Source organism: Falco cherrug, chromosome 4 (assembly GCF_023634085.1).
Source record: "Falco cherrug isolate bFalChe1 chromosome 4, bFalChe1.pri, whole genome shotgun sequence".
In the NCBI taxonomy this organism is placed as follows: domain Eukaryota; kingdom Metazoa; phylum Chordata; class Aves; order Falconiformes; family Falconidae; genus Falco; species Falco cherrug.
Window position 1 is genome coordinate 5,483,820 of NC_073700.1, and position 144,179 is coordinate 5,627,998.

The window sequence follows — 144,179 nt, forward strand, 5'->3', positions numbered from 1 at the left end:
GGAACAATGGCATCAAAATAAGATTTATTATTTAGAACTGAGATTTGGAAGAGACAGACATGGCAGGTAACAACAAAACAATACGCCAGGCTCCAGCTGCGAGAAAGGATGGTACTGAAAGGTTTATGGGCAAATAGAAATTCTTATTTCTGCAGTATCAAAAAAAAAAAGAGTGAAAAGGTCAGAATGTCGTGGTCTGCAACTAAGGGGGAAGCAACCAAGGTCCTTGGGCACGTAGCACAGCAGCAGAGGGTTGGAAGAGTTTGGGGCCCAAACGTAACATAACAGCAAGAGCAGCACTCTTTCCCACTCCTTAGGAACAGTGCTAAACCCCATCTTTCTAAAAAAAAAAAAGTTGAGTAGTCCTTTATAATAAACGATTACTCATGAGATTATTGCTACAAACTACTCTGCACATCACCTCAACCCAGGAGACAGTTCAAACCCATCGTCAGTGAATCAAGAAAAAGAAATCTCCCACTACATAATTTTAGCTTGTTGAAGGCACTTTAAAGTGTTTTAAAAATTGCTCCAATTACCGACTCATCTGTAGAAGGATTTTAGTCTTACATTTAAAATCAGAAGTGACTCGAGAACTGTATTTAACTCTGGCAAGAAAATGCGGCCGGTCTATAAGAAAAAGAAAGAGGTAAAAAGGGAAGTGACAAGTACAACCTTACTCTCCAGTGAAGTCTCTGTAGGTTTCTTTACTCGATTTAAACGGATTTAAAATAGAGTATAATCTTTACAAAAAGAACTGTGAGAAATTTAAATGGAATTGTAACTTATCTTCTTTGTACTAGAATTTGAACACACGGGCCTAGATCATCTTTTTGAAAATTACTTGAATTACAATTAATTGTGTAAAACAAAAAGTATTTGAAGGAGTGCCTCCTCCTCCTCCTCCTCCTCCCTCTTCTCCAGCCGCTGCTCACGGGAACCTGGCTCACAACAGAAGGGAACAATTTGGAACAAAATCCTTTTCCCCCAAAATAATTCTCCTTTATTTTTTTTTGCATAACATTTTTGTATTTCCAACTATAAATAAAAAAATGATTAGAAAGAAGTTACAAAATTGCGTTGAATGGACCAGAACAGCACAGAATTTCTCACACATGATAAATCACTTCCCATCTTCCTCTTCCTCCTCCTTAGCCGTGGCAGGGCCTCGCGCTTGGCACCGTAGCTGAGGGGGCCACGCGTCAGTCGCTGACGATCTCATTTTCAGAATCTAAAAAAAAAAAATCCATATATGGATTTCACATACACGAAAACCCAAACAAAACCCAACGGGCCACAGATCGTGGGCCCACAGTGCACAGAAGATGCTTCTGCCAGAGTGTGCCAGCCACTGTGTGTATTTTGGGTACCGCAGGGAAACAGAAACCAAAATCCTCTGTTAAACATGTCACCTGTGGCGTGTTTATGTTGGTGGCAAAACCTTAAGCACCTTGTGGAGTCACTCAGACTGGAGCCCCAGTTCCCGCAGGGGAAAAGCTGGTCTCCTGGGAGGCAGCAAAGACGCCCAGCGCTTGTCTCAGTTTATGGGACTCTTTATAGGAAGCAGGGACGCCATGCCCATACCAGCAGAACACCAGGCAGGGATGGGAGTCATCAGGCTCCAGCACCCTTCGCAGACCGCGAGACAAGACTGCTGGCCAGACGTGAAAGGGTACAGGGATGCCAAGGGCTTGAAATGACAGGAACAGAATAAAATGCAACGAGGGAGCTGAGAGCACAGCACAGCACAAGGATGAAGCAGTAGCAACACAGGGAGCCACCATGTGCCCCGCCAGTATGCATCGGCTCCACTGGTGACATGCTCACGGTGACGTGCACTTTTCACTCTACGCACAGAAACATGCATACTGTTACTGGATCTGCAAGCATATAGGAGTTTTACATCGCGGACAGTGTGCTAAATACTTCCATAAAAAAATGCAGCGAGGCTTTTAGAACAGCAGGGAAGGCGAGGGACAGCAGGGCAAAGCACACTGTGCAAGCAGATACTGTGTCTGGCATAGCTCCAGGCGGGTCCCTGTGGTTTAGGCTTTTCTTTTATCAAATGCGGTCCCAATTTTCTCCCTCTCACGTTTCTTGCTCTGCCTGCTTTTAAAGGAAGTAAAATCCTGTCTTGATTGTAATTCCTGCCCAAGCTTCCAATCAACATCAGTTCTGCAGATCCACCACCATTCCCAACATCAGCTTGCTATTGATAACCAGCATTTGGCACAGAAGCTCATCCAGGATACCAAGACAAAATTCACTATCTCCAGGTAACAGGGAAAAACCCTTAAGCCTGCAGTGGGCCTGACCCAGGGTTACGCTGCAGGTCAGCCATAAAGCCAACACCAGAGCAAGCTCTCCAGGTGCCTGGCTCTTCAATACAAACCCCCTCAGATGCTCAGGCCACGTCCCAAGGACAACGACCTCCTGAAGTCAGTTGGAAGTTTCAAAAACAGCCAACAGCACTGACGAGATCAGTGAACTCGAGTCACATTGAAAATTTTCTCAGTGCTGGGGAGAACTATGGGAAAAAAGGCAGCGATGGCAGGTCTTGTAGCTGCTCACCAATGGGGAGAAAGACACTCGGTATAGTCCGTCTAGCCTGATAAACAAAAATTGGATCCTGAGGAAGTTTTTACCTTTCTTGCAAAGTAATTAAAAAAACAACACATGAGTGAATGCTTATGTCAGACCTAAAGGACACCTATTTGTGAAGGACTGGCAGCTGGTTACCCCAATAATGAACAGCAAAGTATGGGGATCTTCCCCTTTCCTAGGGAAAAAAAAATAAATATCCTAACCTCTCCTTCTGCCTTGCTAAATGTGCACAGGCTAAACAAGCACCGTAAACCCATCCAGTGGCACTACATCAAAAGAAATTAACGCAAGCTTCCCCTGCTTGCCAGACTTTGAAAAACCAAGAAGTTGTCACAAGAATTTCACCATTGTAACAGCTACTTTATCAAAATTGTAGGTCACCTCCTATGCATAGCTTCTCCACTGTTACTAAGCAAAACCTAAAGCTTCCTGAGGCTGTGTGTGTGAGACTGAGGGCTGGAATTACACAGCCTCTAAACTTCATGTGAAAGTTATTTCAGGGGAGAAGTTTTATAGTCAAATATAATTCCAAGTGTTTATATCAACAACCTTCATGGTACACTACAACTACCACTCAAAAAAGAGCAGAAAGGACCATATAATTTACAAAAGTCGCTGCCTCCTGGTATAACCTTGACTTTCAAATGAATCAGTTATAAGAAATCTATTTACCAGCACAGCTAACATCAGCATCACAGCACATCCAAATCGCTCTGAGCAACAAATTCTTTCATAATGCAGAATCTGTAACCTGACAGCTCCTAAAATCCATTTTATTATGTTGCATTTCTGGAGCTTATCTGCATTAATAAAAGAACCGGCATGGTCAGGGCTGGAACATCACCTTCCCGCTGCATCTGCAGGAACAGCTCCACAAACAGATCTACCTGAAAGAGCAAGTATTGTCCCAGTCAAAAGTCACCGACATGTATAAACCAACACAATTCCCATCTGATCAACAGTTCATTTTAGTATTACATGAACAGAACAATAATTGTATTTACTGGGTTTCTTCAGGAGAACCACCACAAGGCTCAGCGTGCCAGGCAGCTTGCCCAAGCACTCCACTGAAGCTCAGCCCGCCAAAGTGCCAGCCAGCCACCGGCCACCACCACAGACCAACGAAATGCTCCTCAAGGATGCAATCGATATACAATCAAATAACCATAGCAAGACATTACATGTGATTATGGTTTTGCTGTTTTATACATTCACTCCCATAGCAAGATATTCATCCATCTGTGGCAGCAAAGAGCACGCGAACTCCCTGCTCATAAACTCTGCAAGGACACCTTGCTCATCTTCAGCAACCACACACCTCTCCAGCACAACCATCCTCCATGAAATCACCAGAAACTGGGGGCTGAGAAGGGGAAACAAGGAACCAGAGAGTGCAAGGAAATGTTACCAAGGTATTAAACAACAGTCATGAACTATTTAACGTGTGCTCTCTGCCTCCAAGCCAACACTTTCAACAGCATCTGTTGAAAACTCAGGTGGGGGCTCGTCGGCAGCAAGGCAGAAAACCAGGGAGGTTTTTGCCATACTGGCTAACACCCGAGATATCAGTCTTACTCAAAAAGACACAAACCCTTTGCTTAATTAGGGAGACGACAACAGGGAAAGCAGTGCTGAGGTCACATCATTTCAGAAGGAAAAATTCTGACTACGCCTCCCCAAAGAAAACTTCCAAAGAATGTAGGACAACGGATGTTTTTCCTACTCAACCAGGCGCTAACTGAACAATACTGACACAGACGCACCAAGCACTAAGTCCATGGGGCTTGCCTGGAAAAACCTGGAATGTTCTCAGAATTGAAAATAGAGTGCTGGAACCACACGCACACACACACAAAAAAAGCAGCTTGATGGGAAAGAACAACTATTCAACCATTGACAAAGTCAAGTTAAACTAATGACTAATTCAAAAGTATTAGTGATTTCCTTCCACAAATACCAAATGGTAAAACCTGCAACTTGATTACGAAGTTCATTTCAGAAATACTGCCACGTAGCACGAGAGCACCCCATTCCCAAACAGGAATACTTATGTAGGAGCAAACAGACTGCCACACTTGGCCCATTCAATCCCTCATCTTGTCCTTGATACTAGCCAACAGCAAATACTGAACGGTAAAGAAGTTCTACTGTAAAGAGCAAAAAAGAACTCTGGAGATAAGCGTAAAGTAATAGTAAAGTAGCATCTCCCCTTTAAAGTTGTGGAATGAACACCAGAGGCAAACACACACAGAAACTGCAAGGGCCAATTTTACATTGTTCCTTTGAATAAAATCTGCGTCAGGGAGGTTGAATCAGGGTTTACAGAAGAACCTTGAACTGCTCACGTGTCTGTCCCTGCCACCTCTGAGCCCCTCTGCAGCCTGGTATTGGCAGTGGCTGCGCCACCAGCAGCAGCTCTTCCCCGTCCCCAGCACGCCGGCGGGGGGACAGGGCGCCGTTATGCATTTACATACTCCATCATGATGTACGGCCATCGGAGAGCCACATCAACGGCATACGGGCAAAATTAATCTGGCATTTTCCAACTACTGCATGTGTGACTTGACAGTTTAAAACATCCTCTCAATATTTCTATTAAGTTTCTACAACTTCCATAAGATCAAAACCCATGGGACCTGCGAGCTCCCTTGTTGAAACCTCGTATTTCAAGCTAAGGATCTGAGCTGCCTTCACATGCATCCTTGCAGGGCTGCGCTGGGAACGTCGGGAGATGGCAGAGCTGCAGGACAGGGCTGCAGACCTGCTACCAGCAAGGCGAGGAATTCTGCCCAGCAGGCTTGACCCCCGTTTGCTGCACATCAAAGCAATACTCAGAGTCAGGAATAAAATCAGTTCAGTTCTGGGATCTGCAGGTGAATGTCTGTTTGAGTACAGACCCCCCACCTCGATGGTGTAGCATCGACTGCTCAGGTCCCTCTCGCTCCTTTGTTCAAGTTGTCCCGTTTATTTCATCTCATGTCATTTCCATAATTGTCACGGAGGGTCAAAGCACCCTTTGACATGATGGGGGGCAACAAAACAATAGCTTGCAGTTAAGTCAGAAGAATTGCAGCCAAGACAGCTATCAGAAAACCAAAAGCATGAATACTCGAAATGCAAACAGTAATCTCTGAGCCATTATTGGGCGCCAGTGCCAGATGCAATAGTTTGGAACAGACCCACTAGAAGCCTGGGAGCTGCATGGAAGCTGGGCTCAGCCGGGCTGCCCGTCGCCGGCTCTGCCGGGCACGCAGTGCAACACCGGTCTGGCAGCAGCTCCCCCCGAGCTGCAGCACAGGTCACAGGCTTTCAAACACACACAGCACAGACAGCAAAGCCGCACGGGTCAGATGCACAGAAGACAGAAGCAGGAGTATCAAATCCCTTCCTGCACGTCCGCTCCTAATTTCTCCTGCAGTCTACACCAGTGACTGTGACCGCCAAGAGGGTGCTTGCACTGGGGCTGAACTTCGTAACTTCGTTTCCTCGCATTTAAATGATGCCGGGATCGAGTTCAAAGGGGTTCCCTAGCAATTGCCAGCATAGGAGAGAGAGTCCACATGCCTCTTTCACCACCTACCAAACTCCAGCATCCTCATGTGTACCACCAGTGATACCGCAGACCCCATCTGCTTAAAGGAACCCATTTAATGTTCCAGCCTGGTCTGCTTTGCAGCAGCGGAACACCAGCAATATTGTAGCGGGCAGGGGATTTCAAGCAACGTAAACTGCGAGGTGGCACTACATGACTTCTAGAGCACTCCTGCACTTCTACAGCTGCCAGAAGGTGGGACGTGTCAGTTATGGGCAGAACACGACAAACAGTGGAGGCACCACATCTGCTCCTTCTACACAAGTCAAGGGATAAGAGTCTGGAAAACAAATGCAGAGTTACCCGGAACAGCTGGGAATTGACACAATTCTACGTTTTAGAAAAACACTGTGTTTTTCACACAATTTTCAAACACAAAATGTTTATTTTTCTTCTTTTTAATCTATACAATTTCTCAGGGTTTTTTAGTGCCACTGACTTTGTCAGTATACAAGGGATGGACTATACAACAGGCAACAGCAACATAAACTGTAAGATTCAGTGCAAGCCGAAGGAAAACTGGTGTGAGAACATATTTTCCATGTTTGCTCATGAAGCATACAGACATGAATCTAAAAAACCCAAACAAATTAAAGATACATGTTACAGAGAACAGAAATCTCTTACTACAGTATTTTGCCCAGGCAGAAGACTCTGCATAATTCTCTATAAAATTCAATTCTAACTGAATTGATGGAATAATATATTCAAAGGGTACAAACAAAATAATTTAGACAGATATAATGCTCTAAGTACAATAGAACTATACAATTCACAGGTTGGCAGCACAAGACATCTCTGCCCTTCAGAAGACGGTATAAAATGTCATCGCAGTAGAAATCCAGAGCAACGTGCCTTCAGACGTGACCGCGTGGCTCATGACCTGTGCCTGTAACACTCTCCCTTAGCGCTTTCGAGGGGAGACTTACCATCACCAAATCTGTTTTAGTGGTTATCTTGTGCCTTTAGACCAAGAGGTGCAGGTGGAGACTCTATGCACAGTAAAACGGGCAAAAAGCAACTTTCAAACAGGAGAGGTGTCCATGCCACCTAGAGCACAAACTTAATTAAAACTAAAAAAAAAATTAATAAAAAAAAAATTAAAAAAAATATTTTCAAACGACGGTGAGACTCCAAAACTGAAGTATCAGATAGGAAAAAGAACAGCTTCACATTTTTATTCCATTTTAGCACAAATACTGCTAGCATGTCAGTGGCAAAACACCATTCTTAACCTTGGTGGCCAAACCAAAGCCCGGGTACACGCAAGTGCTGTACTTACAATGTTCTCACAGTAACCTGGAGACGTGTTCTCCTACAATCAAGGTTTCAGTTAGATTTCTTCACTTACGAAACATGCATGAATTTGTAATGTAAGTAAATTACAAAAGCCCAGTAGGGGAACAAAAACGTACTTTGTTTCACCACGTATCCAGGCAAAAACAGTACTTGCCTGCCTGTTCAAAAAATAAGTTGCTGTCTACACGAACTTTACCAAAGACTGGGGAAGAGAATGAATTGCACTGCCCAAAGCTATTACCTGTCCTTATATACAACTTACTTGGGTTACTCTGTAAATGCTCCTATTTTAAAATGTGTATTTCACTGCTCGTTGTACAAACACAAACACATTTTTGATCAGCATGTCAAACAAACCTCACCTCACAATTACTTTTTTTTTTTTAAAAGCTTCAGAACGGAAAATTAAACCCCTGAATTAAAATAAAAGCATTTACAGCAGAACGAAACTGATGAAGAATGTTGACTGTAAACCTTCAATATCTTTGCAAATAAAAAGAACTTCAACTCACAAGCAGATTGTAAATAAAATACACCTTTCAAACAATTTTACATCTCTTTCCAGCTGGAACTGAAAAGCTGAAATTCAAGGCACTGTACTCCTGCAGGGGTTAGTACAATTTTCTAGTCATCAATTCAAGTACATTGACTTTAAGGATCGCAAGTGTAAAACATCAGAACACAGAATAAAGTGTCTTCAGCAATGAAATATAAGCAAATATTGCCGTAACAGACAAACTATCTTTTGTGAAACCATTTCACAGTGATTGCTGGATGCAGTGTATGGCTGTGTACGCTAGCGGGCCCGACCCAGACCCCCGCCTTGTCCAACACGTATGGCATCTACAGGTCAAACACTCCACGTGACAATGCCGAAACCGCCGTTACCTACGGCGAGGCCACTGCGCTACGTCATCCGCAGGTGCGGGCCGGGCGGCTCAGCTGCGGGTCGCTGCAGCCGCACTGGGTACATCTGCAAGCAGGTTCTGCCCAGGGGCGAGAACCGGGCAATGCTCGGACCTCCAACGATGCTGGGCGGTGCCACCGGCCCCGACCACTGCAGCCCGTAAACGGGTGCGGGGAAAACTCCTCCGTACTGGCAAAGAGGCATCACATAGGGTGTCACTGTGCCAGAGAGGGCAGGCCCTGGCATAGGCACTGGCAGGGACGGTGAAGCTCCGGGAGCTAATGCTGCGGGCATGGGGCAAGACACTGGAACAACGCACTTTTTCCCCAGTCCCGTTCTTACCGAATTAACCTACAAAAAGAAAGATACAAAAAGCATCGCTAGCGAGCTCCTCTCTCCCCACCTGCCACAGGCAGCACCATTACACCGAGGCACGCATGTCCGTGCCAGGATGGTGGCAGTGCCTGGCACTCAAAGAGAAGCATCCTGGCCCCTGCCACCGGCAGCATCCCTGCCCACGCCGGGGGGGCACCTGCAAGTGAGCTGCCAGGGTACAGCATCCTCAGAGCTTGGGCTGGGGGGGCTTGTTGTTTTGTTTTGGGTTTTTCCCCCCACTTTTTTGGAGGGGGAAGGGTGGGTGGGTTTGGTGTTGGGTTGTTTTTTTTTTTTTAAAGAGAAAAAAATCAGAAATGAATAGCAAAGATTGTCATGGGGAGGGAGAGGAAAGGTGTCTGAATACAACCTTACTATTTAAGGAGGCAGGAAACATCACTAAACAAGTGAGAACTGAACACCACAAAAAAACCCCACAAAAACCCCTTGAATGTCCAAAGAAACTCGAGCACCTTTTACGCTTGCCCTTGTGCATAGAAGTAAATAAATTAAAACAAATGCAGAATTAACCCAGAATTCAGATACTTAGAGCCATCATCAGAACAGGTTTAAAAAATTCTAGCACATATTTCTGTAAAAAGTTGTTTCATCCAGCCTCACTGCAGCAAGGGTAGCAAAGAACAGAAAGAGATTTGCCACAGCAGTTCAATACCCAGCACTGGTGGTGGCTGAGATCAGGCGAGCTAAACCAGCAAGGACACCGCAGGAGCTGCTCCTGCCTCAGGGGCTGCCAGAACCAATTCCAGATATTTTGCTAAAAATTCTATTAACATCCACTTCAGTTATTCTGGTTTTGTATGTAAGGGGCAGAGAAAGAGCTCTCCTTCCTAAACAGGCGGATGGAGGAGCTTCCCAAGTTATATGCTCCATCATGCACAGTGCCATGGAAACAACAGTTACCCGAACGCTGCCCGCTCTCTCTGCCGATGGCACCCACAGCGTTTCATTACATTTTTAAATTCACAGAATTTGTAACTCCCTGCCATGTTCCCACCATACCAGCATCTATTCACGGCACATAAAAAAAAGCGTAGTATTTAAGTCCAGGCATCTCCTGTTAATTTAGTATTTCACATTAAATTGATAAAATTGGTATGAAGGTGAAATTTCAGCAGAAAAAAAAGTATGTATAAGATGGTGTGAAACACTTCTGTTTCTGATTTTAGTGTCTCTTCTGCTCTAGAAATAAAAATGGCAATGTCGCTCTGAGGTTTACTGCTTTGGGGTATTACCCTGTACTCCAAAGCAAATTTTCACTGTCTCCAGTTCTAATCTGAAACCTGAATCTAATGGCGACCACCGAACTAAGAGAAATACCTGTTTTGGTAAAATTAATTTAACATTATTAATGTATAGAAATCCACCAAAATTAACAGCAAATCACGAAGAACAACAAACAGAGGAACTAAGGACAGTTAAAACCTGAAGACTTAAGGAATTATTAGACACATGTTTCAACGTCCTCAAAATGATGGTTTCCCCAAAACTAGACAACTGTGAGTGGATGACAATGGATGCCTGTAAACATGCCTAACCAGAACAGGTCATGCCTTATACAGGCAACAGACACAGTAGCACTGAAAACAGAAGGTGACATTTAGCAAGTGGTCCTATTCAGAAATTTTAACCTGAAAAGCTTGTTTTCAGTTCTTCTAAAATACCGAGAAATCTACCTTGACCTGATACGTGCTGCTTCACTTTTTCATCCTCAGCTAAACTACTCAGTAAGCAGCAGCTGTATTTGAGGCTACGTATGTGCAGCCAGGAACAAAACTGCATCATGCTCCAAAACCAGACATTACACATACTTGCTAAAACCTGTTAATATCGTGAAAATGCACGATAATGATTTAAGGTTGCTTCCTCTACCTTCGTCACATGCCTCGAGGGAGCAAAACACATCCTTAAAGAGGCAACAAGACATCTAGCTCTCACCTCTTCCCCTGGACAGAAGTCTCTTGGTCAAAGCCATTTTCTAACTGTCATCTTGTAAGCAGCTATGGTGACTCAACACCAGTGGAGGCCAAAACAATCTGTTTCTTCCTGCATGTAGATGCCGACTGAAACATCAAAATCAAAATGCAGCAGAATGGTCCTCAAAACAGCACAAGGAGCTATGGATTTCTCGCTGTAGGAAAGCCATGAGGCTCCAAGTTAACTTTGCTGATCAATTCAAAGAGAAGCAGATGGACATTCACGCAGGGATAAACAAGGTGTGTACCTACACTGGGGTCAAGGTCACAGCTGTACACTGAACTAGCTCAGCATTTCAATCAGGCTGGTATTTTAACAGAGGTAACCCAAGGAAGCCCCTGAGATGCCCGGCACAGCCGCGTGCCTTGTCAGTGGTAAGGGTCTTTCACCCCTGAGCACAAACCCTATGGATGCCGAGGGGCTGAAGCTCACAAATGAAGCTGTCAGCCCCTAAGTTCTCCTGTCACTCATGAGCTGGCCAGTTCTGTGCCAAAAGGACACATTTTTTATCCATAGCTCCCTGCTTGCCCAGGTGACCTCTCTCCTCAGCTACTGCCTTGTCATTTTTGCAAGTTTGTTCAAAAAGTGCCAGTTCTGACACAAGCCGCCGATTCCAAAATGTACATCAAGTACAGCACACTGTGTCCTAGTGGTGACAGGGCTTCAGCTTCCAGTGCATCTTCTGGGCTTCGGCATTCTACCCACAGCTTGAAGACATGGGTACACATCGTTTCTTTCATACTGAAGTTAGCTCGGGAATTGAAAACAAGTGGTACAATGCCAGACTCCTGCATCAAGCTCAAGCAACTAATGTTTAGAGACCACAGAAAAACCAAAGATCTTTATAGCCACAGCCTGCAGTCATACAGGACAAGCAGCTGGGTTTTAAAATACTCTAATCCTCCCGCAGCAGTGTAAAGCTGAAGTGGCCTCTTCCCCTCCCGACTCAGCTTTAGACGATGCAACAACAGTAATGAGGAATGAGATTGATTATGCGACTTAGCCACCTATGGATGGCATTACTTCACTTTTAATATTACAATACTAATTTACTTCTGTTTGTTCTGCTGCCTGTCTAGAGCCCAGTAACGTCAGCTGCCTGGGCCTTGAGCAGGCTGATGAGGTAGACACAGTCTCAAACAATTAATTTTACAAACATACTGCAAAATTTAGGTCTGTCATCACCGTGTGAACAAGTCTGTCTGCTAGAGATATTTAATAGGGAACTTTTTTCTTTTTGGAGGGGAGACCGAGTCAACATCCTAAAATGTATCCTAATATTATATAAGAAGGAAGTGAAATTCCCCCCTTCCTCTTTCCCTCTGCATCTCATTTAGCTTCCTCTATAGAAGCAATATACTTACTGCACAAACACCTATGGCAGCATCTCTGCCTGCAGCCTTCACACCTCTGCTCGTGCTGCTGCCTCTCCTACACTTGCCAAAGCCTCCCTGCAGTAATAAACCTCAGCTCCGAGGGCTGGTACAAATCCCTGCTGGGTAAAAGCCACCTCTTGCTCCTGCCTCCCCAAACACCTGCCTTCTGCTGCCAGCCCTTCCCTGGCCACCACTGACCCCCGCTCCCCCTGACACCCACACACACTCATTTAGAAAACAAGAGCAATGCATACGCAAAGACATGGGTAAAAATTAAACAAACCCCACTGGACAAAAGCTATGGCAGTTCAGAAAAACCCAAACTGTTCTTTAGACTTTTTTTTTTAAAATTCTCTACCTTGTTCTCACACTTTACTGAACAAGCTCTAAAGCGCCACTTCAGCTATATGTATATATACTGTGAGCTGTGAAAGTATATAGCTAAGAGTTTTGTTTGACTTACAAACACCATAAATATTTATGCTTTTACATTAGAACAGATGAAGCCGGGTAATTCTGCTGTGAAAGCTGACCATAACTATCACAACCCATTCTGAAAATGCAGAATTTAGATTTTTCTTCCAGCTACATTTTGATGGCTGTCTTACTAGCGCTACTTCTGTATAGTCCAACTACCACTGAAACAGAACTGAATCACAGGACAGGGTTAGAGCTGGCTGCCAACATGAGCAGGACAAGGAGGCTAAAACTTTTGGGATTTTTTTTTTTTCCATCTTCTTCCTTTTTGCTGAAAACTCACAGTTATTAGGTGCTACTGAAGATTTACGTTTGTGCTCTTCCACTTTTCTGGAAAGCTATTCTGCTATTCGGACCAAGAAGGCAGTGCTGAATAGCTTCGAACACAGATTCATCCTATTTTCTGTTATTCTTCCAACCCAATAGAGACAGAAGACACAGTGAAAGGTGTTAATAGTCCTTCCACTCCATTTTCCCATCTGCGGCTATCTCCAGAAAGCCTGCTTCCCAGGCAGCCAGCTCATTAAAATCAAGATGTATTAAATGCAAACAGATGTGCAGCTATTACTGATGGTGTCTCAGCCCCAGCACACGTCACCAACTGACACAGAGCTGCATGTTCACAGAAACAGCCTTATTATGGACTGAGAACATGTTTACAGCTCTTTTTTGAGTAGTAGTTTGTTGGAGTTTTTTTGTTTTTGTTTAGTTTGGTTTTTTTTTAAACCCATGGAGCTACGTAACTGTATCAAAAATAGAAAACATTTTTGGTAAGCCCTTTATTCCCAGGCATCTTCAAGTAGCACCTTTAACTACACAATATTCAGTACTCTCTACATACAAGGCAGCTCATGTTTCTAAGCGTATTCCTTGACTGGCAGTAACCACAATTACCTGTAAAAAAAAAGGATTATTTCATCATGTCTTCAACACAGATGAGCATGAGAGAAATAACTGTTACCAAGTAGTTTGACTTCAGTTCTTTCTAATATCTCCTATTACATTTTAAATCACTCATGATAAGAATCTACGTGTATTTTCATGTTTAAATAAAACATTTGAAAAGGAATATTTCAGTGCTCTGTGACATAACTGGATGCCTGAAGGTTCCCCCACAAACTTTAATACATATCAAGCAGGATGTGCAGCCAAACTGACAGACAACTTCCACCGAAACACAGCAGAATTTAAAGTCTTCCTTTGCATGCCAACTATTTCATTGCTTTCTACACTTCTGATGAGAAAGAGAATGAAAATCAAACCCACAACTCTTATTAAACACACCACCAATTTCCTCTTCTGAGCTGATTTCCAACCTTAAAGAGTAGCTTTCACTTAGTTACAACAACAAAGATACCAAAAATCTATTGTTTTCACACAGCGAAACTTGCCGATGGTGGTAGAAGCATCTCAGGAAAAAAGACAACTTGGGGGAGTTAGTCCTCTGTTCCCAGGGTGAAAGAGAAGACTTGAAGAGGGCCACACAACTAGCCTGCACGTTAACAACAGTGGGTGAACAGTAAGAGAAAATAATGAATTAAAAAATAAACTTTACCCTTAATCACTAAGGGGTTGTTGCAGTTTTCCTTCAGCCTAGAGACCAAACAAACCCCCAAACACAGGGTAGAAAGGGCCATTTGGTTTAGACGCCTTCTTTGTCATACCTTGTATATCAGACATTCTACATTTCCACCCCAGGAGGATGCTCCTCGCCTACGTGGCTTCTGTGTCACATACAAGAGCTCTGTGTGGTGCTAATCCCAGGGGACCTATAACCAACAGAGCACCAGGGGCCAACTCACTCCTAGCCCTGTTTAAAAAACCCTTCCACGAGACAACTTGCTGCCCAACAACCTCCAGAGACAACTTCGACTTAGAACTGAAGGTACAAATAGAGCCTCCTTCCTGCTCCTCGCCTCCCATCACCACACGGGACCAACAGCAGCTTCTCCCAAACCCCCAGTCTGAAGGTGGGAGACAACCTGCCCTAACAGTTTCCTGCTCATTTGTTCCTGTCAAAAAAAAAAAAAAAAAAAAAGCATAAGAATTCACCATGTTTCCAATTTATCTAGCTTTTATTTCCAACATAAAACATTATTATAACTTTCTCTGACAGGCTGGAAATCTGTTTAATGCTCCTTATTCTTTTTTCGCAAATGCATTTTTGTATTTGATCAAAAAGACGACAAAAAGATGGTGTTAACAGATGGACTGAAGAAGTACAGCCCAAGCTTTATATACTCCCTATTAGAAAGCTATTTTTCCCATCCTTTATGCGATTTCCTGAGTTCTTGTCTTTTCAATACCATTTTCAAAGCTGGACTCCACGGTGACTCAGCGGAGGTATAGTATTTCCCCACGTAACTCATCACTCCAAGCACTGCTGTATGGGTCGCTTGGCTGGTGTCCAGACTAAGGACCCCTTCACACAATATCCTTCTGGCTGTTTTTCTCCCAGCATCACAAAGCCTTCTCCTCCTTTAACTCCAGTTTCCCCTTTAGGGTGAATTTAAAAAAAATACAAACAGCGGAACGATGCTCGACTCCCAAAACAATCCTTGTAAAAGTGTTTTAAATCGTATCCCCTGCCTCGTTTTCTATCATCTGTGGCATGAGGTGCCGCCTTTGTGGCCAAAATACCCCAACAATAACCACACTAGGAATATTTACCATCTACCCTTGCATCTCTTCTGCAGCCCACACTGCCCTGCAAGGACTTTATGCACAAAACCACCGAGCGCAAGCAGACATGGGGCTCGCAAGGTCTCCAACAGCAGGCAACAAGGAAGGATGTGAAATGAAGAACAGGGAATCCCAACCTCTCTGTGCTCTTGGTAGACTACTTCTAAAAGACTTCAATCAGCCTTGTTAACTCCCTGGGACAACTGTCACGTTCTAGAAAGAAATAAACCCTCCAAGATCAGCATATTGAGACAGAAACGTGCCTGTTCCTCCCACAGTAACACTCCGCCTTCTCCACAGGCTTTGAAACAGAGACGCCAAGACTGCAGACGGTAAAATGAACCCCAAATTAATGTTGACGGGTGATTTAAATAAGCAACATAACCGCTCCCTTTCAGCGTTACAAGTGGGCAAAACAGCCCCATCGCACCAGTCTTGAGGGAAAGACATCAAGCTGCAAAACGCACATCAAAAGAGTAAGAAGTGACTTAACAGAACAAAATCTGTGCCTTCACCATCACTTTTTCAAAATCGTCACTTTGTGTTTACCAGCACCTCCTCTGACTTACAAGAACTATTAGGGTCTTAAGTAGATGTTGCTGTTACTCCAGAACAGGTTTACACTGGTTAAAGCATCACTACTCAGAAGGATTATTTACTCTGGTTTTCTGTTCATTTACGACAACTAAAAATTGTCATAAAATTGCTTAATAAATTTGCACAAATGTTTTTTCTTGTGAAGTCAGTGATCCTACTCACTTCAAACCAAAGCAGACACATTAGTGCGGTTCCTGCTTTGACACGTCTCACCTCACAAATAACTACAGAGATACTACTGCTGCATAAAAGTTTTCTCTCGTTCTACATGCCCAAAAGGGTCTACCATCCAGATCCAGCTGTCTTGTTTTTACGGTATTACAAAGCAGTCCCTCACTGGTTTTATTTTCACAATTTCTTTGCTTTTAAAATTAATTTATTTTCCTCTACTTTGGCTCAATTGCTGGTCATCCAAAAAACATTAATCCAGCAAAAACTATTAGTCAAAGAATCATCCAACTGTGAAAAACAGGTCTGGAAACCCAGACCAGGGCGGGACAGACTGGTAAACTGGGATTCTGAATACATCTTCATTCATTGTTGTGCCTGCCTCTGCATCATCGCTTGGCCATGAAAACAAGCACTGAGTGCAGGCACAAATGCACATCACAACATTTTTTTTCCTGCTACTGAAAATAGGAGGGGATGAATGGGGGCACTTCCAATTGCCATTTTGTTGTAGTTTACTCTCACAGCATTTCTAAAGACAGCATTTTCACGAGGCAGAGCGCCTCAGAGACGCCCAGTACAGCAAGCAAGGGCCAGAAACACACCCAGCCGTCCCCTGTCTCGGTGCAGGACGCCCTCCATCGCCACCAAAGCAAAGGCTCACTACCACCAAGCCGCCAGCCCAGCTACTGCCTTCTGCCTAAGGAAGATTACTATTAAATATCTAAAAGAAGAAAGTTTCAGTAATAGTTAAAACTTAAGTTGAGCAATGTATGGTTAACAGTATGAGTATTGCTGTATATTGCTGTTGATAAGCAGTTTGCACTTTAAAAATATGGTTTTTTTTATATATATTGCAGCCCATATATCCCTCAAGATTATTCCAAAAGACAATTAAAAAAATAATATCTGGTTTAGTACTTAATGAAGAGAGATGGACATTTATAGGAAGCATTTATCTGAAGTAATTTTAGTCTATGTCCTCCTCCACATCTGAGTCCTGCAAAGGCTTTCAGACACATAGCAAAAGGTACGTCCTTCAAGGAGTGCCACTTACTCCACATGTCTCATTCTGTGTTTGCATGGGATTAGCCTTTGGCTCCATGTCTTGCCTTTTTTGGTTCTGCTTCAGTTGGTTTAAAGAAGGTTTTGTCTGTGCAGCTCCGACAGTTTTGCTTGTCCACTGGTCAACCAGTTTGTGAAGATCATCTGTGAATGTCCCTTTCTTGTTGTTACTGTTGTTGGCCTGAACCTGCAGGGTTGATTGCGGGAGGGGCTCAGGGCACGTTACCAGACTGTTAGTTGAGGATCCTGGAAAATCACACACAAAGAAAGTTGATGATGGCATCTCTGCTTCGCCACTTTGACGCTCAAACAACTTTTCATCTACTGCAATTCAAACGGTGGCTTTTCGGACTTTTAACCCCACCCCCACCTTTCTACAGAACACCTTTGCTTAAAGAAATGGTCCAAGTTCAATGCATTCGTATTTTCTATCGCGTTATGTTACCTCAGCCACGAGCTGTTGTGCCCACAACTTCTCTCCAAAGGGAAATTAATGACTCTGAGAGAAGAAATGAGTGCAGTCCCAGTAACACGGGCATCCTAAGGCTTACAAAGTCTCTCCAGAGGAGACTACCACGAGAGAGAGTGGGAGGCAGGACGTATTATTCACTAAAACTACACAAATGAAAAAAAATTAATTTACGATTTATTTTACTTGCATAAGTTTACTGTCCTCCTGGAAAAACGTAATTGTCATAGAGGTTGCAAGTAGGGTTGGCTACTACACCTCAACGGCTCCGGGAGAACTCACAATCTCTCTCTCGAGGATGTTAGGACCATTTACTCTGCCATCTGTGTATTTTTTTTGGGGAAAAAATCCCATCAGGACCATGAACATACAGAAGAAAGAGGAGAGAGGAGGACATACTGGGTATGTGAGTTTGAGACAGAGAGAAGGATACGGAACTTCTGGTATAGATAAAAGCAGGCAGGAAGAACATTAACAGATTTAATTTTAAGTGTTCGCTTCTTTCTAGAAGAGCTAGGGGGAAAAAAATAATCTGTTCCCTTTTGTGTTGGTAACTACAAGTCTGACACAGCAAAATCTGCAAGGAACAACAACTGAAGGTGCCTGAATTTGACCTAAGCAGAAAATGTAAAGTAACTTTCCAGCTAACGTATTTGATATAGCTAAAGATTTGAAATCAAGACCATCTCTCCAAGCAAAAAGTTCATAGAACTGTAGTAAAATTATTATATAAGCAAACATGAACATTCAGTCTTCTTTTTTCTGTTAATCAGTTACCAGCCAATGAAACCGCGTAAACTAATTAGTCCTATGGTTATATAAAATACGTTAATAACCTTTAAATGATCATGCATTCAACCTGCAACATAACTTCAAAGTGAACACTGCTCATTTCCTTTTCCTTTGCTTGGGGGAAAGGGACCGGTGAAAAAAGTAAGTATTTTGACAGGAAAGCTCTTCAATTAGTGTTTAATATTTCATGCAGCTCAACAGGAATGAGATTGTTTTAAGCTATAAATTCCTCCAGCAGAGAACTGCAGTCATATAAAGGTATGTATTTCAGGAAGACAAACACTGAACCCAGTTTTCTGGCCGCATGCGTGCACAGTCTCACACACACAGAATACCACAACTGTCTTGCAGCATGCGTGGTTCCCAAGACATCACAGCACATGCATTATTATGCAGGTATCACAATTTATACAGTCTAATTTCATATCAGTACAAGTGCATCAGCTCTATTTATTAAACTAGCTTTTAGTAAAAAAAACTAATAAAAAAAAGAGCAAAAAAACAACCCATGCCATGAAGGAAATACTGAGAAACAAAAATGGGATAGTTACTACTACTGTGATCTTTGCCTAGACATAGTCGTTTCAAGGTGGACCCTACAAGGTAAAACAATACAAGACATACAGAATTAGGTAAGACTAAACACAACAAATCTGACGGACAAGCTTCTGTACTTTTAAGCAATCAAAAAGTAGTTATTATGCAAGAAGGACAGACAAAGTCAGCAGTTCAGGTGAGTAAAGGAAGTCTAAAAAACTGGACAGCTCAAACCCTTCTTTAATGTGCAGCCATTCAGAAGCTTTGAAAAAGTACCATAGCATGCCAAAAGCAAGGTCTCGTGACTTAAAGATGCATTTGTTTGGTAGCTGTTGGGTTTTTTTTGGTTTTGGTTTGGTTGGTGGTTTTTTTTGTTTGTTTGTTTTGGTGGTTTGGTTTGGGTTTTTTTTTTGAGTTTGGGGTTTTTTTGGAGGGGTGGGGTGGGGTGTTGTTTTTTTGTTTGGTTTGTTTGTTGCTTTCCCCCACCCCCATCCCCTCCCCAAATTGCCTTGGCTTCCTAATCAGAGGTTTTGATTCCTACTCTATTTATGCAGGAAATGATGTCAATTCAGTTTGTGACAGGAGGCCAAAAATGCTTTCAGGAACAAGTGAAGCTAGTCTGGCTGCAAAGACAAACTGTAAAACAATCCTAAAAGTCCTGTTTTACAAGTCCAAAAAGATACATTGTTCTGCAGGTCTGAGGCCAATTGTTTCCGAATACTTTATTAGTAGGATTTGTGTCTAAATGTGAGATTCTGAACTTTAATTGAAAGCAACCGTGAATGAGTTTCCCTTACGCCTTGTCCAAGTGCAGAAAAATAATCCAGCAGAGTAGCTGAGTTTTCATTTAACCGAACTACATTGTTTTTTCATTATTGTCTCATTACATCCTTCATCACGATTTTACGTATTCTGTTGGATAGATAGAGTGCCAGAAGCGTACCAAGAACCCTACTCAACTGTCAGATCTTGCCAGACATAAGCACTGTTTCTATTTGAGTGCCAAATTTCCTGAAAGGTATTTTGGACTTGGTAAGAAGAATATCATTATGGTATGGGAGGAGATGAGTATCTGACATGGGGCATGGCAAGTTTATCGTGAAGAAACACTTGAAAACATGAGCAAAATCAGAGTGGGGCAAAAAGCAAGATACAGGATGGATGTTCTTTTTCTCTACAGAAAACTAGTATAGCTATTTTATGTTACTGTGCCAGAAATGCAGCTTTAAACTCAAGAGATTGCAGGTCCAGGCTGACATAGGCTCTGAATGAATCTTCAAAGGAGAAAGCAGAGACATCAGTCAGAGACTGAGGAAGAGAGAGTATAGAAAAGAGGGAGGGGGGGGAAAAAGGGACAAGAAATGTTTGCGCTTTGATATGGGTGACATGAGGAGGAACAGAAGGATTGCTTTGAAAGATTTTTCTTATTATTTCATAGAGTTTAATGAGGCTTCTATTCCAGGAAAATCAGAAGGACATGACTACAGTAATATCTTATGCAAGCATGACCAAGTTTAGTTTCTCATCTCAAAGCCTAGGTAGCAAATAAAAGTCACGTTTACAACTCAACAATATGCATTGCATTTTTAAATTTTTGCCCCTCAGATATACCTTACCTTGCCTATCTCAAAGTCAGCTAGCAACTCCCATTATGAAAACATCAGCGGCAGTAATACTAGAACGCTATTTTCTTAACTATCCTGCAGCATTTCTGCATGTAGCAATAAGTAGTATTTAGCACAATATGTATGCAAATCACAAGCAACTGCCTGCGAAAAATAAAAGCAGGCAGCTGACTAAAGTACGTGCTCAAATATATGTAAAAAAGCTTAATCACCAACCCCTCTGCTTCCTGAAAACCGAGGCACAAGCTTCCATGCACCTCGAGTGCCAAATCCAACCCAGGGCCCCCGTACATGCGGAGAAGCGGCAGAGAACAGGGACACTGGACAGAGTCACCAAACACCTGCCTGAGGGGAGTCAGCTTTAAGGAAAACATTACAGAAGAGTCAGTCACCAAAAAGAGAGCTGCTTCTTCCAAACTGTATCACTCTGGCATGTTGCTTGGGAGATGAGAAACATTATCTAAGTGGTGATATTGCCTGGAGCAGGGACTGACAGTCATCACCCGTGATTGGTTTTAAATTCAAACTCAATTAAAAATGCACTTGGCAAACCTAATTCATCAGATTAATTGTATTACTTCTAAAATAAAGGTGTTTAATAGCTGTAAAGTTAAGGAGATGAATCATAATTAAGATGTAATCTAAGACTACAAGAGTTCAACAGAGTGGTTTACCTCCAATTCCAGATTTCTTATCTGAGAAATTAAATAGCCATTATATCATACAGGACAGAAAAAAAAATCCATCGTCCCATATTTGCACTCTAACACCTGCAAAAAAGCTTGAAAGCTAACATAAAATTGAAATGGCAATAAATTCTTAGACCATTTCCATAATTGCCTATGCACATACAATACACTAACTACTACAGACCTGACAAAAACCCCTTTATACAGGATTACAAGTCCAAGCCAAATGGAGCTTTTGAAAATTCTGCTCACACTCAGAACAAACTCTTCCCTAAACACCCTTCGCATTTAACCCAGGGAAGCAGCTCAGGCTACGCTTACACTGAAGCCCATCAAAAATAGTTTATCCCATGGAAAGTACAAAGGAAAAGTCAATATTTGACATGGGGAAAAGTTCAAGAAGAATTCTTTGAGAACACTGTGAAAGCGTTCCAAGTTTGATGAACTACTTGTAAAACTATGCTTAGCGCATCTGGATGTTTGTTTTTAAAAGCGTGCGGCTCATTTGCCTGCTAACACGGTACAGCCTCACGCTGGATCAGCCGAGCTCCCCAAAGGGCTGTTTTCCCTTAAACTTATCGATCCGGAGCTTTTCCAAACATCCAGCACAGCTTTTCCCCACTGCTCTCAAACAGACAGAAAACCCCAGGGAAACCTCAACTTCTGGAAGAGACCCGGGATGCAGAACCACCACACGGACAGGCCACCGAGCCGTGGCGTCAGGCAGCTCCCCCACCGCCTGTCACCAGCACGTGGAGATGCGACCATGCTCAGCACCTCGCCCGGGTACTTGGCACCCCCCGAGGGGAAGGGGTGCTGGCCAGCTGCCACCCGCCATCGCCGAGGACCACATCCTCGGGGCCCACAGTCACGGCTGCCCGAGCCGGCAGCGGCCCCAGCCCCCCCTCAGGGAGCTGGGGAGGGGGGCGTGTGCGGCCTCACCTTCCACCCCTCACACCCGCACGCTACCGACCTGCTGGGCTCACTGGGAAAACAAGCTGGAATAACCTCCTGTCCCCATCCAAACCTACCAGTAATTCAGCTGTGGACAACTGCGCAGCAACTCAAGTGACAGGCAGTATTTGAACCTAAGCTGCGCCCCCTGAGCGGCGGTGCCTCGGGAGAGATGTGCCAGGGTTACGCGCCTGAAACTCAGTCCATCTCCTCACATGACTCAGACATGGGGGAGTGCAAACCTCCTCTCCAAACGCTTCACCCCGGAGAAGCCGAGAAGAGAGCATATGGGCTGAGAACAGAAAGCAGTTAGTCATGCCGAGTTATTTAAGCATCGGGAAACTTCACGATTGGAAGGATTTACATATTCCCTTGGTTTCATTCACAAGATCCATGCACCCAAACATTTTTAATATGCTGGTTTTTAATTGCCATCTCCCAGTCTTTTTACATCCTACTGAATAGCAATTCTGTGAAAGATTAATGAAACAACTTCTGGGAATTACGTGTGCAGAGGAAGAAACTACTATGTCCGTTATAATACCAAATGGGAAAATCCGTGAACTAGGAATTCCCCTCGGGTTCTCAGGAAAAAATAAATAATCCCGAATGCAAAACTGTCTCATATAGTCATTATAAAACTTGCATAATGAAAAATTCAGTATGCTGAGCAGTAAACATCAGTTCTCAAGAACCTGAGTGCTTGGACTTTTAGGGACCTCAACCAAAAAGGGGAAAAAAAAAAAAAAATCAAGATTATTTTTTACAGCACTTTTTATTCATAAAATTAGGAGAAGTGTATTTGAGTGGTCTTGTGCCTTTGATCTGTACCACTTGGATAATGATGAGCAATGTAGAACTCCAATGGGAGATCTGATATTAATGCAAATGAACAGTTAGTTAACCAAACATTTTCTCAAGAACGTTATTAGCCTTCCTAATGTTATATGTAAAGTGGCCTATAGTACCTGTTCAGCACAACATATCTTTATTGTACAAGCAAAATCTGTTTGCCTAAAAAGCAGCATATGTGATTGGGTTAAAAGGTCTTAATTTTTTAATTGAATAACTTGGTATTGTTTGGTTGAATTGCCAATTACTTTAGAAGTCATACAAATAGGGTACAAATAGAAGGTGCACAATTATTTGAAACATAAAAATACTGGATCCCAGCAATCCATTTCAAAGTCTCATCTGAAAATCTGATATTGCTTTTTACTTATTTATGCATTGATGAACTGCTAATTGACTTCATCTCTGAGGTCACATAAGGTCATAAGAAAATAAACTGAGTAAAGTGCTTCAGCCAGATCAGCTTACACAAAAAAAGTTGATGGTACTCTCCCACGGAGTAACCAGATCTTCCTGCTGCTTACAAGTACATAAAAAAAATTGCTCTCTTAGAAGTAATTCAAGTGAATGCATGGGGAAAAGCCCACCTAAGAAACAGATTTTGAAAGAACTAGCTGGAGCACTATCGTCTCAGCATTTCCACATGCAAAGAGCGGGGGAAAAAAAATTAAAGAAAATAGAGTGGATATAAACAGTACTGTATATCGTGTTAATACAGCCCTTGTATGGAAGTTATACCCTTCAGTGACCTTCTAGTATTGTATCAGCTTGCTACATGCATGTCTTCATAGTCCAAACATGTGTGAAAGAGACCATTCGTCTACAGAAGGATGGATTTCTTTTTGTTGTCGCTGGAACCGGGACAGCAGACATGTATATTTGCCACATTGCAAATAAAATTACTTCAACATAAATCACATAAAGTACAAAAGCTTTGGTAAGTCCAGGGTAAAATTTACCATAAGGCTATATAATAAATGATGAGATCTTCCACACATGCTTTTGGTGCCCAGGCACGAGCCAAAAGCAGTGCAAAAAAAGCTTTCATATGAAAAATTAATATAAATAAGGTGTGTTCATGATGATTACTTAAAAAAGAAAGATAAAAAGAAAGAAAAGATGGTTCAGAAAAAGGGGCATCCTGCCAAACATATTAGAGATAAAACATGGAATTGGAAAAAGTGGGTAAAAGAAAGATGGACTGTGATAAAATACAAAAGAACAAATACAAACAGATGGACAAAGACACAGGTCCACTGAGGAATCTGGTACGAGGTTTGCTACTAGATTTATAGGTCACTCTCTCAGACGTTTGGTGGAAAACCGTCCAGCCTGCAAATGAATATAAAGGGAAGAAAACAAAGACACTTATAAAGTACAAGTAGCTGTGATCAGATGTCCTATACCATCAGTCAAATCAGCTTTGTTAGTTAAACATCCACATCTCCATTTTAAACTTTGCCAAAGAGGAGTAAGTTAATTGACCATACACAAAGGATGCAATAACAGCAGAAGAGAACAGATAGGTATTTTGCAGATTAGTTTGGCAGGATGTGCAATGAGAGGAAGGTATTTTAATCATCATTATAACTTCCAATATGCATGGCAACAAGATCAGTCAAAAGCCTACGAGGTGTGCAAGACACAGAAGTATCAGAGGTTGGGACTGAGGAACAAAGCCAATCTACAGTCCTTTCGCTGGGACTCCAAAATCATGCACAGAGTTAACCCGTCCGATAAAGGAAACATAACTTGGTTCTCTGGGTTTGGTTTTCATTTTTTCTCCCCACCCCCCACCGCCCTCACACCCAAGGATCGTTTGGTAGTTTATAATGAGGAACTCTGGGTCCATCGGTATCAAGGGGCTAAAAGAAGCCCAAAATGAACCAAAGGAAACAATCTCCTATCCTGCTAGATCTTTTTTGTTTTCCTTGTCTTTTTCTCAGAAATCTGTAAGGCAGACTCCAGAAAAGGTGTCAGTATAAAGCCACCGCTGGCAAAAATAAAAGGTAGTTTCTTCCTAAAACTTAGTGTGCCTTCTCGAGTGTTGACTCGACACTTGGTAAGATACTTTACTTTTGTTCTTCTGACAATACTGCAACGATCTTTTTAAAGACAAGCCCATAATTTGGATTGTCAGAGGTTCACGTTCCTACATCACTAGAAGTGAAATCCACTCCTAAAAAGTTCAAGCACAAGGGAAGCAAACTAATTTTAGCATGTGCTGGAAGACATGCTGAACAGCCGGTATGAAAAAAATCACCTTGGCCAGAGCTTGCGTTCACGTCACCTCCTTCGGGGCCCAAGCCGGAGCAGATGTCAGAAGACAAAGAGGCTTTGACAGAGCACGGCTGCTGTGTCTGAACAGCCTTCCCAAAGGTGGCTGGGGCAGGGGAGGTGGTGGCTGCTGCTGCTGCTTCGGGAGATCCAGGCTGAGCTTTAGCTGTTTCTTTGTGGGGTGAGTCTTTAGAGTCTGAAAGATTACCTGAAAGAGCAAACAAACAAAACACATGCAATGGCAAATGCTAGGAAACCACCCAATAAAAAACCGTACCTAAAAATAATCGTTCCCTGGCCCAGGAGGAACAGTGGTTTAAAATCCTGAGGTAGTGTATTAAGCACAGACCCTATGGATAGCCTGCACCAGCATATAATCTACACATGCTATCACCGATCCAGTTTCTCCAAGAAGCTTGAGGAGTAAGTTTCATTTTTACAGTCTGTTTTCTGCATTTTTCAGAAAGGTTGCAGTGAGGACCTCACCAGGAGCACTGCTGAAACTAAGCGAGAGCTGCAGAAGCATCGAAGTGGGAGGATGAATGCACAGAACGATGGAGCAGAACACGTAGGTTTGCTCTCAGACATGAGGGGGGAAAGCAAGCAAATGGAGAGAAATAAAAAGTTGCTGCAAAGACATGAGGGACTTTTTATTTATAGCTGTCTATATATGGATAGATCCATGTGTATATATAACTCTCTGTATTGATATGTCTGTCTACTCGAACATCTCACATAAGGAGGCTTTACCACCAGAATACTTTGTAATCACCCTTGTTGCATGGATTTATCGGTAAAACCTTCTAACAGTGGAAATGACAGTTAGATCAGGAACCCTATTAGAAACCGCCTCCCCTTGATCCCTGAGGAAGGGCCTAGGAAGGCCAAAAATGAGGAATATACACAGAGTCAAGGACGAGAACTTGGGCACGGATAGATTCTCAAAAGGTAACGTAAACTTTACACAGTGCCTCAAAAAAATTGGAGAACAACACAGAAGAAATGCGTGAAGGAAGGCATGCACCGAAGCAGCGGTCTGGCTGAGCAGATTTCTGTTCTCTAACTGAAGGTGATGAGGAGAACCACCCCCACCCCCAAAAGAAGAACTGGGATATCTGATGCTTAAAATAAGCTTAAATTCTTTGGACTAGCACAGTACACTAATATGAGCCAAGATCCATGAGTGGAGACAGATGTGGGTTTTGTGAATAGACAGAGGGGGGAAATGGCTAGAGAGAAGCCAAGAACAAACCGGAAAAATGAAAGGACCAAGGACAGCAGACAGAGTATCTCAGCACAAGGAAAGGAAGTAAAACCTCTATGCATGTCAGCCAGGCAGCGGCTAAAGAGGTATAAAGCACTGAACGTTGCTTCAGTTCCTGCAGGCAAGAATACCAGGATTCAAGCTGGACCACAGAACATCTTGCCTCTGAGTATCTTTGCTTTTCTTGCCTCCGCTGAAATCCTTAATTAAAAGTAAACCTCCAAAACACTCTGTCTATTAAGATTGATGCAATGAAATTCGAAGTGGACCTGTGATGCAGCGACCTTGCAAAGAAGAGCTACCAGGTTTGAAATACAGGGTTAATGCTGGAGGTGCTGCTGCTCCTCTAAATAAGAACATGAACTAAGTTGAAGAAAAATTATTCATGTTCTATTTTACATTTTGCTGAAGAAATAAGTACTGGAGTATATCAACATTTTCCAGTTAAATTATATCTTTATACTTTCCAAAGGGATGATGACTCAAGACTGTACTACTGGTTGAAAAATCTTCAACTACTTCAGATGGTCAAAGCACCCATCACAGTTTTATAATGGAATTTTACCTCCCAGCCTTTTGGGGAGCAAACACAATCCAATCTTATTTATATGGCATCTCGTAGGAAAAAAATAAACAAGATACAGCACATAACCAGCACAGGATAACAGCACCTAAGAAGTGAATACAGACATCAGTAAATTGCTTTTGGAGAAAGGATGAGAAAATGTAACCAGGCTGCGTTCCAAATTAAAGTGGAATGCTGTTTCTCTGCCAAACATTGGGACCGATGCAGAGAAGGTACGTATGGTTCAGCACTGGGCACAAAGGTAACCAGCCTGGCCCAGCGGCCCGCCCACCTCAACAACGGTTTGCGCTACACCAGCTGGAGTCATGGTACTAAAACCGGCAACAACTCAGCGCCTTTCCTGCAGCCCACGCAGTTACACAGCAGAACCACAACCGACAAACAGCAGGAGTACGGAAAGCAATGTAGTGTACCTACTTGTGCTTGATGTTCCGCTCCTGAGCTGCTGGACCAGGGGGTTTAACAGTTTTCCTCCTTTCAATTTATTTTTGCTGGTTCTTCGGCGACGGCCGCTTGGCGGGGCCGAGTGAAGGAACCCCAGGTTGGGCGGGAGGGGTTTCCCTAACCGAATATACAGTGCCTCTATCTCGTTCTTTTGCTGAGTCTGAAGTTCAGCAATTTCTTTCATATGCCTAAACGTAAAAAATAAAGAACTCTGCTAGTAATGCATTTGATAAAGCACCGCATCTTGACAGCATAGTTAGTTCTAAAGAAAGAAACAGAACGGTCTTTGGTATCAACTGCTCATCCAAAAGTATGTGAAGTTATAACAATCTACCTGTGGTGACTGACTTCTCAAATACTCGTTTGTAAGACAGAATCCCAAGCAGCTAAAAAGCTTTTCAGCATCCTCAGTGAAAAGAACCGATTTTGACATGAGATCTGACAGGAACTCCAAACACTTCCAGAATTTTTCTCTTTATACCAGTAGCTTAAAAGTAGTTAACTCTTAAGAAGTTAACTCTCAAGGTACGTACATCAGTTTTGAAGGAGTTCAACGTGAAGAAAACCAAAAGTGCTTCCCATTAAAATGCCATTAGCCTACGAATCATTACCTTATTTATAATGCAGATTTCATGGTGCCATAAAGTCAGTTCAAAGGTTTTGTGTTACTGCAGTTCTGTTTTAAAAAGATGCATCATCTGTATTCAGTAAAAACGTTATACCTTCAGGTAAAGATTATCATTTCAGTTAAACTAACATCTAATGCTAGTTTTTACCCATCACGTGCCAGGAAAGAAAGAAAATGTTCACATTTAAAGCTAGCTAGCTCTCAGGGCTGGCAGCACAACCAACTCCTGCCAGGTTCACGCAGCCTCCTGCCGGACCTGATGAGAGATCCAACGGGAGGCGAAGCGATGGTCTTACCTGCCTAACAGATGCTGTAAAAGCAGGTCTGGAAATAGTGAGGGGTCTGTAGACCTAGTAAGTCTACATCACCCTTGTAGGGAAGGACATGAAGAGAACACTACAGCAGCTGTCTATGCAGGCAACCAGATTATTTTTTACGCCGCCTTCAACAGCACCCACATAGGAACCTACTATCCCATACATTGCAAGTGCTACCGTTTGCTACCACGTCAACATAGCTCTTCAGCAAGGAGACCAGATACTGCAGCAGAAATGTTTCGGGGTTTAAAAAATTACTGGATTATTCTTCTAAACGGACACAACAAGGCGATACATAAAAGAACGCAGACATTTGGGAAGCATCCTAGTGCTGCCTAACTTCCCCAGATCCAGTTTACTCATTACAGCTATGAAAACCACACATTTACTCATCATATGCAGAGATGCTGCCTAGGTATCTGAACACAAGCTCCCTTAGCATTGCTTGCAACCCGACATACTTTTCTCTCAGGTTCTGCAGTTCTTTCTTCATATCTGCATCTTCAAATTCCGAGTCGTTGTCGCTGCTCATGTATGACGACTGAGAGTGGAAAGATGTTATGTTGATGGTAGGAATTTTTGATCCTTGCCCATTAGGTGAATCGAGGCTTGGTGAGCTAGCTTTGCCAGATCTTTGCAGAAAAGCAGCTGCTTTTTTAATTAAGTCAGTGGCTGCACTACTGCTTGGGGGGGACAGTTGAGCAGCAGCCACCGACTGGCAATGGAAAGGCTCATCAGCAGAATCACTCGAACCCTGGTCACAGAGGACATCGACAGAAGAGGCCGTCTGCACCCGTCGGACAGCTGTCTTCAGATCAGGGCTGGAAGGTAGCTCATCCAAATAGACATCTGGGGGTGCCGAGAACCGTAAGCAGTGTGGCGCTGTTAAAGTTAATTCATCTTGTGTGCTGATTACTGAAAACCTGCCAATAGTTTTGGCTGGTGTACCGCTATCATGAGTTTCAGCCTGTTTTCCATAGGAACCAGAGTCTAGAGAGTCATCCCTTTGAAGGTTATTTATCACCCCATCTGCTGTAGATATCTGTGTTACGTTATCTGTGTATGCAGACGAAGCCATAGTCTTTGCCTTCTCGCTCGTTTTAGAAGTTTCCATCTGTTTAGTTATGCTTGATGATGTAGGTGCAACCTGGAGAAAATAATAGGGATTAATTCTGAAAGCAACTGTAACAATCAAGCATAAAACTGCTCCTAGTTTCTGGTTACCTGAAGGAGGCTTTTTGCTGTAGCAGCAGGAGCTGAAGCGATGCTTGCAGATGAACCTGTTTTACAAGTTGGAAAAAAAAAATTATACACATATATTTTTTTTCATGTGTGGAATGCTTTAGTATAATAAAAACCAGTTTATTGTGATAAACTGAAGAATGATACAGTGTAGCACTGGAGAATAATCTAAATACCCGATTTTTGAAATACAGGATCTATAATGCAGGGGGACAATATAAAATACCTGCAGGTAGGCACTCTCTTCAATCTATTGATTTGGGGAATTCAAATAATAGAGTGTGGAATTTCATTAGTCGGTTGAGAATTTTTAAAGGAGAAAACCAGAAGAAGAATGAAACCTGCACAGTACATTGGACCTGCATCACTAAGGTGTTCTCGATGTCTCCAAAAAGTAATTGCACTCAGCTGTTCGTGCGTACAAAGCGCTGCAGCTGGCCACGGACGGGCTGGTATTTCACACCTTTCATTTAACAGAACAAAAGCACGTGAAATGAAGTTAATGCACATTGCTGAAAGTGGAAATTATAAGCTCAAATGGTGGCCACTCAGACCACAGAAGCAAGAAGCAAAGCGTTAGTGACAGGAATCAAGACAAGTATTTCACAACCTGGATGCTGGTTTTGAAGTTAAACCAACAAATGCAGGCGTCTCAGGGAGCCGCTTTCTTATGGCACACCGCACAGAGTGAACATAAGGCAAAAATCTGTCACTTCATAGCTCCAAAATGGTGAAATACATCACTGCTTGATGGTATCTAAGATACATTTATTTTATTACGCGGCGCTACGTTCCACTTGAACACTTTCTTCTTTGTCCATAGCAAGACAGGCAATGCAGGCTGCCCAAAGCTTTCCCCTCTCGCACTGACCTCAAAGCAGCACACAATCGACATCCACCAGGACAAGAATTACCTACGTTGTCACACAAACCTGGGAGCCAGCTTTGCCGTAACAATCTAAAACCCCATGTATTTTAAGCCCTCCCCAACCCCACCCATGACAGCAGGTGCGGGTTTTGGGTTCCTCAGCCCTTAAAACATCCCACAAGTTGCAGGACAGGTAAATGTAGGGTGATAAATCCCAGTTTCTTACTGTGGCTCCTACTATGTTTTACACAAAGTGCCATTGTATCTACAAGTACCTAAAGAAAGTCCCTCTTTACTAGTTTTCCACAGGATTTCCTTGAAAAATCTTACAGCCTTCTCCCAGAGTGGCTATCCTCAATCATGTTATTTTTGTCAACATGTTTTTAAGAAACCCAGGAAATCCAAGGGCCTTTCTGTTTGGACTTTTATTACTGGGAACATATTACCATTACTGGGAAATCTATTACTGGGAACATAGCCTTCTGCGTGAATACCTTATACCCGCACCACCAACACGTGTTTATGGTTTAAAATAAATCCACCTGTGAGGCAGTTTCTTTCTAGGAAGCTTGATAGAAGCGAGATGTTTAATATTAGTTCTGTTACAAAGAGGACCAGAAATGCCATGCGCAGGGCCGTGCTCTGCAGAAGGGTGAGCATCAAGGGGACACCAGAGAACAGACCATGCACTAGTACGGATGTACTGCTGCCATTCAGCACTGAAAGCAGCATTACCTTTTCTGCTTGCCGACCCACCTCTTGCTTCTGAGGAATGAGCGCTGATGCTGGCGACCTCTGACTTCTCAATCTTTTGGTAAAAAGAAGAAAGAAAAAGAATTTTAGTCTCACACACAAAGCAGAAAGGCAGTGCATTCTCCTGTCTCTCCCTCTCTGCCCTCACACTATTGTGAAATACTAAACTTTCATAATGTGGCCTTCTAGCTTTTCCTTCAACTACTCCATTTTTCCTCCCCCCCCTCCCATGGAAGAAAAAAAGCAGTGGCAACGTCACAGAGACAACTGCAGCCTAAGTTACTAAAATCTAGGCACTGAATTGCATGTATCAGTTTGGGGTTTTGTCCTGGTTTGCTTTTCCAGCCAGACCATACATTCTTCATCTGTATGTCTGTCTCCAGAAACCCTACATCTCTTCTTTTGTTATTGCCACAGATTTTAATAGGACAAATTAAAATTACTGGAGAGACATAACCTGTTGTAGAGACACTTTTATCCGCTATAGAAAGTCATTCATCATTATAAACAATATGCTCTATAGAGTTACTCAAGTGCAGCTGCCTTTCCTGTAACATACAGCATCTTTCAAGCAGTTGATACAGTTCATCTCGCTGACACTACGTGGAACAGCCTTATCCTTGCTAGTGGTGATGAAATTATCTCCAGAAATGCTACTTTTCAAGTAAGATATACACTGATCTTCCTAGCAGGAAGTGCTGCAAATCTGTTGCATTTCATGAACTCAAGATTTTATCTGAAAGAACGCAACACAGGTGCACAATTGAGACACGGAGTAAATAATGACCCAGACCACCTGGCTTCAGCTTTCCTGAGATGCTTTCCAGTGAAGTCTTGCTCTGCCAAGTTCAGGGGAAGACAAGAGAAATCATTACTGAAAGCAGAGCCAGCTTCTGCCTACAGAGTGTCGTCTTTAGCTGCAGCACTTGAACAAAGCAAAGGTTCCTGAAGTGTTTCTTTTATTCAGACTGGCTTGGAAGGCAGGCATTATAAGCACTACCATTAATTTCTATAAAAGAATTCCTATCGGAGCATAATCGCCTTCATCAGAACTTGCATGACTGTATCCCTCTTGTCTTTTACATTCTTAAGCTACAAAAAAAAAAAAAGATCACATTTCTGCCTGCTTTAGAAATGGGACACAAGAGGAGGAGAATGAACTAAGATACTACACCACTTCTAAACCCAAAGGAAAAGTCTGGCTTTCACTACCAAGCATTTATGTAAAATGAGTCAGAATGCATCCAACAGTAAAAATTTAAAGACAACTTTCAAGCTGGAAAGCAGCCAACAGACAAAAGGTAATCCACCCACAAAATCTTTGCAGAAGCAAGATATCTACACGTGTCCTACCACAGGCTCGTGGTTCTGAGCTCCGCTGTAGTGCTGTCCCTAGCAGCTGGGTTTGGGGGTACGAAGGGCAGAGCCGTGGCTGCACTAACCCGTGTTGGGTAAGGCGAGATCTCAGATGTTACGAGCGGCACCGACTGGGCCTCAGCAGCAGCTTTCACCTCCTGGCCGGTATCTGCAACATTACGGCCCGGTTCTCTCAAATCCAACGCTAGGATGGGAACTTGATCTTCATTAAAAGGTGGCAAGTTAAATTCACTGTCGCCCTGCTCTAATGGGACAGAGGTGTCTGGAGTCCCTGCTGAAGCAGAAGTAGGAACATATTCCTGGTAAAGTAAATTGCGCAATTTCTCATCAAGGCTCTTTATTGTGTTGTCAACGAAGTCCACCCTGGGTGGTCCCTCTCCGTCGGACTCGGCGGTGCTGGGCTGCTGCTGCTGCAGCAGGCCGATGCCCACAGCGGCGCTGGCCGCGGGCTGTGCCTGGTGCAGCATGGCGTGCTGCTGGGACGTGGCCACTGGCACCTGCGTCGGGCTCTGGAGCTGAGACCCCGACAGACCCAGAGCGTCGGAGGCCGCAGCTGCGGGGAACGCCTGGCTCACGAAGGAGTGCTGCACCATGCCGGGCTGGCCGGCCTCAGGCAGGTGAGGGACCTGCGCCGCAGGCTGCCGTTCCAGAACGACAGTGTCTGGGAGTGTGGGCAGCGGGCAGAGCTCTGCCGCCTTCGCCGGAGCGGCTGGGGCCGACTTGGGCGGCCCAACGCTGCAACATGCTATCTCCACATCAGGGACACACGTGCCCTCGTCGGCCTGCAGCTGCAGGTGCTGAGGAGCAGCGGGGGCATCAGGGGGCTCCTCCAGCAAGGCGGCACGGGGGGCAGGAGCGCCCGACGGGGCCGGCACTGCTGCCTTCAGCGGGGAATACTCCAGCTGAGCGCCATTAGCAGCCACCTGCTCCAGGATAGTTGGAACAGGCCCCGGCAGTGCCGGAGCTGGAAACTCCACCTGGCTCGGTAAGCCGGTGGAAGATGCTGCAGCAGGAGCTTGTGCCAAAGACGGAGAGGCTCCGATGGGGCTGTCACATACACCTGCTTGCAGGGGAAGCTGCTGACCAGCTAGGACACCAGGCGGATCTGTCACCACTTGCTGATCATCTGACTGCTCCAGGTCTAGAAAGAATACAAACATCAGCTCAACCTCTTAATGACCTGCACAGGATGGAAGTCACTGCAAAACCTGCCAGCTAACTGCAGCGACAGCCACACCTAGCCACAACCCATTAGTGATTCCCACCAGAAAATACAAGTCAAATCAGAACCTAAAATTGCAGATTATGCAAGAATATTTCACTGAAATATTTTCACCGCTTATTAAGACAGCAGTGACTGCAACTTCAGCTACCTTATAGCATAAGGCAGGGTTAAAATACTGAGACTTTCCTGAATCGCAAACAAACATTCCTAATTTGGTTCAACACCAGGAACACACTTAATATGCATGACTTCACAAAATTAATCGTTTTCTTCCTCCAACCAAATGAAGTGAAACAATCACAGCTAAGTCAGGTGTGAATAGAAGAGAGGTGATGCAGCAGCTTCAGAGAAGAAGACATTTTCCATGAAGTTTGTAAATACCTGGCCCTTCAGACTGCTGCGTACTCTGAGGTACCGGTGGAGGAAATTCTGGTGCATCAGTAGTAGGGTTTTCCACAACAGGACATATAATAAACCACCTTTTTCCAGTATGCAAAACTAGAGGCGAAAAGAAAACAAGAAGCGAACACAGTAGTTTTCATTCATTTGGATCATCTGTCAAAACCTAGTCTTAATTCTGTGTTCAGAAAGAAAAATCAGAACTTCTACAGTACTGGCCAAGGTTAAATCAACGGCTCCCAATTTGATTCTCCTCCCTTCTGGAAGGGAAACAGTGATGCCTCCCGATTCTGCCACACATTTTAAGTTATTAGAAAACTTATTTTCAAGTGTTCATACTTTTAGAGGGTAGTTACATCCATAAAAATTTTATTAACTGTACTACAGACAGTTTTCTCACAATGACAAATTTGTTAGCTTTGTAAAGTTTATCCAGCTTAACTCTTCCTTGTTGGCAGTTTTCTAGCTAGTATTTCCTTCCATCTCATCTCAAAGCTTAGCAATATGTAAATGATAAACCAAAACTATACACACCTCGTATAAATGTTATGTTAAATAAAGGCATGCTGAGAAAACTATATGACCTTTACAGGCAAAAACCCCAGATCTTTTGAGCAGAAAGTCTAGTTTAGAGTAGTCCCTGTTTCTGCACTAGCCAAAGTAGTTCTAAATTATCCTCCTTCCCCCATCAGCACGGAGCAAATGCACAGTGCCACGCGCAGTAACAGGAATTTTGGAAACGATGAAAACCTTCAGTAGAGGTTTCAGTGTTCCCACCAGCATGCACTTGCAGAGTGAATCAAGGGCCAATTCCCTTCCCATTCCCTTTGCCTGTAAAACCCGTCACATACGGCTGGGTTGGGAATCCCGAGTCCCCCTGCAATACCAATGAAGCTGAAAACCTACGGATTAGAAATGTCAATTAAATTACCAACGCAAACGTAATATTTTAGATTCCTATTGCAAATATATTTACTGTTGCGAAAAGAGTACGCTTGCCCACACCTTTGTGACTTTTCCATTGCTGATTATCAGCTTGTCTAATTCAGGGCCTCCCTAAACATCCCCAGATGTTAGAGTCATCCAGGTTAGTCCTGCAATCTTCCAGGCGGCTAACAGCAGGGACCACTGTCATACCCGTATACGTAAATTTCCAACCACCAGTAACCAGTGGATTTTTCCTGAATGTAGCAAACCTTTGCATAAACTCATGACTGCCTTAAAGCATGAGATTAAGTTTGTATTCAAAGGCACATTTACCATTTTGCTGATACACAGGTGTCTTCATTTGAGACTGCCGCTTCTCCTGTTAAAAAAAAATAAATCAAAATAATAGGAGAACTAACCGTCTCATCTCAATGCAAAAGGCGTATCATTCCAAGGAGCACTCGTAAGCCTTAATGGAGTAAAAGTGTTATTTTTCTAGCTAAGAAACATTTAATTTTTTTTGAACAGAGGATGTAAAACTAACAGTAACTGGCTGTTAAGAAAAAGGAATCAAACTAGAAATCTTTACTTAATATTTCTTACCTCATTCATTTCCAATCTATCAGTATCTTGTTGAGGACTCGTTCCCTGATCAGAACTTCGTTCTCCTTCTGTATCCTCACTGAGCATATCTTCTGCTTTATCAATAATATCTTTCATTTGTTCGATAAATGTCTCTTTTTCACTCTGCAGGATGAATTCATTCTCTACCTATAAGGCCGCATCAAAACAAAGAGGAAAACAGTAACATTTAGACTAATGCCCTGTTCCAAAGCTACCAGAAAGCTCAGTTAACAAGCACATATGAAAATCAGTCGGCCGAAGCAGCCTGGTGCATTAAGGGACTGCGGGCAGCCGCCCCACCGAGCCTTACCATGTAAGTAGCAATCTCCTCTGGCGCATCACCATCCAAATCAAACTTAAAAGTCACCATTTTGTGATTGTGTGTTTCAAGCTGGCACTCTACCATCTTATCCCCTGTGTTACAAACCTGGGGGCAAAGATTAACAACCATTATTTCTGGCAAAGCCAGAGGAATCCTGAAGTTACCCTCAGAGAGGCTGTACTTGCATTTAAAATGGTCAGTTTGGGTCTGCTGGACTTCTCCTGGCGCGAGCGAGTGCGTGTAGATTTCTTATGTTTCTTTGAAGACTTTCCTTCTTGTTTTCCACTTCCTATTGCTCCTTCAAAGCTGTCACTCATCTCTTTGCCTGAAGTAACATCTGGACTCATGTAGCTTTGTAAGAGAAAGGAAGAAAAACCCCAAAATAAAACCGCCGTCACACACAATGTAGTTATGCATAGGTAAGATACACAACAACACACTGCAAAAAAACCCACCTGCATGTCTGCACTGTTTTGACCCAAATTGAGCCAGATACTCAAAGATGCTCAGTAAGGGAACTACTCCAAGTCAGGCATGTCCTCTGGCTACCACACCTGCTCAGAAATGATCTAGTAACATTTCTGCCAATACCACAAGGGAAGTCCCATCATTCCTACTGCACCACTACAGACCCCTGACCCCTTCGCTTCAGGGTTCCTCACAGTCCCTCTCTGAACTGCACAAGTTTCTGTTTTTCTACGGTCCAGTTTTCTCAGCTCCTGCCCATCTGCACTCGCAGCAGAAGGTCTAAACAGGGTCAGTTCATGTTGGTCAGAGGTGAAGGGAAAGAGTGAGAAGTTGACACAGCATCCCGTGGGAGACCGCCTCTCCTCTCTCTGCAGTTCTCAAGGATCAGAAAGATTTCATGCCACAATATCCCAGATGACCAGCCAGCAACAGTATATTATTATTAGCAGCCAGAACAGTAGCTGCTAAGAACTTTATTGTAATATGACACGTACAGAAAATGCAGGAAACTTTCAGAGGTTCATAAAAAACATGTCAGGAAAGAATACTGTAAGGCCATCTGGTCGATTTATTACCCCCAAGGTATAATCAGTTCTGTCTAAACCAGTCCTCACAGAGCTCTGGGTAAACTGATCTTACAAACCTCCCGTGGGATTTCATAACCTGCCAGGACAATTTATTTCTGTGTTCATTTAGCCATACAGATGTAAAAGAATTTAAGTCTAACCTATGGAACCCTTTTTCTTAAACGTAAAGCTTTTACTTCTTGTTCTGCACTAGCTTCACAGAACAGCTGATCTCTGCTCCCTCTGCAGCTGCCTTGTATGGGTAACTCCTACACCAGGAAAGCGAACACGTTCTGCGCATGGGGGATACTCTAGATCACATCTTTGCTGCACCTGCCAGCCATTCCATTCACATGCCACTACCCTCCACCCTACAAAGCAGCACCCAGCTCCAGCACGGTGTCACCCATGCCCCTGGAGCAGAGACCTCCCTCTACGACTGCGAGTCGTGTGCCCACACAGGCTCTCCGCGCTGCGGCAGTCACAACAGTCAGCTTTCCAAACACAACTCAGGCAAATCAGAATTCAAAAGATGACTGAAAATGTGATGCGCCTTTCTACGACAGACTAGATAAGACAAAATTAATTCATTTTGTCTAACTTATTTATAGCCAGAACTAACCTATAGTCACAAAAAATTAGATTTCACTTTCCATTCAGTATTTAAAACCTGGAAATTCTTGGGGGGTGGGGGGGGGTGGGGAAGATACCACTTTAAGGTTGCAGTATTGCATTGACTTGTGTCAGGCTAACTTTTTTCGTGGGGTAGAATGAAAACAGGTAAAAGAGAGGTGTCTTCAAAGTTCATAAGCTTAACTCATCTTGTGTATACAGGAAAATAGAAAAGGGTCACTAAAATCCTAACCCCAGAGCTTTAAAATCAGTGAAGACAGGCTGGTGCTGGCTCCTGCAATAGGCAAGGCATTCAGCTGCTTACGAACACACACGGTTCCCATCTGCCTTGCCCAAACACTGAAAAATCTGGCTTCCTGCTGATGCCAAAGCGGGAGCTGTAGCCTGGGAGCAGAAGCCTGTGGAGGGGAGTCCTGCCCCCCCAGCAGCAGCTGCTGCCCCCATCCAGCCCCTCTGCAGTCCAGCAGCGAGCCTTCCTCTGCAGGGCTCTTCCTCACTGCTTCCTCCAAACCTTGCTACTTTCCCTTCTGCTTTTGAGTACAGAAACGGGCAGGTGAGGGACAGCAAACTGAAATTGGCTTTTGTTTCCTACAGTGCTGAACTGGCTCTGGGGGTTATTTACCATTACTTCTGCCACTAGCACTGCGAGGCTCGAGCACGACCCTGCGTACCGCAAGACCACAGAATGGGCTTTGGCCGCGTGTTATAACACTTGCAACGATACTTTTGAGTGGCTCAACACACAACTCTCACTGATACATCATCCCCTGCAATACACCTGGGGAAAGGTCATTACAGAAGGTGATACAGGCGTATACCCCATCTAGTTCCAAAGGGAGAATCAACTATGTACCCAGTTATGCTAGGATAGCGTGATTTTATAGAGATTCTATACAGATTCAACAGCACCAACACCAGGGACTGTACTGCAGTTATCTTAAAAGTTACATGCTGAAATGAAAGCCGTTGCACGTACAAAGCTAGGATGCAGCACCCAAACTAGAGAACTAGAAGAGCTGGAGGAGGTGGAACAGGCAGCACGCTGCACGCAGGATGCCTGCGGCTCTCTCCCTAGGCACGCACCCTTCCACCTTCTCCTGCTTGGCTCCTGCCGCTCTGCTCTCACCCACGGCAAAGGCCAGGCGTTTGGCTGAGCCTCGTAACCAAAGAAAGGAAAAACAGCCTCCAGAAAGAAAACATTACTTATGCCAAAGAGATTATAATGATACCTTTCACAGCTCTGTGACAGAGTTTGAAGTTTGTCCTGTATTGCCTGCTCCTAAAATGTAAGAAAAAGTCATTTAAGTAAACACATAGTATTGGCAGATGAAAAACACCTTTAAGAAAGGTTTTGCTGTTGGGACACCAATAATCCTAAACCATTCTGTTTAACCAGTTCTTGGAACTCAGAAAAACCAACGTCCCATTTCACCCTCCTGACATTACTTCTGTCCAAAGCATCAGTATCTGTGCACAACCACATTTCAGACAGAGTCACTAATCTGCTAGTTCACTGCTGGTGGTGAAAGACACAAAGCAGTTCTCACCACAATGGCAAAAACTTGACTGCAGGACAAATCCACACCAGCATCTACCCAATTTATTTTTGAACGGACATAAAGTATAAGCTAATTTGTTTTATTGCTTTGTATAGTTTCCTAAAACATGTTATGTATTTTCATTTGGCTTACTGTGAAAGTTTCTGGGGAACTTACAAATAAAAGAGGAAAATCCATCATTTAAACCCACCACCCTCACATCGTGCCCTCTGGCTCTCTACACATGAGAAGTTTTCCCTAAGTGCTTGGACAGACATCAATAGCATAAACTTTTGCATGGGGTAGACCCGTTTTCACAGAATTTGTGATGATGATGCTACTGACCTTACTGCAACAAACTTACCATACATGTAGACAGACACACACACACCTGTGCATGTATATAGCTGCACATGTATATACACACACCCCAAATATATTCATAAATATATATGATTTTATATATATTTATATATATTTCAAGAATATGTCTATAAAATCCTTCTATAGACACGTGGCTAGAGACAAGCCCCTTGACTGTCATCGTTACACCTTAACACCAAAGCAGCTGGTAGACTGGAGTTAAAGCTGAGTGGTTAACCAGTCAGCCACACTCAATGCTTATAACGCCACACAGATGCCATGCCAAGCTTGACTGCAGTTTCAATGAAACTGCAAAGTTAATGAACAGTGAAAACACAGACATAATGTATCTAAATTTTAGTAACGCACTTGATCAAGTACCTTACAAAATCTCATCTGCCTGATCAGTTCAGATTGGTTTGGGTCTGAGTGTTGCCACACGTTTAAACAAAAGATAAGAGATAAACACATTATGGCAGAGTAGCAACAAAATGCAGTGTTTTGAATATATGCAGGTACGAAACTCCTCTTACACCCAAGAAAACCTTAGCAATGTATGTCATAAAATCAGCATAAGGAGCACGTTGATCAGTTTTGACCATGCTATGATATCGGACTGATTTCTTAAATTGAAAGAGAGAAGGGAGTTAACATACATATGAAATACAATAATGAATTTAGCAAAGGGTGCTTAAATATACCTGGGGATATGATAAAGTAACAGGACAGGCATGCGCCTCAGTGGACATGGATTTCTCGGGTAATATAGGATGACTCGTACACCCCATATCATACTGCACAATAACAATGAGGTTTACTCGTATTTCCAGAATCCCTAGTGGGATGGCCCCTGCATTGAAGGCTGTAGCTTTTGCATCAGCGTTGAACCTGATGTGAGCTGTGCAGACAGAAGAGGAAGTTGGAGAAAGAAATACCTTGAGTAAGGGACATGCCTGACACAGCCAGGCTTTACTTGAGGATTCTGCAAGAAAAGCACTACAGATGGGTCCTACCATTTCTGCTATATCTAACCTATAGGATACAGAAATTCACCAGGGCACGTCCTACATCACAGCATGAGTATTTATTTGACAGGAATTAGACAGGCAAAATGAAGAGCTAGAATCCAGTTCTACTGTTAGCAGCATCCTTACTGAACATCTTCCGAAGAGGAACTAAGCTGTACCTCTAATGAAATTCGTAGGCTGCACTGTGTAGTCAAGGCATGCGACAAAGTGCATGAAAGCATGGGTAAGAAAAAAAGATTTAGTCTGAAGAGATGGAAACTGTTACTTTGGGAGGAAAGGTAGCTCAGAACAGAGCCTCAGGAGAGACATTTCCATTCAGAAGTGGAGAACAGATTAGACTTATTTACTGAAGTCAGGTTCAAACGCCAGAATCTTTGTTCTGTTTTGCTTATGGATATCTGTTACAGAGTTGAAGAGGAGAAACCATGCTGTGATGTTCTGTCAAGACAGAAGGTTAAACAATTATGGGAGTGGAAAGAAAAGTCAAAATAGCAGACAGGAGGAGCTGACAGTTTTACAAAGGAAACCAACAAAATCTATCTTGCTTATATGACCACTGAGAATTGGGAATGCCTACAAAAACCTGAAGAAACAAAAATCCCAGGGCTAGACTAGAATTCAGGCGATACAGGAGGATACAATGCTAAATGAAATGGGAACAAGGCTAGGAGCATGAAGAGCTTTGACATAGGGAAGAACCACATTATGAAGCAGTGTAAGGCTAGTGATGGCTGGTTGCACACGTGCTTGAGACATAAAACAAGACTGGACAAAACATGGATGAAACTCTCGAGAACAGCTTCTTGCTGACCCACAGCACTTAAAAGAAAGTGATTTCTATCTCTGTGTTGGTACGTAGCTACAGACAAAGAGGTGCTCAGTCCTGCTGCCTCGGTACTTCAAGGAGACGTTTCCCAAGGTACAACATGCAGCTTCCAGCTTCACTCAAAATAGCCAATTATTTGCTGACCCAGAGCTGCTAGCATCTAGGACAAGCAATTCCATACGGTGAGAGAGGGGATAATCTGCCTTGTGAAATAAGCCCATTATTTCACAAAGGAGTAAGTAAGAAGGTTAAGGGTGAGGCTGGTGAGTTACTTCAGAGGAAACAGCTCTACCTCTTGAGACGTCTCCGCGACTGCCTGGACAGCTGAGCAGGGAGCCGGGGGCTGCGGACCCAACGGCTGGGAAAGATCAGGCTGAAGCTGCAGCAGACCAGAGGGCTGAAGAGGCAGACAGTGATCTATGGGGACGGGCGGACTAGCTGTAGCAAGGCTGCTATGAATCTGCGAAACACCTTCTGGAGCGACGCGGGGAGGCAACAGTTCAGGCTGCAACTGCAAAGGCGGTGACATGACTATCGAAGGTTGCACAGGCAGCATGGGCACCTGGGCTCCAGCCTCCAGAGCATACTGAGTGTGTCCCGTAATCTGCTGTAACACAACAGACAGCTATTAACACAAATCTCTGCTTAGGAGGGCTTGTGACTCACATGACAAGGCACTGAAGCCACCAGAGTTCACAGAGAAAGGATTAGTAATTCTGCAGTGAGACTATTTGTGTGGTCTCCACTTGGAAAGGTGACTACTGAAGAGTTTAAACTTGCTTTGAAATGACCAAATAAAAATCTAAGGATTCTTCCTGTATAGTTGTGACAATGTGTGTATTGCTTGGGCGCTATTTGATTTGTAGAAACAAAGCCGTATTTTACTAAGGAATTAAAATCTGGGATGATTAATTCATTGTCCTGAATAGTTTGCTCTGCTTCCAACAAGCCTACCACAATGCCTGGGCAGAGAGAAGTATCCTCTACCCATAATCTGAATCAGGATTCTTTAAGAATCTACTATACGTGTAGAACCAGTAGCCGGTACAGACCACACAATTAACTCTTTTTTACTGAATATATACCAGTGTCTTACAGAACACATTGCTTTCCACTTAGTTTAAACATTTAAGACAAACTTAACTCTTGACATGCTAAGCCCCGAGGCCCCAGTCCTGCAAATGCTTCCTTGCGCCATACGCACAGAGGAAGTTTCATTTATCTCAGTGGATTTCTTCAGTGCGTTAAAATAACTCGTGTGCATAAGCGCTTTGTGGGAACTGGACCGATGCGATTAGATGCCAGCTACCTTAGAGACCATGTTGTTATTCTGCACAACCGCTCTTTTGAGTTGTACATTTAAGAACAGAACATTCTCCTTTTAGGTACAGCATGTATTTTTCCAAGGGGACTGAGCTTGTGGGACGAGGAAAAAGGAAAGAAAGGAAAATATGGAAGAAAAAAGGCTTTTTAGTACTAGGTAACACACTGCCTAATTTTTACTTATTTAAAGTATCATCACCCAGAGATTTAGACTATTTGGAGAACACGTTAAAAAATGTCAAGACTTGGATGAGAATTAGGCCACACAGTTTTGTAACTGCATGGTCTCTGCAGACTGTGGATACAAGCCAAAATTATTATTCCAGGTTTTAATGTGGATAAAAATAAAGATGCGATGTACTTCACAAGGCGTAACAGTTACAGGACTGCCTAAGCAGAGGCTGTTAGAACAGCAACTGTGGTGTACATTGCAGAATAGCAGTGTCTTTTTTTTTTTATAAAAAAAATCTTATATAACTAGAATAATTCACAGAATGTTTCAATGTATAATTTACCTGGGCAAAACTAAACTCAGAGGTGCTAACCATCAACTGCTAAAACAGCGCTGCACTGGAAAGCCTCTCTTTATAGAAATACCTCTCTGTCAGAAGTATTTTAAAGCACAGAACAATGTTGGGGTTTTTTTTAATTTTCCTCTGCACTTGTCCATTTTGTCTGCAATAGCCATTTTTTATCCTATAAATATTACTATGCAATTCTTCCACATATTTCTGATAGATAATGACTGTGTCAGGACAGTTTGGGGTATCAGTTCTCCAGTTCTGGTGTCTGCCGCACCTGCTGCGCCCAATGGTCCTCGTTCTGCTCCCTGTAAAGCTGCTGGAAACACCATGGCTCAGGCACCCCGCAGCAGCTGCCTCGGGCTCCAAGTCACCACTGTTTTTACAAACAGTATTTCCGTACCAAATACAGGGCTGAAGATAGAAATTTTAAAATGACGTACTACTTTCAAGATGCCATGATATGGCAGGTTGAAATGGGGTGTTACGGCTTTTAATCGCTATGTTGTTATGGCAAAGGGATGTATCTAGAACAGAGTTTTTCAAGAATGCTATTCCTAACAGATCTAGTGCTCTCTCCTGCTTGGGTCAGGCTGCATTTCACATTGTCATATTGCAGATGTGGCGATAGAAGTGTTTACAGACTTTGCCAACAAGCCTTGAACCAGTTCTCTTGCAAATAGCACCAATATCAGAAGCTCCATTTATGCTGCATTTTTTTAAAGGGGAAAGGGTCTGCAGCTAGAATTCATTCTTGTCCGATAGTCCTCTTCCATGCAGCTTTCTGGTCGTTGGCTATTTCCCTTCCCTGTTTTAAAGCTGTTCTATATCAAAATGACCCCACCGTTCCTGCCAGCTTGCCCGTATTCTGCCACGAGCGTGCAATGGCTCCACACCATGCACAGTGGAGCAAGGGATCGGTGCAGCTGCTGTCCCCACTCGGCTTGCTCTCCTCCTACGGGCCAACAGCAGCTCACGCTTCTTTCACGTTTGAGATGGGAAAACGACGAGGGGATTCAAGAAGTGCTCGTCTGCTCGCTTTCCAGAGCCCCCACAATCATTCCCTATACCCTCCATGTTCACCTGTCCCTGGCTTAAGACCTCACCGGCTCCACCACACTTCACAGCTCTAGCAACAATGTCCAGGACCAAGGTCAAGCAGTTAACAAAACATCTTAAGAACAAGAAAAAAACCTCCCCACCGCATGTTTCCAAGAGAGCGAGCCCCGTGAACGCCTGCGTGCAGTCACCACCCTAGGGTCCAGTACCGACACAGCCCCACGCCCCGTGGATTACCTGGTGGCCAGCCCCAGGTGCAGCCAGAGTCTGTTCTGCAGGATGAATTATGCTTGGCTGAAGTGACTGAGGAGGTGGAGGCTGCTGCGGCTGGGATACTGCTTGCGTGCTCTGAGTGTGATGGGGAGAGGGCACTTCGCTCTGAATGATCTGCTGGAAGGTGGTCTGGTACATCTGTTGCTGGGGGAGCTGGGGCACCCCGTGATGCGGCGGCAATGCTGGCACTCCCGGCGGAGCCACAGCAAGCAACGGTATCGTAGCAGCTGACATATTTGGCACTATTGTTTGGCAGGGCAAGACCAAAGAAGCCACGGTGGTATGAGGAAGATTGACCGCCTGCATGGGGAGGGCAGGGGAGTTTGGTGCCATAGGCAGAGTGGGGTTCATGGGGAGGCTGGGTAAAATCATGGCTGGAGCAAAATACTGAGAAGGAGCAGGTATGGGGGGCACGTTTGCAGCAGGTATATCAGAGAGGTTTGGAGGAAGGCTGTCAAGTCCTGCCAGAGGAGTAATTGCAGGAATGACAGGAAACTGAGGAATCTGAAAAAAATATAATACCACATAAATTGCAAGTGCTTTCACTGATGGTACAAAGTAGTTTCATTTGCCATATAAGTACGTAAAAATTGCCTGTGCCACAATGATAATTATGTCTGTTTGTTAATCACTTCCATTCATTTCCTGAGGTTTACAAACAGTAATAAAAACTGATCTATGCTTAAATCCTGAGGAAAAAAAATAAAATTTTGGGGGGATGTTTTCATACCCGAGAAGGTTAAACCTGTTTCTAACACTAGCTCGAAGCCTTCAAGCAACACACTAATTAAAAGTTGCTTCCATTTTAACAGAAATGAAGAGGACCAGACAAAATGCAAAAACCCTCATGCAAAATTCAGTTAAGGCAATTTAAAAACCCCATCTTTAAACAGGCTGGCTACAACCCAGGCATCGCAGAAGATCCCATAAAAGGGTTTTTTTACAAGCAAAACCTCCCAGTGATGGAGCTGACTGTAACTACCCTGTTGCCACAGAAGCAGCTTGCTTCTTCCCTTTGGTGCAAGCTGCTTCACATAGTGGTGGCTGTCGCTAGCAAGCACCTTAATAGCACCAACAAATGCTTCCAGGTCGAGGAAAGGGTCTGTCCCTGCTACTGAAAACGGAAACAAGGCTGAGAGCTAGGGAGGGTGGGGGGTAGGGGGAGAGTGGTAAAGTCAGGAACTGAGAAAAAGAAAAAGATGGGCAACTTCTCATGCTCTTAAGCCTGTGATGGGGAAGAGAGTATGCCATTGGGGAAGGTGGGGAAAAAGAAAATAAATGCAGTTATTGCAATTTTGTAACTGCCATTAAGTGGATTCTCTAGGCATGTCACAGGATTACTCACAAAGGAGATTTTTGCTTCACCAAACAAAAACAAATAGTAAAGAAATATACAGGAATTAGGAAAAAGCTATATTCTAATGGACTAATTAAATTGGCATGCATTCAAAATAGCCACACAAACTGCAAATCATGTTAATTATTAGCTGGAAAGCTTTACTCAAATGGATGTATTCACACACAGCTTTCAAAGCTATTACCTGGGAAGGGGCCACCGGCGGGAGCTGAGGCACGGTTGAAATCTGAAGGGGTTTTAGTGGTGTGCTGCTAGCTGCCACCTGAGAGGTCTGGGGCTGATACTGGGGTAACAGATGGGTTGCAGGCTGGATTGGGCAAACCGGCTGGCTGGCAAGCACCTGCTGCAGAGAAGCTTGCTGTGATATGGGTTGCTGCTAGGAAAGAAAAGCAGAATAAGAAAGGTTATAGCCCGTTCATTATGAAAGAACCCATTCACTGGACACAGCCACCCACTTCTCTCTCTCTCGAACCGCACAGAACAGAACTGTGGCTTGGAGTGGGGATGCTTTATAGAAGAGAAGGGCTCTCCTAATTTAAATACTGCACAAGAGCCTATGTTTAAAACACATTTAAATGCAAGATACATTACCTGAAAAGACAAGTTCTAACTATCTTGGAAGGGTTATTTGTAATGACTCAGATTCTCTAAATCCCAGAGACTGTTCTAGTTGGCCCCGTAAAATCCCCACCTACTAACTTCAAAGATTCCTACTACGCAGATTATATCCAGCTAATCTTGACATTCAAAAGCTGACTACATAATGTAGCAGGCATCGAAATATACAACACTTATTATCTGAGACACGAATAAGACACAATAATTATAGTAAAAGCTGGATCCCAGTTATTTCTGGGGTGTTGTAGTAACAATGTGGCAGCCGAAACCGCAGTTTTACCCTTCTAGGGAAAACAGTGCTCCACCGGCCTGCCAGATTTCATACAGCACAACAGAAATAAAAGTCTGCATTAAGGCTGAAAATAATTAGTAACAAACTTGCACATTTTTCCATGCTACCAGTACCTCCTCCTCCAGTTCCTCTAACACTGAAAGTACTTTTTTTTTAAAAAAAATTGTTCTGTTTCAGAAGCATGGCACAGAGGCACCCAGTTGGCTCTGGTTTGATCTGCTTGGGACCACAGGGCTGATTGCTCCACCCAGGCTCTGCAGCACATGCAGCCTAACTCCATGCCCAACGGCCAGGTGACTTTAAAATGAATAGCCAAGCATTATAACTTTTCCTCTTCACCACTTCCACCACAAATCACTACTGTAATATTTTGCTCTGCACTATTTTAGTGGCAGCATTCTTCAACTGGCTTTCAGGTATTAATACAATAAAACTGTAGAAGATCTATCGAGGCAGAAAGATACCATCCACCCTTAAAGAGCTAAACTTCAGCCACGACCAGTAAGTTTCCAGGGCAAGGACCAGTGAATGAGGGCGTCTGGTGACCGGTGGTGTGTGTCCGGGGCTGAGCACACCGCAAGCAGTGCAAGACATGCTGGAGCACCAGCTCAGCTCCTGCAGAGTTTATTAGTCCTGCCTGAGTATTCATCTTGCCACATTAAAGGAAAAAAAAAAAGCCACCAGTGACATGGCTCTGTATTGCAGTTTCTGCCATTCCAGGCTTTGGGAAAGCAGGGGCATTTATCCAATTGAAATCCCAAACTCCAGGGAGCGTCAGTGCTGATGCAAACAAGCGGCTCAGCAGGGCTGGCTCAGCAGTGGTGATGGGACAGAGCAAAGTGGCTGAGATGGAGCCCACCTCAGGCATCAGGGGACCCCACTTGTCCCATGGCACCAGCTCTGCACCATGGGAAACCCTCGCCAGACCCTCACGAGCTCAGGAGCAGAACAGAGGCATGCACACGATGCTGGGCTGGAGCTAATAAACCTTGCCAGCTCCCGAAGGCAGCTCAGGTATCTCGGCATCCCTGGCTGGGTTTATCTGCAGCTCAAGGCAGGCTGCCCACAGATAACTAAGGACTGAGCACGCTGACATAGGCTGCTCAGCCTGCCTTCGGCTCGAGAGGACACTGCGTTAAAAGCAGAAAAACTGTGCTCAGGGAACCAAGCAGCTTCCTAAAACATGCATGTTTTACAAAATGCTTGTAAATTGGATGAGGCATAGGGAGGGGAAAATATCCAAATTAATTATGTTAACTTTGCCTCATTATAACCTTAACATTATAAATGCACAGATACCAAAACCGGGGGGAAAAAAACAGAGGAGAAGCAACACTGATCCCCTGGGCCTGAGCCATTAGTGCATATTCACACAAGATCAATAACTTCATTCTTTTAGGGAGATGAATATTCTCACCCCGACTTCCCAGTCTTTTGTTGACCTGCCCTACTGTTTACTCACAAAAGGCTGCGGCTCTCCACTGCCCATGGCATCACGCCTGCAGACTCTGGGAACAGCAGACCTGCTCCCGTCCGAGGCACGCAGGAGCTCTGGGAAGCTCTGCACAGAAATGGTATCATTTTACCCATTTCTGCAATAATACCGTAAAAAGACAGTCTTTTATTTGGCTTCCTAGCAAGATTAGAAAACAAACCCAGACTAGTTGTTACATCCTTTTATTATCAGGGTTAGAATTATTTCAAAGGACAGCCACACTGCAAGGAAAGGGCATGTGAAAGAAATGGAGCAAGTCGGGCAAACATCCTATTCTAAATCAGCATTTACTCATGGGGGAAATAAACAACTGATTTTGAACTGTCAGCATAAAGCTCCAGGGGCCACTAGAGAGATCTGTGCAACTGGTGAAGTCCTAAATTTGCGAAAGTGAAATTTTTGGCTGAGACATCCATGAGGATATCCCTGCCCATTAGAAAAAAACCAAAACCCCTGATGTATGACAAAACTTCACATGAGCACATGCTTTTCAAGATGACCAAATTACATTGTTCCTATACTGATGTTTTCAGAAGACTAGGACTTGTTAAAAAAAAAAGCCAATCCTTTGGCAGAATCACAGAAACAAGCCATGAACTAGCCGGTCACGCCGGTGTGTGGCCGCATTGCTCCCAGGCCGGCCCCAGCTCTGCATGAGGCAGCTGAAGGCTGCTCTGTAAATACCTTTAAGGAACACAGGTTCAAGGGGGAATTTGATAATTTAATATGCACAAAGAATTACTATTTGGAGACAGTTCAGAAGGAGAGAGACTCTTCTCTTGGAAGATAAAGCTACTGGCTGGACGCCTATACCGAACTATTTAACATGCATGCACAACTCAAAAAGCAGCATCGCTGAGGATTCAAAGACAGCTGACACCAGGCAATACAGTCTTTCTAACCCTTTAGAAAGGAGGTGCCAAATAATAGCGGAAAATTAATAAAAAGCATTTGGTTTTCAGGGACCAAGACAGTATGCTGTAATCAATGCAAGGCTTCAAGCTGATGCTGTTAAGCCACAATGGCAGAGAAGTCTCACACTACATCAGGATGCTCCAAGGTACCACATGACTGCTGTCCTCAAGTCCGCTACTCTTCCATCCCTTAAACCCAACGCCCTTTGCCCCATCCCTAAGCCTCCCAAGCGGCAGTTTAATCACCTCAAACACCTCAAACCTGCTACAGGTACGGGCTGGAGCAGAACATGGGTAAGGAAGGGGACGAGAACAGCACATCCCAGCAGCAGCCAAGCTCTCGCTCTCACCTGCTGGCCGGCCAGCACCGGCTGCGGCTGCCCCAGCTGCAGAGAGGCGACGGTGGTGGGCTGGACGATGGGGAACGGCATCGCTGGCTCCTGGTAGTGCGGGGGCCGCGGGGGTACCACCGTGGGTGCAGCCTGCACTGTGGGCAGGCCAGGCTGCAGGGGGGAGAGCACTGCTTTAGAGAAGAGCAACCCTCATGTTCAGAGCCTCAGTGACTGTTCACGAAAGATAGAATTGCAGGTAAATAGCCTACTTGGTACTCCATTAAAAACACAGCGAGGAGGAGGGAATACGAAAAATTATCTGCAAGGAATGGAAAGTTACTTAATCTAAAACCACGGGAAAAAAAGACAGCAAATTCCAAATAAGACACCCAAACTGCATTACATTTCTTTCTGGAAGCCAGCATTCAGGCCAATAAAAAAAAAAAAAAAGGAAAAAAAAAAAGCACTGAAAGCACATACACAGTGACTGAGAATATACCAACAGCAACAACAAGCCATTAACTGGATACAAAGATAAATTTCTGTTCCACAGATATATTTTTTTTATGATTTCTTAAAGATCTTTATCTTCCAAAAGAGCAGGTTATTTACTTGAAATGGATGCCCAGAAAAGAAACAGAGAAGTGAGAAAAAAATTTAAACCTCAGTGGAAGTGCCATGGGAAGAAATTCCAATAAGGTTTGTAACAACAGCAATTTTCTAAAACTTCAGCTCAAACAAAGGATATAAAAATAAACAGTATGTCAGACTGAGGCTCATAAGCCTAAAAAAACCTAGTACAGCTCCAGTTGTGTTCTCATTATCTTTGTAAATAATCTTCCAGGTAAATAGAGCGATTTTGTTTTCTTGCAAAACGGAAGGTTTTGAGTCAGGCTTTTGTCTCCTCTGCTGAGATGTTCAAACCTTGGAATTATAACCCAAGTTATCGCAGGAAGAAAAAAATACGGAAACCCCATCAGAAAATAAAAAGCTATGAGAAGTATTTTGCTCACAAATAATAGTTATCTTTCCAAACCCTCAATCACAAAAAAGCAATGCATATAGGTTGAAATTACTGAATTTTATCAATGGGAAGAATGAGTCTGCTCTAAAAGAATACGCTGCACGGCAAAATTTAATAAAAAATCTGCTCAAGATGTGCCTTTTGAGTTATATTTAGAGTTAAGTTAGTGCTTCAGGTGAACAAAAACTGAGGAAGGCTGCATCCCTGGAGATGCATGCACATAGGAAAGGTGGTTTACCTAGTGGAGGGAGCTGGCTACAGATGCCAAGGGTGAATTCTTTTCCTTCAGGTCAAGAGTGTTGTGTTTCAATGCATTCACAAAATACAGTTTAAAATTTCTTGCAGGCATTTTGGAAAACGTAAGGTAAACCCAGGGAAAGTTACGTCCTTCCCGAGCACATAGGGTAAATCTGGATCAAGCAGGAAAAAAGCGCTGGTCCTGGATCTTACTTTTGCTTAAGTCAAATAAGATGAAACAAACAAACAAACCCCCCCCCCCAAAACCCTACCACATCATTACTGTCATTGTTACTGGGCAGGATGCCTCTCCTGCTGAGGGCCTCCAGCAGCAGGGCTGGGACCCTCCAGGCACATCAGCTTCGCCCGCCATCGGGGGCTTCACCCGGCAAAGTCTCCTGCCACTTTTGCAGAAGAGCTGGTCTTTTGGCCACATATGTAGCGTAAGGACTCGGGTAACAGGGGCAGGTCTAAACTTCTGCCACATGGCCGGCTTGTCTGGGGAAGGGATGGAGACACGGAGCTGGCGGGGAGTCGCTGCTGGCACCTAACAGGCATCAAGCCTTTCAGCTCCCTTTGAACTTGGCCAGGCCGAAGCGAACAGGCTAGGCATGTCTGATAAGGCTGCTGGAGAAACAGCTCCACAGGGTTTGCAGAGGTCCCCAGGGCCACCAGAGGCGATGTGCCTGCTGCCTAGTCCACACACACACACGTTCTCCTCTCCTGGTTCCTGGAGAAGGGACACAGCATTTCGAGCCAAAGCCACGGTGCGGTGGCTGTGGTGGCAAAAAGCAGCATGAGGGCTGCCTGTCACGTGTGATGGGCACAGGCTGGAGCCGGGCCACGGTGCTGCCACAGCCTCCGAAGGGCGTAACACGCTCAGTGTTGTGCCTCTCACTAGAAGCACCCGAGGATTTATGTTCACTTGCATATGTTTGGTCTTGCACCAGTAGTTCCACTAATTGCTGTTGGTCAAGCTCGTAACAGCACAAAAATGGGAGCAAGTGTGAACATCTCAGTTCCCAGTGCCTGATTCTGGAGCCTCAGTAATGGACATACATCACCAGCTCCGTGCAAGATTAAATTCAAACCCTGAGCCAGAAAGGTAGTGACTGGACGCGTGACCTTTGCTAGGACTGGAAGAAGGTTCTTGAACAAGTGAAGGGACAATAAAGTGCGGCTAAACTCACAGTGAGCAAAACCAAACATAGCAGTTCTCAGCTATGTGCGTAAGTTGAAAACCAATCATTGCAAAACTGCTCATGCAGCTCAGCGACAACCAATTGCTAAGAAGCTTTTTTACTGAAAATATGGCAGCTGCCAGCAAAGCATTTCTTCAGAACGGCAAATACAGCTAGCCACACGCCATCTGCCAAGCACACATTTCGGATCAGCTAGAAACGTACCACAAAGCAAGTCAGCATGGATAGAGGTGCCTGAGGAATATATAAAGCAAGGCCTGGAATCCACACCTAATGAAAACTAGAGTATAAACGAGCCATGAAGTACAATCTAGCATACCAAACGATTCTGAAGAGCTTTAGACTTACTCCTGAGGGCTGCTGGTAGTGCCCCAGCTGCTGAAGGCTGTGGGGCACAGCCTGGCTCTCGCTCAGAGGTGGGCTGTACACCCGCTGGATAGCAGGAGGTACCGGCTCCGGCAGGGACGAGTAGATGACGCTTTGCTGGCTGCTTTGGGAGTCTGAATAAACAGTGGACCCCTGGCCACTGTCAAACGTGCTGTCAGCTGAAAAAACAATATATTTTATTAAAAGCTCAACAACTCCAAACATTCCAGTAATGATTTAGAGCAAGGTTGACACTGGTTTATGTAATTAGCATTTTTACTACCCTAGCCCTTTCCACTGTATAAATGCATTATACAACACGAATGTTAACTTTCTACAAAAGGCACATGCTGCTTCTCTTAAGCCAAAACCTATCCCCATGGGATTCCTGTGCACAATGATATTTTAGGCACATTGGTATTTCCTTTAAAGGGCAGAAGATTGACATTAAGAACTGTAGACATTTATAGATTTTGTAGGATGAAAGGAAAGGGAACCCCAGTTTGTAATGTTCACAGCAGATCAGGGAGCCTGTTAGAGTTAGATCTCCCAGGGATGCACCAACGAACACCTTTTTTTATTAGTAGCACTGAAAATTACAAAAATCTTTACACTGTACGCTTTATTAGTTCAGCAAATCACACCCTACTTGGGTACACAGCAATAGCTCAAGATGAAGAACAGACAACAAAATTTGCAGGTTTGCAGTGATTCACCATTCAGAGCTCTGCTGGAGTTTCTTATGCGAAGCTAACCTGCAGAATTGCACAGCTGCCAGTACTGGGCAAGCATCACATCTTTTGTCTGATAGAAATAAAACTGCACACCACTGAGTATTACTGATTTAAAAATGTCTTTTCATGACTTTTAAAGCCTGTAAAGTACAGGTGCCCAGTTCCTGAGAATAAACTACCATATCCTTCATTTGAGAAATAAAATGAGGCAACCAAGACTGTAGCTGTAAGTAACCAAAAAGACAGATAGCTTGTAACAGAGATTTAAAATTCAAAACTGAAAGAGAACTGCAACTCAGTTGCAAGAAAATAGCTTAAATTACAGCTAAGTTTAAAAGCTATTTCTTTTTCCAACACTTTCCATCTTCTCTTTTTTTCCATATTCCAAATAAGGTTTTAGTTATTTGGCTTTTAAATAACAAACTCTTCTTTAATAGCACCAGAAATGACATTTCTCTTCAGTACTCACAAACTATTCTGCCAACTAGTGGGGTTTTTTTGTTGTTTTGGGTTTTTCTTTTGTTTGCTTTTTCAGAATTAAACTCCCCTCTATATTTATTCAGCTCATTTCTAAAAAGAGTCAACATGGCCCTACTCTAAGGCAGCAGGGATTTCTACCGCATACACACTTCCATTTTATTACAAACAATTTTTTAAGACCTGAAAGAGGGAAAAAAAAAAGTAAAAAAAAAAAATTACGACAGTAGAGTGCAAAAAGCTGTAAGTCTATCTCAGATGTTTGTAGAGCATGCATTACACATTGAGTTATTAATTTACATTTTTACATTTGACCTCAGATTATTATATGAATTGGTAAAATGCTAATTTATAGAGGTCTTATGCCCAACATCACTGAGAACATGTTCAAAGACATCTGACGGTGAATTGCCAAATAAAACCAAGAATTGGTTAAAAGCTGAGGAGGAGTAGGAAATAAACTGAGGTGCTTATATTTACTATAAAATTCTGCCAACTCATGTCCAACAGAACCATGGGAAGCACAAGCAGCATCATTGTACCACTGGAAACAAAGTGTCATAATTATGGTGTTTCTCAAAAGACTTAGATAGCATGAAAAAAGGGTATGATGTAAAAAAGTGAAGTGAGATCAATATAGCCACTTACACAATACCTGAGAATTAAAGCAGCAGCTGCCTCTTTGCTAAAGATAAAGCATCTTTAAATATGCTTACACAAAAGTCCGTAACAGTAAACCAGAAACACTATGATAATAGTTTCGTAGTAAAATATGTACAACAGATTTAATCAGAAAAACTGGCTAGAAAAAAAAATTAGAACTCTCATAAAATTTCAAATCTTCCAAGCTAAAAATAACTTTCTTCAACATTTCCTTCAAGATGTTTGAAAGTATAAACAGACTAATATTTCAATACCAGAGCTTTACTCTGTAGCAAAGGTTGATTTTAGGGGACAGAGCCACAGGGACAAGTTGCTTTAGGGAATGAAAAACACTACTTCTTCACGGCTTGCTGTTTGCTGGAGAGAAGTCAGATGCTCAGAAATAAAACAAGAAACAAGCTCTGCAAGCAAGGCCAGGTAGTCCCTGATTCAGAGACACCCCAAAATCAGTGCTTGGAATTAAAACAGGAGATTTAGATCCACCGGTCTTGAAATAGCCCAGTGTTCACAGTTGAGTCAGCCCCCAGCTGAACATGAATTGTTGGCAGATCATCAGCTTGTAGCTACCAGGGGCTGGACAAAGGAGAGCAACCACCTGCTCCAACCTGCCTTAAAGATTAAGCAACCCCCTCACTTTAAGGCCAGGAGCTCAGGACAAAACAGAGCCTGAGGAACAGAGAGAGCACCAGCAGGCACCAGTACCTAAGGACCCCAATAATAATTACAGCATCAGCCCACAAGTTCTGGTGCTCCCAACATGCGTGACCTAACCGCAGTTATTATTTCCCACAAAAGAGGGAAATCTTGAACTACATTACGTCACATTCAGAGACGTGTATTTGTTTTTCTGCTGGAGGCCTTTGCACAGCTTCACAAAAATTTTCACACAGCCCATCAAGAGTAACTTGCACTGATCTGGTTTCAGCAAGGTCTGCTTTTCCATAAACATCTCCACGTTGCCAACAGCATTTGAAAAAGCCACCAGTCACCCTGACCAGTTTGGTGCCAATTCAATTTCTGCAGGCTCCGGATCTGTGTTTTGCCCAAACTTAGTGCTGATCCCACCACCTGGCACAGAAAAAGTAATTTTTGTGTCTAGCAGCAGATCTCCTTTCCTGCTTTTCCATGTACAGATACATTATGTTTTCTGCACTAATTGCTACTGAAGGAGGAGCCGTGTCTATATAGCATAGCTTTCCTTGAAACTGGCTCTTTCAAAATCATTATACGTCTGCCAGAGACGCTCATGTTCTTTAGGCTGCTGTGCAAAAACCCTGCAGAGCAGCTCATCTCACTGCTGAGCTCAGATCATCGCTGATTTCTACCCTCGGGCATTGGTCACCGTGTGCTCACAGAACCACCATGAAACTTACACGCAACAGAGGTGACACTGGTGGGCAGGTTCTGCTGAAAGGGATGCTGGTCCGCCTCGGGCTCCTCCGACTCTGACAGGACATGGTGGCCAGTGTGGGAAAGGTAGGTGACCTGGACCTGCTGTGCGTGCGGCGTCTTCAGCTTCTCCAGGCATTCAGAGTCCCGACGTTCCTCTAACTGCATCCTAGGCCAAATTCTCTCTCTTCTCCATAGTATTAACGCTACTCTGTCACGTATTGACTTCGCGACTATCTTGAGATCATTTTCATGAAAAAATCCAGAGTCAATCTACAGAGGAGGCACAAACTCAGCAAGGTTATGTGTGCAGGGACATGCACATGTGCACACACGCTGCTTCAATCTCTTCCTAACAGTGAAAACATCAGTTTGAAATAACATGAATTCCATATTTATTCCTCACAAGAACAGGAACTTGAGCTTGATGGGGGTTTGTTTTGAGCAAAACTTCTATTCCTAGTGTGTTTTAAAACAATACATAATTCCTAAGGCCTGAATTTTGGGTCAATTTAATCACCAGTTAAGGTCCATTAAGAAGAGAGCAAGTGTAACTGCAGATTGGTTCCTTTTTTTTTTTTTTTTTGAAAGGCTAACAGGACAGTCAAAAGAGGAAAAAATATCTCTGAAAAATGCTCTTTGAACAATGCAACTAGAGTAAACCATACTACACCTAAAATAGAATTTATTGCCTTAACCTTTCCAGTATACACAGTTTCCCAAATTGCTCAAATTGCTGTGCTTGGTATCAGAGCAAGTCATGAAGGAAGCTATGGTGAGAATTTAGTCTCAAATTAACTTCTCTTTAAAGGCAAAGTCAGTCAGTATTGATTGACTCTGAGACAGGCTTTTTCTTTATAAAAGTCCAGTGCAGGCTGTTCACATCTGACTGAAAAGGGGACCAGACTTCCTCTGAATCCAACTGCATAACAGAGAAAATAGAAGTTTGTCTCTGTGCTAGTTGTATGCATGATTTCTTACAGTGTAGGGTATGAATTTCAGTCCCATAGTGACCTACCAGAGATTTGCCTGTTCTCCCTACATTCTTAACATCCATATTCTACAGATTTGGAAACCCTTATATACATGGATGAAATCTAGGGGGCTTCCTTCTATGCTCTTGCCCAAACACAAGACAGTTTTACAGCTTAGATTTTTGCTGTTTAAAATTAATAGGTGCAAAGCAGCTTAAAATACAGCTGCAGATGGATATGGGTATTTTCCACTGTCTGTGCCCTCAGACCTTGATGACATTCTGGACCGATGATCCAGCAAACACTTATGACAGAAGGGAGTTACTTGAGAGAACCACCACACAAATCGAGAGAACCTTGTATGGCATCAATTAACAAGCCCAGTAGATTCTGCAGGACAAAGCCTAATGGGAAGACACTGAAAACCTGGCACATCAACCATTTTTTAGCACAATTCGTATTCCTACACCTGTATGTGGCTAAAGCTTTTAATGAAGACATGCTATTTTACAGCATCCGCTGGTTGCGAAAGGTTACTTCAGGTTGCACACCTGCCAGAACATTTCAAGTTCTTTTTGCCTGCATCATTTGGACAGGCTGGAAAGCCTGACTACTGAAAAAACAGCAATACTGATCAATAACTCCCCATACTCAAAGGGTCTCCGCATCCTCCTCTTCCACAGGACACAAAGCAACCCAAATTGACGACAGCACCTGGCTTTGATGTTCCACAATTCATAAGGGCTAGAAAAAGACATTTAGGAACAATGTGCCTCTTTGCTCACATCCCCCCAACAGCTTCAACTTTGAAAGCATTTCATAGGCACTCAGGTAACTGTTAATGTAATAATAACACAGGTTTTAACATTATGTGGGAAAGGCTATAGTATTACAGTAGTTTGGGAGCGATCTTTGAATATACTTTTTATGAGAATTATTTCCTCTTCAAAACAAAATAGCACATCTGTGAGCCAAGTAACCTACAGAACTTCAAAATCCCAAATAAATCCATAATTATTTAAATGCAGAATATAACCACAAGTAACTATACCAGAGCAACTTTTAAATTAAATGAGTTCTGTAACAATACCTTGCCCCCAAAATATTGGGCCCACTGCAAACTAACAACATGACAGAGGAGCCTGAACTTCTCCCACTAAATTTGGAATACATGGTGATGAGTCCAAGAAGAGTAAGGCAACACTAGCAAAATGAGTGCCTCCTAAGCAGAACGAGAGTGGTGATGACAACATCATTAAATGGGATCCCTTGGGATTTAGATTATAATAGGAACATTTCTGCAAATGCAAGAAAATTCAGACCCTTGACTCAGTGCTTAATGATTCTATGTCTCCATGACATCAGAAAACCCAAACAACTGCAGTAAAGACATTAAAATATACGTTCAAGGACTGCATAGTGGAACTGGAACACAAAATAGTTTTTCTAACAAAATCCCACAAGTTTTTAAGTTGGTGAATTTCAGTATTTCAACTTATCTGTTAAAAAATCCAAAGCTTATTCCTAACTGTGCAGTGGTCTTGAATCTAGTTTCCTATTTATGTTTGGTGATAGAGTGGCTGATCACAGACTTTCCTCATCTACATTCCTCCTCAGTAACACCAACAGAAAAGATTGAAAGAAGGGTTTTGAAGAATTCAGTGCAGAATATTTTGTGATTGAGCTTTTGAACTCAAATTTATTTCAAGATCATGTCTGAAACTAAAGGCTCCAAACAAACTTGAAGACATTCAGCAGCTAACAAAAACTGGCAAAACAGTTTTCAAAATATAAAAGTAGAAGAGACCTCTATGGTCCCTAAGCTATCTGAAATGCCATTTCATACATCTGACTTTCATACTTGGTAAACTATGTTTTTCAGTTATTAATTCTTCCCTTCTTGCAGCATTCATTCTAAAATCAATGCAGACTGCTTAAACTAGACACCTGGAATGGCTTAAGTGGAAGTTACTTTACCAGAGTCATTCCTGCTATCCTTTGAGATTTATGCACTACTTTAAATATACATATATATATATATATATTTGCCAGGAGGAGTTTATTTTACCATTTCTTGTGCAACATCATCAGGAGTTTCCTTCTCCAGATCAAAAGTAAACTCAATGGCTCCATTATCTTTGGGTTTTCCTTTCAGTTTCTTAGGATCTTCTACCCAGAGTCTTAAGGCAATAGAGGATTTCCTACCATGGTCTTCTTCCGCAAGTTCCACTCTTACCCCAGTATCTTCAGCAAAAAAGGCATGGCTTAATAAATCTTTAATTTCATATCTGCAATGGATATAAAGAGTATTAAAATACTACAAGCCTTAAGCAATTTCAAAGTTTGTAAAGGGAAACTGCTGTTAAAGGCAAAAACATTTACAATATGTGCAGTGTTCATCCATAAGAAACTTGTGTTCTTAGCAAAAAGACAGTATTTACAGTGTTACTGAGGGCTGCTGAAAAAATGACATTTCCTATTTCACAAAGCTTCAGCAACACTCATAACACCTTAAGCCTGCGCAGAAAAGCAGATTATAGCTTTGCTCAACTTCTCTTCAGTATCTGAGCTTAAAGAGTACTAAAAAAACCCCAAACAAACCAAAACCCCAAAAATAACCACACAAAAAAAAAGAAACCCACCAGAAACATTCCCTCTGGGTAGTCAGTGGAGGTCCTTAGAAGTTCTGTTTGTGAAAGTTAGGAAATACTGAACAGTAGACACATTCATCTATGAGAGGCCAGTATAAGAAGATTAGGTCTTAAAACCAAAGCTGGGAACAGGGCACAATCTGTTTCCGTACCCAGAGGCTAATGAGTCAACAGAATCTGCTGTAACAGCTTGTGGTGAATCTACCATGTCGCATTCATGGTTGACCTCCACCACACTCGATGCTCCATGCAGAACCTCCTGAGTGAGATTTTGTGGACAGCTACGCCAGAATACGCTAGTTCATATGTCCACAATGATGCTTTCTGACCTTATTATTTGAAGCCGAGAGGTTAAGACACACAACAATGGCATTTACTTAATTATCCTGACATTATATAGTAGAAAAGCAGGTAATCATTTATATTTGTATTTCCATTCTGCATTTTCTCCTGCACAGGGGAGATCCAGAGGCCAGAACAAAAATCCACAGACAGCTTTAAAATCCCTGCATACACATTATTTAATACAAAACTTGATTACTTGAAACAAACCTTTCTTCTTTATTTTTGCAAATGCACTCCCCAATTATTTCTTTAATTTCAGGATCAGTAACTTTCTCAAAGCTTGCTGGCTTTATACCCTAAGATGATAGAGAAAAAGAAAATTAGTTTGAAAGAGGATTACATTGTATCTCTTCAGGACATTTTTCCTGAAGAGGTCAATTCAACCCTTGGAGCAACAAATACTTTAAAGCTGTTAGTCTTAATGCAAAACTGAATTGAAGATTTAGGGCTACCATATTTAAGTACCATCGCACTTCAAAATAAGCACACGTGTTTGTAGATGAACTCAGCCGTACACAGGGCTAACCTCCCTTTTTCTTTACTAACCCTTGCAAACCTTACCTTTATATCCTGTGGCTTCAGCAGTCAATACTCAGGAAACAGCCAATTTTAAATGTTCAGAATAACCCTTTTCTGAAATTATTCCTTTTATGTTTTGCCTTAACTCAAAACACTATATGAATAAAGGCAAACAATCATGTTTTTCTTCAGATAGCCAATTTAAAGAATGAGTCAAATATACCTTGGAAAATTCCTGCTTCCCACAAATCTTTTGGTTTTCTATGTCCTCACTCTCCAATACCCCCACCCTGCAAAAAAAAATCCCCAATAACCAATCCCAACACCAAGCAGGGGAGCAGGAGAATACACCCAACAGCTCTGTGTTGCTCTTGAATTTCCCCAGCACATTGTTTGAATCTCGTCAGGAATGAGCGGCAGAGCAGGTGTAACCTATAAATCAACCTATAAATCAAGTTAAATCTCTGTCAAATGTTGACATTTTTGCTGAGAATAGTGTTCAGCTCCAGATTTGTAACACCTAACCTATAAAAGCATGGCCTTCCAAGGAGAAAACCCAAGGGTCCATCACAGAAGGAAATGCGAAGAGAAGCAGAATCTGCTTCTCTGCATCGGGGGCTCTGGCTCAATGTCGGTGCAAGAGGAACAGTTTGCATTTCCTTCAGGTTGGGTGCGTTTTTTTCTAAGATGATGAAGAGGATTTAAAAGAAGCACAGACACTCTTCTAGGGCAGTCATAGGTTATCTCTCCCTATTTTTTAATATTTCAGGACCAAGACCTTACCTCAGCATGAACCTTCTCAAGGTATGTGTTATTTTAATTAAGAGGCTATACGTCTTACCAACATGAAGACAGAGTGTAGGAGAAGCAGTAAGCACGTTCTCAGGCTAAATAACAGTTAATATATTATCTCATCTTTCTGTACACATCAAAATATAGTCAAAAATAATTACTGGGAACACCTGAGCAGTTAACATACATGCAGCTGTGCATTTCCAAAACGCAGGCTGACTTTCTCCTGATGACAGGCTGCAGTCTGGGAGGAAGGGATGTCCCATTAGGAACAGGTGTCATTTTCAGCAAGACCACCCTACCCCTCTCCTCCTCAAACAGCGTAGGAGACACTAACAGATACCCAACACCCATAATGCTGGTAACTCGTTCAGTTCAACAGAAGATTTCCTATGAATACTTTTCACGTATATCTTCAGCTACAGACAAGAATGGCAACACAAGAAGTTATCCTTTGTATTTGCGCTGTTCAGCTTAAATCACAAAAAAAATGTATTCAGTTTTTAAAAAAGTAATACCTCTACCTACTAAGATAAGACGTGTATGGATGAAAGTTTGACGAAACTAATTTGGGAATAGATTCTACGGTTAGATCCTATTACTTAAGGACTCAAGTATTTCCAATGAAGTCAATAAGCAGAATAAAAAGGAAACATGATTTCCTTTATCTAAAAAGCCCAGACTCTGATTAAGCACATAAATGTCCAAAGCCCATTCAGTTAACTCCATTCAAATCCTTTTAAAGTTTCACCCTGAAAGAACAGTAAATAATGGACCATGCAGTGGCAGACAAGCAGGCCCGAAGTCCTGAAGATTGGACTTATTGGCTCACCTGATTTTGTCTTGAATAAAAGGGTATTCCAGAAAGTATCTGCAAGTACTTCAATGAATTTGGTCTGGAATAAATTTTATGGGCAAATTTCAGTAAGAGCTGGTGTCGCAGCACTCTCCAAACTAGCCGGCTGCAACAAGGTCTTTTACCATCTCATACCAACACACTCTTCAGGCCAGTCCCTCTGCTGCCTTCTCCTAGTCTCTCCTCATCCCGGACACACTCCCTCTTCTTTCTGCTTCCTCCTCTCTCTTCCTTGGCTGCCCAACCTCTTAACAGAACCAGCCACAGCTGCACCTCATCTACATCAGCCAACGCGCCGCCCCTGAAGCCAGCCCAGAGCTGTGTATTATCAATGATAATTAACCCAGCTTCATTCTTCTGCAGGTTGTCACCCCTAGAATTTCTGAATATTCCAGCATCAGATTACACTTTATTAACATTCTGTTGCCGCTCAAGCCTCAGATTTTACTTTAAACTTTGATTTATTAATTTATGTATTAACATTCATAAATTTTGAAAAAGAAAAAAAAAAACAAATATGACAGAACAGTCACACAAAGACTCAGCTTCCCGGCTTTGCCTAGGCAGAGAGCTGCTGAGATCCAAAACAACCATTCTTGTGAGAACAAACCAAAATAATCCATACACGTGGCTGGCTGGCTGTGACCCACTAAAAAGAATTATTTGCTTGACCAAACCTAAATCTTAGGAAATGAGGGTTCAGATTTTGTATGTTAGAAAAATGTGTCAAGAATAGAGAGTGCCTAGGCTCTCAAAGTCTAGGCTTGCTCAAAACAAGCAAATGCACACCGCAGGGTGTCAAGAGCATTTCTTAAGAGAGCTCTGACAGTACCAAAATACGTTTTTAGCATGGATCCTCTATACCCTAACACAGCCTAAAGCTAGAGAAGCCTATCATGTTCCCAGATGGGGAGGAGTTTGGAGAAACCTTCATTAATTCACAATAGAAAGCAACAGGACAAATGTCTGCATTTTCAAACATTCCAGTTTGCCATAGGAAGTCACCGATTTCCACCTTGTGAAGAATGGGTAATAAAGACTATCATCTGCTCTAGCTTAATGCTTACTGAAAAATATACCAAACGTGCATAGGTATCAATTTAACCAGGAAAAAAAACAACAAAACAAGCCCCCCCCAAAACAACCCCACAAAGCAGCAAAGGCAACTGCCACCATACTCCCTGGAGAGCTTTCAGCCACTTAGAGGAATACGATGCTTAATGTATCTACACACTCAAGGGAACCTGCCGATCAGGTTTTGGGTATCTTAACAGCAAATGAACATATGACACACACAAATACCCTAAGTCATATCACAGTATCTCTTGATTTTATTTTCTTTTCCAGAATTCACAGACCATCTTCAGTTACATTGTTCAGCTTGAACATGACTGGGATGGAGCAGGGCAAGACATGTTGGGCATCTAGGAATCAGGTTTGCCTGAAAATGGTCCTTGACAGATCCCTGATGACTGACCCTGATTTTTGACCTTACAAATTGCTCCCACAAAAAAAAAAAAAGGCAACTCCTGCAAACACCTTGCAGCAAAAACCTTGAATGTTTTACTTTCAAAATCTTTTGAAGGAACACTGACTCCTCTCCGAGCATCTATTGGTTTTATCTACTGAACAGCTAAGCTACAAATAGATGACCAAAACAAAACAAGGACAAAATACACACAGTGAACTACTGAACAGAACTGCTTTTGCCAAAGTGTTTTCTCAATGCCCATGTGCTATATTATGCTTTTGCTCCTTATTCTTCATTAAAACCTCCAAGGCCATCTCACTGTAACGCTGCAAACCCTCCCTGCAGTGTGGTGCCCTGATGCTTACAAGCCCCCTGACAGTGAAGGGGATTCATGCGAAACGCAGGTTTCCATTTGCAATCAAAGGACCTATCGCACTCATTTATACAAAAGCCATCTGCCTTTCCTGAGCATTCCCAAGGAAACATAGCACTGAAATTCAAAGTATATTAGCTAAGGAATTATCAATGAGAGTTTGAAAATTGCACAGCTGTCTTATAAAAAAAAGTAAATTCAACACCACTGCACCCGAGATGCAGGGCCAGCTAGCTGGCATAAGGTGCATAGGGATATTTTCACACATTCTTTATGTGCTAAAATACATATAATCCAAGAGCAAAATAAGAGAAGATCAAATAATCTCCCTTTCAAGAATTTCTGTCTCAAATAGAAAGATTTACTTTGAGTCCCTTATCACGACTTAAAGGTCTCCCCACCTTCTTTCTGAAGTGATTAGATTTGAAATACCTTGCACTCCACTATAAGATAGTTGAGCCTACAGTCAGGCACACACAGGACATTAAAGTTTTAACCTCTGTGTTGGGGGAAAAAGTGTGAAGCCCATTTTTCAGAGATGTAAAAATAGCTGCTTGTCATTCTTCCATCAGCAGAGCACACTTTTGAAAGTGTTAACATGTAATGCTTTAAAAGGTGCACAGGATATGCCACACAAGTCAATATAAAGCCTGACCCACGTCAGCAATCTTTCTAAAGGTTTTCCTTCCACAGAGGAAAATACCAGGAAAGCCTGCTGTGGACTAAGACTCCACCTTCTACCTGAAGGTGGTCTCTGGATTCATGCCGTTCCTAGAAATGGGAAAACAAACAAAGCAGCCCTTCGAAAAAAGATGAATCTGTTTCCAGCTGCAATTCCACTCTACCACACACTCTCTCTGAAGTCAATAAAGTGAAGGCAGAGTTCTCAGTTTTGTCAGGATTTTGTTCCATGACAGTCAGCAGCAAGATCACTGTGTGCAATTATAAACTCCTCTCCATTTCATTCCAAAATGGTACTCCATCCTAATGCTGATCTAAGATTATCTACAGATCTAAGATGGCTAAAACACACAAAAAGTCAGTGCAGTGACATTCAGAACATTACCTGTCCGTTGTTGCTGTGCTACAGCTACAGCATTTATTCTAGCTGTATGAGCAATTTAAAACCTAGACTGCGAATGCTGAGAAAACATTCAATACATTTACAAAAAAGAAACAATAGGAAAATTTAACATACAAAACAGAACCCTATAAACACGTGGGTTGTTTTAAAGCATGGGTTTGTCCTGCTAAACGCAATGAGGTCACCATGAACCCCCAGCAGATACAGCCAGTCTGCTGTGCATTCTGCAGTGCATCAGTAAGAAAACATTGGACTGGAGCTGCATGGGAAGGTCACAGACTCCGATGTTTCATCACTATTGTCTACATCAAAATCAGTTGGCAGAATGATTAAACACAAAAAAAAAAAAATCTGACTAAGAAAAACCATCAAGTTATGCATGAAAAATGAGATTATAGCACTAGAATGAAGGTCACTGCAAATATGCTGACCAGGAAATAACTTCAAAATTAACTGCAGCAAATGCGGCTTGGACCTGTTGCTTGAAAAATATGTATTTTCTGTTTATGTTACACATCCACTTTTTTAATGTTTACACTCCATAATTCAGGCTGAAAGGGCAGAGAACAGTGACAAGTCATAGCAAGCATGTCCCATCTGGCAAAGAAATGAGCCCCTCCATACATTTTGAAAGTGACTGCCACTTTATCCTAGACTGCTGTTTACATACAGTTACACAGATGTAAAAACAGGATGGAAAACTACAGCAGCAATTAAGCCAAGAGAATATGGTCAGGCAGAATAAAAGGTCACTGAAGTAAGTATAATAATCTTACAGTACTGATGCACATAATGCGTAGTATCTTAACACAAAATAGTAATGTCTCAGAAAAGTAATGTTGTTTTCTATACCAATAAGAACTACCAATTGTGACTTGACCAGCTGACTTCAGAGGTATCTTACATCCTATTACCAGGCGAGAGTTTGACAGAGCATTAGCAGACAGCAGAAACAATTGAAAAAGCTGTTATGATGGCAAAACCCAGGTAACACCCCGACTGTGCTGGGCAGCTGAGGGAGCGTGCAGCCCACATCACCCAAGGGAAGGTTAGGGGCAGTCAGAAGAAAAAGGTCACTACCGTACCTTCACTGGCAAGTGTTCATTTGCTTGATGCAAACCCTAGGAAGCAATTCCGACCCCTTTAGATGCTATTAGCACTTCCAGCGGTTGCCACCATGATGCTGAGCCCAAGGTATGAAAAGCAAGTTCTTTTATATTCTTAAAATAAAAAGCATCAGGAAACTAGACACAGCAATCACATTTTTACACCGCGTTGGCCCTCAATTTAAAGCACTACAAATCATGTCTACATTTCTGGTACAAAAAAAATTAAATATTTTTTTTAAAATTCAGTAAATTTCTCACTGACAAGCTGAAATACGTGACAACGATCAGGAGCACTGCACCACTGAGCCCCTCCATCCGAGAAGGTCAGGGCCACCTTCTGCTCCAGTGAGAACCCCGAGCCTCACCTAACACTGGGAAGAAAACAGTCTAATTTGGCCTCTTGCTTTTACCCTATGCTCCGTTTCTCTACTATATTTCAGTCTAGTAAAACCCAATGCTAGCAATAGCTGCCGCATGACTAACCTCAATCCTTCACAAAAAGTGACTGTAAAGTTTTCTCGTCAGTACATTGTCAGTGCCCCAGCTAACGGGGCAGACCGCAACGTTTGGTGATGGCTCAGGACCCTAAATTCTGACCCCTCCACAGCCACAGCTTCCCTCTGCCCCATGGCACCAGCTGGGCGACTCACATGGGTCGAAGCGGGTTCCTTTGCTGTCGCCAGGTCTTCTGCGGGTGCAGCTCCTCTATAGAAGCTGTTGAGCCCACGAGAGGGGTTCTTTCTGGGACAGAGGATCTCCCCCAGGGTGCTGATGCTCCTCTGGCAACCTCACCAAGAGGTCCACCCCCTGCTCCTCCTCCCTGTCTGACAGTTTAAGCAGCTCATGGCACTCCACAGGGCTTTTTCCCTCTCCACGGGGAGCTGGGTTAACCCTTTCCTTGGAATGATAGTAATGCTAATTTTTTCATCCAAAGAATCCCAGTGCCTTTGCTCCCACTGCTACTGCCCTGAGTTCAGCTGAAAAACACAGCAAAACACACCCTCCGTGCCTGTACCTGATGCTTTCTGCTCCAGCTCTCCCTACTAGACAGCTGTTTCAAAAATACCCCTTACCAGTAATAAAGTGACCTTTCAAGAGCTTCTCCGCCACTACTTGTTCTTCATGATATGCATTATTTTCCACTCTCTGAAGTTACTAGTGTAAGAGCAGTCTTATGAAGTTATCATAATTTACCATATAATCATCAGCTATGTAAAGGTTATTGCCACAGAAAATTAGTTGGCTCAGATTTTCACTAGTATTTAAAAAAAAACTACTTAAGCCTGCAAATTGAAATATAACATCTAATTAGGAATCCTCTGATTAATCATTATTCTTGGCCATCTTGGATATTGCTTTGATAAATGAGGCTTAGGAGCCTTACGAAGTCTTAATTACCAATATTCCAGATGGCTAAGAGTTGTACACAGAGTTTCTCTGGGTACATGGAGCAATGGAAGTCATCTATATCATTTGTGGCTCTACAGCGCATACACGTACCCAGGGCGCCCTATCACCAGCTAACAGTGATGGCAGCCCCACAAACAAGCAAGGCACGCTGCTCACGCAGCGCCTGCCCAGGGCAGCAGGTAACACATCCTGCACGGCTCAGGGAAGCCATTCGGTGTCTAGGGTTACTCAGTTTGTATCACATTCAGGAGACTAGTCTGAACCCGAAGTTAGAAGAGACTCCTGTTGTCACCATGTGAACCTTTAGAGCCCAAGGAGATGTCTCCTAAGCTACCCACAGAGATGGCATTTCGAGCCCACCCAAAGGGCTACACACCTAAGCAAAGCCAACAAGCTGTTCTCCCAAAGAAAAGAAACTTTTCCTTGTAGGGGAGGAGTGAATGGAATAGCAATGTGATAAAGCACCGTGCCATCAGGATGCGGAACGAGCAGCCATCCTCATAAGGATTCAGGCAACCCTATTTCACTTGTGTGAGAAGCTGAAGCTAAACAGCACTGCTGAGCAGCTTCCGACACCTTTTTTAAAAAAATTATTTCTGAATAGCTATAGAATGAAGGCAACACTCTAAGAAGAGTTAAACTACCAGAAATCAGGGTTGCAGTCCATTAGGGAAGACTCAGCTTTAACAAGTTACAAAAGGCAGCTTGCGACAATTTATACAAAAATGGAATTAAAGCTGCTTTCCCTCTTCAGATGTGTCCTCACACTTTCAGAAAGTCATCACAACTCTCTCACTTCCAGCAGGGACATCCTCCCTCCTGTGTCTTGTGATACTGACCTCAACTTTTTAAACACAGACTCCTGAATCCTTTGCATCCTCGCTCTCCCAGCAGGCCATCACCATCACAGCTAGTTAGCACAGCAACCTACATGAGCACCAGCTTCCTGACATCCTGGTCTTCAGTGGTGGGAAGAGACAGATATTGAACACAAACTATACCTATAAAATTTAAATGGCACAGAAACCCATCACCTGGCACATGCGAGTCTTTGGGTATCTGATGAAGTCGTCTCCAATAGCCAGTGTGAGAGGTCAGCATACAGCACGTGCCAAAACGCAGCCCTTGAGCAATGTGTGCTGACCGCAGGGTTTCACAGAACTGCATTGTACTAGCTTGACTAAACCCCTCTGAGAAGGCAGGTGGTCTCAAGCACCTATCAAAATCAACCAGTTATTACTAAGTTTCATTTAGGAACCTTTTTGCTCATAACAATCAGCTGGGTAAGAGGAATACAAAGTAATTTTGGGACGGCACTTTTGGAGACAGAGATGCATGGGCTCAGTGTAACTACTCTTCCTACCTTAGAGGTCAAAGAAATAAAAGCAACAATTATCTGTAGCTAATCGTTGTAACTTTTAGCACAGCTTTCTTAGGATTACTCTCTTCACATCTCCAGCGTGCATTTTTTGGTGATGCATGAGGGCCAAACCACACAGATCAACATCTTATGTAGCAACCAGATGGAAAGAAATATCTGGGAAAATCTTTGACAAACCAGTCTGTTTAACATAGCTTATCATGAAAAAAAAAATCTCCTGCAACTCTTGGTTTCACTTAACCAAGTAGAACAAAACATAACCAGAGCTGCCAAAGCCTTTGGCAAGTCTCGTTTCTCTGCAGTCAGGGATTTGCAACGCGATAGCATCTTACAGACTCAGGAATTTTTTTCAGGCATTCGCAGTACTGCTCATGGAGACAAATACATCTGGGGGTGAGAATGTTGGAGAGGGTATTTTATTCAGTGTAGAGATTATTCTAGAGTGACATCTCCTCCAGCCCAACATCACCTGAAAATGCAGCAAACCCATTTCCATGGTGCCTGTCTGGGGATTACCAGACCTCGCCAAGTTCCAAGATGCTGATATAAAGCTCCTCTGGCTGACTCCAAAACTAAACACTGCTATCTTTTCGCTCTTCTATGTGTAACAAATTGTCTGAAGATATAAACAGAGAGAATCTGTGCTGGAACTCTGAATCAAACATCCTCCATCATATAAATAAGGATTTAGGCTGTAACCTGAAAAGCTGCCCCTTTTAGCTTTGCAGGAAACTTGATCAAGTCTGAAAAGCCCCCATTTAGGAGGCAAGACTAGAGTGAAGATTTCTCCTTGCTCATTCTTCCCAAGTTTTATGCATTTTTGGCCAATAGACACAAAATCAGCAACAAAGATTACCGAAAATATTTTATGCAGCTGCAGTACAGACAAACACAACACAGCCGTGCGACTGCAAGCTTACAAATAAACCTGCAACAAGTTTGTGTAACCCAGAGCTCAGATACCTCAAGTTCCACAACACACTAAACATGACAGAACCGACACCTCACTGGAACACATTTTTTAACTTCCAAATGACAAAATCCCAGTGCAACTTAAGGATGTTTACTCACACAGGTTACTTTCCGGTAAATTTGAGCAGCATTCTGGCATTCTGAGTAAGGGTATTCTGAGGTAGCCATTTCCAACATGCACATTCCAAAAGCATAAACATCCACAGATTCATCGTAGTGTTCCTCATACATTTCCGGGGCCATAAATTCTGGTGTACCTACACAGACATACACAAAGAGAATGTAAATTTTTTATCAAGTCTAAATGGCTTTTCGCCTATAGGAAGCATGCCCATCATAGCTGCGTAAGGCTGCACGCAAGGTTTTGAAAGAGGGAAATAACCAGAGTAAGCTCAAGCATCCTCCAGGGAAGAAACCCAAAGTCAACACGCACACATTTACATATCCATGGCTCGCTGCTAACACAACGGGCAAGAGGAAGAAAAAAAAATATTCAAAAATGAACAATAGAAAGAGATATGGCACACTGCCTGACCATACTAGAAGGCATGAAATGGTTTCTTTTTCTGAGTGGAGTGGAGGATGCCTGCAGGCTTGTGGAGGTGAAAAGAAGAAATGAGAACCTTCATCATTGTTTTCATCAATGTAAATGTGAATATTTTTTTTCCCCTCAGAGATACATAGCAACCACCTGGCAGACAGACAGCACTTTGAAAGCAAGTAGTATCACAAATCACCTACAAAGTCACAGGCAAAATATTAAACCTAATTCTGCCACTGGTTTAGTGGGACAAATCAATGAGGCTACTCACAGAATAAGGTCCTACTCGACTGGGATTACGGTGTCAGGAATCTGATGCAACTGGATAAATATTAGGTGAAGCACTGTACTTGCTGCTTCATAATGGGAAGTTGCAGCTTTACGACAAGCAGCGCCTTACAACGCCTGCACAACAAGCTACTCCGAAAAGCGTGGTCTTATAAAGCAAAAGGGGAAAAAAATCAACACCATGGTAATCTATTTCAGGAGCTGAATCTCATCATGTAATTTATGCTTAGAAGCCAAGACTAATTTATTTCCTTTTTGAATTTAGAAAAGATGAAGGAAGGGAGATCAACGCAGCCATGTGCTGCGGGAAGGGGCCAGGGGGACACACACGCTGGGATGCCAGAAGAGGCGCATCAGGTCTTGGACCACTCGAAGGACCCAAATAGACTCTGCCCACCCAGCCCAGCCCCAGCACCCAAACTGCCCCCCAGCACCTTGGCAGGTCCCATAGTTTCCTGTTATGATATCTCTACCTCAGCAGCAAAAGCACAACTGTAGTGACATAGCAGGAAAAACCAGTTCTTTTGACATAAGCTTTTTTTTTTTAATGGCAACATAAATGACATCTCTCAAAATTAGGGTCTGTCAGTAAAAAACTCTGCTTTTGCATGCGTTCACAAGTAGACTTGGCCTAACTCACAAAACAAACCTCAGCACAAGCATTACTGTACAATTCGTTTTACAAAATTCAGGACGGATCTCTCCCCTTGTTTACGTCCCTTCCACCTCAGAGACATTCATCCCTTCAGCCTTTGCCATCAGCCGGACCCATGTCGTGAAAGCTTAACTTAGTGCCTGCTCCTCAGGCTCTTCTCCCAGCTGTCACGCAGGCGGTAGCTGCTGCTCTGAAACAGTTAACAACTGCCACAGAGAATGTTTTTTGGAGCTGCTACCTTGTTTTAGAAGGAACAAGACTCGGAGGCAGGAGTGAATCTCATGAATTACAGAGCATTTAAAGCAAATCTGAAAAAGTGATAGCGCTAGTCTAAGAAGCAAATGGAATTCCTGATACTGTTCCAAAATAGCATGAAAATGACATTTTCTCCCATCCCTCAGGGGTGGGAAGGAATACCTAACAAGTACCCTTAAATGAAACAGACCATCTAAATGGAAAGCAGCTCAGCATCTATTCAGCTCCTCTTGGCAGAAGGAGCTTTGCCCTGGCTCGGCTCCCCGCAAAGGTACGTTGCAAGGTCAGGCAAGCATCAGCAACGGCACGAATGCAGCAAGGGAAAAGCTGGACCTCAGCCATGCTGACTTCATTCTGTTCAAGCCAATATAAAATTGCAGCTACTAATATTCTTTTAAAGCTACTACATCTATGGAGGGGCCAGAATTACTCATATCATCAGTGTTTCCAAGTCCTCCTAGTTCTTTCCTTGGAGCAGCACTGCTCATGAAAAAGATAAGCTCAGATATATTGCCAAAATGAATGCAGACACCTTGCCAGCAACCTGCAGCCCTTTTCAGTATTGAATTTCTTTTAGACGTGAGCATGCTTTGATGGTGTTGTGGTAACAACTGATTTTACAAAAACTTGTATTAGTATTTCTGGTATTATTGCCAGTATTGATATTACTGATATTGTTCCATTATGCCCCATGGACAGTTGTTACACTGCAAAAAAAATTATATGAAGAAATGCTGAGCCTCAACAGAAAAAACACCACCAATTATTAAAGTCTAGAAACTAGAGGAACTTAACAGATATAAACCAATAAGGTATCCAAGCACATTTCCAAAATTTCTGTAATTTTGACTACAACCATACCAGGCTCCCTAAGCATTAAGGTCAATACTTTTGTACAAATCATTGTAAAGAATTATAATCTCTGAAAATCTGAGATGCTAAAATAATTATTGAAGCAACTACTCCTTGAAAGATAGGATGCTGTTTTCATATGTAGTAATGGAACAGTGGTTGTGACTATCAGTTTGCTAACTCTAATTACCTAGAATCTAATTTCCATTTATATTGTAATCTGAAATAGGACTACGTGCATGATAACTTCCCCCGCTTTCAGCATCATTTCTCAGGAGTTTGCAGCTTCCTAGAACAATCATGTACAGATCTGAACAAGGAGATTTGCTACCTACATTTGGGTAAAGAGCACAAAATGCTGGCAAATTCAGGAAAAAATATTTACACAGAAAACATTAAATGTAAGTTTTGTAAGGAAACAAATTCCTTCAACAGTCATTTAGAAACTGCTCCTCGCAGTTCAAGCAAACCCAAGTTCTAACAGTCCTCATGTGGGCACCACCCAAGGGCATCAGCTATTGCATATCCTAGTGGAAATTTCTTTTAATTTCGTACCTACTGGTTTTTAGTAAACTGGAGATGTTTCAGCAGAAGTCTGCCAGGATGGCACGGAGACAGGCACGAGCTCTGCAGCTGCCTGCAGAAGCAGCCAGTTTTGCTGATGCCCCAGGACGGGGATAAGGTGTTCCAGCCAGACCAGCTCCCTGTGACCTCTCCACAAAGGAGAGTGGCTCAGCTCCACAGGGCACTGCTGCCTCTCCCTTCAGCAAAAGTAACGGTCCCTACCCCAGCGTCACTGGAAGCAGAAGACTTCCCAGGCTTTTGCAGCACTCCCTTGTTAGGGAGAGAGCAGGGCATCCTTTCTTTTCCCCTCTCCTCTCTATTGTTCTCCTCCCCCAGCAGGCACCAACCTTGTTCTCAGGAAGACAATGCACACCAGCTGCTGAGAACCCTTGCCACTCCTTTTGAAGGAGAGAGGAGGAGGATTTGCGGACACCAAGTACTATTTCAATTGAAAACCAAAAGTGTTTTACATTGTGATAGAGAAGGAAGGAGAAAAAGTCACGATACCATTTCCTAATGATCGAGATTTTTATAGCGGTAAGAAAGGAACCACCACAAAACCACTTTAATCTCTACTAGCAACCTGCGAGTGAAAAAAACACTAATGCAAAACGTGAAAGACATTAAAAAGACAACCGCCATAACAGAAGGAAGCCAAGGAGAATAGGAGGATTACCTATTACACTTTTGGCAAACGAAGCCCTCTTGAGGGTTGCCAGACCCAAGTCTCCTATTTTCACAGATCCAGTTGGTCCAGTAATAAAAATATTGTCACATTTTAAGTCTCTGTGAATTATTGGTGGAGTTCTTGTGTGCAAGAAAAGAAGACCCTTCAGGATTTGCCGGCACCAGCTACGCAGGACTTTTGGTTTCATCACTTTAAATCTCTTCAGATACCTAGAGCACAAACACACACAGAAGTGGGTATAATGAAAATGAAGCATTATTAGAGATTCTAGGGGCTTTAGCAGCTGTAACTGTTCTGGATAAAAGCCCCTTATTAGATGCCATATTAGCAGCTCAGAAATACTACAAAATTGAAAGAAATAGATCTTTTCAAAGGAGGAATTAGAGCATTCATTTTTAGGGAGGAAGATAATAAGCATTTTTGTTGCAAATACAACCAAATATTTGCAAGTCTAATAGTACAGCAATTCACTTCATGCAGAGAACAGCTTTAGAATAGGTTTCATATGCTCAAATCAGAATAATACTGAAGTTTAATTTTAACCACAAGACTTTGACCTCTCCATTTACCTAAAACACTAATTGGGAGGGTACATCTTGGAAAAAAATGTAGAACCTGCTAATGCACTGGCAGAGCAGCACACTGGATATATGCAGTGATGAGTACTGCTCCCATTGGGGCTGAAAATCTGTTCCAGAATTCATGCCAACTGTTTTATATCAACCTTAACAAGATTGTCAGTACCAGAAGCTATTAATTAATATTGTTTAGTGGATAACCTAGAGCACCTTCTGCGTCAAAAAGAGATTCTACCATTCAAGTACTATTCTATCTGAATTTCTAACAACACATGCAAATACAAGCACAAAAGCAATCACAAAAACACACCCTGACAAATTAAAACGTCACAGGCAGAAGATGAAACACACCAGAGAACAGCTTCTCGTTGCATAACAAACAGGAGAGCAGGGAAAAAGAGATGGAGGCCAAAATTCTTCCTGTCAAATCAATGCAGTTCAAACGCTGGGACAAGTGACAGACACCAGAGAACAGCTCCATTTTTTTTTTTTCTTTTATCTGGAGATACCTTTTTTCAGAATATGAAAGTAGGATTTTTCTAAAAATTTCCATTGCTATTCTTAGGCTCCTCACCAAGAGCGCAATACTTACGTCTTTAGCGTTCCGGAGGTCATCAATTCTGTAACCAGCACGATGCACCTCTTGCCTTTTGCACAGGATTCCCAGAAGTCATAAAATCGCACAATGTTTGGATGCTGTAGACCTTTCAACATTTCTGCTTCCTCTTTAAATCTCTGCCTCTCTACTTTTGTGAGTTTTCTGTCCTACAATACAAAGTGAGGCATTATTAGCAACGAACAGACAAATATAAAGGCACTGCACTGCTAGGGTATTCAGAATGCTGGATTTGTTTTATGCTTGTATCAAGAGCAATTACAAAATCTTTTATGTAAGAGATGAGCAGTGTGTATGAACTAGGGCACTCGCCTTAAATCCAGTGTCAAGAAGACAAAGACTCGCCCCTGAACAAAGAGATGCCTGTGCTACGCTCTGCTACATGACAGCATTAATATTTCAGGCAGCACAAACACACCCGTGGCTTGATGGATCAACACACAGCTATTTACCTCTTGTTTTGGTTTGGTGAGGCTCATTACCTGGGAGATTAACACACACAGGATCTCATTCCTAGGTATGAACGCCCTCCCAGCTAAGCTGCCGCTGCCTTTTACAGCTCTGACTGCCCACCCGCTCCCACGACCACTCCTGGGAAGCTCTGGCAGGTCCATTGGGTGAGGTCCCACAGCAACCACACTGTACCACCCATCCCATTGCTCTAGGGACAAATTAAAACAATACTCCCCCCTCCAATAAAAAACAACAACCCAAGAACAACAGAAAAACACCCCCAAACCACACACACACACTTTTCTACTTGTTTGCTGTTCTGCCTGATTCTATGGCCTCAAAAATTGGCAAAGGAAGGATTTAAAGCTGTCCTTCAGCCTCTTCTGTAGGCTGCACATTGGCCACATGGAAATACTTATTCTTTTAGATTAGAAATGTGAGGAATGTCATGTCCTACAACTCTGGTTTTCCTAGAGAAATCTGGAAGCATTTACTATAAACTCCAGGCTGTGAAGCGACCCTGCAAGGAGCACAGAGCCCTTCTCGTCCCCACTGGAACTCATCTGCAACAGAGACCCCTACAACAGGCAGCTTGGATGCATGTCCCAGCCTCTTCAGACCACGTAAAGAGCAAAATGGGAGTTTCACCAAGGAGCACCACCATCTGGGTTGTCTCCCCTGGATGGCTGTCAGGCTGGGAACACTTTCCCCTCCACCACCCTGGAAATGAACCTTTTTTTGTTCTTTGAAAGGCACAATTGTGTAACTGTTCTTACTTACAGCAGCAAACACTCACAAATCAGCAAGATTAATTAGTTCATATTTTAACCTCAGACATATTCCTTTTCTCAGTTCACTTAGGCATGTTTGTAAGAGCACATACGTCGTGAATTAAACTGGCTCCCAGCTGATTTGTAACCAAGATGCAGAGGGATTGGGCCACTGCTGTTTTGATAGTTTGATACCCTGCCCTCATCTGTGATTGCAAAGAGCTCAATAAAGGAACAAGAATTTCTGCAGCTACAAACAAGTCAGCTTTGCACAGAGACTTCCTGATAGGAAAGCCCGGGTTGAAATTATGATGCTTTGGCTGTTCTTGGAAGACACAAAAACTGCTTCCCCAGCAGTATGTGTGCATTGAAGGGAGCATTTCTATTTCACACTGTGACTACCGAGGGGCTTCTCAGTTTTCTTTACGTTTTGTGGAGGAGCATCAGAGCTAATGTTGCCCTGAGCAACAGCAGCAATCTGGGCTGGCACCACTGGGTGCCCACAGGGATCCATGCCTGGGTCCCCATGGGCAGCCGGGAGCACCCCATGCCCAGCAGCATGCCAAACACCAGTGGCAGCGCAGGGCAGTATTTCTGCTGCTCTGTAGCAGCTGTGTTTTAATAAGTTAAAAAAAAAAAAAAAGAAAAAAAAAGAAAAAAGCAGCAGGCTGTCTAATGAGCCAGTACAGAAGAGCCTGAGAACTGCTTTCAAATCCATCACTTCTTCCCCTGCTGCTGAGTTTCCTCTTAATTTAAACCCCGTAGAATAAATCAGACACACTGCTATTAGAGAGGAAAAGGAGCAATTCCTTGCATGAGACAGGAAGAGCAGTGTGGGCTAGCAGAGAAAGGAAAAGGTGGCAACCCAGATCCAGCAGGTGTTCTTCAAAAACCTTCTAATTAATTAAAAAAGTAAAACCATCCCCCCTGACTCCCATTTCCAGATTTCTGAGCACTGTGAGAAATTTTCCACTGCGACTTTAAGGGTAACTTTTAAAAATATCCTTCAGACATTGCAGACAACCATATTCTGTATATTCTATGTATTAGGAGCAGCAGATCATTTGGGCTGCTTTCTGAATTCAAAGTACTGAGACAACAAGCTGGGCAACTGCAACAAAGTGATTCTGGAAAACAAATATGTATTTTGACTATAACTACAGGAAAGAATCTGGATTTTTGTGTTCTTTTTTTCATCAGAATAGCAGCCAGGCATCTCAGAAAAAAAGCCTGGGTCCAGCACCAACACTTGAGAAGTGAGGGCAGGGGCAGGGGAAATGCGCGGGCAGGGCCTGAGGCAGGGCAGCCGCCCTCACGGCCACAGGAGGGGCCCTGCCACTGCGAGGGCTCAAACAACCTTTTCTAAATTCCTCCAGGCTGAACCTGACACGAGTCGTTGGCCAATGCGTAAGCTGCTTCTGAAAGGGCTTAACAGTTGAACCGTTCTTCTACTCTGAAGCAGTAAAAACACCCGTTGAACTGTGTGACTCGCTCTGGTTTTAATCCAACCCCAGCAAACCTTCACTGAGTTCACAGACACTCACTCCCCATCATATAATCCACAGAAGATGAAGCGTCCTCATGCTGAAGGTAAGGTCGTTTCAGGTTTACACCCTTAGGACATCAAATTCTAAGACAGGGAATATGATTCTTTGGAAAGGTCACACTAGAGAAAGCTAATCCACTTAACCGGATTCAAGGCATCACTTTGCATAACCTAGATTTGTCAGAAGTTGGGGGGATGAAGCAAGTTTCCAGATACGCCCAAGGAGTCGCCACCCATCATGCTACCTGTGGTGGCAGACATGTACATCACCGTACAGCTGAACGGGGATGCAGAATCACACACCAGAGCCCTGCTCCTCCATAGCTTCACAAGTGCAACAGCAGCGTCCTGCTGAGCTGACAAACGAGCCATGCCTCGCGCTGCTCCATGGCAGTTATGGCCTCACTGCTATTCTCAGTGTCCTCAAGACATGGGACTTGAAGCTTGGAAAACGTTCTTAACATGATGCAGGAGACACCGACATTAGTTTGCAGATATCTACATGCTTCTTCTTGCACAGCATTCACACCTCTTGGCTCTTTACCTTCGTACTGGGACACAGTCTTGGCTCCGGAGGCGACACTGTAATTCCATTTCAAATAACCAAAAGCTTCTCAAGCCTAATACTTAGCAGCAAGGTTTCTAGAATAAACTTCAGCCTTCAAACATCTACAGCAATTCCACTGAGCTGGTTCAACTTTTCCAGACAAACTGAAGTTAAACAGAACCAGGCAAGAAGCGAGATGTCTGCTCGGTTTGTGTTACCGCTAAGAAAGAATCTGTAAATTTAACTTGTTTCTCTGTCTTAATAAACTGTGAAGAACAGTCAGCTCAAAGGGCTTCAGCACAGACTTTGTCGGCAGCACAGCTGGAACCGGAGCACTGGAGGGAGCGGACACAGTAACAAGGAGCTTTCTCACCCTCAGAGTTTTAGATGTATCAGCTTTGCAGATACATACACAACTCAAACTCATCAACTGCCTGTTATTGTACTGCAATGCCACGGCTAGAATCATGCCCAGCAGCAAGGAAGGCACTAAGTCATACAAAACACCAGAGCAGATAGGAGATAACATCTGCTGCCACGCAGCCCGCAAAGCAGGCTGGTTTGAAGAGGCATTCCCCAGTGCAGCCACACAGATCCACGGTTGGCTGCCTTAACCATGTGTTGAGAATTTGACATTTTATTATTACAGCTACTCAGGGCTCCTGCGGTTAAGCGCTCACAGAGTGCTTCTGCAGGCATAAACCACAAGAGCAAGCATTCACAGTGCATCTCAGGCACAGCATCAGCAGGAGCACAGACACCGCCCAGGCACACATACAGCCTGGCTGGCGTATGGCTCTGTGATTTCACCTTCCATATAAATAAGCATTAACTGGGTTGGGGTTACACAATGTATCCTTCATTTGAAAGGCAATCCAATTTTAAATCTGATATTAAACAAGTGGCGAGGAGAGCTCATAAATAGTAAGCTACCTTTTCATTAGTTTTCCTGGCTTTCCTGTTGCAAATCAGTTTGTAGCTGCAGTCAGTTTTAATCAAACCACTAAAAGCTATTCACTTTTTGGAAGGAAGAAATAATTCTCAATTACTACTTTATAGCCTCACTTTGGTAAATTGCACACCTGTTCTGAGAGACTAGAATAAAACAATGTTTGCAGCACAAGCCGACGAAGTGAATAACCTATCCCAAACCCAAGTTTCTGCTGTTCTCACACACCTATGCTCTCTCCTTCTCCCTACTTGTCACAGGCAGGACAAACAAATACCTCTCTTCGTTAACATAAAATGTATCCCTTCATTAAGTTCCTTAGCAGGGAACAGCAGCGAAGACTGGAATAAGTAAATGTGTTAAGAAAATGAAAGGAAAAGCTTACGAATTAAATTTCTGGAATGACACCCAAATTAACAGCAGGAACATGTTCTGTTAGTCATCCCTAAACACCATTTCCTCCAGGTTGTAACATATGGGCTCTGACTAAGACTCTGAAAGTTATACAATCAAGAAACTGACTTTCACCTGAGTCTTTAGAAGATTTCTAAAAAGATTAACAACTGAGGTCAAGTTTCTTGCCTACTTGTGAGGGTTAGCGGATCAAGGAATAAACTACATCCTTACCCCACGAGGAAAGGGGATCAAATGAAAGAAATAAAAGGCCACACTAAAAAAATATTTTTTTTACACAGCAAAGCCCAAAGCCAGGTACAAGCAGGGTTTGAAGCACAGCTGTCACCAAACCAGAAAGCTGGGCTGTTGGGCAGTTTCATCGTATTTCTTTATGTCCCTCCTTTTAGTCTTGAACCTTCAGTAACATTTAAAAAATTCAATTTCTTTAAGCACTTTATAAGTGGCAGTGAGTTAAGAATAAACTCACACTCACTAGTGAAGCAAGCCTGGGCCGTGGTACTGCTGGCTTCAGCCAGCTGCAGCCCTCCTGTCTCACCCTGAACAGACCCTGGAGAGGTCCCCCCCAACCCTGACAGGTCCAAGCTGCCCACCTGGCATGTTACAGCCCTGCCAAGCACACCTGAAAGCCCTCTCCCCTCCTGCCCACACATTTGCACAATCCCATCTCCCTCCCCGGCGCACAACTTTGCTCTCTTACCCAGACTTCTTGGTCTAAGGACTTCTGAGTCCTGCTAGCCTACAAATGTTGGGTGGTTTGAGATTTTTAAAATGCTTAAGCTCACACAGCAGTATTTACTGATGGTTATTTAGTTTTGCCTAACATAACGAAGTCCTCCTTTTAAGGTCTGGATGGTGAAGCGAGTAGGAGCGGTAGGTCGGCAAGCAAGGGAAGGCCTCACCCCTATCATGCAGAACGTCTTACCCATGTTAGTGAAGAAAAGGAAACTGAAGAGGCACTTCTGGCACAAGAACAGAAATGAAATATCTAAGTCAGAGTGAACATCTGTTCCTATTACATTTTCACATTTGTGTGCCAAACCTGTACATTTGCTCATGTACTGCAGCTACTCTTCTAATCAGAGATTGCCTTGAGATACGAAATCAGTAGTGGGATCCATCAACAGCTTTCTCCTATGTAGCTGTCTGTGGAGCTACTGTGGATTTACGGACAGAAGTGGAGCTCTGGTCCAGCCTACAGGCTCAAGCTCAATAGTGGGATGCCCAGTTTGGTGGGAGCAGACAGCAGCCTTCCCAGGCATCCCGCAGGGGCAGCCAAGAACCTGCTTTGCTCTGACAGTGAGTTTAGGATGTGTTAGCTGGTACCTGCATATGACTATTAATTCATTAAATTCTGTACTGTCAGCACCGCCTTTTCAGGGGAACATCACAGTTTTGCAGAAGTTTTCAAATTTTAAAAATTCAAAGGCCTTTATAAATAAAGATGAATAAGAAATTTTACAAGAAAAAATAAAACCAATTTTTGTATTAATGAAACTTTACCCATTCAGTGCAACCACCCTTTGCGTTTCACATTAAGACTTGTCTAATGCACTACCACTGGAATCTAGGATTTCTCCCAAAGACAACTGGGAGCAAAAGCAGGCTCAGACACACAGCAGTTGGGACTGTGAAGAGCTCAAGATATTACTGAAGTAGCCCCTCTCATGTACCAGCTCTATGCCTTAAGAGTTATTATGCCTATGCTATACATTTTTAGTAGTATTCAGGACCTTTTATTCACACCCCCTGTACATTCATTTATAAGCATGTATCATTTAAAGCGATCCTAAAGGAGAAGATACCTTTTCTGTGAACAAACAGCAGATGCCATTAGACAACTTGCAAATCAGGAAAAAAACATTACAGCTTCATTACGTATCAGCATTTTGCCAACATTCTTCACTAAGTCACCCTCAGTGAAGTTACAGACTATTCATTAGCTGTATTAGTGAAGCTCAGTGAGGTTTCCCAGTGGTAACTCATTTTGCAAATGCATAAATAGCAGCCCTTGTGCCCAAGGATGCTCATAATTCAATGAACAGGAGCTACAGAACAGGCTGCAAGCGATTTACTTGCCTGAGTCATTACTAGAAATCTACAGAAAGTTAGGAGCTGAATTTGGATCTTTATGGCTAAATCTGGCACTGTAGAAAAGGCTGAGCTTGCTTTTTTGCCAGGCACAAGTACAGCTTGCTACTTTTTAAATTGCTTAAGGGACATGTCAAAGCCTTACAGCAGAGGAATGGGAAGATCCATGTCTTCTACTGAAGGTCAGAACTTAAAAAACCTCGCCCTGCAAGGTGCAGGAGAATGGGGAATTAGCATCTTAAATGACAACTCGCAATGCAAAAGCCATGAAAACACCTAAGGAACCCAACACCATGGACAGAGAGAATTGTACAGATAAAAACCTCCCAACACAACCACACTATGATAACCTATGGTTAAACAAAAAAGTTTTGTCACCAGCAATTGAATTAATTGCAAGTAGCACCCCATTAACTCTCTTAATTACCAGTGCTTCACAGGTTCCACATAAGCTTGTAATTTTAAATGCAATACCAGAAACTGTTCAGACTTGCCTCACAAAATGACTTTTTCAAAGGAAATTGTGAAATCAATGTGTGAAAAAAGCTGGGCAAACCCAGTGACACCAGATCACCTCTGCTCACACAGAAAGAAAAAAGACAAACCACAAAAAAACAAAAAACAAAAACCATTTTAGACATGTAATGAGAATTTGGTATTTTCCTGGAATACACTTTTGAACCCAGCATTCCTTTAAGTTTACGCAACAGTTTGTGCTGGTTTTAAAAAGCATTTTGCTTCACCTACTTCAGGTCATCCATAAACACAGCGTTTGGGCATGTAAAATGCCCAACCTAATGCTGGGAGACAGAACATCTCAAACCGATGAAGCCAAACGCCAATGTGCCTGCAACCCTGGTCCCATGTCCCACCTGCAGCAGGCTCCTACCTCTGTCTTCACTTCTAAGGGACTTGGAAGAACATGAGTTGCCGGCTAGAAGACTCAAAGATGATGCAAATACCTCCAAGCACAATGGCTGATGCCTTTGCAATTTTAATCACTGGGGTTATGAGTTACCTTTGTCCCAATGCTGGACCCACCCGTGTGGCACAGCTGGACAGAGGTGGCAGCTCCAGCCACCCTCTGAAGGGTCAGTCCTTCTGGCCTCGACTACAGCAGGAGCAGAAAGAGACATTTCAGTGCTGCTGCTTAAAAGTCATCTGTAGAGTGTGGAAAATGTGCGGAGGGAGGAGATGCGATGCCACTGCGCCCAAGGGCTGGCATTTCCTGGTAAAACTTGGGTACAACAACAGACTCCGGATGAGGGCAGCAGGTCTCTGGACCAGGGCAGCAGCAGGGTGTGTGCATGCAGAGAGAAGCCATCCAATTATTATCTTTTTTTCTCCTTTCCACTACTCTAAGGCAATTTTTAAATTAACTTATTTTACAGGTATGAAATCCCCTTCAGTTTCTCTTTGCTGTGTGCTTGCAAAGCAGAAGTGTTGTCTTTTTTAAAAGACAAGGGGGTGCCATTCCTCAGCCAGCGGGGAGACACAGCCCGAGGAGCACCATGGCCTTTCTCATCAGCCTTCCAATGTGACCTTAAAACCTTGCTATTTATCCCATGTTACCATTCAGCATGTAAATGTTAATGCTCATTTGGCCAGTGAGCTTTGCCAGCCAAAATTAACCCAGCATGAAGAATTAGCAGAACGAGGCAAGTTTTATTTAGCTTTGCCCTGGCAAATGTAATACAAGCGTGTCTTGTGTAGTGTTCAAACTTACTGTCCTAACAGGCAAATTTCACTTCTATCCCATTATCGCTAGCACTTCCTATCCTGCTGTAACCTAAAAATTCCATACTGCGGTTCACAAAACACACTTGAAGTGAAATAGTCATACCAGTGAATTAATTATAATCCACCAGTATCCCTACTATGGGGAACAGGATGCTCACAGCCACAAACTTTCAGAAATAATAAAAGTTTCACTGAGAGCAGCCATGTAACATTACCTTCCAGCATTATAGGTGTTTTGAGTGGTAAAATCTGTCAAAATGGTAAATCTGCTAAGAGCCAACAGAAATGTTTGCATGGCTTTATGGTTGCAGTACAATTCTTTGTAAACGATTAAAACATTCTCTGCAGCAGTAGCAAAGCTGAGCCCTAGCTAAAGCAGATTCACTTTTATCTGCTGACGCCTTATAAGTGGAAGATCATAAACGTGAGATTTCTATGACTTCTAAATGTTTTCACTTGTTATTAGTTTTTATCACTTGTGAAACACTAATTCAGAAAAGACGCTTAAAACAAGCCATTCCCTTCAGAACATTTTTTTTTTTAAGCAGAAATGCAGTAACAAGAAATATATTCTCACATTTGCAACAGATCATTCAAATCAGAACATATATATTTTCTACCTACAAAATTAAGCCTTTGAACTGTGTTGGATTTGCTAGTCAGCCATGGGTTAGGCAGCCATACCAATGCTAGAAGATCCCCACTGCACAGGCCTTTAGACTTCGTCTCCAATTACAGACCAAACGCCTTTATTCTAGGAAAGTACCTCCAAAATTTTCAAAATACTAAAAAAAAAAAACCAACTCAGCATACCACAGGAGTCGCCACCGAACCGGACAGCTGGACCAACAGCTGTTCCACAGCCCTGCCTGCAGCACGCTGCACAGGGAGATGCTGTCAGGGTTCTTCAAATCCCAATTCTTATGCAGCAACGAATACACCTTTAATGAGGTCACCCTTCTCACAAAACCCACCTCGTGTCATGTAAGAGAGTTAAAAGCCATTTCTCACTTGTCCCTCTCCATCCAATGCAGCATAACACCTGAAGGCACTGAGACACCTCAGCAATGCAGAGCTGAGCCCAGGTGAGCACCGAGACCAGCAGGAGGCCCCTCGGGCCGCAGCAGTCGCCCCAAGCGCCTTCTGCCACCTTTATCGCCCCCAAGACTGCAGCCTGCACTCAGCTGGACGTGTCATTGGAGCCGCCTTGGAGCACAAACCAGCTGAGCAAGGAAAACTTGCTCACGCTGCCTTCAAATAAATTCAGCACTTCATAACTTTTCACGTCTTTGCGTTCACAAAAGAAGAGTGAACAAGTGCACGCATCCATGCTGCACTTCAATACACCAAAGGAAAGGAATATAAGCTAGATAAACAACAGAAGAGTATGACAGGTCATTGCATAGATCTTAATTTAATCTAGCTTAATGGATCCTGGGGAGAAACTTTTCCAGTTCTTCCCTGGCATTGTAGCCTGCTGAGCCACCTACACCTAGTCATTTAACGCTTCTGTGTCCACACTTCGCATCTCCAGGACACACACACACAAAAACCGATAAGGAGTTCCTCAGTACATCCTGGAGATCTACTCATAAGCAGCACCGCAACCAGCAGTATCGTGAACTCTTCCTCCTCCTCCCACCTTGCTCCTGTTTTTTCCTAGGGAAGTTCACTGGAAGGCAACACAGGGAAATAGTCCTTCAACATGACCTGCTCTTTCTGCTTTTTGCCCCTGCAAAGCCTGACATTCTATAGGCCTGCTCAAAAGAATAACACTAGCTTGTCAGCTAAAACACAGTAATGGCTAAAAATTTGACTTCCCATCCCTTGAACAGCAAAGCACCGAAGAGTAACGTCGACATGGGTTTGAGACACAGATCTTGGCCACTTTCCAATGAGATTATATGTTTGGGTTGATAAAGATAATAGCATTGACATAATAAAATCAGGTTTCTGCACTGCATTTGCTTCACATTGAGAAAGAATAAGAATGAAACAGAAAATATCCGTTTATAAAAATTGGGTAAGCGATCGTTCACTAAACATGTCGCACATCTAAAAATACCCATCCCTGATGACTTTCAAGAGGTTCTGCAGGCCTCAAGTTTTGTTCTAACAAAGCGATTTGTGTTTTTATAAAGAACTGTGAAAAACCACTCATCGTTCCTAACAAATTTTACACTTTGAAGGGACTCAGGAGAGTGCTGAAGCATAAAGACAGCAGGTCACAAACAGAGCCTGGGGCACCGGGCCGGGGCCCGTGAGCCAGCCATGCCCAGCAGCATGGTGAGGGCTGGGGGGCCAGCGTGGCCCCCCCGGCAGCTGCCCTGCCAGGCTGTAGGGGTGGTGTGAGCAAGAGGGGTCTGTTGTGCCCGTGCTGCTGCAAGGAGCATCTCCCAGTACAGAGCATGCTTTTCAATGCGCCCCTTAGCGTGGACCCCATTGTAAGGATGGGCCACAAGAATCACTGAGGAGTTGGGCCATACTGGCCACGGCCGAGGAGTTCAGCCTGCACCATTTACCTGGGAGATTATCAGGGATTCAGCCAAGAAACTCTTATGAATCAAGGTGTACAGGGGAATCAACCAGATGGTCACAGTGGTACTTTCTGACTTGAGGTCTGTGACATGGTTCTCTTTCAGTCATAGCGGTAAGACACAGGCCCTTGGCTAAGGTTCTGGAATACTAACCCGAATGCTAGTTATGAAATGCAAACAAGATAGTTCAAATCTTGGCTGGACAAGACCTATGAAAACATGGAAGTCTGTGGCACAGAACCTATACAAATGTGAGTGATGCTGAGCGACAGGAGTACCTGCAGCCCATCATGAAGAGTTTGAAAACTGGATACGCAAAAAATCCCAAACCAAAACAAAAAATATATCTTGCACTGGAAGATTCACAACTGGTAGGCATAGACATATTTCTTACGAATCTGTGCACTCAGACCCCTTGATCACAGCTGTTTAATAAGCTAAAATCTCTAGCTTGCAGAAGGATGGCTTTTAATATGATGTGAGGAACGTTCCATACACTGTATTTAATAAACAGCATCATACATTCAGAGACTCTACAGAAAGTAATATCAATCAGAAAACTATGAGGACAGAACACTGTATATAATTTTATGGACAGAATCATAGAACAGTTTGGGCCGTCTTGCACATGCTGTGATGATGTGAACCTACACAGCACAAATAATTCTTCAGTTTGGCTCGTGTTTGACTTCAGGCACACCAACAAGGTACTACAGAACTAAAGAACGCATCCACAGAGAAGTAACCCAACAGAAGTGTTTGCCGCCCTCTATTAATTTTAGTAAACAAAAAGACTAAAATCTCTTCGAATGAAATGAAGGAAGGAACAATAAAGCATATAAATACCACATTAATTTGAGTGACACCACCTGGTTTGATTGCTCAGAGTTGTTTGGTTTTTTTTAAAGATAAATTGCATTGCCTGCAAAATTTAGGATTGAAGACCCATTTGGTCCAATGCACATTAAACAAAATGGTTCTGTATTCAGTAGATGAACAATATTACTGCTAAACAGTTTCACTGAGGAGTTATAAAGAACAGGTGGGTGCTTTTTTCTGAAGACTGATCTCTGCTCAGTAAAAGTCAACCACCTATAAAGCACAAAATACTGCATAGTGAAAAACTGGACTAGAAGTTAAGAAAAATGATCTGGGGACTCTGCCTAGCTTTCATATGATTTTAAAATGCTTTATAATTATTCTTTAAACTTTCAAAAATTCAGGTATTTCATCTCTCCTTAGAGATTTTCCTATTAATAAAGACCAATCAATATGCCCTTTTAAGATTGCAAATGCCGGTCTCTCTGAAGTCCCTGTGGCTTGCATGGCATGAAAGCTTTTTCCTAGTATGAAGCAACAGCTTAATTACTAGTGAAGGAGAACCAGCAATTCGAGTAAGGCATTTTTTTAACCACCAGCAGTAACAGACATGCACTGTAAAGAATGTAAATCCCGAAGCTGCATTTCCCACAGTCCCCAGGATAAGTGACAGGTGAGTACACAGAAGGGCTTCATCGGTCAACAAGTTATTGTTCAGTCGTGGGGAAAACAATACTCATACAGAAAAATGAAAGCACAGATGTCTGCAGAGTAGACTGAAAAAAAAAAAAGAATGCAGTATTAACTACGTATCACAGGACACTACTAGTAATTGCTCCACCCTGGGACAAAAAGATGTAGGTTATAATCTTGCAGGAAAATAAACATTTAAGATCGCTGCCAAAATTAAAGCAAAACAGATACCCTCAAATGATTCTATTTACCTCTTTCTCAATAAAAGCATTGTTTCTAAGTAGCACCACTTCTGTAACACCCATCAGCTTTGCCTTTCCCCAGGACTCCGCCTTAGTGTGGCTTGTCTCAGAGCATGTTGCTATCATGCTCACGTGGAACAGCGGGTCATGAACAGTCACGGATGCAATAAAATGAGGCTTACTCTGGGGATGGCAAACCGTCACCAAGACTAATTTTTAGAGCTTCCTGAAGAAATCAAAGCAAGCGGTGAGGTATCTGTTTTGCATAGAATGCTTTTGCTCAGAATTTCTGAAGGGATACAGTTTCTCCTCTGGGAAACATTAGGAAGGTATTTCAGAGTCTCTGCATGTGCACCCATGCATCTCAATTTTAGTATTTTCATCCCTTTAAATGAAGTATTAAAAATCCCAATCTGAATCCTTTTATAGTTTATTTCTTGACACATTACCTATAGAGATTTCAGCATAAGGTACAGCAGAGAGGATGAATTTAAGTCTGTAAGTCTAATTCAACTCAGCAGTAGAGTGATCAGAAATGTCTTGTCACTGATTCTTGCCCAATAACTCACCCAATTCCTCCCAACATATCGTTTTTGTATAATTGCATAGTAAATTCAGGTAAAATATCATGATACATAGCACAAGCAAGGAATAAAAATACCTTAAAAGCTTACATAAGAGGGCAGGGCTGTCTTTAAAACTCATTGGCACGTTAAAATCCAAGGCCATGCCCTCATACACAACTAGCTGTACACAAGGGTCAAAGCACACACCACGGTTTCAGTCTGTGCAGGAGTTTGTGCTTTTATCTTCAGCTCAAACTTATGTGTATATGCTAGGGTGAGAGGTACAAAAAAGGGCCAGAAAACACATTAAAAAAATAAAAATCACTGTGCAACTTTGTGGCTGTCTACCCTCCACACAGCTCACTGTCAATGGGTTTCACTCTCATGCAAATTGTGAGGGATTCCTGAGCCTTCATACCAGGCTCCAAATGAAAGCTTTATTATAAATACCATGCAGCACATTAGTGTTCATTTCTCAGCTATGCCAGGACCACGAAGTGTTTTACAGATGCTAATTTTGCCAGGTCACAATTTTGCAGGATAAGACAGATGCAGGGAGAAACCAGAGCCAGTGAGAACCCCTCTGGGCTGTCCTTTTCTGCAAGATCTCCATGCAGGACTCTTCACAGCCCGGTGCAGCTGGCCAGAGCCCGCCTGCGTGCCTAGGCACCCAGAACGTGTTGGATTGTTGCATACATACAGCTTAACGCACACCCACTTGTGACTTTGACACAGTTTGGGCACTTGCCTCAGATCCCCAGACATCATGCAGTTGATCCCTCCATTTTCTAGGCAAAAATCTGTAGACTCAGAAAGGGCAGATACCCAAGGAAACTTGGGCACTCGATAGCTCTACTCATCTTGCAGGAAAGCATACAGGGGCTCTGTTTTCTTCCTTCTGGTGGTAACCATACCTTCAAGCCCTCAATCCTATACGTCATCACCCTGTTAGTACGCCAGGCAGCACCAGATTGGACACATGATGCTTATCTGACTTGTTTAACACCATCTGCCTTCGTGTGCGAAAGAACAGTTCAAATCACAGCGACACTGCATTACCCTCCAGAAGAGCACTAGTGCAAGTGATTCGTGCCATTATTAAATAATACTGTTCATACGTTGTTACCAGAAGCGCAAGGACCCATTTTTGGTTAAGAAAACATTATCAAGGTCCATTGGTTTTATTTTATCCTGAAACAGAAGCATATGGAAAATCATCCCATAGGGATCAGTGGTACTCTCCTAAACAGATGCTCTTGCCATAGGAAACATTTAGAAGGAAAACAGGTGTGATTGATGAGATGGCTCACAAACATAAACCTTTGCCACAACAGGAGCACCTTTTCCATCCGACTCTTGCACTATGTCAAATCTTCACAAAGAGAAGCAACCACAGAACTTGGCAGAAAGACAGGGAGACAAACGCACACTCATCTTGTGTCCTTATAGAAACAATAGTGTGTGTTAAAATACCACCTAGAAAAAACAGCAATAATTGTTCCAATAATGTGTTATTTCACAAAAAAAACCTTCAACATAAATTTAGATTTATTGAGATCAATTTAGAGTTGATTTACCACTATAACAAATCAGATTAGTTTCTCTTTTGTTATTACTACCATCTCTCTTAACCAAACTTAAGTTAATAACCAATGATTTCTTCTACTCTATTTACTTGGTTGCTTCACTAAACATGTGCCCAGCCAGTAACAGGAGACCTGCTCTCTTGAGAGGAGGCTTTGTGGAAAAGCAACCATTAACCTCAGTGTTTCAGCCTCAGCCAAAAATTACATATTAATGCTTCATTGCTTCTGAGGTTTAAGCACTGCGTTTTCCCCCAACTACAACCAAAACCCATCATGTATGTTCTGATGGTACAGACACCAGCTCTGACTTTTCAGATTACGCTGAGCAGAGCCTAGCAAGACACTTGACACACCATCCTCAGGATGTTCGTGCCCTTGCTAACAGCATCTTTGGCAAATGCTTGCAGATGCAGCATTTCTAGGAAGTAGCAAGAAAAGGCTCCTTCATTCTGCAGCCTCACTGTAACGATGTGCAGTTACCCTTTCAAATTAGGTTCTAGAAACATTCACTGAAAACCTTTTTCCAACTTTGTCATTTAAAACAAAAAGAAAAACGACCAAGAACTGACACAAGTAGGCTATTTAAGACAAAACCAGAAAGCCAGCAGGAAATGTCAACATCTACAGGGAACACCCTACCACCACTTCCACAGCCATAAAAATGAAGCTCAATAAAGCAAGGATGACAAAAGTAGTTCACGTGTGACATCACTACTTTGGGCTGGAAGGTAAGCCCTGGAGGAACGGTGAGACACGAAGAGCCAAGGCCATGCATCAATGCTGCTCACTCTCCTGGCTCCTCCGCTCTGAGGCTTCAGTGTCCCCACTCCTGAAGCAGCATGGCCATCTCTGCATGCTGAGAAAGTTGGACAGTTTACTTGCACAGAACAACATTTTGCTTAAAAATAGTTTATATGTTCTGTGCTGGACAAGCAACCATCAGTTTACATCAATTTATCTCTGCTCTGAAGGCTCTGCCCTGTTCAAGGCTCCATTCGCATCAGACACTTTGTTTTCTGACTCTCAGCCTCCAGCCATTGCCAATAACACCAACAACAATCAAATATGTAAACAAAAGCATAAATTAATAAAAGAATTACTAAAAAATAAAACCTGAGAGGCATCATGGCTCACAAACAGGAGGTGAGCCTTTCTTCCCGATTTTTTGTTTGTTTGTTTTTGGTTTTTGGGTTTGGGGTTTTTTTTTCATTTTTTTAAATAGGAAGCACTATCTACCTGGAAAACACAAAGCTTTCTTTTCACAGGCACATCCAAACCGCAGCGATTTGTGCAGCTGTAAAACTGACCTAACTTTGGGATACAACAGGCTTTTTACAAAAAAACACCCCCAAAAACCAAAGAACAATTCAGAAGCAACATGAGCACTTAAAGAGATTTCCAAATGAAAGTGCGTTTTCTTTTTTTAATGTTTCTCCCTGAAGTTTCCACTTTGCGCTAGTATGTTGCAAGGTGTTGGATGAAACCTGAAAATTTTGACAGGTTTGGGCTGTTAGTTATTTCAAGTTGCACCACAGCCCCTACACTATCTGAAACCAGTTCAACACACTCTTAAGGAAATAAATGCAAATATAATTTGCTAACAGCTCAATTTAAAGGTGACTTTACGACTGTTCAATTTGGGTTGGCACCTTACCAAACTAAGCCAAACTTACATAAACCATGTGCCGATTGAAATAACAGTGCTCACAGGAGTCGCCATATCAATACAAACGCCAACTTTGTATCCGTAGCACCGAACCGCAGCAAGCAGGTCTGGAAGTCACTGGGCAGTATCTCCAGGACAGGAGCAATGATTTCTAAATTATTCCTGACAGACCTGTACACCAGCTCCAGTAAGCCTCCCTAGGGAATATTCATCAATGCTTAACTGCTCTTAATTGGAAAGTTCTCCCTTTTGCCCAACCTACACCTCCTGAGTTTCATTTTAAGCCCATTGATTATTTGCCTGTACATAACAGCCATGGAGAATCACTTATTCAACTCTTCTTTACGTAGGCTTTTGGGATTTTTTTTCAGATACTACTCTTCAAATAACTTTATCTTCAGTATCTTTATCTCTGTCATCTCCTCCCCAGACTGGAAAACCACCCCTCACCATGGACCCGAGATCTCTGCTTGCACTTGTAACCACATGCTGGATTCTGACTATTCCACATCTTTCCTGAAGTGAAAAGCATGAAGTTGTTCACACTGGTGTTAATTATCAAGGGAATTGTCTGACATTTTATACATTGAGACTGGGGAACATCTGTTGAAAGCAGAGTTGATGGTTCACAACCCCCCTACAGATACGTATCCCCACTTTTGGGAAGAGCAGAGACTCTGTAGGTATCTCATAGATTCTTGATGTTAAATTTGAAAAATAAGACAGCATTTCAATGGTCAGCAGCCAGCTGAGGTTAATATGACTGTTCAAACTTTAAACTGTTGCTCGAGTTTACCTGTGGGATCTGGAACACAATACTGCTCTGATCCATTTGCTGCAAAACCTTCCAGGTACCTTGGTGCGTTTGCTCTGCCTCAGAGCCATAGGGCAGGGCACCCCAACTGAAGGGAAGATCCAGAACCTAGAGGCACCGCAGTACTTAGGATAGAAATCTTCTGACAGAAACAGCTTTTCAGAAAGGTTTGAAGAGGCTCATACATCCCCATTAGATGCCCCCTCAAGCCAACACCTCAGAGGGGATGGTGCTGCTCACGCTCATCAGGGCACCCTCCTTTCCCAGCCACACCATCTGGCAGGCTCACTTGCTCACGTTCCCCCCCAGCACCGCTGCTTTGCGCGGGAGACGCCTGCTGTCATTTCCCACCGCAGCAAGGCAGGTGATGAGTCAGACAGAAGAGATGCTGCTCAGAAAGACAGCCGGAGAGCAGCACGGGTTCTGCGCCACTCCAGCAAGGCGGAGAAGATGCTCAGAGCTCTTCCATGATTCACTGCAAACGTCATGCAGAGACAAGGAGAAAAGAGTAGTTCAGGCAAAATGTTACCCAGAGGGAACAGACCCTCCAAGCCCCATATTACGTTAAAGAATCAAGCCAGCTAGCTCCAGCTCAGGCGAAGGAGCAAGGACAGAATTCAGGTAAACCCAGGACAGAAGGGACAGGAGGGCATCCCCTGCCCTGACTGCACGCTGCCCCTGGGCTTCTCCCTCTCCACAACCACGCATCCCTTTTTATCCCAGCCCCTTGTTCCTCTCCTCCCTCCATGCCCTGCTGAGTCCTTGAACCACCCCTCTTGCAAGCATCCATTCATACAGTTTATCTTCCCTTGGAAAACACTTGGAGTGCCTTCTCAATTTTCTGCTGCACTGATATTACATTATTCCCTCCTTACCTCCCAGCAAAATACAAAACGACATCCCAGATGAGTGCAACGTGATTTCCAACAGTAGCGAAATTGAACCTGACACCAGCTGTGTGTGAATCGGGTTCAAGGCTGCTATAGAGCCCATGACAGTAACCCACCCATGGGCGAACCGGCAGGGCAGAAAGCCCTCAGTGTGCCTGATGCAGAGGCAGTGCCACTTGTAAGGCTCACTCATCTAAAGGCCTTAATTAACTCTTTCCTGAATTGCATTCTCCCTCTGCTGTGCCTAAAGAGTAGGGAATATTATGCAAACGTTTGGGGATCGAAGCCTGGAATAATCGCATTCCCCTTGCTCTGCGTGCTGGCGCTAAACATCCAGCCTGCCCTTCCTAACCCACCACGTTTCGCTTGTCCTACAATGTGCCAGCAGTCACCAGTACTTGTTGTCCTTTATATCCATGTTATATAACTGTACTTCTGCGCATGGACAAATCTCTCCAGTATCAGCTTTAACCACATCTTCCCGTGTCCGTTCACAGCAATTTTGAGAAGGAGGAACATGAGGAACTCGCTTGCGTGAATCACTGCCTTGCCTTAATGCCACGTGCCCATGCTTTCAAAACCTGCCCACCCAGCCAGCAGCCCCTGCAGCACCCCCAGGGCAGGGAACCAAGCCTCCGAGCAGCAGCCCAGCCTGAATCCGCAGCTTCAGAGCCTCCATTACACCTCCCTGTTCCCAAACAGCTCAAATTATTCCACTGCTTGCCCGTGCCAGCAGAACACACACTGAAGGACAGCGGAGCCCACCAGGCTACCAGAAGTCTTATGGCCACCAACAGCAGCCAAAAGCCTGGCCACCCGTCGCCAATCCTGTCACATCCCTGAAACACCTCTGCAGGTGATGCCAAACCAGCAGATGCCGGGGCAGGTGCCCCAGCGCAGCGCCGCTCCCTTGCAAGGCTCTGTGCTTCGCCAGCCTGTGCAGCCGGGCAGGGGTGACACAGCCGCCCCGTGCCAAAGACACACCAGCCACCCTCAGCCTCCGCCGCCAAAGCTCCACTTCCCACGATAAAAACAGACACCTGAGCAAATTCCTCCAAAGCCAATCTCTCTTCCTCTGCAACAGCTGAGAAATACTGGTTTACTATCCTAGAAGACCTAATTGATTTTTTTCCCCTTATTTTTAACTTCATACAGAAGGTTTTTCATTAACTGGAGAGTATTATACAGCACAGCCAAGTACTATGACGTGCTTGGCTTTCTTTATAAAACAGTCTGATTTGAGGCATAATAGGTTATTTGAATTATTATGTAAAGCGAGGAAAGGGTTTCCTCACCCAATTAAACTTGCAGGCTCTTGAGAAAGAAATTCAGTAACGTTTCAACCTAAAAAAGGTGACAACTGTGAAAAACAGATGCAGAGAATACATGTGATATCTCTCTCAAAAAAAAAAGTGTGCACTTAAATCCAAAACAAAAAACATCTCTTAATTAGAATTCAGTAACTCAGAGCTTAACTAGCATGAAATAGGACCTGTAAGAATTTACAGGAATAAGTCTTTTCAGAATTCAGGTAATACACTGTAAATATTTTCTGTGAGATTAGTAAACCAGGATCCCTCTACAATAGGGATGCCCACTGGGGAGAATAACTATCTGAAAATAAACTGACGAAGCACGACTAGTTGCCCTGGGTAAGCTAGCACAGCCTCTCAGACTAGAATTCTTTATTATAGACTCTCATTTACTAGAAACTTAAAGGAAAAAAAAGCCACATTTAATTTAAGGAAGCCATCACAGGCCCACACTTGTTCAGGGGACATCCAGTTACGACTGAGAAGAGGATGTAGCTAATAATTTCCTTATTACAGCTTTTATATGTTGGCTGCTGTTCGAAGAAGAGATGGATTAAATACCACATTTGTTTGTTTGGACTTCAAATTAAAAGCTCCGTGATGACCTTTCATTCCCAACAGGGTGTTTTAGTGTTTGGCTGCTTTTTTTTTTTATTAAAAAAAAAAGTCTATTAACTACATTAGGTCTTCCAGAACATTACCCTGAATAAAACCGGTTTCAAATGTAAGAGACAAAAATAGGATAGGAAATAAATATGTCAGCAGAGGTTTGGCCTACAAATTCAACTCACAAACCTCCTAGATTTCCACCCGACAGTTGACCAAGGGGATCCCTTGGTCCCGCTGTGCTGGACCCGAAGCCCTGCTCTGGTCCAGAGCCCATCGGGCACAGCTGTCAGCACAGGCAGATAACACAGTAAGCAGACAAAAAGAAACAAACGCTAAGTCCACACACCATAACACAAAGACATTGCACACGGAGAAAAGATTTTGCAACTTAAATACACAGAACCAAACTTTTCGTAAAACCTCGCAGGCTCAGCCTTTAACAGGATCTGGTATTCCCGGCGTTCAGCTGCGGAGGCTGCCACGGGCAGAGACCAGCCCCACTCTGCAGCTCCTGCAAGGCACCAGGAAAACAGGTGTAGGGAATGAACCCCCCTTACCCACTGCACTTCAAAAGGGAAAAACACCAACTCTAGGGCAGTTTCTTAACTGTTTAAATTCACATAGCCTTTTCTAGAGCTGGAGAAATTCAAGTGAAAGAGTCTGGGAGTTTTCTCCCTGAAAACCAAGACAAGGCTGGCTAAAGAATTTTCTCTCACCATACCCCCTTCTCCCAAGACAGCTCCACAGGGGGAAAACAACCCCGTTAATTCCCACTATAATAATATACATGTAAAATGTATGTTACTAAGAGAGCATTTCAGGTGCGAGCTCCCAGCACACACTACAGGCTGCCAGCCACTGAGACACAACATGTGTTTCCTACTCAGGCAGGCAGCACATCCCAACGCGTGCCAGATCAGCCCTTCCCACTCTTTCCCCCAACTATGACATTAAATCCAGAAAATTTCTCCTTACCCCTTTCCACTCTTCCAATTAACCTGATTATAGAAATAATCTGCAGCATTTCTTTGCTGCAGTGCAGGGAGTGTGCTGGGCAGCCTCCCTGGGAATTAATTACTATCAGCACGCTATGCTGAGCCTTTTATTTTGACAAAAACTTGGTTTTCATCAAGCTCTAGAGGAGAAAGTTTTCTAAGACCACTCATTTTATATTAGTACTCTTGAAACAAATGTAATCTGATTTACTGTAAATATAATTCTAAAAGACATATTTTTAGTCTGTAAGGCTAGAAATGTACAAGTTGGAGCTCCAATAGGTTCCAAGTAGCTGCAGGTAAATTCTAGATCCCTCAGTAAGGGTGCTCAGAAGTATTCAGCAAAGGACTTCCTGCAGAAGGAGGCTGGATTAGTCTTGCCAGCCCTCAGCCAACTTCCCAAGAACTCAATGGTTTGAATATCATAAAAGTAATATATTAAAACATCAAAATCCAGATACAGATTATCGTCCCATACAAAAACACCAGAGCACTTTTAAGATCAGAGACAAACTTACAAGTCAAAGTGATTTACTTGAACTATTTTAAAAGCTTTGTTTGCAGTAGTTTTCAAAGTGATAGAAATTCTAAGAACAACTTATTGACTGCAACGAAACAAAAGTTTTAGCACAGCCTTCCCTGAGCCTGCAATTTCATTTTAAAGATCAAATTCCTCAACTTTCTAGCATCTTAGAGTATGATAGTGCTTGATCAGCACCATCTTATACACCATATTCAAGAGAAACGACATATCAGTTGCAGCATAAAGAAATAGTTAAAATATTTGTAGAAGCAAGGCTTGGGTACAACCCTACCTAAGAAGTTCACAACCCACCTAAACCACTCCAGTTACTTTTTGAAGAAAGCACTTGAGAATTTACAAACTAAAGAAGATATATATTATTTTTTTTAATCATTCAGGCATGCTTTGCCTACCAGAAGCACATTATCTATTCTGCAGCACCACGATTAAGAGTGCCACATACTGCAATTAACTTTAAAAACCCAGATTAAAGGGTCTTCTAATGAAGAATAATACTCATTGCAATGATCTTAGTTAATAGTTGCTAAATTTAGGAGGACATTGACAATTTTAGATTCTTGTATTTATCACACCTGTACAAACATTTTATCCTTATTATGATTACTATTGCACATTTGGGCTTTTTTTTTTTTTATAGTAACTCTCACATCCACCTTTCAGCTAATGCAGTAAGCAAAGACTAAGTGAACAGTGAACCCTTGCCATGAATATGGAAGTAAACAGCAGCTCAACAGGTGAGACCAAAGTGATCTAAATCAAATCACAACACAGCCATTACTTAATGAATTCCCCACTCCACTTGAGTACTGTTACCAGATACATCCCATGTCAGCTCTTTAACAAGGCTTAACGCTACAAAATGAACCCAGATAGCAGGTATAACGTTCCTTAAAAGGGTTTCTTAGAGAAAGGTAGAATTACTGGGTTTTCCTCTGAAAAGCAAGGGTTGTATTTGAGCATGTATTTTCACCTCCACATCTAGGGTTAAGAAGTTAATGAACTGAACCACAGGCTCTCCAGCTGCATTACAAAATATATATAATTTAAAAATATGCTAATTTTGCATTGTATTTTCCTCTGTGGAGATTACAGCTCTGGTACAGGCTTACATACTGCCGACTGTACACCGTATGTAGTTAAACAGTTGCTTTTGTTACCTCTTCAACTAAAAACATTGTTTGTTTACTTTAATTTCGCAAGAGAAATAACACTCTTGGGACCTGCTATCATCACACCACTATCAGTGCACAGAATTATTTTAAACCCAGGTAAATTTGCATGGTAATTCTGAGCAGACCTAAGAATAAAAGCTGCTGCTCTGGGAATATTACTGCATTTCAAAATACATAGTATGCTTAAAACACTGACTGAATATAACGCTTATTGGAACAAATGCCTAAACCCTGGCTCAGGGATTTTAAACCTTTGGTACACAAGCACCTTAGATTTAGTATGCAGCTGTTTTGTAAAAAAAAAAAAAATAAAAATCTCATTAAAACAAGTGAACAGGCTTTCACGACCAGTTATTTACCTGCCTTAGACCTCAAAGAGTAATTAACATTTTAGCACGTTTAAGAACTTCTAGTTAAACCAGTCCTTCCGTTTTTCCATTCCCCCAATTAAACACCCTGCTTTGTCACAGATTACAGTCCATTCTGACCCTTACGTATGTATCCTGAGAAAATACATGCAGAACTGTGCGAAGTTGATGGAAGAACTGAACACGTGTTGTTCGGAGTTGCTGCCAGGGTGATACACAGAGTGGGTTTTACCTATAGCAGGTCCGAGGTGCTCCGCGGCATCCTCCATATACACTGCCTAGTCACCCACCCGTTATGACACAAACGAGCTCTTTGCAGCGCTGTAGAAGCCCTATAACTAAGTTTGGCCCTGCTGCCAGCAGGATGGAGGCATGCTGCCCCGCTCCAGCGTGCTCCTGGCCAGGCACCCCCCCCATCCCCCAGGGACACCACCCCCACCCCCATCCCCCAGGATGCTGAGCAGCATCTCTGCTGGCCACATGCCTGCAGCATTCCTTGCAGCCCTCGGCCTCGTTACTGGGGCTTTGGCATCTTTCACAGAACAGCGAGACAAGACTAAGAAAACTCATCCCTTCTAGATATTTCTAGTGGTTGTCAAAAAAACAAAGAAAACAACAAACCAAAGGTTGTTTTTCAGCCTTTGTTTCTTCAAGAAATAAGACTGCATTGATGCTACCTGCGTCCATATGTCTCCCCTGTTGTCTGCAATACATTTAGCCAGTAAATAGTGACTCACAGAAACAAAGCAACTTTCAATTTTCGGGAAAATTGATATAAAAGGGAAAGAGAAATTCCCTAGCTGCCCCCACTGGAGGAGAAACTGCAGAAAAAGCACAACCCTAGTAGCTGTAAAATCCACAGAAAAGCACAGTCAAAAATAACCAAACTGTGAGAAGCAGCTTCACAGGGAGTTCACATCTTATTAGGTACCAAGGACTCCAACTGCAAGATGATTTCATTAGCTATCCTGCTGACAGAAATCCATTTTGAACTATACGCTACATATCTTTTAAGGTACAAAGGTGACAGTTCATAAGAATTTACAGAGTTCTCTCTCTGCACACAAAAATTAGCTTAGCAGAAATGTTTTAATAGCTTTTTTCCTTTCTCTTAACAGAATTCATAAATTACAGTTTCAGCTCTAAAAATCAGAAGTAATGCAACTAGGATTGCAGATAAAGCATGTGTAAAATACACCTAAGACAAATGCTTTTTTTAAAAAAGCTTTGATAAAATCTACAGCATGTGTACTGTTAAATCATTAATTGCAACATCAGAGTTAGAGTAGCTAAGCATCAACAAGGCAGTAGGAAAGACTACAACTATCAATCATTGCCAAGAATCAGAAACTAAAAATTATTGCTAAGAGCTTATAAAATGCCTTTTCATCTTGTCTCGCTAGATGCTACCTTACTTCTCTGCAAATTCCGACTTCCATCTCAGGTTCATCAGGATTTTCAAAAAGATGAAAAGCTACCACAGCCGTCCCTGCCTGACGCTCTCATCACTGCACAAAACTGCCACCTAAGGAAACACCCTGCACAAATGGAAGACTGTCAGGTGAAACCACGCCTTGAGATCAAAGTGATTGTGAAGATGACCCTCTAAAGAAAAGGGATGTGAAAAAAGAACAGGTGTATTTGCACACACCCTGGGGCTGTGCAGAAGGTGTTGAAGAGCAGGACCCTGTCCTTGTAACTTTTGGGGTGGTGGTAGAGGACAGGGAAGAAGAGAAATGAGAAGGAAAGACACTAAACTGCTCTTTAAAAGCCTACTGGAAAGTTTTTATGAAGTAGCATCCATTTTTAATAAAGTACTCCTAAAAATGCACAAAGGAATGCAATAATGGGTTGATGAACCACCCTGTAATCCTTCCCCAATCAGTATCAAAACCAGATCAGCATCAGTCACACCCTCACACCAAGAGTCTGGGATTTAGCAGCGACACCGATCTCGTTCCCAGGCCCTAGGTCAGCCAGCCGTGTACGTGGTGGTACGCCCTGCTCAGGCAAAGCCAGCTCCCCCAGGCACAGGCCCTCCAGCTTCAGTTCTCCATCACCACCTCCATGCTGAGAGATCCCCTCCCAGCCTCAGCTGCACCCCCCCGCAAGACTCCTTACAAACTGAATTGTTGTTCAGCAGCACCACAAAAAAAAAAAAAAAAAAAAAGATAGCTAGTTAGCTAGTGGCGTGACAACAGCCAACATCCACAAACCCATTTATTCGCAACAGTTGCTTTTGAACAGAGTCCATCATCTCAAGGGTCTCCTGTCTCACGGAAGAGCCCAAACCCAAAGCTATTTAGAGGAAAAATTTTCTTTGAAGACCACGTGAGTGAGCACTATAGCCTGTTCTCTCCCCCTCCCCCAAACATCCCGAGACACGACTCTAAAAAAACTATACATGTACTTTAATAAACAAAGCTTTGCATTTAATGCCTCGGTGTTACTTAGAGGAAGAACTGCTGTTTCTAATAGTTTTGTAGCTTCAGTGGTTAAAAACTTGTATTGCTGGCTTCATCCAAGTACACAGATACACATCTCAGATCACACACATTTGAAGTATTAACTATTTCTCATGGCATGGGATGTCAGAATTATCTCTGGAAGCACAGCCACCTTTTCCCTCTCATACCACAAGCCCCCCATGGGAGAAGCCCAGGTGCCGATGCACAGCAGGGGGTGGAGAGGGAACAGGAATGCAAGTAGTCGAGCCACAAAAACCAAAAACTCACAGAACATCTAACATTTATCCCAGAGTGTTAAAAAGAGGTTTCACTTCATTTTTCCCTCTCCCAACCACAGATATTTGCTGTAAGTTTTTCTTCTATATTTTGAAAGGCAGCTTAATCCTCTTCCATACACAAGGATTTAAAGACTTGCCTATAGCCTAGAGGACACCACAGGGCGCCTTCATAGGAGTATCTTCTGTCACACGGGAATCTATCCCGTTGGCTTAATTTAACATGAGACTATTAAAGAAAGGCATACCACTGACCTGGGTCCAAATGCCCTCTTCCGAAAGCATTTGCAGCTCTGACACCCAGCCCTCCAGCTGCCAGCATACTGGGGCACTCTGCCTCTCCTTAAGCTGAGGTGCCTGCAAAAGCAAAGGTCTCTTGCCTCCACCCCAGATGGCCTCAGTCTCAACTTAGTTCAGCACCTGCCTTGTAGATGAATGCAGATGGGACCCAGAAACAAACTGTCCATCCATTCCTCAAACAGTTGAGGCCAAGAGCATTTGTGGCACGCACCTACAGCACTGGGCAAGAGCCAGGCAACAACATCCGCTTTCCTCTTACGTGATACCTAAAAGAGGTCCTGCCCACCTCCCCTCCCACAAGGGCAATGCTCTGACCGAAGGAGCTAGGTGAACAGGGGAGATCCATTCCAAATTCCCAGCTGCAACGCAACAGTCAGCAGAGCCTTTACAGAGCCTCTGCACTACTGCACTGACAGCCAAGGGAAGGGTGAGGAACACCTCCTGCAGCTTCACGGCTCCAGGACAGGAGGTTCTGCCCTTCTCAGGAGGAAGCTTTGGAGCCTGCTGGACAGGTCAGCAGAGTGGTTAGCCACAGGTCTCACCACCCTGGCAGCCAGTTCTATGTCTGAGGACGGAGCCCTCACCATGGGCACGCTGCTCCCAGCCACAGCCCGAGGAGCAGAGGCAGCTCCCCCCGTTGTGCTCCCCATCCTGGGTGCCCAAGTTCACCACCCGCTGCAGGTCTGAGACCAGCTTAAGCAGACAGTCCTTAAGGTCTGAAATGGAGACCGCAAAGCAAGCCTTCTATTTAAAGACCAAGTGATCTCTGCTACTTGACACCAACGAGGCTCAGAAGCTCTCAGCAGCCTAGAAGAATTTATAGCTCAAACCTGCTTTAGATAACTTCAGTCCAGTTCAAGAGTTTGCCACACATCCGAGGACAAGCAGATTATTGGCAGCAGCTCTCTCCTCTCACCCCTTTTAGGGTGAAGTTACAGAAAACAACCCATTTGTTTCCTGGAACAGCAGTACAAGAGCTTCAAATTAACCCTCACAATACAAGTAACTCCCAAATAACTGCATGATGTTCTCCCCCTTCCCGTCCCCAACTGCCTCTCCTGGAGATCGTGAGCTTTGGCTGGGACCAACTGCCACAGCGACTTCTGAAATTCATTAAGGTCAATGAAAGGTGTTACACAAGATACTACAACTTGTGCACAAAAAATTCAGAAGCCTAGAGGGGACTGATGCTACATCCCCAGAAGCACGTGCAAAAGACACCACACAAAGAACATACCCTGGAAAGGAAGGAGCCCAGCTGGGCTGACAGGGGCTGCGCTAGGTCATTCTTACCAACTCATTTCACCCTGCATCCTCTGGTTTAGTAGAAGCACTTGTGTATTTTCTCTGCTTCTACAGTTTTCTATATGCACTTCACCCTACATCCTCTGGCTTAATACAAGCAGTTGTGTATTTTCTCTGCTTCTACAATTTTCTATATGCACAAACACTCAGTACATGCAAACCCACCCATGTTAGTCACGATCACGCTGTTTGCCAAAGGGTAAGATATTCTCATCCTCCATTAGTAATTGAAGGCAATGTAAGTCTTATTGTAACTGAGAGAAAAGCAAGTCCATTTTATTAGCACAACACTTGCTTTATTACATTTATATCAGTGTTTGTTCTGACAATTGTAAGATACAAAACATTCAAATGCACATAATCATGGCAATTTGTCTTAATTAATCAGTAAAGCTAGAACAAAACAAACCTATTTTGCATTGGTTTTACAAGATCTAGATATTATCACATTTCAGCAGACCACTGCATGGGCCTGAAGCGATGAGATACATACATGGGGAATTTTGTGATTCCCCCACCCCCGTTCTATTTTAACAGACGGAATTGATTCTGCTCAGTCAGCCACCACAGCTGTATTGGCTCCAGCAAGTACAACGGGTCAACCAAAATGGTGCTCTAAACTGAAAAAATCCAGACAGCAAAAACAATGTTAGAAAGCTGCTTATTGTGCAAAGATCTGGAGTAAACACCCTAATTTTAATCCTTCAAGCATGTACTAGTGAGAAAGGAACATCCATTTCAGAAGCAATCCTAGGCAATGCCTGTTTTATACTGCTTCTGTAAAAGAAACACCTAGTTCTCTATGAGATGGCCAACTGTCATTTGTTCTTTTTAGTAAAACCTATTTTATAGAATATGGGGGTTTATTATTATTTAGCTAAAGAAAAGACTTTCCTTCATCTGATCAGTCTTAGTGGGCTTCAGGCAGTTGTAAGCACTTGACACACACCAACAATGGCATTTGGACAAGCCTTATTAATACAGGAATACACAGAACAACATTACTGTGCTTGGTACAGAACCACAGTTTATTAAAGGCACATACTTTGCCGAGAAGTTAATGGAAAAGAGTTTCCCAAAAGCATAAACATAACTAGAAAAAAAATATTCAGCCATCACCCATACATATTTATATTCAAATTATCTTGGATTAAGACGAAACCAAAAGCCCTGGAAGTAGTTTTCAGGAGACCTGGACTTCAGCAGGACTTTCAGAGTCTAAGTAAGATGAACCGATAGCTTTAGTAAGCAACTATGGTACAGTTCCTCTCCCTACCCCACCCCCCCCACCCCCCCCAAAAAAAAAAGTCATTGCAAAAGAAAATTAAAAAAAAGACTGGTGTGTAACACAAACATGCCCATTTCCTTTCAGGTTTTCATTTTCTTAGAAAAAGCTAGGAATCAAAGCAATTTTAACTAATTACCTAACCAAAAGTTACATTAAAATTCAAATTAACTTTGGTAAAGTGCTGCCAAGATTTGTAACGGGATCAAATAGTACTTAAAGCATGTTTAGTTTTCCTTTGAGATGTCAGAAATGAAGATCAGATTTAATTTGCAAAAAATGGCCGAATAAAAACCCCACAAATGTTATTTGAGCCTGTTTTCTCCTATCTGTTTTCCTCAGAGTTCATGAATAAGTGTTTTGTATCCCTCTGTGGCAAACAACTGAAGAACAGATGGTATTAGGTCTTAAGTTACTCCTTCCTTGATAGTTTAAACAAGACGAAATGCCATATTATGGGAGTCTACATTTTACCCATTACTCCCACTGTGTATTTAACCACCTTATTATACAGCCATTATGCTGTATTAGCACAATTATTTTCCAGTAAATCACTTTTGGAAATCTGATTGTGTACACTGTGACACCTGATACGAATTAAAATGCACATGCACTTATGTGGAAGATTCTTGAGAAGGAAGAAATCCATCAGCTCCAGAAACTCACTTATTCAGAAGAACACAGCAGTAGCCACAGTGGGCTTAGACAGGTTCTGGCGTGTTTAGTAGGGGCAATATTATTTAATAAGCATTGTTGAGATGACAGTGAATGGAAAACCCAGGTATGTAAGACCAACTGAAGCCTGAGATGGAGCATCTTCCAAAAATGAAGATGAATACTTTTGCAAGTTCACTTATTTCAGGGATTGAATAGAAGGGATATCACTACACAGCACTCGCTGCACATATTTGGAGTAAGCCAAGTCACTGCTAACAAACAGAACAGTCACTCTAGAAAAATTCTGGTACACGTTTACTGCCAGCTGATTTAGAGCTCAGTCCAAGTTCCTCAGTCCCTACAGACAACTCACTAGCAACTAAGATGCTCCATAAGGCTTAGAGGTGTTCAGTGACACTGAACCTTGTGTCCACAACACAGGTGACTGCAGGAAACACTGGAGAACAGGCAGGACCTGCGATCTCCTCCTTATGCCAGACTCTGTGCCTTTTATGTGGGCATGATCATCTGCAAGGTGAGAGTCAGGATGGCTCCGAAGCTATGTAGCACCCAAGTAAATTCAGAACAGACAAAATTCCCCAAGCAGCAAGCTGTTTTGGGCAAGCATCATGCCAAAAGGAGGTGTGGAGTTCATTTCTTTGGAGGAAAATGAGATTTTATTCAGAGATATGGGAAGCTGCTTATGGTTTGAAGATTAGTCCGTTCCAGAGCAAGGGACCAGGTCTAACAAAACTGTTTTGTTGTTTATGTGGAAACTGGATTTAGAAAGATCTACAAGTACTCTTAGGGCAGAGAAGAGAGGTACGGAGAGCGAGGCTGCACACCTCCCTTTTTACAGGCCATGCTTTCACCAACTGATAAAAGCCTTTTTCTTATTTCCTCTGCACAAGTGAAATGGAGGCAAAGAGGAGCTCAGGCTCTTCTCTCTCTCTGAATGTAAAGAAAAATCATCACACCAGGTCCAGCAGAGATGTGAAAGTATCTATCATCTTGCAGTTCTAACAACTGATCCAGACTCCACTGTGGAAGAGGCTGCAGCCATTTATTGTTGCACAGAATTTAATTCTAAAACCTCACTCCTGGCAGAAAGGCAGGCTTCTCATTTCAGAGCAGGTAGAAGGGCAACAGGAGAGCGGCAAGTTGGTTCCTCCATTTCAGAGCTACATAGGAACAGCAAGAGACTGGATGAAGGTTGTTCCTAGCAGACTTTGCAGCTCCACAGAAAACACCCAGCTTCCCCCTCCTTGCCAAGCCAGCTCCCGGGCACACTGAAGCCAGCATGGGATAGCACCCACGCTCACTAACTGGGCAGCGTCACTTCAGGGAAATTCTGCATTTCCAGATAACTTTCATTTCACATGGACGAGCTTAAACAAGAAAACTAGTTCTGCTTCTGCATGACCATTTCAGATATTCTTCAAACATTATATGCACAAACCCCTCCTACTGCAGAGCAATGAGGATGTCCCTTCCAACAGGAGTGCCAAGTGTCACACATCTCACATGACATGCCTTTGGCTGACCTTTTCCTATGCCTACAAGCTGTACGGGTATCACACATCAGCACTTACCTTGTATTTATGTTTTCTGGCCAGTCAGACCTACCACAGAGCCTACTGAACACACAGGTAAGGATCCTGCTGCCAGCAGGCAACAGCTATGTCATGGCAAGTCTAAAAATGGATTTCCCCTGATCAGACAGCAGCAGCAAGCTCTTCTCAGCACCCAAACCTACCACTCCACTGGGGCTCCTGAAGCATGGGAGATTTATCATCATCTACCTCCTCACCAATCCCTTTATACCCAGGCCTTACAGTGGGGTCTCTACCCTCCCAAGAATCACTTTTCCCAACTTCTGCAGCACATCTAATCACTCAGAGCATGCAAAAACACTGTTAACCCAACAGCCAAATTGCTATTACCACCCGTTCTTGCACACCACTACCAGTGCTACTGAGCTTTCTTCAGACTTCTGTTATACCCCAACCACCAAAAAAAAAAAAGGCATCAGACCATAAATACAAGCACGTTCTACACACAAGACAGACTGCATATCAAGTGCAAACACTACTAAGATGACAGCTTGCAACATCAACTTTTCCCTCCCCCCATCAGCAATGGATAAGAGATTAAAGGGACCAGAAATATCCTTCACACCAAGTTCTGATCTTCTTTTAAATAATTTCCTCTTGTGGCAACTGGACCCCACACATACAGTGTGAAGAGTTTAACCAGGATTAAAAGAGCATACAGCCACCCCTTAGGCAAAGCATACTCAAAAGCAAAAGAACAGTCACTTGATTCCAAAGCAGAACAAGAAGCCTGACCCAGCTCTTTCATTTACTGAATTTGAGAAGCAGTCTATTAATAGTTCACTACTATATCCCTACCCTGCTTCTCTATGTCAAGGCAACAGCTATACTAACAAAACCCAGTGACACAGGCACATGTTTTCATATTTATACTGTAAAACAGAGATTGTTCAAATTTGAACAGATGCCACTACCTCAAGAATTAACTTGAAACAGACAAAATTAGTCCCAGAATTAATTTAAAATGAGCACAAAACAATATCTGGTACAGGCTTTCAGGTACCATCTCCTTCCTTTCTTGTCCCAAACAGATTTTCTAGATTACTCTGTTCATTTACACTACAAAGTTTACCCAGCCAATAAATTAACAGCAGAGATAGTAATCAGTCACTATTTTCACATCAGACAAATGCTGTCAGCCAACAAGGATGCTAACAGAAGTCAAACTACCACACCAGTGAAAATCCTGAAGGCTTTACCTTTTTCAGAAAGAAATCCCCTGGATTCTTGATACAGGGGCATAGGACATCCTCCTCCCTCCACACAATTCAACTCTACATCATTGATTTTGCCAGAAGTGACTTGCCACAATGTTAGAGCAAAGTGAACTTGCTTTAACATTGCCCATTTTACAGGCTCCCACTTGTAACCAAGCAAGCATATCTGCTTACACAAAACCACCTCAGCTGTGGACCTTTGGTATTGCTTTAAGCAACTATCACATGTCTTCCAGGTGGATATCAGATTAAAAACACTGCTTAAAAACTTAAGAAGATAGGTGCATTGGCATCATAGCCTTCTCTCATACATAAGGTAACACACTTGGAAATAAACTGCATGCTTTTCCTCCTTTCCTCCACTGAAGCCAGAAATTTTGCTTCAAGGAAAGATTATCAGCCTTAGAAACAAAAATTAACAACTTCACTAAGTCTAGAATTAATGATTTCAAATGCCCTTTTTATTCACCTTTATTAAAACAAAGTCTAGTCTCATCTTGTACTTCTAGAATATTCATGCCATATTAAAAAAATAATCAATCTGCTATCAGCCAATCTGGATGAGCTTCTCATTTAAGGAATAAAAACAGATCGAGAAAATTATCTGTTCCCATATTAATATTGCATATCAATCAAATGAAAGAAGTGTTCAGAAATTAAATGCATCCACAGTTAGAACTTAATTCTCAGTTAAGATCTGTGCCCTCCAAAAATTTTAAACTCCTCAATATCTGAGTGACTTAAACTTTTGCATTTTTTCCCCCCTTTGGTTCAGGCAGTTTGAAAGGACTGGCAGTGACATAAAAAGGAAAGTGTCCTATAAAACCAAGGAATAACTCACCTACCTTGTAAAGACAATTAAGTTTTTCCCTACAGAACTATACTACCAGAAGCTTGGCAGAACAGCTGCCAGTGCAGTGACAAGAAATTGCCACCTCAGAGCAGCAGAACTATTTGTGGCTGTTTCACCATTACAGACTCACTGGTTTGGCGGTCATTTGGAAAGTGCTGTCAGAGCTATTCTAAATACCCTTGATTTCTAATTTCAGCTATACAGGCAAGGAAGGAGAGCTGACCTCTGCCCATCCTTCACTCTTACAGAGCTTCCCAGATACCTCTGACATCTGATACCTGAACCAAGCTCTGCCCCAGGGAGCATCAAGGACTCCCATGCATTCTCACACACAGCAGCTGGAGACCAGGCTTCCCGAAGAAACCAGCATCCACCTAAGCACCAGTATTGCAGGGTTGAGAACAAGCCTTGGGCAACCAGCTGAAAAAGCCTGGCTTCCCTGCGGTGCTCACCCCCAGGCATTTCTCACCTTCCCACCACAGGTACAGCAACAGCAGAGGATGAGACTGTCCATCCTTTCCACATTTCCAACAAAGAAAACTAAAAATTAAATACAATCAAACAGAAGCTCAGTATCTGCAGTCCAAGCAAGAATCATGAAGCCCAATGAGGTCCCTGCATTTGACAGAGTATCCAGTTTGACTCTTCTGCAGTTTCACTGCACGTTCCAAAAGGGAAATAGGATGGGGATTTTGAAACTATTCATTTAACTAAAAAGATGATTTGGCTTGCCAGCAGCCGATCGCCAAAAGCCTGTATTCCTTATTCATGACCTAACATTGTACTTAGGAGCGCAACACTGAAATACTGTTGTGCTGAAGCCTCACCGCACAGCAATTGTATGCCACCAATTAAAATTAATTATAGCTGTTGAAAACCTTAGAATGCAAACCCTCCAAATGCAAGGGCATGCTAATCCTGCTCCAATGCTTCAGTTTCAGGAAGGAACAATAAATTTATTTTCTAGCTAGAATCAGACTACAGCTTTTACATCTTCAGACAGGTCTAAACCCCAGATCTAGTTTGGTTAGTATTTGGATCCTGCCCTAATCCAAGCCATAATTCTGGTTCTGAACCCTAAAGCCATCTTTTCAATGAAACAAAACCACCGAACGAGAACGGCTCACAAGGTCTTTGTACAGACAGACAAAAAAAAAAAAAAACACAACAGACACACAGGCAACAGTACAACTGGGCTGAAAAAAATGCTGAGCGAGGACAGAGGATTAACGCCTGCATGGAACCTCAATACTGTTAGTTTTTGACTCTCCAGCTCTGAAAGTAACAAGGTACAAGTACGTCTCCAGAAGACAAAGTACAGGTTTTTGCAGTTTTTCCACAGAAAGGCTCTAGGTATGGGTTTTGATGGTGTGAGACTGCAGAGGAAGGAATTTTGTCTTCAGCAGCACAGTGACGATTGCTTCCACTCAGTCTTCTGCTATGTCTATCTGAACTTAAAATTTCTGCAGAGAAAGAGGCAAACAGGGGCACATCGAACCAGCACATTACATAAAAATTTTCAAGATGTCATGAATAAAACGATTACTTGACAGCACTCTGAACTTTTTCCCAGTAAGACTCTAGCTGAATTGAGAGTACACTACAAGTCAAAAAAGCCCAAGACAACACACAGCCATTCACACCTTCCCCTGACTGCTTCCTTCATGCAAATTCCTCCCAGAAGCACCGGCTTTAATGCCATGGTGATTAGAGACTTCTGTTATTCAGCTGGACCTTCCCAATCCAGACCAAAGTACTGGCTTTCAACATTCACTCACCATCTCACGTGACCCAGCTTCTGGCATCACCTCCAAACCTGCACACGCTCGGACAGCAGCGTTTGAGGAGAACCACCAGCCCTTACCTACTTCTATGGATTCACACCAATTTCTCTAAAGCAATTGGAGGCCAAAAATACATTCTGCATTAAACTGAAATTATCTAGTTGTAAAATCTGCATTCTATTTGCTTTGGCTTAAATCAAACTAGTGGGAATAAGGAAGTTATTACAGATTATTTCTAGGAATTCTTGAACTGGCTGCATGTGTAATCAAGAGTCACCAGGAAGAAGAAAACCAATCGCCAGGTAAGCTTCACACTGCAATTTCCCCTTTCCAATCTCTCCTTAGGTGCAAATGTCCCAAACACTGGAATTTCAATACGCCACATTCTCCAACGCAGTCTTTTGTAGTTAAAGCTATTCTTTTACAGAAAATATACTGGAAATACATCTATTTCCATTTCCCTGGTGGAATCCACTGGGAATGGAGCAGGATGAATTCCTGACCCTGGCAATCTCTCTGCAGTGGCAGAGCGGGTGCACTGCTGGGACAGCTGAGCATCACAGCTGAGCATCCTCTGCCCGCAGCCGAGCCCTCCCTCGGCAGCATCCCAGCTACCATCCTAAACCAGTTTCAGGCAGCCAAAGTAAAAGTCTTACATGTTCGGGATTCGGTTTCAAGCAGGAGCCAAACAAAGCCCAGGCCTGCCCGCAAGGCTCTCCCCTGGCAGCGCCCACCTCCCTCAACCCCCCTTTAAACCCCCTTGGCAGCCCCTCAGCCTCCCCTGCGAGCCCACCAGGGCCCCTGCCAGGCTGGGGGTGAAGAGGTCCACCCCCTTACCACCAGCTCAGAGCCATACCTGGGGCTCTGCCTTCTGCATCCCAGTCTCACCCAAGCCAGGACTATCCAGACTCAGAAGTGCCCCCCATACTTCTTAAGCAAGCAGCACTGCAGTGAATATCATGCAAGGAAATCATTAGGGAATAAAGATGTGGCTGTACATCTGTCCCCACATATCCCAGCAAGCCAGGAGCTATTTACAAATAGATTGGGCCAACATTAAGAAAAATAAACAAGCGATCAGGAGCTCAGGCTTAATATATCACACTTACATGTTACTCTCTCGTGCTCTTGTGGATCATAAAGCTCAGTCAGCCAGTGGGAGTATAAGGACCCCCAAATCATAACTAGGAGTTAAATGTTCTCATTCCCACCAGCATTAGGGTAACTCAGACTGATAGCTCAAGAAAAAAATTTAAGATCTGTCTTGGGTTTTTCTTAGCTCACTACTGTTAGCATCCATTTGAATGAGACCTAAAAGGCACTAAAAGCGTCACAAAGAAAAGAATTAAACATATACTGCTGTCGTTTTCACAGAAGTTAAAATACAAAAATCACTGAGAGGGCAACAGCTATGTCCCAAACCGGCTGAGGAGGGTACCTGACCCTTCGCTCTCGTTAGCTGCGGCTGGCTGGCTTCACCGCAAGGATCTAGACCTCAGCTCGGCTCTGCTATTGAACAGCCTCGAGAAAGGCGATGGATGCACGGGCCCCTGAGCCGGCCGACCCTGACCAGAGCAAGCAAGGGCCAGGTACCCGCGGGGGCTGGGGCAGGGCAGCGGCCGCTGTACGACCACAAGGCATTTACAGCCGGAGCAAAAGGCAGCTCGCTCCCGCAAACGCCCGCCGAGTCATTCGCGCCCAGCCCTGAGCCCGGGCCCGCAGCTGCCCTCCCCGGGGTGCTCGGTGCTCCCTCGGCAGGCGCAGGGACAGGGACGGGTCGGCCCCGGGCCCGAGAGGGTTAAGCCTGGGAGGAGCGTACGTAAGGTGGTGGGTTGCGAGCCAATGAGCCCGTTGCGCTATAGTTAGCCTGGATACCGAGCGATGGGGGCTATAAAGGCTGCTCAAAGCTGAGCTGCTGGAGATGACACCGGCACGGTGCCCTTAGCTCCCAGGCTTACAAAACAGAAAAAAAAAACAACCCCACAACAAAAACACCCAAACCACAGCACACAAGAGGATCAGCTCGGCTTACCTGAAGTTCACACCACGCAACTTCCACCCACGTCTCCGTGTCCAGACCCTTATAGACCGTTTTGAAGGATCCCCTCCCGAGTTCAATATCAAACTTTAGGAACCTGCCATCCAGCGAGGTGGCAACGGCTTTCATATCGGCCTCCTCCTCCGGCTCCTCTTTCTTCGGCTTGCTCTGATCTTTGGAAGCATCCGACGCCTCTTTCCTCTCCGCGTCTTTGCCAGGCTCCCGCTGCTCGTCGGCGGTCGCGGCAGGGCCGGGGGCGGGCTCGGCCCCCAGGCACACCTTCCCCGCGGCCCCGCGCCCGGCCTTCGCCCGCTCCGCGATTATCCGCCGGGTCTTCGGGAGCAGGATGATTTTCCGCTGATGCTCTGACTCGGGAAGGTCGAAAGCAGGCTCCTCCTGATCCGAGTCCACCACGCTCCTGCGCAGGAAGCGCTGATGGACCATTTTGGGGTCCCTGGAGCTGGGGGCGCGGCGCGGCGGGGCCGGGGCTCCCGGCATTGCAGCAGCGTCCGCGGCCGCCCCGCTCCCCCCGCCGCCGGCCGCTCCATCAATATTCATGCTCGTCTCCGCAGCCGGGGGAGCGCCGGGCTCGGCAGTCGCTGGAAACCCGCCACGGCCGCCGCCTCCTCTGCCTCCCCGCCGAGGTGCCGATCTGGCATCGCCCCCAGTTTCCATTAGGTCTGAGGTTTCAGCGCCCGCCGCCGCCCCCGGGCTGGGGAAGTCACCGTGCTCCATGCCCGCGCCGAGCCGCCCCGCCGCCACCTGCGAGGGGCAAGGCAGCGCCCTGAGGCACCGACGGCCGCGGCTCAGCCCCGGCCGCCGGGCACCGCTCCCCCGGCCGCGGGGCTCGCCCCAGCGCGGCGCTGCCCCGGGCACGGCCACGCCGCGGCCCCGGGCGGGAGGGCTGCGGCCAGCCGCACCCCCCCCCCCTCCCCCGGCCCGGCGAGGGTCCGGGCTCAGGTGCGCGGCGGGGCCGCCTCACCTGCGGCGGGGGCGGGCGGGGCCGCGCACAAAGGCGCGGCGGGGCCGCTTACTTACGTGCGGAGCGGGGGGCTGCCGCCCTCAGCGCCATGGACGGGGATGAGAAGGGCGGCGGGGAGAAGGGGCGGGCGCCGCCGTGCGTGCGCCCGCCCGGGTGTGCGCGCCGCGGAGAGGGAGCCGGGGAGCCGGCAGCGGGGCCCCGCGGCCCGCCCCTGCGCGCTGCAGCACGCCCCTGCCCGCAGTGCCGGCCTCCCCGCTCCGCCGCCGGCCCGGCCCTGCCGCAGCCCCCCCCGGCCCAGCCCCCGCCCCGCCGCCGCCGCCGCTTTTGTCAATGGACACGCTCCCCGGCGAGCGCCCATTTAAGGCACCGGCGCTCGGCGGCCGCCAATGAGGCGGCGGAGGGCGGCCCCCCCGGCCCGGCCCGCCCCCCCGCCCAGACAATGGGAGGGTCCGGGGCGCGCCGCCGCCTCGCCCCGCGGCGCGGGAGGGGGCTGGGGGGGCCGGACAGCGGCCGCCCCCCCCCGGGCAGGTGGCCCCGCACCGCCCACCCGGGGAGCACCTTCCTGGGGGCGGGACCGACCCCCAGCGGCTCCGTGCGCCGCCTGCGGCGCGGCCGGCGAGGGGGTGGGCGCAGCCAGCAGCCGCCCGCCCTCGCTGCGGCCGAGCGGGGGTCGCTTGGGAGCGGCCCCAGCCCCGTCCTGCCCGTCGTTCGCCAGAAGCCCCCACGCGTGGAACGCGAGCGGGGGCTACTCCCGCCCCGGACCGCAGCGACGCCGGGCTCCCCGCTGGCGGCAGGTCCGGCCGCGTCGCCGCACGCACCGGGGAGCTCTTTGTTTGGGGTCGGGGGCTTTTCCCCAGCCCCGGCAGCTCGCCAGGCACTCGGAGACCACCGGCCGTGGGGGCGGCGCCGGGCCAGGCTGGGGGGGGCCGGAGCGGGGGAGCCCAGCCCTGCTGCCCCGGTGCGGGGCGGGGGGGCGCCCGGCTGGCTGCGGCTGCGCCCCCCGGCAGCTTGGGCAGCGCTGCTGGGTGAATTCGCGAAAGGGCTCTGGTCCCCGGCACTGCCAGGCTTGCGCGCTGAAGTGTTGGCTTCATGCAACCACACCACAGGGTCTAGTAATTAAAATCCAGCTAAATGAAAAAAGGAAAAAAAAAAAAAAAAAGAGGTAAGAGGTTTACCAAGTAATTGTTCCCCGAGATTTCTGAAGGAAGTTGACTGCCAGGCAACCATAATGAGTTTTAATTTTGATTAATTCTTTTTTCGGTATGGAAGATGAAAAGAAAAAAAAACACAACCCTTTTAAAATGAGAAAACAGGTGGTTATTTTAAACAGAATCTCTGGTGGTTTAATCTTTAAAAGCATAGTTGATGACTAATAATTTAGCGGTATGGATACATTTGATCTTTCAGTGGTTTGTTTTTCCAAGTGTTCAAATACCTACACTACTTCTCGAGCTTGCAATTGTGGCAGAAAACAGAGGTTTGCACCATATAACGAAATACAGAATTAATTACCCACTGTCAGTCCTGAACCTGCGGCTCTTGCTACTCCACAGGCAGAGGCTGGGCAAGCGGAACGTGGCATGGAGCTGCCAGGAGAAAAGCAGGGAAGGTGAAGAGCTCCAACACCTTCTCCTCGTTATTACATAAATGTGACCTAGAACTCTCTTCCCAGCTAAAGAAATTCCCAACACCATGTAGAAAAAAAGGACAAGATTCAGGCTAATGAGATGACTAAAAGTAGCAGGCGACATCTCACTCAGCAGGTGGGCAGGAGAAAATGGGGAATATTCTAGAGCCAACCAAATACCAAAACCCAAAATCTGCAATCCAGAAAATATGGGGCAGGGGTGGGGGGTTGGGAAGAGTCTTGGGTCCTCGTTTGCCTTTTGCCGCCAGGCCTCCTTGCGGGAAGGCGGGAATCTGGGGGCTCACGTGGGAGGACAGCATGGTGAGCAGCCTTGGGAGGAGGCAGAGGCGTTGTGGAGCTGCGCCCATCACTCTTGACCCACCCCCAGCACTGGGCAGGCAGAGCAGCACCCTCACAGCACCCCCGGCCCCACAGCACCCTCACAGCACCCCCAGCCCCACAGCATCTTTCTCACGGCCGAGTTTCTTCTGGGTTTTTTTGGTGCTGTCCTGTGCTGAGATGGTGCCTGGCGCTCCACCTCGGTCCACTTGGCTCCTGAAAAACTGACACAATCTGCTTGTCACAAACTTCATTGTGATCCACTATCACGTGCTCTGAATCTCTTTACATGGATGATTTTTAATAGTACTTAAACAGAAAGAAAACACTTCTTCACACTCCTACTGTTTGACATTTGCCATGCTGCTAGCTATACATTTGCTCAGCATCCTCAAGCGAGTCACCTTGCTCAGCAGCCTGGCAACACGTGGCGATGCGCAGCACCACGAGGACCAGGGCCCGACACAGCACCCTGGCACACTGCGGGTGCTGTTCCAGGGTGCTGTGCTTTTCCAGAGCGTGAGCAGCTCTGGAACTGGCGCCTGGTCTCACCCAGTGCTCCACAGTGGCTACCAGTGGCCTCTCCCAGCAGGATGATGCTCCCCAGCAGCCCGACAAGCGTTCTCTCGCCTTTGGGAGCTGCCTGCACGGGCCTTCCTGGGTGTCAGCAAGCGCAGCGGACACGGCAGTGGGGGGGATGCTCAGCACTCGGTTCTCTAAAGCTCTGTCTGGGCAGTCCCACGGGATCCTGCGGTTCCAGGGAACACCCCTGCTCAGCGAGGACAGCTGGAATGCACAGGGTGGACTTTGAGGAAACCTAAAGGTAAAGACTGCCACACTCTTTGTTTCTACCATCTAGCCAAGGATCCCTCCAGCTGATGTGAATGGAGCCCAACAAGCATCCATAACCTATTTTACGGGGTTTCCTCTACGTGCCTCAACTTACCCAGAACAGAAACACATTATTGACTCTTCTGCTTGTCCTGATTTCGGCTCTGTGCGAGCCAGCAGTCAGACAGACAGACAGCAGGCTGTATGACCAAACACAGCATGCTGTATTAGTCTGCTCTACTACCAAAGGGCACCGAGAAAGATAAACGGTTGCAGTTTTACTGACTGTTAGAGCATCACCAGGGCAAACTGGGAGCAGATTCACAGCTGAGAGCACGCCAGTGTGCAGGTGGCATTGTAAATTACAGCATTTTGCGACAAAAAGGTAGCGAAGGTGCTACCGCGGACGCAGCAACCTTAATCAAGCCTTTGGCTTGGAGGAGCGTCCTTTGTACATATGAAAGCTGAACTGCTCATCCCCTGGGTGAAATTCTCTCTCCATGCAAGAAGCTGAATGAGCCACACATCGCCCCCGGAGCACAGATGGATATTTCCACTTGACAAGCAGATTAACGCCATTCTGTCTGCGACTCCCCTCACCGCTCCACTGACTGATGTCAGGAACAGTCGGCCGCTACCCAACACAGAGCAGGACAGCTTGTCCGAATTAATAGCAAGTTTATCTTTAAAAGGGAGGAAAATAACCATCCTCTGCTAATAACAGGCATTATTGTCTTTCCATATTTGCTAGTTTTGAGTGAGGATGTTAAGTCCAGTTAGTGTTAACAGCTTGACTTTCAGGTTCTTGGATACTGAGATAGTTTTTATATGTTTAAAGTAAATGCTTGCAGCGAGTGTGGAAACATTTATATTGGCCTCCAGTTTTCTATCAATTTGGTTTTTATAAATTGATATCTTGATTGAAAACAGGTCAAATACCTATTGAAAGCTACTTTCAGTTGTACCCACGGTGTGCTCTTACCACTGCCCATGTGCTACCGGCCCTAACGCAGTGTCTTAAGTAATAACTGTGTTGTTTTTTCTAAAGGAGCAATAATCATAATTTAAAAACGCAGTTTCACAATATATTCTCAGTTAGGTCATCTGTGTTCTGTTCTGTTTGTTTATAGATACAATAGTTCAAGTCATCTAGCTAATGCAAGCTTAGTACAAATGTGTAAGAAAGCATCTCCGTATGTCGAAATGATGGACGCCGTGTGCAAACTCACCTAGCAGGTACAGCTCCCTGGGCAGCAAGTGGTGGAGAAGGTACGCATCGCCCACCTCGGGAGGGGATAAACTTTATTTATCTTTGTTTGCCCTCAAGTATGACACTGGGACAATATATCGTTCTAACATGCATGACCACCTGAAACTCCAAAAATGCTGTGGTTTTGATTCCTGCAGACTTTAATAGGAGCTTATACACCCTGTAACAATATGCCATAACATTACCTCTCAGGTTCTTTAAAATAAACAAACTTAATGGTTCTGCAAAGAAGTTAATGGAGAGTATCTTTGTTGCTTTATGGATTTACCGAGGTGCGTTCACTGGTCCCCTGCCCAAGAAAGAGCTGGCCCCTGAAGGGCAGCTGACTCAGCAGAGTGACAATGCAGTTACTTTGCATTTCTATATGATTTACATGGAGCATCGCTCCATGCCAGTTCACAAAGGTGACGTTTATAGTTCGGACAGGAAGGCTACCACCTTTCCCATCCCAAATCTGACTGTTTTAGAATTACTGTGTAAATCAAAAGTTTGTATTTAATTATTTATCTGCTTTTATTTGCCAGGAAACAATGGCTTTGAGCCTGCAATAAACTCAAATGAGCTACCCAATTAATTTCCCAATGCTTCTGTTTGGCCGCAAGGATCACAACAGTCCAAACAGCACGCTGGTATTTTTTAAAACCTCTCTCCCTATTCTTGTGCCATTTTCTGCTACAATCCCTGCAGGACCTTTCATAATGAAAATACGGTAGATGGATAGAGCAAAGTAAGGATTAGAGCAAAATATGGAACAGAGCAAAATAGACCAAATCAATGAGTCAAATGTGACACTTCACAGCACAGTTAGGACTTTCCAAACAATGTTTATGTTGAGCAAGTGAATAGCCTTTACTCTTTTTTTTTTTTAGCATGAAGCTGTATTTTATCAAGGAGCCCATCTAACACATTGTGTTGCAAAATAGGCAGATTTTAGACATGACAATGCCATTATTCCTCCTCATATGAAAGATGGGCCATAAGTTCTTCTAAGATTAATAAGAACATCTGCTGATATCTACACAATGCTGCTTGTTGTACTCGGCTCTTTGATCCTGTTTTTTCTGATGAACTGCCGGAGGGATGAAAGCATATCACCTTAGCACAAAACCCTCCCTTTGTGCAATGAGCATTCAAGTGACCAGGTTCATGTTACAAACAAGAGTAAGAACCAGCGCTGCGATACGAAGATTGTGTCTATTCATCTGACTGGTTCCAGTGACTGAACACACTGCTACGATCAACAGTCCAAAGTCAGAAGTACATCTACTATGGCATTAACCGGAACAAAAAACAATATTTGCAAAGGTAAACTGCCTTAGTAACACAGAGACTGTGTCACATGCGGATGAAAGCAAAACACCTGAAGAGTCAACGCCTATGCTCCAAACAGCCTTCATCCTCCGCCCTCCTCGTGAGAAGTCTTTAGCATGCTGACACTTCATTTTTAAGTACTTTGAAGTCAGTAGCATATACCATCGGCTTCCTGAGACGTGTCATCACACGGGCACACAATGCTCCAAGCCCATTTAAGGAGCTGCAAGAAGGACAAGGAGCTTTCTGCATTCCTAAGGTGACTGAGGTACACGATGTCTGGCCTTCCAGTTCTGCTTGGGTTGCTGGAATTCTAGGGGATCATTAGAAAATAGGCAAGATGGTCTGGACAAGAGACATCCACCCATGGAAGCAATGCATGGACGCGGAGTGAGGACCATACAAGAGAGGTGGCTGTGTGCATGAGCGTCGTCACATAGTGTCATATACAGTTGCTTAGTATAATCATGCTCTTCTCTCTGCTAGCTCCCCAGCAAACATTTGAAAAAGTCCATTGAAGCTGCATTGTCCTTCTGGGCAGAATTACTTTCACTGCTTTTTTTCTTGTAATTACTACTGGACAGGCATGGAACAGTAGCCACTGGTACATGTGTGTTACAGACAGTTACAGACAACTCCAAATTGCTTTTAGAGCTCCTAACAGAATTTTGCTCTTACTCTCGTCCCTTGTAAAATGCCACAACAGAAGAACACTGATATACTACCACTTTTCAGTATTTGATAAATATGTATGGTACATTGTTATGTCAAAAAGTTCCTTCTCATCTGTCAGTCCAATGCAGCAAAAAAGAATTTAGGCAATACCACAGGGAAAAGAAGCTGCCGTTACTGCTCCCAGTTCCTAAAAGGAAGCCTGAAATGCTATTGATGCTCCTAAGCTGCCTGCAGAGGAAGACACCTAAGACTGCACACACCAGATTTGAGGACTGAGTCTTCTTCTTTTCCCTTCGCTTCCCTGACAACAGCAAAGACACTGCGTATGAAACCTTTACTCCTCATGACTCTGCTTAGACAGTAGGCATCCTGCATTAGAAAGGATGCAGCAGATCTCGCTTCGGGTACCAAACTCCAGGGTCTGAAGATGTCAAAACTCAGTACCCCCAGAACACCAAATAGCAATCATCTGACAATACTTATTTGTTTGATAATTTAGAATAAAGAAAGTACTAGGTAAACACTCAAAATTAGGACTTGGTAAGATTTGCAGAGCAACTAATTTATATTTAACAACAGATCATTTAGATGATAAAGAGTCAAACTGGTGTAATACCCTGAACTTCCAGATAGGCTCTGAGCTCAAGTGTTTTGACTGACTGAGCATATAGTTAGCCAAGGTCCCAGTTCTGGTTTTATTGACCTGACCAGATATTGATTTAAATGAAGGCTGGACCAGTATGGGATATAATCATTTCTCTGTTCAACTGTCAATCTGCTCACTGTTTGCATGCTTGTCGAGGAAAAGCATACATTCAGACAACTGTGAGGTCTTTCACCCAGATACACATTCACCAAAATTCTGCAAGGGAAGATAATATTTAAAATTTAAACTACTAATTTAAATATGAAAAATAAACCAAACATGACATGATTCTACCCATCTCTCATCCTGTATGTCATAAATACCAAGATCCTAAGCCCATATTTTAGCTTCTCCTTAAAAAATTTGAACACCATATATTTTATTGCTTTCAAGAGGAGGAGGGATGATTACCAAATTCATTAGCAGCTAGTAATCGACATCTTAGAATTTATGGTACACTTTTGGGTTTACTTCCTTAGTAGGGATTTGGTCCATTTTCAAGATATACTGACAACTGATTGTGTAATCAAAGAGCATGTTTGCAAAACAATGTATGTGATAGCCAAAATCACTAAGCTCCACCAAGTGGCATAAGAGAGAAGGTATTACCATAACGTCCATGCATTGGAATGGTTTCAAGAGCAATTGCAATCTCCCTTTAGCCTGCCATAATTAAGTACACAGCTACTTTTGTTCTCTAACTCATACACGGAAGACTGGGGGAAGGCGCCCTGTGATAGAATAATTATACATATAATATTCAGCTCGTGGTCCTGCAGTACAAGTGTACTCATCCATCCCACCGATTATGAGGTTGATTGTGCAAGTGCCACACTCCTGCATAACTATCTTCAGAATCACTGCCTCTTATGAACGTACACATCTGGCACACAAACATCTGGTGTTACTCAGTCCTGTTTTGGCAGCATATCAGGCAGGACATGCATGGTGTTACCAGCGCAGAAACCAAAGATGGCTCCTGCCCTGAAAGGTACCCAGCCATTAAACTAACCTGTATCTCGTTATGAAAACACTAGGAAAAGTAGATAGCATGCAAGAGAAGATGACAAAGACAATGGCATGCCACAAGTGCTAACTGACGGTCTTGATTCTCAAGAGAGGAACATCTTCAGAAGCCCCACTCCATGCCACAGGTTCAGATTGCCTTTTTCACTCTGGTTTTATTAGACAGGTCTCAAGTGATGATTAGGTTGAGTCCAAAAGCTTGTCCACTTTTTCCAGCTGTGTCAGCTGATATGATAAAGACTATCAGCATCCTTTAGAAAAAACAAACAAACAAACAACCCTTTATTGCACAGAACTCCAAGGATGTTACTTCTAGGTTCATTCAACAACATGTTTAATATCAATCCTGCCACAGTGTTTTCTCCTCCCAGTGATTTGTTCAGAATTGCAGCACTCCCCCAGAGCAGAATTACCTGTGTTCTGGAGGTGCTAGACAGAAAGGCAGATCTCTCTGTTCTCATTGCCACATCTGCAGAAACTGAGGCTGAACATGCTATGGGAAAAATCCCAATAGCCTGGGACATGTCACATAGTGATATTAATAACAAAAGCCCGTTAAAGCTACTCATAATACTCTTATCAGTAGTGTTTTGGGGTTTTGTTTGTTTGTTTGTTTAAGGGGCCATTAGATGTTCTATAACATGTTTTAAATTCTGAATTTAGCATGGCAAATAAGTCAAATAGACCTTCAGTGTGCCCAGGGCATTAGAGGCAGAGGGCACGCTGGGAGAATAAAAGCAGTAACTTGGTTTACTGTGCATCCCCAGGCAGCTGAATCGGGGTGATGGAGGGCATGGTAGCAATAAGAGGGAGATGCTGAAGCTGCCACTGCAACCATCAGGCATGTCAGGATGCTGGCTTATAATCACACCAGTCAAGGACTGATAGGTTAGCAGCTAGCCTCAAGCTGGGAAGGAAAGAAAGGAAAAACCTAGGAAAAAAAGCAACCACCACCTCCCCCACCCCCAGCCCCCCCCCGCCCCCACCCCAAGAGAAAAACAACCCCCTCAAAAAAACAACCAAACCCCCCCCCCCCCCCCCCCAAAGCAAAAAGAGTGAACAAAATGCAGGGTAAAGCACATAAGAAAAATAGGTGATACCATCTTAAAGTATCAGGGTTAGGACCTACTAGAACCAGATTTGGACGTCTCATTTGAGCAGAGAATCCCATAAATAGCTTCACTCTTTTTCTGAAGATTGCTCTGCTCAGGAAGCAGGTCTTTAGCATCAGCACAAATATTAGAAACCTGTTAGAAACTGGTATCGAGAGATTTAATGCTTGGGGATTTTCCAAGGAGTTTATTTGAGCTATTGAGACTTGTATACAGAACTTATAAAATGAGAAAACAGAGCCAGAAAGCCTGTGGATGACAATGTGATAACTTGAAGGAATTTGATTAACTGTCCTTTCTCTGCATGGCAGCCTGCTGAATCTTGCCATAAGCCAAAGTTATCCTCGGGTTTGGGCTAACTAAGCATTTTTCCAGGCATATTTGAATTCTTATTCCACATAACATCTTATAAAAAAACCCATGGTCATCTTTGTTTATCAGTCTCTTATTAGTCAGACCAGAATGACTAAAGCTCAGTTAAACCCTGCAAGCTATCTAAAAATAATATTAGATTTTAACCTTTGCCCAAGGCAATTCAAGGTATTTTTCTCCCTCTCGCATATTACTTGGCTAAGTAACGTCAGGACTGACATTAAAAGAACTTCCTTAGCACAGAGGAGAAGCTATTACTGTGTTCCCAAGGTTTAAAGATGAATGCCTTTTAATATAAAAGTTTCCTAGCAACATGTGTTCTTAGCCTGGAATGTATTCCAAGACCAGTGATGCTTTCAGTATTGTATCTATCCCTCTGTTTGAACTAGTCGCTGTGCTCTGTTGCCATCCTTGCCTCCACAGCCCCTAGTATCACAGAACAGTAGTCTCCTTTTCCTAGGTTCAGCTTCTCACCGTCTCCCACTTTGGTCTTACACATGAAAATATCTACCCACCCTTGTCTAGTAATGTGTATTTTCTGCCTTTCTCCATCGTTCTGTAGAAGTATCTCCCTTTTTCTCGCTGAATATCAGTCTCCTGAATACTTCTGGATCTCACATGACTTAGATGTTACTCACACTCTCCAAACTAGGGAACTGTTTTTTTCCGTGGATGTAAAGCTGCAGGCAGCTTAAGGATGCTCCTGGACCGGCACCATCACTCATCCACCTGCAGTGCATTTTCCAGCATTGTTTGTGGCCAGCAAAAGCACCTTCCGCAAAAGGAGCTACATCCTGCACAGAGAGAAATAAACACAGAAAAAGTCTTATCAAACCAGGTTTTTAATATGCTTGGGGAATCAGCAAAGGAAAGGAAGGTGGGACCAACAGAATTTCCTAGGATGCAATTTCCTCATGAAATGACAGAGAAATTGGTCATGGCCAAGGACGAGCCAAGGAGAAAAAAAGATACTAGCTACGCATCGGCTTTGCACTCTTTATCCCTCCTATGGCAGAGCACATATATGTAACACTGTCTTGTGTTGCTGTGTGACACCGTGTTTTCACACAGTATCCTGTAGCTCCTTGGAGAGGGAATCGTGACTGAAGGCATTGTGCCAGGGCAGTGGGTCTTGACGAAAACCTTTTGGTGCATGGGTGCGGGACCCAGGTCCGTGACAAACGGTTCTTCTTCCCAGGAGCAGCCCCAGTCCGGGCTGCCACCCTCTCCATCCCAGACCATTCCCCTGTCAAGAACAGGAGCTTTCAAAACGTGGAGAGGAATGACAGGGAGGGCACAGGTAGGGGGATGTGATTCTGGGGAATTAGTTACAGCTGAGAGGAAAAAAAATCCCACCCCTGACTGTTTCTTGGAGGAATTGGGCCCAGATGCCTGGACTGAAAAGTGCAGACAGATGACCGTCTCCTTGCCAACATGAAAAAATGCCAGAAAGAAAAGCAGCATGTGCTGATCCTCCACTGTGACCGGGGATGCCAGCAGGCAGACGTGTTGAGGAATTGTGTGAGAAATTACACAGCCTGAGACAGAGGGGACTGTGCCTCACTCACACCTCAGCAACTGGAGGGTGGACGCCTGGAGTTTGAGATGAAAGTCCACTGTCTTCCACAGCGCCCAGGAACACTTGAGGACGTGGGGCATTAAGAACCATACAATGTGCAAAGGCCAAATAATCCAGATCCCAAAGGGAAATTAGCTTGCTCTAAGCACTCTTAAGCACTTGCGCGTGGTCTCGGTGGAATAGGAGGGCGGTGGGATTTGGGACAGCTCCTTGCCAAGCCAGCCTTTTCCAGCAGTTGCTTCTATGGGAAGAAATACCAAAAAATTGTACAATTTACTCTTTCCTTGGGTTTAATCCCATTTAACAGCTATGAGAAACCTCTAACTACATGGCTAAACCAGGAGGCAGACTGCTAGCAAACACTCTATAGAGCAGCATACAGGAGTAATACCTGAGCTCTTTAAGGATCCCTTTTTCACTTTTTTTACTGTCAAAACATAGTAGTGAAGTGAAAACACAAAGTTACGCCAAAGCAGCTGATGGCAATATCCCTCATCAGAAGGCCACAAGGCTGAATTATAGATGCTTTAAAGAACATTACTCTCAATTTACTCAGTTACTTCCTGCACTGAGAAATTAATCTGTAATGTCACAGAACACATCTCAATTCTTCCTTTCAACAGAAGAACTGCAGCAGCAGCAGCAGTGAAGGTGCCCAGTGAACTTGCCAGCCCTGTTTGCTCCAGTCTGCCAGGGGCTGTGGGGAGCTGGAAGGCAATCCCAGAGCCCCTGCAGTGGGCTCACCAGGCTTTGCAGCTGCCGTAGGACAGGTCAAAAACCTTCGCTGGCTTTGTCTACTCACCAAGTGGTCTCAGTGTTACAGGAGCTATAAAACAGATGGCATATACTCTGTACATTAACCTGCTTTCGTTAACCCCCGCTGCAATCGTCCTCGTTGGTGTATTGCGGTACCTTGTTGCAGAGGAGTCAAGAAAAGCCGAGAAAAATTCCAGCACACAAGCTGTGAGAAGACACATGAACCCGCTCCAACTGTTTTGAGAATTCACACACCTACATCCAAGAGGGGTTTTCTTCCATGGCTTAATACAGATACGAGCTCTTTTTCTTTGATTGGGAGAAATGTGAAGCACAAATAACTTCAGAGAAAGGGTCCTCCTGGTGCACTGGGGGCTGCCGGAGGAGAGGAAGGCTGTTTTTCTCCCTTCGACCCTTCAAACTAGCCCACTGCCATGACTGTTTGGGAGCCAGTGGCTTTCTGAACGCAAATTCCTTGATGCTGAATGTTACCAATCCGGCAGCGTTCTTACAAGAGACAGATTTGGACTTGGCAAAGGGGAGGCATAACTAGGATTCCTCTGCTGAATGTCAGGGGTGTCTCACCCTCTCCCTTCCTCTCCTAGGGGACTGGGCTGCAAAAGGACTCTTGGAGATTCTGTATTTTCTATTATTCTGTTAATTCTTTGATAAAAGGCATAATTTTGGTTCTTGCTATGGGAGGAAAATATTCACATAATTTTTACAGTGATAATTGCAGTACACACAACCAAAGCTTAAGCCATATGTTTTCATTTGGCTTACAGATCACACTTTTTGCACTATCTTCTCTCTTTATCAGCTTCTACATCTTATGTACGTTATTTATAGATAACTGCCTTCTTCATACAGTAGCTTTGCCCCTAACCAGACTTCTGCACTTCTATCTTTCACTTACTGGTAATATGTTTCACCTACCTTTCATCACTCTCCTCTGTCCCGCAATGCTCAAAGACAACCCCAAAATGGCTGCTTCCAAATGTTTTTGGTTTTGCCTTGAAACAAAAGACTAACTAGAGAGGTATGCAGTCTAAACATTGCTCCCCGGGCAATGTGCTGCACCATCCTATTCAGCTGTGAAATGAAGGGATCTCAATGACTTTTCTTTTGTGTTCAGAATACTCTGAGACATGGTGTTAAATAGTTCGGGTAAATCAAAGCTAAAAGCTATTATTTCTAAATTAGAAATCCCTGCAACAAGGCACTTGCAGTCCAGTGCAAATTTTTAAGAAGCTTTTCCAGAAAGCCAAGAGATGTGGCAGAAATGGCTGGAAGCCGTTCTTGCCAACTCCATCCATAAACTCCAGACAAATACAAAAACGCTGCTGGAGAACAGTGTTTGCAGGTATATTCTGCTTCTTGTTTATGAGATGAAGATATAAAGAAATGGTTATAAAACATTTATTGGTGAGATACTGAATTCTTCATGGTTAGTTTGGTTACACCTCGCCATGGCCATGTTTTTGAAACCTAACTGACCCTGTCTGACTTTCTGCTGCCCAACGATTTGGGACACGTTGAATCATGTTGTTCACAGAATCCCACAGAAGGAAAAGTCTTTCTTTTCCTAAAATAAAACCCTGAGATTTTCATCCTGTACTCCAGCGCTCTGATATTAAGACGACAGGCATCTTATCTAGATCCTATTTCCACATGCAATTTTCACCCAGCAAGAAGCCTTCAGGCTTTAGATTAGATCAGACAACAATACCATTAGAAATACAGAAGGATATAAATCATGCCCTTTCTGATTACAAATTTCCCTGTACAAACTTAGAGGCCCTCTTTTGGCACTACTTTCTATACTCTTTATGCACAATATAACAAAGTCAATCAAAAGCATGTGCCTCCGCTCTTTCGCCTTCTTGCCGTGTCACACCCAGTAGCAATTTGCTTCGTGGCAGGCAACACATGAAAAGAAATAAGCACTAGGAGACCATACTTCTGATCCCAACCTGTGATTTTACACGGTTACTCCTATGGGCTACCACGCTGTCTTTACCAGGTTGCAAAGCCTGCAAACTGAGAAAAACTAACCTAGGGAAACACCAGCCTAACCAGGTGCAGCCTGCGAGCCTGTGTACGGGAAACCAGAAGCTAAATACAATGCAGATAGCTCATGGCACCAGGTTGTTTTCTCCCTTCAGCTGAAGCACACGTCTTCCTTGCTATTTGCTTGCTTTGCACATGTTCTTCAGAAGTTAACGGCGAGTGTTACAGCTTGATACTGTGCCACCTGTAAACTAGCAAACGACAAGCACCCCCCAGCCCAAGAGTGCTGCCCTACACATTATTACCAAAGCCACTGGAACACAACAGCTAGAGTAAAATTGGATCCTATTATACTCTAAGCTCATAATCCTTTTCTGTCTCTTTAAGCATGCAAGAAGCTGCACTATTTCATTCAGGTAAGTGTAAAAGAATTCCTTCATAAACTTCATAAATTTGTAATTTCCTGTTACCACACACACTATTAATTCTCTGCTCTAAAGCCATCACCCGGATTTCAGATGGGTGCACAGCACCACCAGTAAGGTATCTTCAAAATTCTGCTAACATTTTTTCTGAAATGAACTATTCCAAAAAGGACAGAAGTCCAAGCTCCCCGAGCAGCCCCCGGGCGTGGAGTGAGGTGTCTCCTGGCCCTTGGCAATCCTTCAGTAGCACCGAGTCCTTGTAGCTGTCCAGAGTGGATTCCTCGGGGGCAGAAACCACCCTCAGCAGCCTCGGGGCTGCTCCAGCTCCTCATGCTCACGGTCACCTTTGTGCTGTCATGGGCCAGGCACTGAGCGAGTGAGACCAAAAGGTCCCTGCCACTTTTCCTTCCCATTTGATATTGCTTTCATGTAATAAAAAAAATTGCACTGAACGTCCAAGGTATCTTTCTGATCTCAGTTTTGCTGACCAGGCACATAAACTTAATTTTAACTTCCCAATTCTGATTTTTTTTTTTGCAGAAATTTTTATTCTTTCTTAGGTTCACATCTTAAAACTTCATTTCTTATTGCTTGCACTCTGTTTTGCTCTAAAAATACACCTGTGGTGAACTTAAGGAGGGAAAACCCAGTTAACACCTGTATTCATAATTTCTCATTTTCTTTAAAATTTTATGCTAGAAATTTTGTTGGAACGGCTCTTTAGTGCTGTTTCTGTTCTCTGCAATTAATGAGACAATGGCAAAACACTCGGAAACTTCAGTGGAAATAGAGCTGAGGGCTACCATTGCAACAAGGCTGCTGTTATTCCGAAGTTTCGTGAACATCCTGCGCTGCAGCGGCTTGGGGAACCATTTTGCTCATTTTAGCCGTCTACATTTTCATTAATAGGCAGTGCGGTTATTCCTTCCCCATGGAGCCATAAAACTGTAAATAGCAAAAAGAATAAGAATAGGCAGTCAGTCAAATGACAGAATATTAAAAAGGTCATAAGTAGTACACAACACCAAAATAATTGAATGACTGTATTAAAGAGCGGAATTCCAATAATAGCTCTCTACTCCAAGATAATATCAACATGAAAAACTAGCACAGAATGTTTAATTCAAGTAACAGTGAATCTGGAAATTAGAACAGTTTATAAGACAGGTTTTTGCCAACACCCGGATTTCTTTTCCAGATGTTGGCTAAATTCTGTGAGCATTGTCATCCTTTTTCACTGGAGGTCTTAATGGTGTTCTGTTCCATGAGAATGAAGCAGAACTGAGAAAAGCCTCAGTTGTTCATCGTGACCCTCCACATCCGTTTCCAGTGAAACACACTTTCCTTGAAAGGCTAATGTCCAAGCTCTGCGAAGCTCAGTAAATCACGCGCATCCCCCTCAATTATAAAAAGACACACATTGGTACAGAATCAATGCGTACTGATCATGGGTGCAACCCCAGGGAAAGAGGGAGACATATGATTGCATATTGGATGGTAGATCAATGGCTTGTGAGCCCATCATCCTGGGAGAGGCAAACCAAGCTGCTGAGTCATTGATTATTTCAAATACTGCACACAGTATTTTCTGTCCCTGAATAAAAGAAAGCCTTTAGGCATTTAAGACAAACTCAATGGTTTCTTATATTAAACTCCTGAAAAGGATGCCAGATCTTCAAAGGCTTCAAAATCTGTGCTGTTTCCATAACTATAAGAATTGTTTTACTTCTAGGATTTTCGTCTAAAAACTATATATAACCTGTCAGGGCTTCTGTCAGAACACCATAGATAGGGAAAAATCTGTGTTGCTACTGGAGACCAAAGTGAGGAAGGGATAATATTTTCTGATGGTACCAGCTGACAACGCACCATAAACGTGGTCCTCAGCTGTAATAATGGACATCACCTGAAAATCACCCTTCTGGCTGGGTAAAGCATATTTGTATCAGACAGGGATATTAGAATTAGACAGGGAAAAGAAGTAGCGTGCAGCGCTCACAATTAAATTCCCCAGCAGCACGTTTTTAAGTTTCAGGATATTGTGAGCATGTCACTGGAAATTAATGTGAGGCTGGTGTATTTCACTGCATAACGCAAAGGTTAATCTACATTTTCATTACATTGATATGTAATAAACTATAAACGGGGTGATCATTTCTAGGGGGTGAATGTACCATCCTGTGACAAACTGGAAGCTGAAGGTGGCTCAGCACTTCACCCAGGCACAGAGCCACCTGAGACCAGCTTCCACCAGGCTGGTCCTAACCTTTCCTGCTGGGGAAATCACTTCTTGGCCAACCAGTTAAATCAGTTCACAACATTTAGGGAAATTTAGAATATACACCCTAAACTGGCAAACCCACTAATTTCTAAAAGAGTTATAAGTTAAAGCCTGGCATCTTGCTGAAGAGCAGAAAATACTGTGGGAAACAAGTGTGGATTTGGATGAGGATGCCTGGTTTCCACCTGGCTTCCACTCTTTCTGTAACTGGAGCTTTAGGAGGCCTTATAGCCTGCCATTCATGGTAAGCAGGATAACTAATTCTACTGCTGTTTCTATTTGTAAATGTTTTTTTCAATAACTTCCTTGCACTTTATAAAGGATCATCTTCCTTTTCAAATAGTGTTATTTAATATTATCAGTAGTTTTTAAATACTGCTGTAAACAAGGGTACAGTGATCTTCTTACAGGCTGGAAAAGTAGTTAAAACATGAGGCTTTCAGGTCATGCATCAGAGAGGCACTATAATTAGGTTTTGGCAGCTTTTGACAACAGGGCACAGAGCATTCTTCACTGCATTTCATTACAAGTTCAAACAAACTTTAAGAATAAAATATTTTGTACAAATTTGCTGTCGCATAGATGGATTTACAAAGTTTTTACAGAGGTTTGCAGAAGATATTTGCTAAAAAGTTACATTCAAAAGTTATTTTTTTTTTTAATTTTAAAGCAAAATCCTCATTCCTCCCTTTTGCATAATATCTAGTTACAGTTGGATCTTTTGCTATTTCATTTTGTGAGGCAGAATTGCTCTATATAAGGCAGTAAAATAATACCTCAGCTGGGAATTCTTCAAGCTCTTTCTTTTAAGCATTTATACTTTCTAAAATGTTATTCTAATTTTACCAAGAGAGTCCAGCTTCAATAAGTAACTGAAACTGTATCTGTGTTCAGTAGATTGGACATCCCTGATCTGAATCACAGGGGAACAAAAATATACCTTTGTCCTCTGCACTGAAACCCTGACGGTTGAAGCCAGCTCTTCCCATTGATCTCACAGTTTTTACAGCAGGATTAACTATTCAGTGCCAAGTTCTGCTGCTGGGTACAGACCCATTTGGTTTAATTACTCAATAATAGAAACGCTGGAAAAATAAAGGATCGGTTTCCGTTGTGACCTATTTAAATATTCCTGGTTGTCCTTAAATTGTTTATAGCAAGGATATGAAGGAATTAATGAAGTAGACAACAATAAGGACTGTATCACAGCAAGGAAATCATCGCCACTTGGAAACGCATTTTCCCGATGTACCAAATATACCTTTTTTTGCTAGAAGACAGTGAAAATGACTGAGTACTCTGCCTGCCTTCCTCCCCTCAGCTCCCTCCCAGGGGTACCAGTGGCCTGAAACAAGCAGGCTGAGCTGGTGGCTGCTCAGCCTGGGGAGGTGCGCTGCTGTGCGTTGCCTCCCAGAGCCCCCCCTCTTCCCAGGGTCCTCTGTGAAAGCCGCTACTGGTAAAAAGGAGGCAAAGCCAGCCTAGAAGTATCCCTGACAATTTTATTTCCTACAAGGAACACTCAGAGGAGCTGGGTTTTGCCAGGGGATGGGGTAGGAGCTTATTGGTGGAATGTCATGAGCAAACAACTGATGCTTTGCAGCATTTTGATTGTTAAGGTAAAACAAAAGCCCCAGCAGGGCTGTCCTGCTCAGAGCTACGGGGGCAGTTAGAGCACAGAAAGCACATCCTTCTCAAACACGGTGGCATTCAGCTGGGGGACTCCCAGAGCTGGAAGGGCAACAAAGAGAAATAAGAGGCTGGGGATGCCACGGAGAACAACGCCAGCATGGGCAAAACAGTCACGTAGGGTCTCTGACACAGGGTGGGAGAAGATCAAGGGACAGTCATCCTGTAGCGCAGCACAGATGTCGTAAAGGCACTCGGTCTGCTTTTATCAACATCCTCAGAAATGCTTTGCCAGCGTTTTCATAGATAGTTGTGCAATATAAGCCTTTGTGTTATCAAAGAGCCATATGACACAGGCTTTGCCGGGCTCCCTGCTCGGGGAGCCGCTTGGCTGCAGGGGCTGCTCTCACAGCGCAGCAGCAAAGGCCTTTTGCAAGTATATGGTTGTATTTAATGCCTCTTGCAACAACTTAAAATAGCTCTATTTGCTTTTCTTTTGTCATAACAATTTCTTCACTCCCAAGCTGGAGCAGAAGAGTATTTTCTCACTTGATTAATGCCCCTCTAGCAGAATGACTTATAAATAGACATAGGGCAAGTGTTGCTGAAGTGTAGAGGGCTTGAGCCTGTCTACCACGTTCAGTTTCATAATCAGGAACATACTGCTTCCCAAGATTTAGCCCTCCTCTTTTCCATTCTTCTGACTCAAAAATAGGCCTCTGTTAGATACTTTCATAACCACCATATGGTGCCTAGAAAACCTTTCATACATTTGCAGCTCCCCAGGGCCTGCTCTAGATTTAAGAAATAGATTTCTGAGCCTGACAATCATTTACAGCAGCTCAAACAAATTTTAGAGGTGGGGTTTGTTACCTCTTTTCTAGCACTCAATACATTTGTCCAGAAAACAGGCAGCATCTCAAGACAAGTGGCTCCTCAGTGAAACTGTGTATTGCCTTTTTGATACATCAGATTTTATGCTTGATTTAAAATGCTTGCTCTTGCCGTAAAAGTACATGGAAGTCAAGATTTCTCTTCAGTTCTCTAAGCACATCCATTACATCCCTTCTCGCCCATATTCTCCCTGCCTGCCATTTGTCTGGCTTATTTCTTACCTGCTTTTCTCAGTAGCTTGTGTTTCAAAAATCCTTTTGCAAACAGATGGGATTTCAAATATCACGTGATTACATTTGCAGTATTATTTATCTAGATCACTGTCCATCTTCTCACATTTTATGAGGGGGCCACTGCCACATTCTCTTAATTCCTTTAATTCAATCCTGGCAAGGTTTATAGGTGCTTCAAGTTGTTTTGGATTTTTTTTTTTCCGTTGTGGGTTATTTTTATCAAGCTTGAATTATATCTACATTGTGGCTAGGTTGGCTAGGTTTATTGGAAATCTTTAGGTTTTATCTTTTAAACTAAATTTCTTCTTGAAAATTGTGATACGAGGCATTCACATTTATTTCTTTGTCCTCTTTGTTTTAATGGCTTCTATAATTTCTTCTGTTCCATAGATGAGGATAATGAATTCCCATTAATTTTGAAAGAACACAAGGTAACCTCACCCTCCGCAGTGCCCAATCCTAAAAGATTTTACAGTTTCAGAGTATACTATTGTTGCTAGAATGACTATTCCCCTTCTTCTGAAGGCATTTTAAGACAGCTGAAAGTGAATTGATCTGAAAAATTAACAACTAACCTTTCCTACAGAAAAGACCAAAGATACACTCTGAAGTTCAGGAATTTAATTAATTCCTTCTCATTCCTTCTGGAAGTTCCTTGTCCTAGCTGGTTTTGACACACACACACCCCACCTCCAATGGAAGCAGAAATACTTGACAATAATCATGTAGCTCGCCTTCCTTACACCACTGAAATGTCAAGGACACGCTCCAGATTGTGCAAACGGTTTGTTTTGGGGAGACTTCTGGCCAATTTACCACCCTAGGCGTTCGATCAGAGTTTTTCCAAGTATCTAATATGTAGCTGTCATTAATTACAACGTAAATAAAAATAAATGAGGCTGCAGTTTCATTATGAAAATTGGTTAGAAAAAATACAGCAGCCTAAAATTAATCTACAGTAGATGTAATATGAAGCCCAAAAGTCAGTGGAGTGCTGTGATGAAAATTAATTGAGCACCCTAAAAAGCATGGACTTACTGGAATAAGTAATTGGGAATAGACACACCTTCAGTAAACACTAGACTCTGGAAGTCTTATTACACACATTTTGGACGTCAGCTAAGAGAATGGTTTAGCAGATCATCTCCTCTATCTTAGCTAACTACCATGACTTTAAAATACGTAGTTTTAGATGCAGGGATTGACCAATTCCTGCATAATGCAGCCATCTGGCAAGGTAACATATAGAAACAGGCTTCTGGTTGCAGAATCTCCCATGACCAGGTTTGTAAAGAATTGCCCAACATGAATGACCCTGATGGGTAAATCTGGTGCAAGACACCAGCCCTCCCCGTATCGCGCAGACGGGGCTACTTCTCAGGGCGGCAGCACGGACTGCTTGCTCCTATGGCAGACAGCGGACATCACCTTACCCTTGCCCAGGGACAGCCCCCCCTGCCAGATGCGGGATCTGCTCAGGTCTGACCATCCAGGCTACCAGCTGAAACCCTACAAAGGTGCCTTCTCATTTTTTTTAGTGATTTTTTTCTTTACATTTTTCCAGTTGGGTGGTTCAAGCATCTTCTCTGGTGGAAACATATTGCAGTGAGCAAGCTTTCAGCAGAATAGGAGAGGCATTTTCCTTGCTAAAGCACATAATATTTTGAGACATCCAAGACCTTAGCAGCTATAATAAAAAACAGCATGATAACAAACACTGTCATATCCATTGCACTTGTGAAATGATTTGCAAAGTTTCTTACCACAAACAACAGAAAAGAAACATTATACAGATTTTTTTCACTCAAGCAAGGGGTATATTCTCGACTAATCAAGACCTCCTACACCAGCGCACAGGAACTGGCCTGTTTAAAGCATGCACTGACCCTAGATCACTGGCTGGTGGGCTGCTCCTCACTAACATGGAAAATCAGCATGAACTAGCAGCTACAGAAAGATGTGGTAGGGTCTTGCAATCTTGCTGCCCAGTATTATCATTTTGTAGGGAAACAGGCTGATTCTAGCTGCCCAGTGAAGTTAACGAACATAACAGCAGGAACGAATAGCTTCAGATACAGAAAAATAAAGAAAACCAGCAGGGAAACACTCATGTGGAGGAATAAAACCTTTGGTCAAGCTTTTTACTGGGGCATTATTTCTGCTGTCAGAAAGGACATACCTTACCAAAGAGAGAGACAGTCCCAGTGCAACTGCGGAGAGCTGTTGTTTTCTGCTAGAGCTGGATAAGGATTCACACCATCCAAAACCACTTTATGTTGCCAATAACGTAAGTACATAGTGTACCACTTTCAACACCCTTCTGCTTTCAGCCGTTCTCTGGGTTGCTGTATATTTTCATTATGGTTTATATTGGTGTGCAGCTCTATTCATAACTCGTATGAACTTTCTTCATAGCTTCCTTCTGCAATAGAAAAGAGATTCTTCCTTCCTTGCACATGGCAACCCAACGGCAAGAGTTAATGGGACAGATTATCAGAGAACAATCCCTGTCATATATCACAGCTAAGCTGCTAGGCAAGTTTTGACTGAGGAATTTTCCGTTAGCTGTGCTTCCTCTACCTGCATACTCCCTTCAACATTTTTTGAATGTGAGGTGTAAAATAACTGGGTAACATACGTGCATGTTAGATGAGGTTCCTGTGTGTGTGAAATGGCATCAGTGGTTAATCTGGTTTCTGGGAGCTGTACTACTTACATAGAATCTGAGACAGACCTGAAAAACCTTATTAAAAAAAATTCTATAGAAAAAGAATATACCAATACAAACGTGTACCAAATAAAAGTTTAATGGCAGTGACTGCCCAATTCTATTACTCTTGGGCTGAAAACTGGCAGCTGTCTTTTGTCACAGTCATAGCCAATAATAGCAAGGCAAGTACTACAGCACTAACCAGTTAACTGCTGATAAAATTAATTTCAAAAACATTCTATTCTTTATTATTAAAAAAAGACTGTATTAGTATGCACAAGATAGTAGAGCAAAGCTGTCTTGATTAAAAACTAAGCAAGAATTTTTAATGTTACTTTTAGACTAGATGGAGAGAGAGTTTCTGCTTATTTTCATTACAGAATTTTACACTGAATACAATGGGATACCCCATTACAGATATGCAGATCTGTCAGCAATTCACTGAATGCTGTGACATTTCCACAGTGCTCCACATGATTCAAATAATCAAGGAATGTTAATCACTTTGGATAAAACCCCTATTGTACAGTTGCTAACAAAATTGCTTAAGAGATAAACCTTTTGGGGATTAAATTCCCTAGGAAGGGAAGAAGAGAGCGGTGATTTTGCTACATCCCCACCCTGACCAGCCAAGGGCCCAAAACAATCAGTCTGCTTGGAGAGACCTCACCCAGATGGGCAGAGCAGCAAGGGACCTTCCGTCCTGGCTGTCCTCCTCAGGTGTGTTATGGAGCCAGGATTTGCACTGCAAGATAGGAAGAAACAGACAAAAAGCTGTCTTAACTGTCTCTAAGTTATTGCACCATGAACATGGCAATGCCTGATTTTGCTCTAGACAACAGCTATGCTTGTTTGGACTGTAATTAACAGGATAAAAATGTAAAGGAAAAGAAAAAGGTTTTGCTTCATAAATCCTGACACATCATAACTTAATAGGGCTCATTTAAGTCCATCAGAATGTATCTAAATAAGCTGTTCTGGTAGCAGCACAACAACCGCTTCAGGTGTTGCATGTCCCAGGCAAAATAAGCCCCACCCAATTTTAGCTGGATATGTCATTTTAAGAATCTAAAAGATCTTAAACCGGATAAGAGCACATTTTAAAGCAAGTTTCCCTCTGTTTTTAAAGCCAAATAGATTCCATCTTTAGCACAAACGCAAAGGATTATGAAGCATCATTTGAAGAATTGCACCAGGTTTTCCCAGAAGTCTGACTTCAGGTTAATTTTCCTGTTCTGGATCAACTATTTTGAAGTCTTTAAATAACAGATTCAGAAGAAATGTAAAGAATTTCGCAGCATCCACCTAGAACCTAGCTTGATACCTCTGTCTTCTCTTTCTGTGTTCTGCAGGCTAAGGCCTCTTGATGGACCTCTTCAACTTGTCTCCAAGTCTAAGCTCCAAGCATGGGGTTTGGGGGGCCACAGGGGCATGGTTTCATGAGAACAGCGCATGCTTCTTCCCCCTCCATGCTCCCATAAGAGATACACGCTCCTCGTCAGCTCTGCAGCTTTGCCCTGGGGTCTGAGCCAGCCTCCGGTTCTGTTTTCTCAAAGACAAAAATGGAAAAAGTGACTTTTGGGGACAAAACTTTAGATCTAGTCGGAGTCGTTGCTTAGCTACACATGGGCATTTACATTTGTATTGCCTGTCAAGCAAGGAAAAAAGACAACTGTGTTGGAGTAGCAGGAATAAAGAAGTGCTTTAAAAGAGATCATCTAGTCCGACTTGATGCTGTGAGGCAGGCTCATCAAAGCGTATGATGCTCCTGTGGTTACATGTTGTTGCAGCCTGTTCTTAAAAGACCTCCAGCAGTGGCTAATCCACGTTCCACAATACAGGCCAGTGGCCAGGGCCCTGGCAGAGGCTGCTGCCCTCACACCAACAATGCTCCTTTCTCTTCCATTTTGGCAAATGCAGAAAGGAACATCTTCTGTCCTGTAGATGAGGCTAATTCCCTTGCTTGGTTAGTTTGTCAGCTGAGCTTTGAAGATACCCAATAATGTCAGTCCTAGGAGAGCTGTTCTCTGATGAACCCATCATCAAGGACAACACTGTAATGGGCTTTTAAATTGTTTCCCTTAGTCACAGGCTTAAAATAAAAATTAAAAAGAGGCGGAAGAAATAGTACAAGCATTAGACAAATGTAATAGGAATGCTTAGACACTGTAAAAACCAAAGGAGAACATAATTACAGGCCATGTTTCACTGAAAGTGTGAGTCACTAAAGACGACTAAAAAATGCTTTAAATATATATATTCAGCTGTTCAGCTGATAATAATAATTTAAAAAAAGAACCCCAAACACTTTGGGGCTCCTGTCCTTGAATACCTCTGATTCTCAAATCCAGAAATACAAAAAAAAAAGACCGCATCCTCAGGTAGCGGAGCAGAGAATGCCGATTTACACCAGCTGCAAACCTGCTGATACAGCTGCAGAGCATACAGGCTTCGGATAAAACATACCGGCAAACCCCAGGGATGGTGAGAAAGATGAGTATGTTGGACATATGGCTTATATTTAAGTGGTGCATGAAATCCATCAAGCCGGGCCGCCTGTGAACAGCCCTGTATCCCAGCAACATCGTGTGTGTTGTTAATCTTAGACAGCAGTCAGCAGAGGTGCTTTCAATAAAAGCAGATTTGAAAGGCCCATTTTTAACCACAGTATACTTGTCTGCACCTATATGAGGTCATTGTAAGCTCAGTATGTCATAGCACATCATATCTTAAACTACAGAAGTGGTTTTAGCCTGAGATATCAGCTATCTACTGCAAAGATTATAAGGAATAGTGTTATTTCAGACATGCAAGTGATAGTACCAGTATACAACAGCAGCATGGTTTGGGGTGGGGTTTTTTGCCCAGGTCCTGACAATAGAAAGAAGAGCAAAAAAGGATGTTATGTGTTGGGAAAGTGGAAGTCAAGGTCGCAAGTCTTGTGGCTGAAGTGAACAGATGTCTAAAAATTGCCTGTACCAACATTTCTGCACAACTATTTTACATCCTTTCAGCTACTGAGTGAAACCCTGATGCTGCAGTCCTGTCTTGCGCAGCATGTCACTGATTCCCAGCTCAGAGAGCCACAGGCAAAAGGAAACGCTACAAGCCTGGAGACACTTCACGTGACAAGGAGTGAGAAGTTGTTCTTGTGAAAGACTCTGCTCACAACGAAAAGTAAGGCAGCCTGCCTTACATCTACCTGGCGCAGCAGCAGCTTTGGGTATTGCACACAGCAAAGTGGTTAAAGCTTCAGGGCATTTACATGCACCTAGTGCATTCCAGTCTTAGGCAGAGCTGGTTCCCTGGAAGGCAGTACCACCAGCTTTGCATCGCAAAGCAGAAACTGGCCTTTCCTCATTTGCCCTTGCTTCTCTGGAAACCTGGCCTACAATTTCTTCTCTCCTTTTCCATACCAGTTGCAGAAGAGATGAACACATATTCTGTGTATTATTCCAGCCCTCAAGGTTGACCTACCCCATACATTCGCTTCATGTCAAGTCAGTTGCTGCCAGATTGCTTGCATCTCTGCTGATGGTTTCTGCTGGGGGTTATTTTGGTATGTAATGCTGTCTGATGCAATCTGTTGTAAACTTACATCATGGCCTGAAAGTTATCCTACAAACTGTGCAGCAAGGCTCCATCATACCAAAGAAGTTTCTTGGGATTATGTCTTTTTCTTATCAGCTATGCTGCAAAGTTCCTCTTTCATGGGTACCACATACCTGCTCAGAAAAGGGATGCTGTAATACTGTAACACCAAATTAGGACAATTCTCTATTTCCATATTGCAGGAACAGAAGGGGAAGTCAAGTAACGTGCTGTAGTGTCATGGGCTGTAGTGGAACACTGAGAATCTTCTCCAGCAGAGAACCTGCTGCATTGCCTGGTGGAACCAGTGACTTCTGTGGGTTGAAATACACATCAGGAGGCCTCCAATCCAACCTCCTGCTCAAAGCAAGGTCAGCACTGAGTTCAAACAAGGTTGCTGGGTGTTACCCAGACATCTCCAAGGACAGAGATTATACAACCCCACTGGGTCCTTATTCCAGTGTTAGTTATCCTCACAAGGAAAAATCCTCCATGGCCTCTCGTTTTCCCATCGTGCCCCTGAGTGAAATTGTCCTGGTAACCACAGCATAGGAAAGACTTCTGTCATGTTTTCTTCTCTCCTTCAGGCTGAACAAGCTCAGTTCCCTCAGTCTCTCTTCATAGTTCACGTGATACTGCTCCTTGACCATCTTAGGGGCCCACCACTAAACTCATTCAAGTTTATCAACATCAGAGGGGTCCAAAACTGATGCAAAATTCCATACATGGTCTAGTAAGTATGAAGTCTTTAGAAAAAAAAAAATCACTGTCCCTGATCTACTGATTATGATGCTGATGATAGAGGCTAGCACACTGCCTGTCTTCATTGGTATCAGGCTGTAATGTCAACTCACATTTAACGAACCGTTTGTCCAAACATCTGATTCTTCAGCAGGCTTCTACCCAGCCAGTCAGTCCGCAGCCTGCGCTGTTACAGAGGGTTAGTCCATCCCAGAGCCAAACACTTTGTGTTTGACCTTGCTGGATTCATGAAGTCTTTTCCTCTGGCCTGCCTAGGTCCCTCTCAGGGTGTCCCTGCCCCTCAGCACATCATCTGCCCTGCCTGGTTTGGTGTCAGCTGCAAAGTAGGTGAAGGTGCATACCACCTCCTCCTCCGGGTCAGTGGTAGATATACTAAACCGCACAGGTCTCAGCACAAACCTCTAGGAAACTCCACTTGTAACTTGTCTCCAGGTTGAGCTTGAACTGTTCTTTGAGCTCAACAATCTAGCCAGTCTTTCATTTACCTATTAGTCTAGGCTGTTACTAGGTACTAACTAGACTAACACATCCAGACTGTACCTCTTAAAGTCTCAACAATGATACAAGGACACTGTGAGAGGTCCTGTGAAAAGCCTTGCTAAAGTCTAGATGGACAACACCTATCGCTCTCCCATCATCCACAGATCTATTTGTTTCAACACAGAAGGCAATCAAGTTGGTGAAACATGAGTTACCTTCAGTAAACGTTATTCCAAATCACCTTCTCCTTCACATGCCCAGAAATAGCTTCCAGAAAGACTTGCTCCTTATTTTTCTAGGCAGAAGTGAGGGTAACTAGCCTGTAGTTCCTTGGATTGTCCTTTGTGCTCTTTTTGAGGATATATACAACATTCGCATTTCTCCAGCAGTCAGGGTTTCCCCCAGCCAACCTCTGCACCCTTTCACAAATGCTAGGCTGTGTCCTTGCAATGGCTTTTTATTCTAAAGCTAAAAGAGCTGTAGAATAAATGTGTTTCACTTGTAGAACAGTTATTTCATTAGGTGATGGTAATTGCTTCCTGCCTTTCCACCCATAAGACCTTAAGTTATTCCTTCTTCTGCTAATGCCAATATTTTTAATATGCCTTTGAGAGTCCAAGACTACGTCAAAAGAAAATTTTCCATCCTGCCTTTTGTCTAAATAGAATAATTGTTTGAAGCTCTACCTCAGAAGCCAATCACATAACAATATAAACCAACTACACTTTCTTAGCATCATCTTTCATGAATTAGAGCTGCTTAATGCATAAGATCGCTGCTTATATATTGGCAATCTCATTTAGCAGCAAAACCATGAAGATGCCAAGCAAACACACCGCATAAATATAGCTCCATCAAACATCAAATGTTTCCTTCAACAGTTCAGTAATTCAAAATTTACATAACATACACAAGAGTAAGGAGACGCAAAACCAACTTCATTCAGGTTAAACAGCAGTGGACAACGCTTGTATAAATACGTTAAAGGGAGCACATATATGTATTTGCATATAAATACACATACAGAGGAGCAGCCTGAGCTGGAAGTGGACACAGTTACCTAAGGCACCTTATTGCAAAGAGGCACAACATCCCCTTTAAGGGGCAGCCTGGCTGCTTTGCTCGTGGATGAAGGAAATAGATGTGGAGGGCAGTCAGTGGTAGCAGCAGAGCTGCAGAAAAAGCCTGCCCCCTACCACAGCCTGAAACACTGATCAAGCCTTAATCACCCTCTAGGAAGGCTGGTAAAGCAGGAAAAAGAATCAGCAACAACCCCAACATACCCAGTCCCCACACCAAAACTGCTTGCAAGACAAAGACTAACTCAGTCCTCTTGTCATAAGCTTCCCCGTGACCCTGTTTTGTCTACAGCTGAGATCAGTTTTGATCTAGCTCTACAGAAACACGAATGACTACTTTTTTATAAATAATCAATGATATTATCAACATTACTCCAAATAACTTCATTTTGTTGTAGAATAATCTATTCCCTCCTCAGCTGCAAGCAAAAGCGGCTGAGACACCATAAGCAGTATAAATGCTGAAGCCATCTTTATAGAATTGCCTAGAGATATCTGAATTAATATGACTCATGCTATTAAGCGCAGTTAACTTTTTCTTCAGTTACTAAATTCTTTTTTATGTAAAGAAGTTTGCACATTGATTTCATAATTATTGCTGTTAATTTTCTACCTAAATGAAATATCTTTCTTGCCATCCATTTACGTGGCATATTAAGGTATATTACAGCAAGTAACAAACCAGCTGTTATCAAGGAAACAAGACACTGCTTGGTGCCTGTAGAACAGCCAGCACATGCTAGCAAATCATCTACATTTCAGACCTATAAAGAGGAGAAAAAATTACCACAAAGGGTAAAGAGTTTTACCCTCTTCTCGCTACCCTGTTGTACAAGGATGGGCTTGGAACATACACACAGAACCTTCAAAATCTTAAAAAAAATGTTCTCTTATTTAAATTTCAATTATTTGGATTTTTTAGTACTTCCCTTGGCCTGAGGGTTAAAATCCCTGGTTTGAAATTCTAGCTCCAGCAAGTCGAGCAGGTAAGGCCAGCTTTTAGGTTTTACTATGTCTCTCTTTTGCCAAGAAAAGTGAAAGCAAAAAAATCTGTTTATGTTCTATCACTTAACAGGTCTGTATTCCAGTTGAGGGCACCCACATACACATGGATGATATCTGTATATGCATGTAAATACAGGGCACATACATAGGTATGTGTACGGATTAGCCCTCTCACCAGTTAAAATCTTCCAGCTATTAACAACACCAAGAAGGTAGTCACATTGCTTAAATTAAGTCACTAAAGTTTAAGCAAGAGCTACTTTCCAGGATTTTTTATTGTTACTATGCATTCACTTTAAAAGCATCGCAGAACTCTCATGACATGCCTAGAAAGATACCACCACGCTGGTAAAATAACCTCAAGATGCTTTTGTGAAAACCTGTACTTTACTGTGTCCCTCAAGTACCATTATTCCATGAAGATAATGTTTTCATAATGTAATTGCAACTCTATGATGTTACTGTTATTGCATTTTAATAACACATGTTTAACTGTGTAAGACAATGAACAAATGCACTGTGAAAAGCCATGGAACAGTAATCGTATTCAAGGCAATTTTCTCCATAAAATTTGGAAAAAACTGGAAACCTGGTTTTACATAAGTTAATTGCAGCAAGAAAAAAAATGTAATGGAAGGCATTAGAGTAGTGCCACAGTTAAAACACAATAGTCAGCATGGCAAATTATAGACTTCTTTTAAAATTAATATCAAACACCAGCTCTACAAACTAAATATGTAAATGTCTCTACTGAAATTCAGCAGCTTTCTTAAAATCAAATCTACAGACTCTTCGGAACACTATTACATGCTCCTTTGTGCTTTTGCCTAGCAACGAGCCTTCTGGTGCTGGATGCTTTCGGTAGTGACGTTCTTATTTCCAAGACATACCATCTCTTTATGTCTTCTGCTGGGCTTTTCTGGGGGGAGGCAGTCCTATTTCAGGTTTCCTCCGCACTTGTTCTGTCTGAAACGACGGGTGAGGTGGGTAGGCTGTGGAGCTCCGCACAGCTAACGTTAAACAAAAGGTGGTGAGATGCAAATGTGGTGAGGTGTGAGGTGGGGGCTGCACTGGGAGCCTCGTGGGGGACATGGTGCTCAGGGAGCTTGTGATGCTGAGCAAGACATCTCTGCTCTGCTGGGCCTGAGAAGCCCATGTGTTATTAATTTCATCTGTAATTTCTAATATCTTTGGGAAAGGTAAACTGTATGTGGATCATGGGGTGGAACCTTGATCCTGACCGAGGTGGCTGCATGTTTAGGAATTGGTGATGGACAGGACAGCTTAGCCCGAGAAGACACAGCCCTGTGCAGTTCTGCACACCCAGCGTGGCTCCCAAATCCTGCCCCCATCCCCTGCCTGCAGGACCGGCTCAGCCAGCTCGGTTTAACAGAGTGGCCTGCAGACAGCTCCTGCTTTAGCACCACAGCTATGCCACCCACCTGGCCGTGCCCTCATCTGGAAGTACAGCAAGAAATTCTCACAGAATTGTAGACTCATTCAGTTTGGAAAAGACCCTCAAGATCACAGAGTCCAACCATTAACCCAGCACTGCCGAGCCCACCACTGAACCATGTCCTTCAGCAGCTACACGTCTTTTAAGTACCCCCAGGGACGGTGACCCCACCGCTTCCCTGGGCAGCCTGTTCCAGTGCTTGACCACCCTGTCAGTGAAGACATTTTTCCTAATATCCAATATAAACCTTCCCCGGCACAACCTGAGGCTGTTCCCTCTTGTCCTGTTGCTTGTTACCTGGAAGAAGAGACCGACCCCCTCCGCCTACAGCCCCTGTCAGGCAGTTGTAGGCATAAGGTCCCCCGAGCCCCCTCCTCTCTGGGCTGACCCCCCACCCCAGCTCCCTTGGCCGCTCCTTGTGCCCCAGCCCCTTCCCCAGCCCCATTGCCCATCCCTGGACATGCTCCAGCCACGAGGCAGGTCATCTTGTCACAGAAGGAGATCAGGTTCATCAAGCAGGACTTGCCTTTCATAACCCCATGCTGGCTGGGCCTGATCCTCTGGCTGTCCTGCACCCCACGTGATGGTGTTCAAGTTGATCTGCTCCATCACCTTCCCTGGCACTGAGGTCAGGCTATCAGGCCTGTAGTTCCCCAGATCACCCTTCTGCCCCTTCTTGCAGATGGGCATCACACTGGCTAACCTGGGGCAGGCCTGCTCTTGCACCTTTAAGACTTCCTTCTTGAAGAATGTCCAGCCTTCTTGGACCCCATGGCCCTTCAGGGCAGCATCCCCCAATGGGCTCTGTCAGCCAGGCTCCTAAACAGGCCAAAGCCAGCCCTCTGGAAGTCCAAAGTAGTGGTTTTGCTGACCGGCCTCCTCACTCCTCCAAGAATTGAAAACTCTATCATCTTGAGACCGCTATGCCCAAGATGGCATCCAATGATCACATCACCCACCAGTCCTTCTCTGTCCATGAACAGCAGGTCCATCGGGACATCCCCC

The 144,179-nt window shown here is 43.7% G+C and overlaps 1 protein-coding gene across 11 annotated transcripts; it reads right to left on the reverse strand.

The window, feature by feature from the left end:
* Nucleotides 1–979: 979 nt before the first annotated feature.
* WNK2 (WNK lysine deficient protein kinase 2) lies at nucleotides 980–113,380 on the reverse strand. Of its 11 annotated transcripts, none has more exons than XM_055709606.1 (29): nucleotides 113,135–113,380; nucleotides 112,091–112,858; nucleotides 74,954–75,126; nucleotides 73,772–73,992; nucleotides 70,040–70,197; nucleotides 60,181–60,269; nucleotides 59,046–59,265; nucleotides 55,988–56,276; nucleotides 52,723–52,919; nucleotides 49,930–50,082; nucleotides 46,445–46,636; nucleotides 44,868–45,407; nucleotides 42,020–42,334; nucleotides 39,202–39,251; nucleotides 36,491–36,656; nucleotides 36,294–36,410; nucleotides 35,963–36,130; nucleotides 35,693–35,738; nucleotides 34,415–34,531; nucleotides 32,874–33,949; nucleotides 31,414–31,486; nucleotides 29,793–29,848; nucleotides 29,030–29,715; nucleotides 27,597–27,811; nucleotides 25,316–25,537; nucleotides 24,286–24,384; nucleotides 18,947–18,991; nucleotides 17,127–17,380; nucleotides 980–1,231 (listed from the first exon to the last, which is right to left on the reverse strand). In XM_055709606.1, exons 2-29 carry the CDS (start codon nucleotides 112,829–112,831, stop codon nucleotides 1,124–1,126), a joined length of 6,786 nt encoding a protein of 2,261 aa, XP_055565581.1. In that variant the 5' UTR covers nucleotides 112,832–112,858; nucleotides 113,135–113,380; the 3' UTR covers nucleotides 980–1,123. The 11 variants fall into 11 exon arrangements, with proteins under 11 accessions (XP_055565581.1, XP_055565583.1, XP_055565584.1 ...); XM_055709609.1 differs by having other exon boundaries at nucleotides 1,120–1,231; nucleotides 17,182–17,380; XM_055709602.1 differs by lacking the exon at nucleotides 980–1,231 and adding an exon at nucleotides 1,282–8,753 and having other exon boundaries at nucleotides 42,020–42,331.
* Between the last annotated feature and the right edge of the window lie 30,799 nt (nucleotides 113,381–144,179).

Coding starts and splice junctions, on each gene's coding strand:
- WNK2 (XM_055709600.1), bottom strand. CDS start 112,831: ATGGAGCACGGTGACTTCCCCAGCCCGGGGGCGGCGGCGGGCGCTGAA. Junction 60,270..70,039: donor TTTACCGGAAAGTAACCTGT/GTGAGTAAACAT, acceptor CTATCATCTTAG/GGTATAAAGCCAGCAAGCTT. Junction 24,385..25,315: donor GAACGCAAGCTCTGGCCAAG/GTGATTTTTTTC, acceptor ATTCATTTGCAG/GCTGGACGGTTTTCCACCAA.